This window comes from Mytilus galloprovincialis, chromosome 11 (genome assembly GCF_965363235.1).
Source record: "Mytilus galloprovincialis chromosome 11, xbMytGall1.hap1.1, whole genome shotgun sequence".
In the NCBI taxonomy this organism is placed as follows: domain Eukaryota; kingdom Metazoa; phylum Mollusca; class Bivalvia; order Mytilida; family Mytilidae; genus Mytilus; species Mytilus galloprovincialis.
In genome coordinates this window covers 47,706,081-47,836,741 of record NC_134848.1, presented here as the reverse complement: position 1 = coordinate 47,836,741, position 130,661 = coordinate 47,706,081, and the positions used below count along the sequence as shown (strand labels likewise).

At 31.1% G+C, this 130,661-nt stretch overlaps 4 protein-coding genes and 1 long non-coding RNA gene across 7 annotated transcripts in view; all 5 read left to right on the top strand.

The window, feature by feature from the left end:
* Window positions 1-5,533, top strand: part of LOC143052287 (neurotrypsin-like) — an 11,496-nt gene extending 5,963 nt beyond the window's left edge. For 2 of the 3 annotated variants that reach the window (XM_076225294.1, XM_076225293.1), the window contains exons 4-8: window positions 360-523; window positions 822-992; window positions 1,876-2,022; window positions 3,028-3,049; window positions 5,158-5,533. In XM_076225294.1, coding sequence (XP_076081409.1) covers window positions 360-523; window positions 822-992; window positions 1,876-2,022; window positions 3,028-3,049; window positions 5,158-5,371 — 718 coding nt within the window. In that variant the 3' untranslated portion in view covers window positions 5,372-5,533. Of the gene's footprint in view, window positions 1-359; window positions 524-821; window positions 993-1,875; window positions 2,023-3,027; window positions 3,050-3,191; window positions 4,083-5,157 lie in introns of those variants that run through there. The other variant, XM_076225295.1, reaches the window with a different exon arrangement.
* Window positions 5,534-13,804: 8,271 nt separating this feature from the next.
* LOC143052286 (coadhesin-like) lies at window positions 13,805-23,569 on the top strand. Its single transcript, XM_076225292.1, has 7 exons — window positions 13,805-13,907; window positions 15,601-15,771; window positions 16,852-17,022; window positions 17,661-17,831; window positions 18,921-19,067; window positions 22,768-22,789; window positions 23,398-23,569. The coding sequence occupies exons 1-7, from the start codon at window positions 13,805-13,807 to the stop codon at window positions 23,567-23,569; spliced, it is 957 nt and encodes a 318-aa protein (XP_076081407.1).
* Window positions 23,570-29,167: 5,598 nt separating this feature from the next.
* LOC143050779 (neurotrypsin-like) lies at window positions 29,168-60,635 on the top strand. The gene is made up of 13 exons (XM_076223896.1): window positions 29,168-29,272; window positions 32,784-32,889; window positions 33,479-33,617; window positions 34,118-34,296; window positions 34,727-34,859; window positions 49,356-49,540; window positions 50,362-50,500; window positions 50,995-51,176; window positions 52,154-52,324; window positions 53,535-53,705; window positions 54,305-54,475; window positions 58,734-58,755; window positions 60,461-60,635. The coding sequence occupies exons 2-13, from the start codon at window positions 32,787-32,789 to the stop codon at window positions 60,633-60,635; spliced, it is 1,770 nt and encodes a 589-aa protein (XP_076080011.1). The 5' UTR covers window positions 29,168-29,272; window positions 32,784-32,786.
* A 15,425-nt stretch (window positions 60,636-76,060) lies between these two features.
* LOC143052290 (uncharacterized) lies at window positions 76,061-79,638 on the top strand. Its single transcript, XR_012971065.1, has 3 exons — window positions 76,061-76,177; window positions 77,841-77,862; window positions 79,118-79,638. It is a non-coding gene; the product is annotated as an uncharacterized LOC143052290 (long non-coding RNA).
* Window positions 79,639-110,597: 30,959 nt separating this feature from the next.
* Window positions 110,598-130,661, top strand: part of LOC143050778 (scavenger receptor cysteine-rich type 1 protein M130-like) — a 34,473-nt gene continuing 14,409 nt past the window's right edge. Inside the window, exons 1-9 of the mRNA XM_076223895.1 lie at window positions 110,598-110,697; window positions 111,737-111,875; window positions 113,307-113,485; window positions 114,178-114,310; window positions 117,517-117,701; window positions 118,416-118,554; window positions 121,972-122,153; window positions 123,986-124,156; window positions 126,870-126,937. Coding sequence (XP_076080010.1) covers window positions 111,769-111,875; window positions 113,307-113,485; window positions 114,178-114,310; window positions 117,517-117,701; window positions 118,416-118,554; window positions 121,972-122,153; window positions 123,986-124,156; window positions 126,870-126,937 — 1,164 coding nt within the window. The 5' untranslated portion in view covers window positions 110,598-110,697; window positions 111,737-111,768. The remainder of the gene's footprint in view (window positions 110,698-111,736; window positions 111,876-113,306; window positions 113,486-114,177; window positions 114,311-117,516; window positions 117,702-118,415; window positions 118,555-121,971; window positions 122,154-123,985; window positions 124,157-126,869; window positions 126,938-130,661) is intronic.

Genomic DNA, 130,661 nt, shown 5'->3' with positions numbered 1-130,661 from the left:
TGCACTAACTACTACACCACGGCTTTCCCTCTGAACGAGGCGCATTAATTAATGACTTTACAAAAAATAGCTAAATATATATACTAGTATAGTGAAGTTTGTAAGGGTCTTGTTGTCAGTTTCTCTTTGACTCACCAATTATGTTGCAGTTGCTAGTATATTCCGCCTATCTTTTCCACAAATACCAGGGAAAATATATTCCTATTTCAATTTTCTCTCTTGTGTGTATTTTTACATTTCCTCTATGGAGATTTTTGTAATGCTTTGTCATGCCTTCAATAATAAGGTTTTGTTGTAATTTAGCACATATGCTCTATTTTCAAACGCATTTATTTATGCTTGCTACATGTGCTATGTAGGGCATCCCACATACGCTTTTACACGGCAGGAGGAGGCAGAAATCAAATATGGTTGGACGATTTGAAATGCAGTGGTTTAGAAAAAAGACTAGATGAATGTGATCATGGAGAATGGGGGAAAGATAATTGTGCCCATATTGAAGATATTGGAATAAACTGTACAGGTAATGTTGGTGATAAATATAACAATTGTTTAATGATATTGCTCATGAAAGCATTTCTGAATAATGAAAATATACATATAATGAACCAATGTTCGAACGTGAACCTACCAAAAATTTACGAACAAAAAATAATTAAAAATGCAAACATACAAAAAAGAAACTTATCGAAGATCCGAGACTTGTAATTTTATACACCAGGTTTTCCTCTGACTAATTAACAAATTCATTTCACAAAGCTACAATGTAAACCTCTGCCAAACACAAAATTGTGCTCTTCCTTATATTGTTTTGCTGATAGTTGACGGACACTGGAGTTCCTGGACACCCTGGACAATATGCAGTTTAAGTTGTGATTCAGGATATCAATCAAGACACCGTCACTGCAACAATCCACCACCATCGGTGAATAGATCATACTGTTCTGGGAAGCCTTTTGAAATACTTAACTGCAGCATTACAAAGTGTCCAGGTTGGTTTTATTAAAATTATTTCCAAAAAACGTTTTTGACGGATATTGAATATTAAGACATTAAGTATTTATCAAATAACATTAAAAAAATGTATAGTTTACTATACAAACGCATAGTTGGTAGATTTCGAAAAAGAGAAGACTAATGCCGCTATAAGGCAGCACTAGCACCAGCAAAGTGGAAAGGGATGAATATAAGTTGCAATCACTTGTTTCTCAATCCACTATAAATAAATATGTTTAAAACAAAACATATTTGGTGGATTTTTGTTGTTTTGGGGATTTTAAACACTGCTGACATACATATTTAATATGATGTTTTATCTAAGATAACTGTTGTCGAAAACAATTAATTTTATCGTTGAAAGTAGAGCGTAAGCATTGCTCATTTCCTAGTTTCTTCTTATATTTGTAGCAAAATAGATAATCACCAATTGTTTTGCTGGCATGTAAACAACAATCTGTGGAACGAAATAACTAGAATTGAGAGTACTATATAGCGGAACGTTTACATTCGGACAAATCAATATCGAAAATTTCAAAGTAGTTTTTGTTGATATGTAACGGCACGGTTGAATGACATGTGTTATCATTATCCCGGACCGCATGGTCACAGATTGTGAACACATGAACTCTAAACTCATTCTTATATGCGTATTGGAATGATTGATAGTAAAGGTTTCAATACTTCACAATTGTTAATGCATTTGCCAAATTCAAAATATTATCGTTTATATATAAATAGTTGATATATTATAGTCAGTCTCAGTGAGGATTAAGTTATTAATGTATATAAATCATGTATTATTAAATGTGATGATTAAAAAAAAACATATTTACTGTATCCAATGGCATTTCATTTATGCTACCACATGAATTTTAGGTAATGAAAGACAGAGAACGGAAGATTCATCCAAATCATTCTCCGTTGACGCACTCGTGGGGGTTGCTGTTGGCTGTATTTGTATAACTGCTGTTATTATTTTTATAACTCTCTTTGTTTTCCGTAGATTCATATCTGTACAACTAGGTAAGTTTATTTGAAATGAAATAAAGTTAACACAACTTGAACAGATTGATGAGAGCAAAATATGTTTATTTTAATGCTTTCAAGTTTTTCTCTGAAATGAGGAAAAAGGTGTCAGAGCCAAAAAGTATCTGTCTTTGTATAGTCGTAATCAATTAAGTACATCATGTATTATTAATATTTTCAAATCAAGCCTTGTATGTCGGTTACTATACGGATATTCTACTATGAATAATTTCAAAATATGTAACTTGGTTTTCTAAAGGTACTGTAGATGCATCAATATTGTATTGATGTTGAAAATTTAGTTATATATTTTAAAAGCTTTAAATAAAGGGAAAATATTACGAAATCCGGGGAGTCGACCGGGTTCAGGTAACTCTCTGTAAATTCACCATCTAACCGGAGAATTATAACTTGTTTAAGATATCAGAAATAAAACGAAAGGTCATGCAATTAATGTTACCATACTTTTATATTGTATTTCCATAATCGGAATATCTTAATAAAGTGCGAGGTTATGGCATGCAATAAAACCAGGTTCAACCCACCATTTTTTCCTTTAAAAATGCCCTGGACCAAGTCAGGCATATGGCCATTGTTATATTATAGTTCGTTTCTGTGTGTATTACATTATAACGTTGTGTCGTTTGTTTTCTTTTAATTTTGAGTGCAAATTCACATTGCGATAAGACGTGTCACGGTACTTGTCTATCCCAAATTCATGTATTTGGTTTTGATGTTATATATATATGTTATATTGGTTATTCTCGTGGGATTTTGTCTATGTGTGTTACATTTTAGTGTTATGTCGTTGTTCTCCTCTTATATTTAATGCGTTTCCCTCGGTTTTAGTTTGCTACCCCGATTTTGTTTTTTGTCCATTGATTTATGAGTTTTGAACAGCGGTATACTACTGTTGCCTTTATTTGTGTGAGTTATATCTACTCACATATATTTGAGTTTTTTTAAAGTGGTAATAACATAATTATGCATTTTTTTCGACAGAAAATAATCAGAAAATTTGCAGGTGAGTGTTTCCTTTTTGTTTCTGTTCATACAGATTTAATCTTGGTACAAACATTTCTTGCTACAAATTTTTCTATGTTTTATGCCTAATTCGTAAATTAAGTACCTGTATACAAAAAAAGAGACGTGATTTTATTCATTAGGAAACACCTATCCGTAAAGACCAATGGTAGATGAGTTGAACTTTTAAAGATTGGGATACGGTTTACAAATTAGCATTACGTTTGTGAAAGTCACAACAGACCCATCAACAATCTGTCAGAGTATTTGAAATTTGAAATGTGCAAGTGTTCTTATAATTAATAAATCGTAAATCTTAATTATCAGAATGTGTACCTCATTTTAATAATATGTTATACTATTTACATGACACAAACTAAAAAAGTAATTGTTGTGATCAGCCTAACAAAAGGTCATCAGTCGGTATAAGTCATGAGTTATTTCTTTACAATGAAAACTGATATTACAATTGTGTCCAACCTTTTCTGGGAATCTTTCAAGAGTTTTGAACATGTTAACAAAATCATTTATAGTTTACAAAATTTAAAATTTTTGAAAAACTAAGGCTTTTCTACTTCAGGCATAGATTACCTTAGCTGTATTTGGCATAACTTTTATGATTTTTGGTCTTTAATGCTCTTCAACTTCGTACTTTATTTGGCCTTTTTACCTTTTTTGGATTCGAGCGTCACTGATGAGTCTTTTGTAGACGAAACGCGCGTCTGGCGTATATACAAAATTTAGTCCTGGTATCTATGATGAGTTTAATTATACTGATATCATTATATACCTGGGAACTAGTTAGTAAACAAATATATTTCATATAAGTTCATTTATATATTTTGGAGTTTATTGTGACGTCCATTTTCGGTGAACTGGTACACATTTTTATTTAGGGGTCAGCTGAGGACCACCTGTAGGTGCGAGATTTTCTATCTGCTTTGAAGACTGGTGGCCTGCGGCATTTGTTTGCTCTTTGGTCGGGTTGTTGTCTCTTTGACATATTCCATATTTCCACTGTCAATTTTATTATTTGTACATATCTGGTATTTCATAAATGAGGTGTGGTTTGGGAAGTAAATATTTTTACAAATTCTAACCACTATGTCATTTATTCGTTTGTATTTTGGGACATTGATTTTGACATTTTATAAGAAACATTACCATTTGAATTTCGTTTAAGTTCGGTTTTTTTGTTTTTTATTCTTTTTATCTGTGTATAAGAGAAAAACTCAACCTTTTGTGTTTTGAAATAAGTGGAAGTTAGAACACCATGGTAAGTGATTTCATTTAGACAAATAGATTTTTTAACAGATTCATATCGAAATAATAATTATAAATGAAAAAAACACATCAAACGAATGGACAACAACTGACAACTGTCACATTCCTGACATGGTACAGGCATGTTCAAATGTAGAAAATGGTGAATGCATTAGCATTTTTTTTTTACCTGAATGACTGTTGTGAGTTTAAACTATTCTATATCAATAACTTGCAAACGAAAATCAGATGATAAGGCGAGTTATAGTTTATTTACAAGACAACGACCCTGCGTTTGCCGTTCATATGACCTGTTAAGTTGTCAATAGTTTTCATGATTGTAAGTTTGAAATTTCTGCTGGCGCTCTGAATAATCAAATGTAAGATCATGCAACTAAATGTATCTCCCGTATACAATCCGTAAGTTATGTGTACAAGAAATACTGAAATACAAACCGCCGTTTCTTGTAATAAATATTGACGTATTTATAACACTACTTTAAGATGCAGTCATTCCAAAAAATTAAACTGCCACTCAATTTAGAAGACATCATGTTAAAACAAATCAAAAGTTCAATCAACTAATAATATAATAATAAATAATATACAATCGCACAAAAAGCACTTGTTCAATAAAATAATACTTATTCAATAAACACAACGACGCAATTAGAAATACAATGCTTGGTTCCTACTGGAAGTGTTAGCTCTTTGAAAACTTTACTCTAATACATACACATCTTACAAATTCATTTTAGAATGTAGGATTTAAGGCATGCAAAACATTACAACAAAATCGCCCTTTATGAATTGCAAATGACTGATATCTTATCATTATTGTTCTAGTAACAGCCAGGATCCTGGAACATTGGGTGACACTATCCGACCATCCACTTATGAATGCATTGAAAAATCTAACGTCACATCGCCTGGTGCTTATGATACTTGTGATAACAAGGAAAGTGGCTATACTACAGTTCAAAGACAATATTCAGTCAATTTACCAAAATATGAGAATGAAAGTTGTGACATGTTTTTTATACTTTCGTTCTGCGCATGACAGTAATTAACTGTTTTGTTTATTTTTGTATCAGAAATATGGTTGCTTATCTCAAAGGATGAAGACAACACACATAGAAAACAATAATCAATGTTTACTAATACACCACGTAGTCCGTCACGCATATTATTGTCCACCATTAATAAAATATGAATTTCCAAATTTGATTCCGCCAGTTGTTTGTTTTAATCAGTATAATATCTTACATTTATATTACCTTCCACAAGAGTTGCAAGGATGAAAGACATAAAACAATGAAAAATAAGCGATCGTTTTTGTATACGATTTTATTTTAAAGATTCTTAATTTTTTTTTATAAATAATAAATTTCATTGAAATATTGGTCAGGATTATACAGTGTAAACACAATAAAAAGTGGGACAAAAGTGGATATTTGGACAGGATATTTCTTCCGCAAAATTAAAAATATCATCTCGAGTAAACGCGGCTGATATTTGAAAAAAAATTGACAAAAATCATGACGACGACTATAGAGGAAAAATTTTGACAAACATGATAATAACGTATATTTAAAACCATATCCTTCTGTCGAAGCAACCAGTTCCTTACCAAACCATGCATTCCGGCAATTAGTCTATAATATAACAATATTTATATCAACTGTTTTAACATTTCCATGCAACCGTAGCCAGTGTCATATTTGAAAGTCAATACTATAAAAAAAAGATTGATTGTTGGTTGATTAAGTTTTAGTGTAAAAGAATAGTAATGTTGAAAAGTTATTTGATAAAAAGGGACACAAAAAATGTGAAATCCATCTGATGTCAACTTGAGTAAAGTGATTACTGTTTATAATAGTTTATAGATACAAGACAATCATTGATTTTTCATTATTGACCTTCGTTTATAAGAAATGCGTATAGCCGAATGTTCGAAGCCAATGATGTCAAAGAATAAATATCGGTAGATGATCAAAAAGGTACAAAAAATTCATACAAAATCCATCTAACGTCAATTTTGCATAATGGAGTAAACAAAGGTTGTGACAACATGGAATGGCCAGTATTTACATTTGATTACAATTTAATTTTGGATGTAACGACGTGTCTTCTGATTGGCTGACGTCGTTCTGTGTATCATCTATAAGACATAATTTTGTCATGTGACCGTGACTTCATCAACGTTTTTTCATGATTTACCCGCGATTAAAATGGAATTAAGAATTAAATTATAAGAAATTACTGTAATATTTGTTCTGCCTATTCGCGTGTTATTCAGTGTGCACCACATTTTTAATGTTATTTCTTCATAGTCAGAAACAATATTACATTCACTTCTGAAAGATCTTAATGTGTGTGTCAAATCTGTACTTGAAATAAGTACACAGAAGAACTTAAGGTCGATAAAATAAATCTTAAAAATGGCAAAATGTATTAACTTTTAAAAAAATATGCTAGCAGATGTTATTCTATCTTTGTGATATTTTCAGGTGTGATTATCTTAATTTTTGGGGGTGTCACAAAAACAGATATAGCAGACATTGGGAAAAAGTAATGACATTACTGAATTCTGACAAACGGCAAAATATCAACCACATGTTGATATATACTATAAAAGAAATGTGTAAAAGATGTATCATCTGGTAAACAACTATTAAAAATTCTGTGTGTTTACAACGATATGTAAAATGACAATTGCGGTGCCAAAATAGTTTAACATACTGTAAACAAATACACAAAAAGGGGGGAATAAGAGTTGAAAGATATCAAAGGGACACTCAACCTCATGAGTTGGAAATAAACTGACGATGTAATAGTACAAAAGAAAATTACCAAAATGACAAGCAACAACATAAAAAAAAAATACAAAGAAAATTAAATACTGTAGAAAACAAACCTCAGCGAAACTGAGGAAATTTCAAAGGTGCTCTGGAAGTACAAGAAGATCTTGCTTTGGAAGTACAAGTGGATCTTGATCCGGAAGTACAAGAAATTCTTGCTCCGGAAGTACAAGAAGATCTTGCTCCGGCTGTACATTTATGTTAGAAAATAAATAGAGAGATATGTGTCACAAGAATGATTATCATATTATGTGATATCTTTTCATGATGGTGTTGTCTTTTATTAGAAGATGTATGAATGTATGAATGGCAAAAATATATGACGAGCCAGGACGTTTAATTTTTCTGTTAAAAAGCATTTTTACAGAAAGTCAGTTCATATTCGTATTGTATTTTTTTTTTCATTGATGATTGTATAAGATGAAATATTCAATCGGCCACTTTCGTTATTGTTAATTGTATTACATTTTACAAGATTCAACAACTTTATAGATAATGTATTTGATATAACCTTAAATCGGCCATTTGTTTTAGATAATTTTATTAGATGTTACCTTATATCTTTATTGATAATTATATCACACTATACAAGATTCAACCACTTTTTAAAGACAACTGTATAGGATGATTACATGTAATGAAAATGATATTTGTTTTTTCATTGAAAAGATAGTAGAAACATGTCTTTAACTATACTATATTACTAAAAATTTATGTTTTTAGTGAAAATACAATTATAAAAAAGTGGTCAATTTTACTGTAAAACGAGTAAATTTGTCAATAAAGCAGTGGCATGTTTGCTGTTACGTCTCATACAATTGTCTATGAAATATGTTCAATTAAATGTTACATTTCATACATGTATAAAACAGGGCCAAATTTACGGAACAAATTGTGCGAAATTTCCAATAAAGCTGCAGTTGGTTAAAAATTACATTGTCTACAACTATCTATAAAAGTTGGTGTAATTCATTGTAACATTTAGTAAAATAATAAATAGAAAAAGTTATGCAAACATAAACAATATTATTTGAGATGACTTTAACGTACATTCTTCAATTTTTCATTAAAAATTCGGTTGCACCACGGCATTTATGAAAAAAAAAGATTTTTTACAAATTACTGAAACATTTTGCGTATATTACGGCTATTCTACACGATATTAATTTCAAAATAAATATAGAATGTGATCTCCAACGCGTAAGCTGAGGATTAAGTACCGGTCTTTGTAAGAATCATGCAGGTTCCTGTTGATGGGCGATTCATGACCCCTCTTCAAATGTCTTTATATTTTGTTTATGAGGAGGCAATGGTATGAAAATAAGTTTCATGTATTAATTTTTTCTTTTGAACCTTGGTTGCCATGGAAACCATCCTTACAAAATTTTGCCTAAATACGTCCATAAGTAGCCTTTGAAAATTGAAATATAAGGGCTTTTAAAGAACCATAGAAATAAAGTTAATCAATACAAACAATAGATATATTTACAGTATTGACAAACAAAACCCCAAACTATATAAAAACGTTAAAATTTTGAATTTATTAAATAGTTTGTTTCCATAGCAACCATTTGAACATGTGTTAAAATTCGAAAGTGAAAAATTTCAAAAAACTCTTAAATTTTAAATCTGTTTATCTCCCAAGACCAACAATACCATGACATGTCATTGACAAATTTTGAAAGACCACATTTTATATATTAATAAAATACAAAGAAAGTCGTGTGGTTTTTTTTCTTTAAAAAATAAATTTTAGTAAAAAATTGTCAATTTTCACCAAAGTTTAGATTACATAACAGATGAGTACAGAAACATTTTGAACTCAAAAAGCTAAAACATTCCAATTATACGTGAATTTCTGACACACATTTGGTTATTATGAATGAGAATATATGATTGATAGAGATATTTTGGTAGAGAAGGATTTTCTCTCTGGGCATGGTGCCCCCTCCCCCCTTTTTTTTCAAAATTAAAAAAAAAATTTAAAATTTAAAAGATGGAATTCAATTGTGAACATTTTTGAGCATTAAAACATGAAATAACTTCAAAGGGAGAGAGCAATAATAGAACCCCCCCTACATCATTTTTGTCGAACCTTCGTCTTTAGTCGAAAAAGAGAGACTAAGCGATCCTACATTCCGTCGTCGGCGGCGTCAACAAATATTCACTCTGTGGTTAAAGTTTTTGAAATTTTAATAACTTTCTTAAACTATACGGGATTTCTACCAAACTTGGACAGAAGGTTGTTTATGATCATAAGACAGTATCAAGAAGAAAATTTTGTAAAAATAAATTTCCACTTTTCCGTATTTTACTTATAAATGGACTTAGTTTTTTTGCCAGAAACAAAACATTCACTCTGTGGTTTAAGTTTTTAAAATTTTTATAATGTTCTTAAACTATCCTGGATTTCTACCAAACTTGGACAAAAGCTTGTTTCTGATCATAAGATATTATTCAGAAGTAAATTTTGTAAACAAAATCCACTTTTTCCGTATTTTACTTATAAATGGACTTAAATTTTCTTCCAGTTAACAATACTTCATTGGCAGGTGTCCTTCTAGTGACGTCAATTTTCATTGCGTTAGGTCTTTGAACTCAGGTGATCCAGACTTGTGTGAAGAAGCCGGCGATTTTCGGAGTGAGACTTTTATCAATTCATTGTCCAACATAGGACCGATCCCAATACCTTGATTATGCTTCCTTTAGTTGATATTAACATAACGCTCTTCTGATTTTTTCGATGTTTTTTCTACCTTCATAGAAGCTACCATTCAATTCTATGTGGTGGCTAGGATGAATAATTTTGTCCTGCATTTGTTTTTTTATTTGTAATCTCTGTCCTGCCTTTTTATTTTTATCTATAACGTTCATAAGTATTAAAAGCGTATACTTGAGTATAAAAAAATTAGATAATTAATAATTTACTATATTATTTAATGGATTCTAATACTGAAAAAAAAATCCAATTTAAAAGGCTTTACAGCAATTATCTTTCAAACATGATAATATACATGTATCACAATATTCCTATTTGCACGGCAAACCTATAATTACAATTCAAATGACATTCCAGATTTGATTGGTGTGTCCTCGTTTCTGTATCTCAACGAGGAAGTTTACAATCAATTACACATGATTTTTATTTTTGGCGCTTTCAAAACGTAAGTTTATATATACTGTTGGTAACATATTAGTTTTAAAATTATGATCATTGTTATATGTTTAAAAACTTTTTATATCTATTTATATTTTATGTTTCATATTTCAACCCTATCAGCTACACGTAGTACATCGAATTCATATGATATATATAAAGATCATTAAATATTCAACGTTCATTTAAAGGTAACTAAAAAAGTCTTGGCTGATTCTAGATAATTCCGCAACAGAGTATAAATGCAAAGTGCTATGTCAAATATTGATTTATGCAGTTATTTACGTTTTTTTCTTAACAAAACAACTAAGGTTCACTCTTTCCTGCAGATACTATGTTTAGGATGTCGATCTAAACTCCTTATAAGTTGGCTTGCTAAATTATCGTTTATTGATTTGATTTTCCTCTGAGTTCAGTATTTTTGTGATTTTACTTTTTACGGAGTTTAGCGCATTGATGGTTTAGATATACATAATAAGCATTTATGTTAAAACTATTAAACAAGAACGTCTGTCATATTCATTTATATGTCGATGATAAGCCTTATAAGACATACTACATTTTTAAGCTTTCACTACAGTTAATTTTATACTTCATAATATGTCCTTGATATTGCATTGAGTACATGTATTTCCATCTGATTTCAATTAGGTTACTACTTATTGTATTTGTATGTAGTTTGAATACACTTTCATTCACCTTCAAAACACACCACAGTTGTTATCACTATGTATATATACATATGTATAGTGCAACAAGAAAATGAATCTTACACTATTGTTTGTTTTATAAAGACGTTCAAACAAGGTGTATATTTGATTCTTAACTTAATGTGAATGTATGACATTAATATTACATTTTTACATGAAAATATTTTTCTTTTAATTCTTTGGCAATTTCAAGAGCACTGTTTGTTTCTTTTTTCTGTCTGGCGACATAGTTGCTACGTTCTTTCAATGTCAATTGTAAATATTATTATATTGTCAGATGGTAATGTTTTATCTGTTCGCATTGGTAATTTGGCTTCTTGGACATGTATTTGAACGAGATATCGTAGCTTATGTCCTACTTATAAGCGACTGTTTAATTTGCTCTCCTCTTACTACTTTGTGTATTATGTTATAGGTTGTCGTTCATGCACGTTTTGTATCATATCTACGTACAATTAATTGCCAAATGATCTTTTGCCATCGCTTGGAGTCTGTCGTCGTCATATCTAGTTATATTTGAAAAATATCCTTCTCAGAAACTGGCAAATAGGGTCAAACTTGGTAGCAATTATAACAATAGTATATTTTTCGCACAAACAGATGTATAAACATAAAAATAACATCAAGTTTTCGGTTACTTACTGAAAATGATGACAAATACAGAAGGCAAGCAACCAGTAACCGTTAACATAAAACAAAATATAATGTAAGCTACTGTTCGCTTATTTACTTCTCTATTCTATGGTCAGTTTAAAATATATAAGCTTCCCATGTTATATAACAAATCATAATTTTGTGAGTTTTTCAAATTTGTGATTGATGATAAGGTTCGAAGAGATTACGCTAACAGTTGGTACCGATGGTCAAATCTCGTAAATTAATTTAGATAGAATCTAATATGGTTTCATTTATAGAACGAAACGAACCTTAATCGAAGCGATACCTGCAGAAACATCCTACAACTCAAACATTGCGGTCATGCAAATTCGAGTCAAAATAGCAGAATTGGAAATAGGAAACAATCGGATAAATAACTACACATGAGATGGTTGTTCTGGTATCTACCAATTTATGACAATAGAAACATTTTGCTTATTTGTGATAATTTTGTTATACTTATAATATGTCGTTTCTTTCGTTCAACTTCATAACTAAAGTGTACCAGGTATTCTGAAGGGAGCACACATTAATGAAGTTCGAACAGTATGGACAATCACGAGCGTAATGACTTGATAGAAAAGCATATTTAAATTATACGATGGGTGAGAGGGTATATTTATGCTGGTAATTCCAAAGTTTACAATTGAAATGTTGAAATCATCACACTTGGCATTGATTTTAGCTTGATGTCTTCCGTCTGTATAACAGGTATGGAGAGAGATTTGTGATGATTGCACATGAAACAACTATACATGCGACGTTTGATGAATTTGCTATATGTTACAGTACGGTCCTCAGCAAGGATGAAATCCATAGCGTAGAATCAGCCATAAAAAGGGGTGTACTATCAGAAACTATTGGAAAACCAACTGTTTGTTTAGTTTTTAACCCAACGGAGCAATGAGGAAGTTGTTTTTGTAAAATTCACTAGTATAATAAGACGTTTATATAGATTTTTAATTGGATCTGAGCGAATCATTCTATTACATGTTAGCATATAAAAACTAGAAGTGTTGATATCGACGCAGCATTTTAAAAATAGTGGTTGAAATGATTAATGCAGATCTTTAGAATTTTACGAATCCGCATTTGATTGCATCGCCGAAAGAAAATACCTTATCACAATATTTGGAAGGCCCCATATGTAGTGTACAAAATGTACACAGATTGTCGGTACAAACTTTAAACATAAAATGGTCGAACATCTTAATGACCCCGCTTTATATAGGTCTATATAAGGATTTTAGTAAAGGATTATATAGATACAAACGTTGAGCTTTCAATTATTTTACCTCAAAATCATTTTTGAGTTTTAAGTTCCTAATTTCACGAAATAATATTAATTATTGTTATGCCTATTAAAACACAGTTTCTTCCCTTGGATTTCAAGCGATAGAAACTTCTTTAATGATAAGGAACTCTGTTCATCTGTTAATCTTCAGAAATCTATGACATTGTGTTTTCAAAATATCGAAAGAAAATGAATGAACCATCCTTATCGAAAAAAACATAAGGATTTATTTACCTTGTGGGCATTCCTATTAGAGACAACTGTCTTCTTCTGATATTCGACATATCCATTTACTCAATCGACGTATAACTCATTCAGAGTTTTTTTTTGTTTAAAGAAAAAGGATATCCATTCAGGTTTCGCTGTACAGATAAAAAAAAGTCAAACATGTTTTAGAAAGTTAAATGTAGTTTTTTATACATTGAATTTGAGATCAGATATAGTTTAATTTGGCCAATTTCATGATTAACGTCTACAAATCGGTTGTAAACGACTCCACAAGAAAAACGATATCATTCTTTTTTTTCAAGTTATTGGTTTAAGGCTTCTCTCGATTTTTTTCTCGAATATTCTACAGACATTTTAACGATTTTAGGACCGTAGACACTCGATTATTATGTGAATTCTGAGATAATATCAAACTGTTTGATGCTAAAACAATACTTTTTATAAAATATATTGACATATAGATCATATCATGTTTTGTTGTCATTTTTCTATGTTTGTACGTCTATTTCTTTTAAGGTTGCCTTTATATTCGGAACTGCCATATGTTAACTTATATTGCTATTTTCTGTTTTTTTTTTATCAGGAAATGGCTATGGACCAAATTTTACATCTACATGTAGTCAAACGGATAAAGATAATATGTTTCCTTTCGTCTTTTCTAATTAGTTTTGACAGAACTTGTAGTGAAGGTTTGTCTTTTTATGTTTGAGTACTAATTATGCGATAATGTTTTACACAGAACTATTGTCATGTTTTGATACATCAACGGTATGTTATCATATACATGCTAGTGCTCTGCGTAATGTATCAAATTAACTCTTGTAATATTTGCAATGGTGATTCAATAACAAGTGTTATGCAATTCACATTGGAAGGGTTGAAAACCATTTGAATTTAAATACTTTATGTCATGTATAAATTAAAGGAGATACCATCTGTTAATGGAAAAATAAAGTCACAGAAAGACAGTATCATGTTCGTCAATATTACAAAAAACCGAACAACACAAATATCGCAACAATTCGATCTTGTTTCAATGTACATTTTTTAAGCCAATATTTGATTAGCCTACTCAAACAGAGATTCACATTAATTGACAAGTAAATACACTGTGATATTTTGGAATTGACGTCGCCATGTTATCGGAAATAAGAACTGATTGTATCTATCTTGCACATCAGTGGTCAATTAAACTAAAATAACAAAAAAAAAAAAGCAAACTCTATGGTAAATTCAAAGAGAAAATTCATAAAGAAACGGAAAAAAATCAAAAGCTCAACCATATTAAACGATAAAACAACTGTAATATTTCTGACTTGGTATATGCATTTACTTGAGTAGACAATTGGTGAGCATGCGCTAACTTTGCCTCTTAATTGAAAGTTGTTGCATACAATTCCAGTACATTAACAACAATCGATTGCATCGAGCTTGTCGAAGGTTTATCTAAACCTCAAATTGAGTTTAAAGACTTATGAATGAATATTATTATTTTATTTATCGATGATGGTTGAGAACAGACAGTAAGTGCATCAATATTGCCATAAGCATACAAATATAGATATGTGTTATGTCTGCCAATTTTTAAACTATTCCTCAAAGTTTGAAGGAAAGGAATGAAGGCAAATAATTCAACCTTACAGCCTTCAAAACTAAGAAAATAACGTTAACTCACCATAAAGAGGTAATTAAAGGCTCCGACATGGCAAATGTGAATAATCCAAAACGAGAAAAACAATCGGTTATCTTAAATAAAAAAACATAAACAAGGACAATTATGACAGATACGAACCAACAAAAACTGCAGATCCACAGGTACCTTCAAATATGGTGAGTTGAACATATTTGTGACCGCTTAACTCATTCCCTATTTCAAAAGATCCTCAACATAACTGTACGAGGAACAAAAGAAATACAGATTAAAAAAATCAATAGACACAAAGCACCGAAATGATAGCACTCGGAGTTAATGAAAAATAGTTAATCGCAAATCACAACTTAAAATAATCGTGTTATCCCAGACAAAACATGCTAAAATTTGATGTAGTACAAATCGAACAGATTCAATGTTAAAACGTCAGGAAAAGACCAATAAACACATCCCTTTTTTCATTTCAAAATTTAAGTTAATAGCATCGACAGGATGTCCGATCATAAGGTATTCAACTGAACATATAACACAAGATTTATCTATGTATAGTTATGTTTTAAGATTTAAAAAATAAAATTAATGTGAGTACCGATAAAAACAATATAGAAGAATTTACTACTTTGTTAAAACAAATGCAATAGGTTTTTGCAGTGGATCAATTATGTTACATAGATTATTTCTATCATGTCTAAACTTATCGTATTTTGTTTAACTTGAATTTACAATTTAAGTAAGTGGAAACTGGAGCGAGTGGTCCGTTTGGAGTAGTTGTAGTCTTTCCTGTGGCCTAGGACACATATCAAGGTGGCGAGAATGTAACAGTCCAATTCCTTCTGCAGGAGGCAAAGATTGTATTGGGCAAGATTATGGATGGCTATGGTGCAAGATAGCTGGATGTCCAGGTAGATATAATTTATCTAGATTCGTATGATATAAGTCGTTTTTTTTCTTATATTGTCCTTTGTCAGGTATTCCGAATACTCTTGTATTATCTTTTACACAATTTTTCCCGCTTACCCTTGTATTTTTCTCATAGATTTATAGTTCTATAGCAAATTGTTTTACAAGATATTTTTGAAAATCTTATTTCAAAAAATCATTTTTTTTTAAATAAATGAAAGAAAAACAATGACATTATTGAATTTACACACGAAAAAGCAAATTTTCATCTAACTTCTAAATTTGGTACCCACAAAGTTTTTAACATAAATGAATCTACACTATGTAAGACAGTATTGCGTATTATAAGTAATATTAGTTTTGACTTGCATTCAGTAACATCAGCATTATTCGATATGTTCTCATGTTTTGGCAAAACACTTGTTTATTTTAATGATTTGTTCAGATTTCTATAAGGAACTTCTTCAGAGTACAGACACATGAGTTTGAAGAACACTTTCTGAAACGTATATGCAAATTATAAACAACACGTTGCACTGGTAGTTATTATAAAGTCATAAACTGTGGGAGCCTATCTGTAACGCCCACGACGAAAGATACGTTAAGTGTTTAAACACCAGTAGACTTATAAACCCTGGATATTATCATGTATGATTTGTTAAACAAATACACCATAGCAACATAACTCTACAAAAAATCAGATACAAATGACTTGATAAAAAATAAGTATATTTCTTAAGAATTGTTTCATTACAGTTTTTTTCTTGGGTCGAAATGCAACTGCAAGATTAAGATGCACATCACTACATCTATATTATGAAACCCTATATATATAGCTATGACAGCAATACATAAGATAATACATAAGATTAGATAGAAAACATTGTATTGAGTTGATAGTTTAGGTTAATACAAAATATATTGATCGGATTTTAAAATTAAATTTGAACTAAAAAGAGATACAAGTGAACATTTTTAAAATCTTTGTCTATTAAGTAATATTTATTTTAGATTCCTCACAGGTATATCTTTTAAATTTATTATAACTGTATAAGAATATATCTTTTTCTTCTTTATTTAAGTCCATGGCAGCTGGGGAGAATGGTCTTCCTGGAATAGCTGTAATGCAACATTAAATTGTGAAATACAAGACAGGACTCGGACATGTGATAATCCTACACCATCCCATGGAGGACGTTATTGCCATGGAAGATTTAAAGAAAGTCGTCTTTGTAACAATATATATTGTGAAAGTAATTTTTCTTATTTATCTTTCTGTAGCTTATCATTCACATCTTAAATACTAATCCAATAATGTTCCCACGTATTCACTTACCCTTCCGGAGCACCTGAGATCACCCCTAGTTTTTTGGTCGGGTTCGTGTTGTTTATTCTTTAGTTTTCTATGTTGTGTCGTGTGTGCTGTTGTTTGTTTGTCTTTTTCATTTTTAGCCATGGCGTTGTCAGTTTGTTTTAGATTTATGAGTTTGACTGTCCCTTTGGTATCTTTCGTCCCTCTTTTATAACTGCAGGGAACGTGATTTTAGGTCATCAAAACTAACCCTATTTCATTCTTTTAAAATCAAATACAACAACTTAGTATACAATGTGTTTAAACGTAGCGAGATCTATATGACATAAACACATAATAATGCTATATCAGATATGACAATGTTATAAATTGAAGTTTTTTTTTATCATTTAATATCAATAGTTATTTGTATTAAACTTTGTTTATAATTTAATTCATATTATATAATCTTCTTAAATGAATGCAAAAAGATATGAATAAAGGCAACAGTAGTATACCGCTGTTCAAAAGTCATACATCGATTGAAAGAAAACAATCCGGATTACATAACCAATTTATTTACGCCTTATATCATTGCAGTTCATGGACAGTGGGGAAGTTGGCAGGAATGGGAGTCTTGCAATACAACTTACGGAAACGGATTCAAAAATCGATCACGTAACTGTGACAGCCCTTCTCCAATGTTTGGTGGATCTGATTGCATAGGACTTGATTTTCATATTCAAAATTGTAGCAAAGACAAAAACCAAGGTAACATCAAATAGTTTAACATAAAAAAGTCAGCTGCAAAAAGCTATTTTTTCTGTTAACATTTTTTAAGGTACTTCATCAATGAAGTTTTACAGTTAAAATGACAGTTACAGTGTGCAATTTACCTACCAGACTCGATAAACGCAATGATCTTTAGTTCTTTTAAAACCATGGTATATCATGAATCCGGTAAAATGCTTATAATGCCTAAATGTCGGGTAGCAATAATGGTGATTTGTCAATTTAGTTTTTTTTATAATTGGTCAACTTATAAATCAAATACAAAGATACATCAGACAACATGGACAATGCTTACGATTTTGTTACAATAACTTTTTGGTTTAGAGGATTCAAATACCAAAGCCTTTATTGAAAAATTATGATTTATATGGTCATTTGAAAAGCGAAATTCATCGTTAGAACGAGTTTTATTACATATATGAAAACATGTATGAGAGAAGGAAAACAGATATCAGAACCTTTGAATAATAATACTTATTTAAAGATATATTATTACCGCGGTATTATGTTATACATGACATAAGTTGGTAAAAGGTGTAACATTACTAATCGTAAAATAAAAAGTGTTTATAATAAAACAAACGCCTGTCCCAAGTCAGGAGCCTCTTGCCTTTGTTAATCTTGTATGTTTTTAATTTTAGTTTCTTGTGTACAATTTGGTGTTTAGTATGACGTTTATTTCCACTGAACAAGTATATATTTGTTTAGGGGCCAGCTGAAGGACGTCTTCGGGTGCAGGAATTTCTCGCGACATTGAAGACCTATTGGTGACCTTCTGCTGTTGTTTTTTCTATGGTCGGGTTGTTGTCTCTTTGATCCATTCCCCATTTCCATTTTCAATTTTAATTATGTTAGGTTTATCAATGAACGGTTTATACCAAAGAGTTAAGATGTAGAAAAAAAAAGAAATACCCTCGGCCTGTTGTTAATTTACACTATATATACTTAAACTATATATAAAAAGTAACATTTGTCAACGGTTTCGCTTTAAAGAACAACATACGTTATAGAATAATAAAATGTACTACCAAACTACATCATTCACAATTTACTTCGTTTTACTTTCAGACACCAATCAAGTGATTAAAGCTGAACCATCCAAACAGTTCTCCGCTGGTCTACTTGTAGCTATTGCAGTTGGCTGTTCTGTAGTTACAGCTGTCGTAATTATTTTTGGTCTTTTTGTTTTCCGTAGATTGAACCGTAATCAAAATGGTAGGTGTGATTTTTGTTTTATTTCGAAAAAAAAACCCATTTAACAACTTGATACCTTAAACTGAGTGATATACACATAATTTGAGATACGCTACTTTGTTATTACCGGTGACCTTAACATTGTTAATAACACTTCTCTACGAAATGTGTTATCGAAAGGTCCCAAATATCGTGAGCCTAAATCCATCAATTGGAAATACAACTTTAAAATTTTGATGGATTCAGTCGAGGATTATGCCAGGCAATGGGCGAAGCGCGAGAAGGAAGACGTAGACACTCTTTCCGAATGGATTAAGGCAGTGAGGTCGTTGATACAAATCAGAATTAAGAAACTGAATGGGTCCATCAATGCCCATGCTACGTCAATCTTTAAAAACCCAAATGTTGCAAAACACCTATCCGACCTCCATGACAAATATGTTGTTGTCCCCGCAGATAAAGCCCCAAATAACATCGTTTTTGTGTGTAATAGTCACTACATCAACTGCTTGATAAACGAATTAGGTATTGACAATTCACTTAGAAACTCAACATATACCCTCACAACACTTACCAAAGAGGAAATCCTGGATAATCATAGGTCTGTATTATGTTCCTTTGGAATTTCAACCAAAGATGAAGAACTGGATCTTCCATCACTGTATTGGATACCTAAACTACATAAGTGTTCTTACAAACAACGGTATATTGCTGGGTCTTCCAAGTGCTCCACGAAACCTCTTTCTAAATTATTAACATCGATTTTATCAGCAATCAAAGACGGGCTTCAAAGTTATTGTGTAACTGCCTATTCTAGAGGTGGCGTGAATCAGATGTGGTTACTTAAAAATTCTAAAGATCTTTTAAAGTACATACAATCTAACTCTCTTTCATCTTGTAACAGTATTAAAACATTTGACTTTCTACTCTGTACACTAGTATTCCACATTCCAAACTAAAAGACAAATAGAAAGAGTTGGTATTACTTTGCTTCATAAAAAAGAATGGCCAACGTAGATACAAGTATCTTGTCTTAGGGAGGGATAAATCCTACTTTGTAAAGAATCACTCTGATTCAAACAAAAAATTCTCTGAAACTGATATTATCAAGATGCTTGATTTCTTGATTGACAACACATTTGTTTCTTTATTATTATGAGGCTGACTTCATGCAGGAACTTCTTAGGAAGAGAGATAATAAGTTAGCAATATCCTTTAACTCTACTTTCCGCTATATGGATGATGTTCTTTCACTAAACAATTCAAAATTTGGTGACTATGTGGAACACATCTATCCAATCGAACTAGAGATAAAGGATACTACAGATACAGTTAAGTCGGCTTCATATCTTGACTTACATCTAGAAATTGACAATGAGGGTCGGTTGAAAACAAAACTTTACGACAAAAGAGATGATTTCAGCTTTCAAATTGTGAACTTTCCATTTCTAAGTAGCAACATTCCAGCAGCACCTGCATACGGGGTATATATCTCCCAATTGATACGATATTCCCGTGCTTGCATTTCCTATCATGATTTCTTGATAGAGGTTTGCTGCTCACAAGGAAGCTATTAAACCAAAAGTTCCAAATGGTGAAGTTGAAATCATCCCTTCGTAAATTTTACGGACGCCATCACGAGTTGGTTGACCGTTATGGAATAACCGTTTCACAAATGATATCGGATATGTTCCTTACGTCGTAAATACAATCCCCTTCCCTTTCATGAATATGACCTACCGAATTAGACTATTTACCGGATTTGCAATCACATAAGCAACACGACGGGTGCCACATGTGGAGCAGCATCTGCTTACCCTTCCGGAGCACCTGAGATCACCCCTAGTTTTTGGTGGGGTTCGTGTTGTTTATTCTTTAGTTTTCTATGTTGTGTCGTGTGTACTATTGTTTTTCTGTTTGTATTTTTTTAGCCATGGCGTTGTCAGTTTGTTTAGATTTATGAGTTTGACTGTCCCTTTGGTATCTTTCGTCCCTCTTTTGTAGATTGTAGACATAATCTGCAGGTTATGCCAAGGGGAAAACAATATTGTGTAGTAATATATTGCTATTTTCAGCTGTGTTATTTTATTTTTAACTTTTGGAATTGATGGTCCGCTATGCACCTCAACTGACAAACATTGGCTGTTAAAACACATTTTCATCTCTTATCAATCTTTTATGCACGAACCAGGTGTTCGTCGTTCACAACGTTAATGATTGTATATATTATGAGTTTATTTTCGATCTTTTATATCTGGGCGTTATGTATTCGGGTTTAGTTTTCTGTAATTAGTTAATACTTCAGTTTCATTATGTATATCTCTTTCATATTCATTTGTTAAAATTTACTGTTTGCAATAGCATGAATTGTTCGATATAATAAGAATGTTCTTATCCCGGGCATACAAACAATGCCGTATTTGGCAAAACCTTTTCAACTTTTGATCTTCAGTGCTGTACATCTTTGTACTTTTTTCACTTTCGATCTTTTATATCTGGGCGTCACTAGTGAGTCTTGTGTGGACAAGACGCGTTTTTGGCGTATTGAATTTTAAACCTGATGCTTTTTGTTATCTATTAATCATGCTTTTCTTTGTCTAATATGGTCTCCTTTTTATTTGTATTGTAGTCCTGTAATATTATGTTGTCATTTCAATGTTATATTTAACTTTGCCATTAAAGTGCGAGGTTTGGCATGCCATAAAACCAGGTTCAACCCACCACTTTTATTCCCCTTTAAAAGTGTCCTGTACCAAGTCAGGAAGATGGCCATTGTTATAATATTGTTCGTTTCTGTGTGTGTTGCATTTTAACGTTGAGTCGTTTGTGTTTTCTCTTATTTTTGAGATAAGACGTGGCACGGTACTTGTCTATCCCAAATTCATGTATTTGGTTTTGATGTTATATTTGTTATTCTCGTGGTGTTTTGTCTGTTGCTTGGTCCGTTTCTGTGTGTGTTGCGTTTCGGTGTTGTGTCGTTGTTCTCCTCTTATATTTAATGCGTTTCCCTCGGTTTTAGTTTGTTACCCCGATTTTGTTTTTTGTCCATGGATTTATGAGTTTTGAACAGCGGTATACTACTGTTGCCTTTATTTATTTGTAATGATCTTAACATGAATTTGGTAATAACATTTTTACATTGCATACCATGACTAATGAAAATATGGTAACATTATTAAAGAAATAGTGTAATATGTATGTTATGCGACAATCATACAAATGAAAGGTTTAGTACCGATTTTAATCCACATATTTCTATTTAAGAAGATACAGCGTCATATCTTTGCGCAATATGTTGTCTTCGGATAAGTGTTTTATTAATCCACGTATCAAAAAAATTGTGTCATTTTATGTTCCAAAATTTTGTAGCTAGACTTAACACACATTTCTTTAATCCAAAAGATATTTATATTATGTTTGCTACATTTAACTTTAATTGTTTTCTCTGCGGAACATGAAATTATTTGCAATTATATGTACCCTTAATAACACATACATATGTATGTTGGTATCGTGTTGTTTTATTTCACGAAGGATAAAAAATATCAAAAGCTCCTAAAAAACGAACAATGAATGAAATTTAAACAAGAACAATACAAAAAAGATCAAATACACACTGTTCATTTATCACTATTGTTTAAACAAGGGTTTCCGTCTGTAAATATTTTATTATGTTTTCTTACTCCTCCCACTCAAGTTGAAATGTTATATTCCTTTTTAGCAGAGCAAAACAAAATGGCAGGGTAAGTTTTCTATGTTTTATATTTAAAGACGTGATTAATTTAAACGTATTTCCTCAAATTTTAATCTCATAACCGATAATTTTAGACCCTTTTTAAGGATTTTTGCATGGGATCACATAGTTGTAGAAGTGGAAGTACAGGTAAGATAAAAAAAATCTTCTAAACCCTAAGGTGAATGTGACAATTGAAAGACTCCGTAAAATGAGACAGAGGAGGTGTGTTTGGTTTTTTTTATGATCTCTAATTTATCGGTATGATAGATTCAATGAGGAAAACATTTTTGTAAATGTTCCTAAATTGGAAATTAAGGGTCACGTGATAATGTTTTAAAAATAATTATTGTAAACAATGACATGTGGTATTGATATCAATATGAAACATAGAAATAACTGATTTCTTGGGAACATACAAATCATTTACATCTCTGGCTTTAAACTGCATGGGTTCAGCGTGTTTAATTGGGATGACTGTGATACATAAAAGTGCTTCGGACGTTTAAAACTAATTTAATGTTATTAATATATATCGATGTTCGATGTTTTTAAAGCGTCTTTAAGAATACCTTGATCAGTTTAACAATTGACTGCATATCATTGATCATGTTTCAGCAACAACCGACGTCTTGGTGAACTACCACTTCCCAGACAAATTAACGATTATGAACGAAGTCGACGTTCTAGTGATACGCAGAGTGGCGTTTATGACATTATTGAGATTAGTGGTCGTGCTAATACTCAGATGAATAGCAATAATGAGGAAGTATACGAGGATCTTAAATGATAACAAAATAAAAAAAAAACTTAAGATATTTTATGATTTTTTTCAACATGTTATTACATTCTAATTACACAGTTTATAATGCATGGCTTTCATATTAGTTATTATTGAATCTGAACTAGCTGTCAGTTTCTTTTGTGTATTTATACCCTGCAACGTCAGGTCTAGTTTTTATGTTTGCTATGAGTTTACTCTTTATCAATAATGAGCTTGCACCTTTTTAACTGATTTGTAGTGGTTTTGTTATGATGAATTGATACCTCAATGTCCCAGGTTAGGGGAGGCTAGACGCCAACGAACATGTTCAACCCCGCTAAATTATAATGTGCCTGTTAAGAAGCTTGCAGATCAGTGCTTGTTGGTGGTTTATGTTTGTCAAATTTGTTTTTCTTGAACCGTTTTATTGATAAATAAGACCGTAAGTTTACTCAATTATATTGTTTTATATTTTTAATTCCCAGGTCTTGTAAAACATATATCGGAATTAATGTTATCGTGTTTACTCATTGCTAAATGCCGCACGGATTGCCTTTTATTGCTTACATTCAATTCATTTAAACTTCGGTGGATTGATGTCTTATTGGTTAACAGACCTCATTATCTTATTCTTATTTTGTTTTTATATGAATAGATAGGAAGGCACACATTACTAGCGTGATTGAATATTTTTTCAAGACGACTAACGCATAGTACGTTTTCCAAACAAAAACGAAATCCTTGGTTAAAAAAATACATTCTAAATTGGAAGATACCAAAGTAATATTCAAACTAAGGGGTCAATTACAAACTAACTTAGCATCACACACCAGACCAAGCACAACATAAACAAGACTGATCAACTCGAACTTAGAAATAAGAAGATATGGTATGAGTGCAGATATGAACACACTGTATTCAAATCACAATGTGTAAAAGTAAACACTTATATGTCAAAGCACGATCTATAAACTGGAGCCTTGGTTTACAAAATACAGCGAGATAAAAAGGGCCCAAAACAATTCAAACAAGAAAATCAAAGGTCTAACCTATATAAAAACAATAACCACTACATACGTCAGATGCTTACAAATTCAATAGGTATAACTTTTCCAAAGGCACAATCATTTATCGGGACCTTAACGGACATATAACTTTACAACATAAACAGTTACACTCTAAAATATCGATTAAAACGAGAGACATATAGAGAAACAATAAATAAATATACTTCGAACGAATAAATGTGATTTATGTAGAATATGCATACAATATTAATAATTTAACAAAATAAAACGCTATCACATAGACAACTGTAACCTAGGACAACATGTCATTAAACTATATAACGTACACAGGTAAATTCTAATATGATAATTTTGTAAGGAGTACGAAAATATTTGTTAATAGAATGAATACATTACTTGTTCATAGTTCATAGTACGAGTAATGCTGAATCAACCATTCAATCTCCAGTGAGAGAACGGAATATCACTACAAATACTAGATTTAATCAATCTTGATTATTCCTATGATCAAAATTTGGAATTTGTATTAATAAAGGACCTGTTTCCAACTTAACTTTTTCGGTAGACATAAAAACATTCATAGGACTTTTGAAATCAAGTTCGTAGGAATTACGAAGTTTCATACTACAATAGTTTCACAACAGCAAAAATAATTAATAATATAGATGAACTTCAAAATGGAAATGTGGAATTTGTCACAGAGACAACAACCCGACCAAAGAGCAGACAACAGTCGAATGCCACCAATGGGTCAATAAAACAAAATCAGTTATGTTTCAATTTGTTGATGACAAAATCGTTATTTTTGATAAGATTAACTATATTCAAAGATCTAATTACAACATTGATAAGAAACCTTTACTTATAACTTTGTTTCAACGTTCGATCAGTTTACAACGATCACATAGTGATTTCCGCGCTTTAAGTACAATATGACCTTAAAATTTAAGATGTGAAATACAGATTTGAAAAATATGTATTTTTATCATATGTAATTTATTTATGACAGTGAATAATGAGCAAAGGTGGGTGTTTCATTTTGTTTCTGCCAGACTCATTTCATCTTGTTAAAAATATTTTTTAGAAGCTTTCTTTCATTTTTTTTAATAAAGAACTTTCACACACATATAGATAAATTGTGTTTTAGAAAATGAAAAAGTACTCGTAGTGATGAATTATGAAATATTTTCATACGGTATAGAATATTAGCAATACTTATGTGTACGTCACTACGAACCTATCGATAGATGACTTGAAATTTGAAATGTACAACTGTTCTAATAGTGGACAAAGCGCAAATACTGCTCAATTTACAGTATGCTTACCATATTCATAATATTAACATATGTATTAACACACGGTATACTTGCCAATGGAACAGACCAGGACTATAGACTTGGTAAAACCACAACAATAAGTTAGTAAAACACATATTTTCTTTACATGTATTACAATGTCGTACTAACCCTACTTTGCTATAAGTCTTTCATTTTACATGTTATTCCATTGTTTTATGATTCCATAAATTGGAACCAGCTAGTTTACAATAACTGTTATGGAACTAACGGTAACTTCAAAATTACTCACGAATAACAGCATGTACGGCTGAAAAACATTACAATGATCTTCCCTTGATGAACCATAAAATGACTGATATTTTCTTTATTATTATTGCAGTATCAATTAATGCCTTGATAAATGAGGGGACACTATTGGACCAAACACTTAGGAATGCATTGAAAGTTCTAATGACAGACCGACTTAAATCAATTAAAATGACTATGCTACAACCCAGTTTATGACATTATACAAGAATTTAAAAAAAAAATGAAATATGACATGTTGATAGCTGACTTCATTGTAATCATTGTTATTAGTTTTCTGTATATGGAAATACACTTCTGTATTTTAATAGACGAATTCAACACATACAAATGAACGAGAATGTCAAGTAACCAATGTCGTAAAAATATACTCATTTACGTTTATTTAGACATAACATTGTCTGTCACGCATATTACTGGTGAAATTATTAGAACTTGTATTTAATGCAAATCCGATAAGGTGTGTTGTTTTTGAAAATTTTATATTATTATCAAAGGGCAGAAGTAAATAGTTTGTCAATATTTTGTATGAAACTAAAATTGAGCAAGGGGTTTGGTTCTAACTTAACAATAACATATAACGTCATTGTCTAAAGAATATAACAAAACTGTATTTTGTTTATCCAAACATGCCGAAATAGTTAAAAAAAAAGTTCTGTCATTGGCGCAAAACAGATCTTAGAGTTAATGCTAAAACAACATTCCTGTTCAAATATTTAGCAGATTTATTGAAATATTGTTAACTGATTCACAACGAACAGCAATTCTACTACTTCAACATTGTATTCTAGTAATTGTGCTGTCTTTCCAATTATAATACAATACATAAAATATATCATTTTACAAATTTATCGTTAGAAATTTAAAACACAACTTGATACTTTCACTTCTTAAACACATGATTTAATTTGGTACTGAAATAAGGTCATATGGGATTTGTTTTGTTTACAATAGAACTATGGTAATGTTTGTTTCGTATGACTGCCCGAAATATAACAATGACCTTGGATAGAAATGTAACATCAGATCGCGTCCTTTTTGCACACTATTTACACCTTTAAGATCTCTCGGTAGACGTCTTCCACTATCCGTATAGTTGAATAACTATGTTATATTCTGATACGAATAAGCCTTGAAAGGGAAGGGCCGAATAAAAGAGATCATCATTTGGTTTCTGTGATATGTGAAAACAGACTTGAATACACATGGCCTGTCTATCTATGTTGTGACTAACAGTGAAAATTCTTGTAAAACAAAGCCTACAGCTATCAGAGGTACATTCAAACGCATATATCGAAAATAAACTGACAACAACAAGGATGTAAAAAAAAAAAATCACGAAAAACAACAGTACGCATAACACATCATAGAAAACCATAAACCTAGAATACTTCGATCCCGATTTGTAAATAAACAATAAACATTCCGTGAATGATGTTGAGAAGATTATTTTTTTCATTAATTCCAAACGTTAACACGCAACCAGTTATATATCTACTAATATACCTGTTACACATGCACTGTGCAAATATGCGTACACACGGAAATAATGCATGTGTATACATTTAAATGTACACTGAAACATCTACTGTAAACATTTTAGATAACGGAAATGTTAACAATTTTATTTTTGAATTCGATAAAAGTCGTCTGAAAATTTATTTATTGATTTCAAGAAACATAGTTTACCTATATTTGTTGCGAAAAAAAAAACAAAAAAAAAAAAACATCAGATCGTTGACCCCTATTTTATTTTGATTCGCCGACTGATCTAACAATTTATATATTAGTAATATAGAAATAGCGCGTACTTAGCCTTGTAGTGGCAAGAGAGTACTTCATAAAATATACCAGATTTTTATTTTTACTAAAACTTGACATATTTGATAGAACATTGATGCTATGAAATAGTGTCAAATTAGTTTTACAGGACAATTCTTCATGTCTAAATGGGACAGATGTATTCTACAATGTGCGTGTTACGTTATCCAACATCACTTCCTACCGCGAGTTTCAAAGGAATTTGGCTTTAAATTTACTTATTATCGATATTTGATATGAATACAAAATCATGTTAGTTGTAAATATAGTTATTTTGCTGGTATATAACTTGTTTATATACTTATTTTCACTACGTTTAAAAATATTAAAACTGTTTCGAATTTAGTTATAGTTCAAAAGTTCCATTATGGAAGAGTCTCAGCTGGGGCTACTATCATGTAATAGATGGACCACTCTGGAAGTTTAACTTTCATGACCTTGACGTCTCTTTTTGAAAAGATACATTCAATTATACTACAAACACAGAAGATTGTTTAAAGCTAGTGTGTTGACCTTTATACAGGTGTAGACCAAAGAAACCAGTTGTCCGTTGTTTTGATTTAATGCTTGTTCACTATTTGGACCTATGACAAATGCATATCACCATCACACTAGACTAATCGAAGACACAGAAACAGATATAGTATTGATAATTGTTTTATTAAAGCATACATTGCTGCGTGTTTTCTTAAATAATTATACGCCTATAATAATTCAAGTATTATTTTTCAGTTGAAAAGGGCTATGCATTTTCAATGACAGTTTAATACACATACATACACGTTACTTTTGAACATATATAGATTATATATGTTTAAGTATGAATATCAGTTTATACTGCTTAAACTGAAAAAGATTAGTTCATCCTTGCAAAAAGTAAAATCCCAAAAAATACTGAACTCCGAGGAAAATTCAAAACAGTCCCTAAAAAAATTCCCTAATCAAAATTTAAAAATCAAATGATAAAACACATCAACCTAGCTACATCACTGATTCACATTTTAAAATTTCGTTTATCAGTGCAACCTAATCCTTCAAATAAAAAAGAAAATTCATAAATATATTTGACTATGAAATATAGTATTACAGATGTCAATGTTAAAAGACACATATATATGTTGGACTTTGCAGCACTTCTCTACATATATTCAACACTCTTCATTTAACAGCCTATCTAGGTTTAAACTCTGATTGGTGTTTGTCTTCGTTTTTATATCTCAACAGGGAAGTTTATATACAGTTATAAATCATTTTGTATTCCGGATGCGTTTTAAAATGTAAGTTCATATAAATGTTTATAGATCAGATTGGTAATAGAATAAGTAACAGATTATGAGCATTGTAATTTAATTTTGACGCTTTGGTCAATTTGATGTTTTTACACTAGTACTTACATCTTGACTGACTAATTTATCCTGCAATGAGTATAATTTGACTGTTCTTCTGGCATCTTTCGCCCCTCTTTCGTTGTACTAATTATATTTGTTCTCTTCAACCAAATGATATTACTTTTAGTTTAAGCATGTAGTTCGTATAAGACAATGCCGATCGCAATTCATCAACATAGTTTAGACCAATACACATTAACGGAGCTAAATGTTATGGTGATTCAAATGTAAATAGTACATACATTGGTAATCATCTGTGTAATTAGAAAGTAGACCATATGTTTACTACCAATCATACATCATACATATACATACCGTCGTTAGAGTTAAAGTGTTAATTAATTTAAGACATAGTAATACCGCATAAAAATATAGAATTGCAAGTATATTTTATTGAAATTTTCATTTTTGTATGTACATCAAAATGCTATAGAAAGTAGTTCACACATATCTGATATATGGTTCGTCTAGATATGTTATTATGTATTGATTTAGATAAATGTCAAGGTGGTCAGGGACTAAACTTAACTGTTTTTCTCTAGGGGCCAGCTGGGCCCCTAAGATATTTTTTTCAGGGGCCCGCTTAAAATTTTAGGAGCCCACTAATCTTTATACTAAAATAAAACAAAACTGAAAATTACTTAGTATATACTTACTAACAGTGTTCCAGCTTAAATCTCAGGGCAGAAGGGTGCTAGTTTTCTGAAAGGGCACTTTAGCGTAATAACCGGGATTGTAAGGATACTTTGTATAAGTTACCTTGAATATTGCTAGCTATAGGCTCAGCTGGAGAACATTAGATGTATTTAAACCTTATTCAGAAATTAATATGTTCTTGATGTTGGTTCCAGTCAGATTTTTTTTTTATCAAATTATCATACCATGAAGCAAAGCAAATCATTTTGATGTTTATGTTAACAAACTTGTACATTTGTTAAGTGCTCCCACGTAAGGAGGATCATTCATACAAGAAGTAAAACAGGAAATAGTCTTCATATATGTTCAAATACAAACTTCTTTGATTCTTCTTTAAATGTTTGTTCATGGTATGAAACAAAACAGTTTTTCTAATGAAGCCTTATTGTGAAATCCTACTTGTAGTCTTGAAAATGTTTTCTATGGTAACCATTATAATATTTGAATTATTGCCACCAGAAATGCATCATAAGATTTGACAATATTTATTTTAGGTTGTTTCCTAACAAAATTATCTTCCTTCAAATTTTCAACTTCCTGTTGACCTTTAGACAATATGGCTTTTTCTTTGAACATTAAATATTATCTCAATCCAAGCCATCCTCTAATAGTGTTGATCAAAATATATTTTTCAATAAGTTTTTAATGAAGATTGGATATCAAACTAGATATTGGGATTTTTATTTACGAGATTTTAAATTTCGTTTTTTATTAAATATTTTTGTAAAAAGCGATTCAGGGACAAGTTACCGTCTAACACAGGCTTGTAATGAATCGCAGGACAATAAGAAAACATCCCTTTCACGATGCTTATTGAACAGTAAAATAGAAAACACTGTTCAATAATGAAATTATCGTAGAAAATTTAGCAGAACTAAGAAAACATGCGGAAAGAAGAAGGTATATATATGCAACATCGTGACTCCGGATTGAAAACATAGCTATTCGACTGGGTTCAGTTATTAGAAATAACCTACTGGTTTTCGGAAATACTCTATATTTCTATATCGCTTTGATAAGACAAACAGGTTTCCTTTTGGGAACAGTCTTTGTTAATATTTCGGGGGAAAGGGTACAAATGGGATTTACTTCATTTTTTTTACAGTCGCCAGCTGGGCGACCATGATGACTAAATATATTCGCCCAGCCGAAAATCTGGTCGCCTCGGGCGCCCGGGCGAGCGTTAAGTTTAGTCCCTGAGTGGTTGAAAAAAATGCATTTATAATTTATTAGGTTACAGTGGTATTTTTAGCCACTCAAAACACACTGAAGTCGTTATCAATATGTAAATATACACGTTTATATTGACAAAAAATCGATCAGACAATATAGATCTGGTCGTTTTAAGAAATGTTAGATTTGATACGTAAGTTTTATAAATGTAGGAAACATGTACGATATCTTTGCATTAAACGTTTAAACTGTGATCTGTTAAATAATCCTACATTTATTGATGTCTGACTAGATAAAGGTCTTACTTTTGTCAACTTATTTCAACACTATTTTTGTCCGGTCTTTAGTTTCCTTAAACATATATGGTTTGCAGCTATTGGAGATTAGTTGTCAGTTTTTTTAAAGGCAATGTGATTTTCTCCGTTGTATTTGTTTTGCAATCACTTGGAGCAAATCTTTTCAATCTATCCAATCGAACTAGAGATAAAAGATACAACAGATACAGTTAAGTCGGCCTCATTTCTTGACTAACATATAGAAGTTGACAATGAGAATCGGTTGAAAACAAAACTTTACACAAAAGAGATGATTTCAGCTTTCCAATTGTGAACCTTCCATTTCTCAGTTTCAACATTCCAGCAGCACCTGCATACGGGGTTTATATCTCCCAATTGATACGATATTCCCGTGCTTGTATTTCCTATCATGATTTTCTTGATAGAGGGTTGCTGCTCACAAGGAAGATCTTGGTTGAAATCATCCCTTCGTAAATTTTACGGACGCCATCACAGTTGGTTGACCGTTATGGAATAACCGTTTCACAGATGCTATCGGATATGCTCCTCACGTCGTAACTACAATACCCTTTCCCTTTCATGAATGTGACGTACCGAATTAGACTATTTACCTGATTTGTTATAATATGAGCAACTAGACGGGTGCCACGTGTGGAGCAGGATCTGCATACCCTTCCGGAACATCTAAGATAAACCCCAGTTTTTTGTGGGGTTCGTGTTGCTTATTCATTAGTTTTATATGTTTTGTCATGTGTACTCTTGTATGTCTGTTTGTCCTTTTCATTCTTAGCCATGGTGTTGTAAGTTTACTTTCGATTTATAACTTTGACTGTCCCTCTGGTATCTTTCGTCCCTCTTTTAAGACATGTAATTTTATAACACATTATTTTCCTCTGGAACAACATGGTGAATATGTTAATATAACAAGGATACCTCGTCCGTCAACATAAATCGATGACTACTGTGGTTAGCAATTTAATGTAATGATAACACATGGGAAAAGATAAAAGTCACAGAAAAAAGACAATCACTATCAACATATTTGCTAAACCAAAGGTAAAAAACGAATCCCATTAATAACCATGGGTTACCAAACGAGCTCCAGTATCTGTTGTGATGATACGGCATGTTGTATTTTCTAATATCTTAAGTGGTTTCTACTTTTCTAAAAAATGAAAAACAATCTGTTGAAATTATCATTTCAAGTAATATAATTTAAATACAATTTTCTGCAGGAAATGGATCTGTACAGAGTTTATAATTTGCCGATAGTCACACAGATACACATATGTTGTTTGTTTTCGTCTTTTCTGCTTAGTGATACCAGAACCTATGTTGAAGGTTTGTCTTTTACAAATGGTTAAAAATGCCTGGCTAGTATCAACGATTTAAAAAGAATAAAACTATATGACTTGTGTCTTTATCAGGATTGTAAGCTAAACAACGTGAAACATTTGATTGGTGTTTGTGGTACAAATTGTAACCAATTAACATGAATTAATTACGGTCGCAAACTTTCGCGTGAGAGTTTTAAGGAATGAGCAAAGGTTAAATATATACCACTTTGAAATATTGTTTTAGTTGAAGAAGTTATCATATAAAGATTTTAAAAAATACATCAAAGGAAGACAAGTATAATATCAGAGAATAATTTACATTTGGTGACTTCATATCAGAAAATACGACGCATTCTGACTATGACCGCAGAAGCATATATAGTATTGTCAGTACTGTCAAACCGTCTATGTCTATATTTTAGAAACATGAAATTATGTATTGAGATCAACACATTATATATATATTTACATACCGATAATTGTGTTTTGATTGACTAAGTTAAAAATACAAAACAAGTTTTAAGTACAAAATTGTAGTACTCGTGTATAATATGGGCATGCTTTAAGTGCGAATTGGTAATGTATATATGTAGGGGAAATACGTTTGGTTGGCGGTGCGTGTCAGCTTCAGGGAAGACTTGAAATATTTCACAATGGTATATGGGGAACCGTATGCGATGATGGATTTGGTTACAACGATGCAAGGGTTGTGTGCAGACAGCTAGGCTCAAGGTATTGTTATACTATTTTGTTGGAAATAATCGATTTAATGGAAGCAATTCATTAAGAAGCTGAGCCCCTTTATTATGTAGGTATCTTCAAATTTTATAACAGTATAATATGGAAACTGACATTTTGTGCTGTTCATTATAGTGCATAACCTTCCGAGTTCTGACTTCTTATGATGACACGCGTATTGCAGATTTCGGTCTTTTTGTAACGATTATTTAGAACCCGTTTCTCATTCATCGATTTACATAGTTTATTACTGCGTCATGTGGGGAATCTGTTTTCCAATATTTATGTAAAATTAACTTGAATTTGTCAATAATGATACAAAATCCAAACATATAACTCAGCAATGACCCTTTTTATGATATCATTAAAAGCAGCACGTTTCCAACAGAAGAACTGACAAAATTGTCTTTTTTAAATTAATATTCCATTCAACTTGCATCTCTCTGCATACAGTAAAAAACTATATGTGATTTACAATTGTATATTCTTTATAGTTCCTGGACAAATGTACAGTTCTATACATCTGGTGACGGGATGGGACAAATTTGGTTAGATGACTTAACATGCCAAGGAACTGAAACAGCAATTAGTAGTTGTGGTAATAAAGGTTGGGCTAAACACAACTGTGGTCATACTGAAGATGTAGGAGTGTGGTGTTTTGACGCATTTGAAGGTAAACATACCTAGCCGTTTATGCAGACCAACTTATACTGAATAGACGAAATTAATCGATTATGTGCTAAGGCTCTTATCAAATCTTAAAGCTCACACTCATATTTATTTTGCTATCTTATTCAGTTTATTTTAAACATATGCTCACGCACTGGTGGAGGTAGTTACTTATTATTTCAAGGAACCATTTGACTCACTAAACAATTAAGAAAGGATACCAACCAATGCCCATATTAGAATACCATTGTTAGCAACCAGATTTGTTATAGCAAGGATAGACAGACCTGAAATGCAAAGCTTGAAAAATGCAAAAATATTCAGAAACTTTGAACCTGATGAAGATAAAGACAACTTATAATAAAGGAGTTAAAATTCAAACCAGGAGTGGTGACACATGTTTCATAACAACTGGTTTATCATTTGATTTTCAGGTGATCTTAGACTAATTGGTGGAACAAATTATGGTAGATTGGAAATATACCACAGCAGTTCATGGGGATCAATTTGTGATGATGGCTTCACTAAGAACAACGCTATTGTGGCATGCAGGCAAATGAAACTGAGGTAAGTCGTATAATGCAAATGCATATATGTGTCTTTCTAATCCATGAATTAAAATGGACGTATTAATTGTTTTTTCGACATAACCTTGTTTACATCTTATTTGTTTGGTTTCTTGTATATAGATGATTGAATACCTTTTTTGAAACACATTTTGCGTTTTAAATGTATAAGTGATGTTTGATTGTTTCATTGTAAAGTAATGAATCTAATGTTTTATTTTTGTTGCAAAATCATCATACATATTGGATTCCTGACGCCTTCAAAGACATGCGTTTACATATGAACAATCGTTATATTTTTGTAGTGAAATTACCAGACACAAGTTGGTTCCTTTTTCCTTTTTCCTTTTTCGATATTCAAATTTTGAAAAATATTACAAGTCCAAACTGAATTTTTTTTTTCCTTCAAAATTTTGTTTCCTAAAAATTTTTTTTTCCTCAAAATTTTTTTTCCTCAAATTTTTTTTTCCTCAAAATTTTTTTTCCTCAATTTTTTTTTTCCTCACTTTTTTTTTCCTCAAAATTTTTTTTCCTCAAATTTTTTTTTTTCCTCAAAATATTTTTCCTCAAAAAGTTTTTCTTCAAATTTTTTTGTCATTTCCTTATTCGTTTTCTTTTTCCTTTTTCGATTATCATCCTTTTCCTTATTCGATTTTCATTTCCTTATTCGATTTTCTTTTCCTTATTCGGTTTCTTCTTCCTTTTTCAATATTCATTTCCTTTTTCGGTTTCTATTTCCTTATTCGGTTTCTATTTCCTTATTGGATTTTCATTTCCTTATTCGATTTCCATTTCCTTATTCAATTTTCATTTCCTTATTCGGTTTCTATTTCCTAATTGGATTTTCGTTTCCTTATTCGATTTTCATTTCCTAATTTCGGTTTCTTTTTCCTTTTTCAATATTCATATCCTTTTTCGGTTTCTAGTTCCTTATTCGGTTTCTATTTCCTTATTGGATTTTCATTTCCTTATTCAATTTCCATTTCCTTATTCGGTTTCTTTTTCCTTATTCGGTTTCTTTTTCCTTATTCGGTTTCTTTTTCCTTATTCGGTTTCTTTTTCCTTTTTCAATATTCATTTCCTTTTTAGGTTTCTATTTCCTTATTCGGTTTCTATATCCTTTTTCGATTTTCATTTCCTTATTCGGTTTCCATTTCCTTTTTCGGTACGTCCAAACTGAATTTTTTTTTCCTTCAAATTTTTTTTTACTCAAAATTTTTTTTCCTCAAAATTTTGTTTTCTCAAATTTTGTTTTTCCTCAAAAGTTTTTTTACCTCAAAATTTTTTTTCCTCAAATTTTTTTTTCCTCAATTTTTTTCCTCAAATTTTTTTTCCTCAAATTTTTTTTTTCCTCAAAATATTTTTCCTCAAAAAGTTTTTCTTCAAATTTTTTTTTCATTTCCTTATTCGTTTTCTTTTTCCTTTTTCGATTATCATCCTTATTCGATTTCCATTTCCTTATTCGATTACCATTTCCTTATTCGATTTTCATTTCCTTATTCGATTTTCTTTTCCTTATTCGGTTTCTTCTTCCTTTTTCAATATTCATTTCCTTTTTCGGTTTCTATTTCCTTATTCAGTTTCTATTTCCTTATTTGATTTTCATTTCCTTTTTCGATTTTCATTTCCTTATTCGATTTTCATTTCCTTATTCGGTATCTTTTTCCTTTTTCAATATTCATTTCCTTATTCGGTTTCTATTTCCTTATTCAGTTTCTATTTCCTTATTCGATTTTCATTTCCTTATTCGATTTCCATTTCCTTATTCGATTTTCATTTCCTTATTCGGTTTCTTTTTCCTTTTTCAATATTCATTTCCTTTTTCAATATTCATTTCCTTTTTCTGTTTCTATTTCCTTATTCGGTTTCTATTTCCTTATTTGATTTTCATTTCCTTATTCGATTTTCATTTCCTTATTCGGTATCTTTTTCCTTTTTCAATATTCATTTCCTTATTTGGTTTCTATTTTCTTATTCAGTTTCTATTTCCTTATTGGATTTTCATTTCCTTATTCGATTTCCATTTCCTTATTTGATTTTCATTTCCTTATTCGGTTTCTTTTTCCTTTTTCAATATTCATTTCCTTTTTCTTTTTCTATTTCCTTTTTCTGTTTCTATTTCCTTATTTGGTTTCTATTTTCTTATTCAGTTTCTATTTCCTTATTGGATTTTCATTTCCTTATTGGATATCCATTTCCTTATTTGATTTTCATTTCCTTATTCGGTTTCTTTTTCCTTTTTCAATATTCATTTCCTTTTTCGGTTTCTATTTCCTTATTCAGTTTCTATTTCCTAATTGGATTTTCGTTTCCTTATTCGATTTCCATTTCATTGATTTTTATTTCCTAATTTGGTTTCTTTTTCCTTTTTCAATATTCATTTCCTTTTCGGTTTCTAGTTCCTTATTCGGTTTCTATTTCCTTATTGGATTTTCATTTCCTTATTTGATTTTCATTTCCTTATTCAATTTTCATTTCCTTATTTGGTTTCTTTTTCCTTTTTCAATATTCATTTCCTTATTCGGTTTCTATTTCCTTATTCAGTTTCCATTTCCTTATTGGATTTTCATTTCCTTATTCGATTCCATTTCCTTTATTCGATTTTCATTTCCTTATTCGGTTTCTTTTTCCTTTTTCAATATTCATTTCCTTTTTCGGTTTTTTTTCCTTATTCAGCTTCTATTTCCTAATTGGATTTTCGTTTCCTTATTCGATCTCCATTTCCTTATTCGATTTTCATTTCCTAATTTGGTTTCTTTTTCCTTTTTCAATATTCATTTCCTTTTTCGGTTTCTAGTTCCTTATTCGGTTTCTATTTCCTTATTGGATTTTCATTTCCTTATTCAATTTCCATTTCCTTATTCGGTTTCTTTTTCCTTATTCGGTTCCTTTTTCCTTATTCAGTTTCTTTTTCCTTTTTCAATATTCATTTCCTTTTTCAGTTTCTATTTCCTTATTCCGTTTCCATTTCCTTTTTCGATTTTCATTTCCTTATGTTTCCATTTCCTTTTTCGATATTCAAATTTTGAAAAATATTACAAGTCCAAACTGAATTTTTTTTTCCTTCAAAATTTTTTTTCCTCAAATTTTTTTTTCCTCAAATTTTTTTTTCCTCAAAATTTTTTCCTCAAAATTTTTTTCCTCAAAATTTTTTTTCGTTTCCTTATTCGTTTTCTTTTTTAATTTTCGATTATCATTCCTTATTCGGTTTCTTTTTCAATTTTCGATTATCATTCCTTATTCGGTTTCTTTTTCCTTATTCGATTTTCATTTCCTTATTCGGTTTCTATTTTCTTATTCATTTTACTTTTCCTTTTTCGATATTCAAATTTAGAAAAATATTACAATTCCAAACTGAATATTTTTTTCTTTCAAAATTTTTTTTCCTCAAAATTTTTTTCACAAGACTTTTTTTCGTTTCCTTATTCGTTTTCTTTTTCCTTTTTCGATTTTCATTTCCTTATTCGGTTTCGATTTCGATTTTGAAGTGGCTGCTATTTTGATCGGCTGCTAATAGGCTTTAATTTGGTGTATAATATGAGCAGATGGGTTAAGGCAGTCCGTTCAATTATTCAAAATAAGCCATTTCTCAAAGTTCATGCGTATTTCGATATTTAAGTCCGTCGGTACTCTTCTACTAGAGGTTTCCCGATTTGCTACGTATCTGGTACGGTTGGTACGTAACTCAACGGTTAGTGCTGTTTTGGAGAAATCATTTAATGAATGAGGTCATTTCATTCATCATGATAACATCAAAAGAATTGAAATGCATATCAGCAAAAAAACTAGCTTCACGTTTTATTTGATAACGATTTCAACGTTTCTAGAACACTTTGTTTATGATTCCCTATGAAATTATTTAGTGGTACATAAGGGAATGAATCAAACAGACCTTAAACGAACTGAGTTGACATGACTTTGATATTCTAAATATAGATTTGCGTTTGTGATTGGTATTGGTATTATTCTTTTGTTTCTTATCTATATTCGTTAACGTGTCAAATTTGTGTTAATTTCATTGTATAATTATTTCTTGCATGATTTTGAAATTAGACATTAAATATTAAACAATAAATTTCAGTCGTTTCATCAAAAGGTTTTGTTTAGATGATTGGAAACCTGAGATTTTGCATTGACTCAGTGAGAAAACGACACTCTTCTCATGTTATTTTTTTATCAACAACTTGAGACTTTTTTCTTGAAATGCATTCCAAATAAAAGTAACTGACAATTTATTGATAAATAAGACATATTTGCCTATTCTATCGTCGATGAAAAACACCAATATAAAAAGGAAGATATGACATAATTGCCAATGAGACAACTCTCCACCACAGGCACTTGTCTGAGGCAAGTGCATGTGTTCTCCACATGAGACCAAATGACACAGAAATAAACAACTATAATAGATCACCGTACGGCCTTCAACATTGAACAAAGCCCATCCCGCATAGTCCGCTTTAAAAGTCTCCGAAATGTCAAGTGCTAACAAATTTCAAACAAGAAAACTGACGGCCTAATTTATGTACAAAATATGAACGAAAAACAAATATGTAACACAGCAACAAACGAGAACCACTGAATTAATTTACAGTTTCCTGACTTGGGATAGGCACATATACATACATAATGTGGCGGCGTTAAACATGTAACTTTGACAGTGGTGTAAAAGTACAACATAAGAGCGAACTATAAAAATCAGTTGAAAAAGACTTAAGCCTGACTTAACTCAGATCATGAGATACAAATAGAAATACACCTTGCTAAAACACAAAGTGTACGTGGCCTGGTATATATCTGAGAGTTTTTCCAGTTATTAACAGCTAGTTCAAAGCCAAAAACAAATAATAAACGAAATCATGCATCCTAGACTAAATAATTAATCATCATAGAATTAAAAAGACTAGAATAATTATTAATTAAATTGTACTGACATTGTATTCTTTAAATATCTTATAAACGATCTTTTAATTGAAACTTTCCTTCCACTTTTATTGGTAAAATATCGCATACGTGTGTATTACGATTTATTTTGAAAATGCTGAAAATATATTGATTGATTGATTGTTGGTTTCTCAACGTTCAGTGGCAAATATTTCATGAATATTCAGGACGAGAACAATTTAACAATAAATACAATAGGTAGGTCTCGTAATAATTGAGGCCATCCGGGATGATGATCAGGGAAATTTTGACTGCCACAGGAAGATGATGGTATATTGGATAGGGACATGAATTTTGCCTTGCATCAGGTAACCTACGAACCCCTCAAAGAGTTGTTGTAAGGGTTCTTAACGTACAAAGAGCATGCCTTTCTCTTAACACGAGGCATCGGACTTAATCTATCTTAAATATGTATTTGTTTCTAATAAAAGGCATAGTTTCAGCTTTCGCGTATGCAGTACGCATATGTTGTACTATGTTTAAGATGAAACTCACAATTGGTTAATTTAATAGACCTTCACAGTCCTTGTTTTACAGTTGTAATACAACAACTAGAAGTTTATAACGACTGGCTATTAAAACATCCAATTGTTGTATTAGAATTGTGAATTTAACAGACCTTCACAGTCCTTGTTACACATTTCTATTAAAAAAGGTTTAACATTGGTTAGAGGTATAGGGGGAGGGTTGAGATCTCACAAACATGTTTAACCCCGCCGCATTTTAGCGCCTGTCCCAAGTCAGGAGCCTCTGGCCTTTGTTAGTCTTGTATTATTTTAATTTTAGTTTCTTGTGTACAATTTGGAAATTAGTATGGCGTTCATTATCACTGCACTAGTATATATTTGTTTAGGGGCCAGCTGAAGGACGCCTCCGGGTGCGGGAATTTCTCGCTACATTGAAGACCTGTTGGTGACCCTCTGCTGTTGTTTTTTATTTGGTCGGGTTTTTTTTTTTTTTTCTTTATTCAATTCTTCAACATATATATACAACAGGTATATTACATATTACACAAAATTATCACAAAGCAATGTTTTAAGTATAATCACATATATATAATCAGCACAATAATTAGAAATTAAATGTTATGACACCTTCGGTTTCTTGTACCAGAATATTATTTTTTAAAAAGTGTTTCTCAAAAACATTTCTCATACATTTTGCATCACACAAATATTCATACAAGTAAGTTATATAATGTTTTACAGTGTATTTAAATAGTCTAATAAGATCAACATTACTGTTTAAATTTTTAAGTAAATTCCTTCTTCTGAAGATACAATATCTCGCTACAGATAACATGAAATTGACAAAACTTACATTTACGCCTTTGATAGATCCAAATAAACCAAACATAAATACCTCTTCATACACTAAATTATCAATTTTGTCAGAATCAACATTATCAAATAAAACTGACAACTTCTGTTGCATAAACAGATGAAATTCTACTAATTCAGAACATAATAGAAATAAATGAGTGATATTTTCTACCTCCTTTTCACATACATCACATACATTGTAATTTATAAGTTTCATAGTCATAAGTTTAGAATTTGTGAAAATACAATAATGTGCTATTTTGAAATCTAGATCCATTAAAATAGATGGTTTCCAATAGAAATTAACGTTTTTCCATACTTTACAAAGATCATTCTCTTCAATCTCAAAAACTTCTGTCCACTTTTTATAGCAAATAGGATGCTGACATAGTTTACTAGTAAGTAACAAATACAGTTCTTTTGTCGAACACATAGAAAACTCTGACAATTTATCTTTGAAAATGACATTAATATTAACAGAGCGAGAAACATTTCTCCTATGAATATTTTTATGAATAATTTCTGTCCATTCTTTAGGCAATACAACTTTTAAAGTATTATATCTTTTTACAATACTGTTAATATCACAATGATTAGTTACATTTTGTATCATCTCAACTATAGCCATTTCTGGTAAAAACCTCCCTATAACTTCATAACATATATCTTTTACTTGAACAATTCCAGCATTTATAAAATCATACCATATAACAGTTTTTCCATCGAACAACACATTTGGATTACAAAATAAGGGTTGATCATATACATTTTCAGTGCTAAGATCAAATTCAATATCATCTCTTAAGAGATCAAAACCTTTAAACATTTCTTTGTAAACATTAGGAATACACTTCAAGTTTTCTGGTAAAGAAATGAATAATATTTCTTCTGATAAGTTCATATTTAAAATTTTTGAAATAAAATATTTAAATGTAGACTTCCATAGCACTTTATAATTCTTGTCTAAAAACCTGGCTAAAAATTTTAATCTAAATGCATACATCTTTGATTCAATATCAGGTAACTGTAAACCTCCATTACACTTTTGATCAATGATGGTGTTATATTTTACTAAGTGTGCACCATTATTCCACACAAAACTAACACATGCAGTTTTAATATCTCGTAAAACTTGATCTGGCATCGATGTTACAAACAAAGAATACCATAATCTTGACATAAATAATGAGGAAATAACATTCACTCTACCCTGTATTGTCAATTGCCTCTGCATCCACATATTCAATAAGGACTTAATTTTACTAACTTTGCCACTCCAATTTAAATGATCACAAACAGTTTTGTCTTTGCCAACATACACTCCTAACAATAAAATATAGTTTTCGCAAACTTGTAAATTATATTTGTTTTTTTCATTATCAGCTATTCTACCTTTGCCAATTGACAATATCTCTGATTTTTGTCTATTTATTTTGGCGCCTGAACTGGCTTCATACATTTCAAAAACTTTAAAAATTTCATCAATAGAACTTTTGTCAGACACAGTTAAAGTAGTGTCGTCTGCGTGCTGAAAAATAAGAGCTTCATCAGTGGTATTTGGAATTTTAATACCAGATATATTCACATTGTTGTTGTCTGTTTGACACATTCCCCATTTCCATTCTCAATTTTATTTGTATTTATGTTTATCATAATATACATTTTCAATAAGGCCGATTTTATATGTTAAAATAGCTCTTATTCTATCATGGTTTTGAAAGCCTACCCCAAAAAATTGCCAACTTATTCAATTTAAACTGTTGTATCTGTATAACAGGCGATTATTTGAAAAAAAATATGAAAATATTTTATTTTTAGCTTGTTTATGGCTGTGCAATTTCAAGGGAAATAAATCTTAATCACAAACCGTTCGTTACAACGGTTACTACTTGCAACGGTTGTTTGAAAGCATAATCGAGTACACACAATGTCGTTTGTTATGAACGTTGCGAAATATATTGATTATATACCTTTTGTTCCTCTCTTAATACGCTTTCGAATGAGGTATAAAGTTTATCTGTAAATACGGGCTGAAGGGTCACAGTAGTCCATTCAATTATTCAAAATATCCATTTCATTATTCAAAATTGGCTATTTCCTAATTTTCACGCGTGTTTTGGCATTTAGGTCCTCCGTAACCCCTCTAATGGTCATTGCCGCACATATTGTTTATTATCAGTGTATTTCTCTATCAATAAGCTTTTTATTGGTGTATAATTTTTATCGTAATTAGGAGCTGACGGGTTGCAGCAGTCCGTTCCATTATACATTCAAAATATCCATTTCATTATTCAAAATTGGCTATTCCTTAATTTTCACGCGTGTTTTGTCATTTAGGTCCTCCGTGACCCCTCTAATGGTCATTGCTGCACAATCAACTTGTTATATCTTTAATCAGAGGATAAAGAATAGCAAAGGTCCAGAGAAAATAAAAAAAGACAACGTAGAGTATTTTAATTTTGATATATATATATATATGTTTTGGTATGCAGGTTGTCCATACATGGAATTTCTTATAAAAATAGTTAAGAAAAAGCCATAAGTTTATATCCTCCGAAACTAAATAAATAAATGAAATTAAAGATTTACAGAGTGGTTTTTTTTATAATAATTTGAATGATCGTTTGATAACACTAAAATGACGAATTTAAAAATACGGAATTTAGCTATTTTTATTTCACTATTCACCGCTCCAACTTGAATAATGAAACCTAAACTATTTCATCATTCATTACTTAACATTGAATAGTGAATAGTGAACTAGTTCATTATTCATTATTGAATTTTGAATTTTGAATAATGAATAATGGACGTACTTCAGCGCGGTAAAAATGACAAGTATGATGGATTTTTTTTCTGTGCCCGGTAAAAAGACCACCTACATAATGTAGTGTTCGAGTACTTCCCAGATCTATGGACAAACCGACAGGCAGGACGGAACACTCTTAGTTAATCATATATACATACCACCTAAAACTTCATTTTTGAGGGATTATATATATACATACAACCTCTAGTAACTTACCCTGTATTTCACTTTAAATGTGTCTCGTTTTATACTAATGTATAAGTGAAATATTCGGGCAATCCATGACAGATTTTGCCAAGTAGTTGTCAAGAGAACAGCAATAAAGACGCTGTTTCTTTACTGCAAATGTATTGTGTATATGTCTTGATTTTGATGTCGGGCAAACTTATGAAAGAAAACGGAAACACAAAAATCAGTATTTTTTTTTTAATTTGTTAAGGCGCATAACCCTAGAATGGTATAAATGACGCCACCAAAATTCTAATGTGATCTGTATTTTGTTGTAATACGGATTGTGTATAAGTGAGGGCCCTCATGGGGTTTTTGATTATGTGATTACTTGGCCGTTTTTTTAATGATTATTTGATTATTAAGCCAAGTATTTCATGATTATTTGATTACCTAGGACTGTATTTTTAGTTTATGATTATTTGATTACTAAAGATAAGCAAATATTTAATGATTATGTGATTATATTGGCAAAAAAATGGTGATTATGTGATTACTAGGACCCCCCCATGAGGGGCCTCATAAGTTTCTTAACATTTTGTTGAGGCAAACTCAAGATAAAAGAACAAAAACTAATTTCTTGACGTACGGACATACACACAGACAAAGCTGGAAAAACTTAATACCCCCTCCACTATAAGTCATATTTCATTGAATAACCCGATGTTTTCATCACTTAGTAACGATAATTGCTATCTATATCCTATTCTTTTTTATTTATATAAAGTTCCGGAAAAAATTTCCCTAACCGATATTAATCAGAGTCTTTTAAATAACTAGAAGGAATTCCGATCTATATATAGAAAATTATTGACCTGGCTACTGAGGTTGTCATTTGTCGCTTTTGTAAAAGGAGTGAAAAACGGGGCATGTAATATCAAAATCGGGAATACGCTGGCATTTCATAATCTATCATGTATTGTTACGTAGGGACATTTGTTCTTACGAAACAGCTTATAAATGCAAATCTTATACAGGGGCAGATCCAGCCATTTTAAAAAGGGAGCGGGTTCCAACTATATGTCCCTATTCAAATGCATTGATCGGCCGAAAAAGGGAGGTTTCAGCCCCCGGAACCCCCTTCTGGATCCGCCACTGTTACAACATTTTGATGTCTCATATAGACTTTCCAGTTCGTTTTTCATTGTATACTAGAAAGATCTCATTTTTGTCTGAATTGGTGAATCCTTTTTTAACGATAAAGAGTAATAAGGAAATGAAAATTGAATAAGGAAATAGAAACTGAATAAAGAAATAGAAACCCAATAAGGAAATGGAAATCTAATATTATAACAATGAAATAAAAACCCAATAAGGAAATAGAAACCGAACAAGGAATGAAAATCGAATAAGGAAAAAGTTACCGAATAAGGAAATGAAAATTGAATTAGGAAATAGAAACCGAATAAGGAAATGCAAATTGAATAAGGAAATAGACACCAAATAAGGAAATAGAAACCGAATAAGTAAAAAGTTACCGAATAAGGAAATGAAAATCGAATAAGAAAAAAGAAACCGAATAAGGAATGTTATTACATTGGTTGCAATGAATTACATTGATTTCCCAGTTAAATAAAAACCGATAATTTCACATGTGAAATAAACGTGGTTATTTCACTCTCTGACGTCATACAATAAGTACCGATTATCAGGTTATCAGCATGTTGATATCGTAAAATATCAGCTGCGAGACATAATATGAAGCTTTTTGTTGAGTGAGCGTAGCGAACGAGATCAACAAGCCTTCATATAATGTCAAGCAGCTGATATTTTACAATATCAATATGCAGATAATCTGATAATTGATTTATCGGGCTATATTTGCGTGTTTCGGAAGTGTTTTCTTTGTTTCACCCGCACACAAAAGATGACTTGATAAGTTCGGGTCAAAGTTATTAACGTCGGTTCAAACATTATGACGTCGCTGATATGTTAGGGTCAAAGTTATTAAGGCCGGGTCAACGTATTTGACGTCACAAAGACATGATACGGAATAATATTATTAATTTGTATATTTTAACAAATTTGATTCGTTTAGGGATAGTCACATGTTAAACTATATTTTCGAAGGTAGAGAGAAAACGGCGGATAGCAAAAAGCATATTGTACGGCAAAAAGCATATTGCACGGTTATTTTTAGAAAATATAAAAACCGATAAACTTTGTGACGTCATGTATTGAATTTCAGGATATTGTTAAACGATCTTAACGTTTTGAAACAGATGATATCTGTGATCGATTATTTGACGGAAAAAATCTTCAAATACTTAAGATGACAAACAAACAAAAAAAGCAATTGAAATAACAACTAATAGTTTGTATTGTTAAGGAGACAATATGATATCTATAAAATTCCAACAAAATCAAATGACGATTTTGATACAAATATGGTCGGAAATTAACAATATATCAAATATAGCCTTTGTATGAGGTCAATACAGGATATATCGACCCAAAGAAGTATATCGACATAAATAAGACAACTTGTGACCGAACGCCGCTATGGATTACACTCGTTTAATCCATGCATCGTTCGGTCACGCGTTGTCTTATTTTTGATATACAAATACGGCGATTAGTTATACTATAAATAATCGAAAAAGGAAAAAGAAAACAAATAAGGAAACGAAAAAGACTTTTTGAGGAAAAATATTTTGAGGAAAAAAAAATTTGAGGAAAAAAAATTTTGAGGAAAAAAAAATTTGAAGAAAAAAAAAATTTGAGGAAAAATTTTTTTGAGGAAAACAAATTTTGAAGGAGAAAAAAAAAATCAGTTTGGACTTGTAAAATTTTTCAAAATTTGAATATCGAAAAAGGAAATGGAAACTGAAAAAGGAAATGAAAATCGAAAAAGGAAATAGAAAGCGAAAAAGGAAATGAATATTGGAAAAGGAAAAAGAAACCGAATAAGGAAATGAAAATCGTATAAGGAAATGAAAATCGATTAAGGAAACGAAAATCCAATAATGAAATAGAAACCAAATAAGGAAATAGAAACCGAATAAGGAAATAGAAACCGAATAAGGAAACAGAAACCGAAAAAGGAAATGAATATTGAAAAAGGAAAAAGAAACCGAATAAGGAAAAAGAAACCAAATAAGGAAAAAGAAACCGAATAAGGAAAAAGAAACTGAATAAGGAAATGGAAATTGAATAAGGAAATGAAAATCAAATAAGGAAATAGAAACTGAATAAGGAACTAGAAACCGAAAAAGGAAATGAATAATGAAAAAGGAAAAAGAAACTGAATTAGGAAATGAAAATCGAATAAGGAAATGGAAATCGAATAAGGAAACGAAAATCCAATTAGGAAATAGAAACCGAATAAGGAAATAGAAACCGAAAAAGGAAATGAATATTGAAAAAGGGAAAAGAAACCGAATAAGGAATTGAAAATCGAATAAGGAAATGGAAATCGAATAAGGAAATGAAAATCCAATAAGGAAATAGAAACTGAATAAGGAAATAGAAACCGAATGAGGAAATGAATATTGAAAAAGGAAAAAGAAACCGAATAAGGAAATGAAAATTTAATAAGGAAATGGAAATCGAATAAGGAAATGAAAATCCAATAAGGAAATGGAAACCTAATAAGGAAATAGAAACCGAAAAAGGAAATGAATATTGAAAAAGGAAATGAATATTGAAAAAGGAAGAAGAAACCGAATAGGGAAAACAAATCGAATAAGGAAATGAAAATCGAATAAGGTGGAAATCGAATAAGGATGATAATCGAAAAAGGAAAAAGAAAACGAATAAGGAAATGAAAAAAAAAATTGAAGAAAAACTTTTTGAGGACAAATATTTTGAGGAAAAAAAAAATTTGAGGAAAAAAAATTTTGAGGAAAAAAAATTTTGAGGAAAAAAAAATTTTGAGGAAAAAAACAAATTTGAGGAAAAAATTTTGAGGAAAAAAACAAATTTGAGGAAAAAAATTTGAGGAAAAAAAAATTTAAAGGAAAAAAAAAATTCAGTGTGGACTTGTAATATTTTTTCAAAATTTGAATATCGAAAAAGGAAATGGAAACCTTATAAGGAAATGAAAATCGAAAAAGGAAATAAAAACCGAATAAGGAAATAGAAACCGAAAAAGGAATTGAATATTGAAAAAAGAAAAAGAAACTGAATAAGGAAAAAGAAACCGAATAAGGAAAAAGAAACCGAATAAGGAAAAAGAAACCAAATAAGGAAATGGAAATTGAATAAGGAAATGAAAATGAAAATCCAATAAGGAAATAGAAACCGAATAAGGAAATGATAATCGAATAAGGAAATGGAAATCAAATAAGGAAACGAAAATCCAATTAGGAAATAGAAACCGAATAAGGAAATAGAAACCGAAAAAGGAAATGAATATTGAAAAAGGAAAAAGAAACCGAATAAGGAAATGAAAATCGAATAAGGAAATGGAAATCGAATAAGGAAATGAAAATCCAATAAGGAAATAGAAACTGAATAAGGAAATAGAAACCAAATAAGGAAATTAATATTGAAAAAGGAAAAAGAAATCGAATAAGGAAATGAAAATTGAATAAGGAAATGAAAATCGAATAAGGAAATGGAAATCAAATAAGGATGATAATCGAAAAAGGAAAAAGAAAACGAATAAGGAAATGACAAAAAAATTTGAAGAAAAACTTTTTGAGGAAAAATATTTTGAGGAAAAAAATTTTGAGGAAAAAAAATTTTGATGAAAAAAAATTGAGGAAAAAAAATTGAGGAAAAATAAAATTTGAGGAAAAAAAATGAGGAAAAAAAATTTTGAGGAAAAAAAATTTGAGGAAAAAAAATTTTGAAGGAAAAAAAAATTCAGTTTGGACTTGTAATATTTTTCAAAATATGAATATCGAAAAAGGAAAAAGGAAAAAGGAACCAACTTGTGTCTGGTAGTGAAATTGAGTATGTCGTAGTTACTATCTTATCACTATTTGTTTGAACTTATATTTATCCGATCTTTAGATTTAAAATGGTGTAGATCCATGCACACAAATATTACACACATCGTTGCAATAAATTTTAATTCTTGAAGATGGACAATTTGGTAAGGTGACTTGAAAAAAATTGTTTGTTTGACACACAGTCGTCTAATTATACGTTTATTCCTTTCTAACAGACATTCTGTTATTACAAACATTAAGGTGTCGATACTCTTATGCAAATTGTTTTATTAAATTGCCATGTGTTCCAATATCAGAAGTACGCGTGCACAGTTTTATACTGCTGGTCATGGTACTGGAATGATCTGGTTAGATGACGTTAACTGCAGTAAAACAACATCTGGTATAGACATGTGTAGTTCTAGAGGATGGGGAATACATAATTGTGGCCATGGTGAAGATGTTGGTGTGAGATGCTATGGTAATCACGAATTCTTTCAAGGTACTTCGATGTATGTTCAAATATGAAAAACAGATATTTTTCTACTCGATGGGGTCAACAGTTTGTTTACCTAACTGATATATAATTTACCTTTCCTTAATGTAAGAAATGAAACATGTGATATCGCCTCCGCTAATGTCATTATTTGTGTTGATCTTAGTGGAACGTGTATGAAAATTGGCGTGAATGTAGCATTATGTTATTCTAGAAATGCAAAAAAAAAGCTTATACGTAATATCGTCATTTTGAAACAATTTTTTTTTTTTTATATAGAATACGTTTATGCGCCTGGACATAGAAACATTTTATCAAAAATGAACATTTCTCAACAACAAACAAACAAAAATACTATATAAACAACAGTTTATGCGAACAATGTTTTGTGAAGTTATGTTTTAAGTTTGACCTGAAAGACTTAAACTTACTTATAGCTTGCTTCCAATACGGTTAAGTTTTTGGAAATGAATAATCATTTCAATTAATTCAACGAAAACATAACTGACCGTTTTAGGCATAGTTCAAATAACCATTTTCATCGTTCATTTTCAGAATAATGATAGAAAAATCCACAAACAAGAAAAATCATCAATCAATAACTTATAAGAGAATAATAAAATCATTAATCATTCTTTAGTTTTCCAGTTTGTGTCATGTGTACTATTGTTTGTCTGTTTGTCTTTTTCATTTTAAGCCATGGCGTTGTCAGTTTTTTTTCAATTTATGATTTTGACTGTCCCTCAGGCATCTTTCGTCTCTCTTCTTTTACATTGGTTATAAGAGGTATAAAAACAAAGGTAAACACGCTTTCATTGACTTTACAGGTGATCTGCGCCTTGTTGGAGGAAATAGTCCAAGAGATGGCCGCTTGGAGGTGTATTACAATTACCAATGGGGAACTGTATGTAATGACCGATTCGATTCTGTTGACGGACGAGTGGCATGTAGACAGCTTAGGTATAGGTATGTTTTTGGTAATCACTTATTATTGAATGTCAGAATGTTTTATTAAAGTAACGTACACTGTTTTTTAGTTGTATGATATGCATGTTTAAAAAAATTGCCGTGTCTTAATTTCGTTTTTAGAAATGGAATATTCAGAGCGAACATTCTTTTAATACGTTGAAGATCTAATATTTTGATGTAGTATTTATCATAATTCATTTCAAGAGCTGCTGTGTATTAAAACAATAATGCAGAAAACCACTTACTATTATGTCTTTTTGTTTTAATGTAAATCCAATTCGAAAGCATGATCTGTAGAATTTTGATAATTGTCCATCATTTTTCCATAATAGTTCACTATCATTGCAATTAACTAGAGTTATACTCCAGAGCATTCCACAACATTTCTACATCGCAATGTTCTTGTTTGAGTTCTTTGATCAGTTACTCGACGAAAGCCATTTAAACTGTTATAAAATATAAACCAGTACTTCAGTACTTTCAAATTGTAGTACGGATGCTGTAGAGATATATACAGCTAGAGGTGCTTCATCAAATGCTAAAATATGGATGGATGACGTCAGCTGCTCTGCTGGTAATATACGATTGGACGGCTGCGGGCGAAGAGCTTGGGGCAGTAATGACTGTAGTCACTCTCAAGATGTTGGTATAAAGTGTTTTGGGAAATATGTAGGTAAATAGTATGTGTCATCTAGTTGTATATTATCGGATAGACAAAATAAAACTGATTAAATGTGTTTGCATGCTTAATGATGTCATACTATTTCAATATTTTATACAACTTGTCTTCGATTGTATATGTAGACACATTTGCAAATCTGTTGCTTTTAACATACTGACAAAGGGAAAAAAATAGATTGATGAGCATATGTACATGTATTCGAATAGTATTGATATTTGCACACCAATAAAATAACGCTCCACACATTTTATATTGATAAAGTGCAATGCTTTGTAAAAAATAATTTTTCTTGCTGCAACACAAATAATATTTTTGAAAACAAATGCGACTATTGAATGTCGAAACATTGTGTCTACGGTTGATTTCTAAGTCATACACATACACCTTGGGTGATTCAAAATGCCGTTTGTTTGATTCGGTGAATCTATGAAATAATCTGAGCTGATATTGGAACTTAGGCTTTTAATCAAAGTGTACAGTAAACAGTAAAATAACAAAACAAAATAACATCCTTAATCAAAATGCAAAACCAAAAGCTACAACACATGAAACGAATGGATACCAACTGTCATATGTCTTGGTACAGGCATTTCCGTATGTAGAACGTAATGAATAGAACCATGTTTGATAGATGGCTAAATATCTCACGTGTATGACAGTTGCATACAATTCCAAGCATAAATAAGAAAATAAAGTCTCAGCTTTTGAAAATATTCAACTGAACAACAGACAATATCTGTATATTGATTCAACAGGATTTTTTTTAAAGAAGACTTAGCAAAGTATGTTGTACTCATCTTTAATAAGGTTGGTGTCTGAAATTTATTCGCGCTAAGACAGTCAGTATTTACAATCATAGAAATTATAATTAATATGGGAACAGTTCAAAGAGATAAAACCCCGACAAACGAGTAAACCAACAGTCCTAGGCTATTTCTTTAAAGTGGAGTTTGAATTTATTGTTTAAGTAAGTGGAAACTGGGGTGAATGGTCTGTTTGGAATATGTGTACTACATCATGTGGTAAGGGATATCAACAAAGGAGGCGACGATGTAACAGTCCAATTCCTTCTGCAGGAGGTAGTGATTGCAATGGAACAAATGTTCAAAGACAAAAGTGCAATGTAGTAGGTTGTCCAGGTAGATATTATTTAGTTAGTTACAATCTATTAAGTATGTTTGCTTATCTTGGTTTTAAATTGATATCAATTATACCAAATCATTTGGTTTCTCCATGTAGTTCCTTGACACATTTGCCAAGTGACACCTACCTTTTTTTTAATTACTTTATTTATTGTTTAAACAATTCAAATTTAAAAATCTAAAAGAATCCTTGTTATTTTGCCTAGTATAAGACAGAAAACATAAAGGATCAAATTTCAAATACATGAAATATCTTGAAAAGCATTTCCCTTAGTGATGTGTATCTAAAACTCACTGAGTTAATATAAATAATTGGAGCGTTTCCGTTGCATATTATGTTCATGGAGAGATATGTTTACTTGTAATGCAAGTATATAAAAATAATATGAAGAAATTATCCCGAACATGCTAAAATTTGATTTTATTCTTGCATGAATCGTTCACCAAATTTGAACCATCACAAATATATGTCTTCAGAAATTCAGGTGGAAATGACCTGATTACAAAAATATATGTTATACAATTTGCAAGTGTACATTATGCATGTATAATAGAAAAATACACTTAAAAAAAAATGAAATGATATAAAAAAAATCTGATGTAATGTATCTCGCATATTTTATATTAATACATTGTGATAAATGAAACGTACGTTATACATCTCTATGTGACTTGAATAACTCGTTTTTACGTAATTCGTTATCTTGTGGGGTTGTTCAAATTTTGTTAAATGTAAATATAAGTTACCAAAAAGTGTTAACCCCAATGTCAGCAAACAACACTTTCTTAATTGAAAACTTCAATGAAATAAAGGACAGTTTTGAGCTGGTGTCATTGGTTTGTTTAACTCTTGTTTTGTGTTTTTGTTTATACTTAGATCGAAACACATTGAAAGGAGCTGTACATGGTTACTAGTGAATAAATAACTTGTTGTCTTATTAACAATTGTATTTCAAATTTGTATTTGATAGAGATTGGAGTATATGGTCAACATCTATCTACCTTGATCAAAATATCTGGCTTGATACTATCTTTCACAAGACGTTTACCAAACACTCATTGGTTAAACTCGAACAAGACATTTAAAAAGGCCAAATCAAGTACGAAGTAGTATGCGTTTCCGATTCTCCACAACTTATCTTTAAAATTCAAGATTATTGTATCGCTATCGTAAGATACTGAACTATTTCAATATACTTTATTTTAGTCGATGGTGACTGGGGTGGATGGTCTTCATGGAATACATGTAGTGCAACATGTAATGGTGGAATTCAATATAGAACACGGTTATGTAATGCACCTCAACCTTCCAATCGAGGACTTTCCTGCAATGGAATAAATGCAGACAGCCGTCCTTGTAACAATGTTAATTGTGAAGGTAATTTTGTATACATACTTTGCTTTAGCACATTATTGACCTCTGAAATCATATTTCCGATAAATCATGTAAATCTCTATTTTACGAATTTTTCCTTTTATCTTACTGACTGATACTTTTCTCTCTCAGCACAATAGAGTGATATGAAAAATTACCACTAGAACGTAAGGCGAACGTGCCGGTCGTAAATGGATTAATAACGTTGTCATAGGTAAAAAAAAAACGATGAACAGATTATCATTGATCATCTCAACTCGATTGCTTTTCTTACTTCTCCCTTACCGGCTCAAGCGAAAAAATCAATCTCGTTGAGATGACCAACGATAATCTATAATTCTTTCTTTATCATATTATAACTATAGGAAAACATCCTTTGGCATATTAACTACCCAATTTATTTCATTTAAAATCAAACAAAAACATAAAATATATAGAATGTGATCTTACAAAGAGACACATATGCTACCTGGACACATATGAAATATATTAATGTTACAAAACGGCTAGAAATGATAGATTTGTAGCGTCCATTGCGACATGATCTTCTGAATAGTGTGCTTTATGATGTAACATTGATCACTTGCTTGTTATAATAACAGTTCATGGACATTGGGGACATTGGCAGGGATCGGAGTCTTGTAATACAACTTGTGGAAACGGAATCATAAACCGATCACGAAATTGTGACAGCCCTTCTCCAATGTTTGGTGGATCTGATTGTATTGGACCTGATTTTTATATTCAAATTTGCAATCAAAGCATTTGCCCAGGTAATGTCAAATTTTGTTATTTAAGTTTAATTTACATTTTTTTTATCTGTTAGCATAGTGTTGCAAATATATTTTATTACGTGAGAGTACGGAAATTGCATCTAATTTGAAAGTTTTATCACATTTAGTTATTCATGATCCAGATACAAGTTGTCATTCTAAATCTTTATTGTCGAAGTATAGTTATGTACGAAAAAGTTCCGTCAATTTAATTTTGAATCCATATTGAATTCTAGAAAAATGGGTTTGAACTTACCTCCAAACGATCCATGATTCTGTAATGATGAGTTCCCAAATTACATCTATGCTTAAACTCACATAATTAATTATCATGTAACACATGTGTGTTTCATATAATTAGAAAACATTGACAAAAGTCCATGCTTACTGATCATTTATTTAAGAAGTAGATGTTTGTAAAATATTGTATTTGCTAAAATTCAAATGATGATTTTTGGAGAACGTGGCGTGGCGACGTGTTCCATATATTTTACTTTTATTCAGTGAAAACCTCATCTGTTGATATATACTATGTAGCGTTTTGCATATCTACATATAATAAGCAATGTTGGAATACGTCCATACTTTCTAATCAAAAATATACAAATTGCTCAGTCTTTAAAAAAAAATGTGTAAAGTGTCCGTTGCTTTTTGCTAAATAGGTTAAGTTTGGATACTGGGTTCAATATGGATACTGTGACGTAAACCTCATAAGTAATCATCGAAAGCATATTTGAATTACTTAATGTGAATAAAGGCAATAGAAGAACAAATGTATACCACCGTTCAAAAATCATGGATCGATTTAGAGAAAAAAAAATCTGGGTTACAAACTAAAACCGAAGGAAACGCATCAACTTTGAAAGGAAAACAACGAAACAACAGAAACCCTGACGTGCAACAACAAAAAAGAAAAAACAAAAACAAACGACAATACAACACATACAGAATCAAACTATAAGATAACAACTGTCATTTTCCTGACTTAGTACAGGGCATTGGTGGAAACAATTGTGGTTTGTACCTGATTTGTTGCTAGCTAAACCTCATGCGGTAATGGCTATATTAAATATACCACTTTATGACAACATTACAAATAAATGCAAGACCTTCCAGAACAGAGAAATCTACAAATAAACAATCCACTAGCACATTTCAACATGCTTACCCAATAATAACAACGAACACGAACACCATAACAGAACCACGAACTATCCGTCTTACGACTGAATCAATACTAAATAAATGACTTAAAATGTTTTGATAAGAAAATGGTATAAATCAAGATAAGGTTTGCAATTATGTTATTTGATGTATTTTATTACTAATATATTATTGTGTCATTAAACAGATAATTAATTATATATACAACTAGCTTTGTCAGTATTTCTTCTAAATCAAACTGTAAAACAAATATATTGTATACATATGGTTGCTTTAAACTAAAATCATATAACTGAACTAGGTGATTAGTTTAAAACCATGGTATATCATGAGCTCGGTATAAATCATTTAGTGAAGTTACTTTGGGTGAATCAAACTTTACTTATACTATAAAAATCGCGCTTTAAGAGAAAACAATGGTCTAGCGTTTCAATGAGCTTAATATTCATCACAGTTCAGATATAAAAAAACAGAATATTTATATTTTGTAGGTTTGCACATCTTTTATATTATATATCCACTAGAAAACACCGCGGGCGTTGAAAGTTTGTTTAATGTAGTAGAATGAATTTTTGATAATGACTAGAGCATTTTAGAAAGGATATTAAAAGTCATAGATACTTTGGGGCAGGACAATTAGTTTTCAGCCCTCCCCCTTTTTTTTCCTGTTACTTGCAATTCTTCTGTAATCTATGAACATTCATATACTATAAATAAAATATGTTTGCTATTAACTGTTTAGCAATATTTTCCAAGTTTGTGCCGTGAATAGTAAACTTGGTATTGGTAGTTATTAGCAAATACACTTTATTTATAGTATATGCATATTCATAGTATACAGAAAACACGAAAATAAATGTCCCTTCCTCAAATACCTATGAAAATTGTGTGTAATTTTAAATAGTACTCAACGGAAGTCTTGTCTATGATTTGAAAGTCCGTCCGATGTCGAAAACAATATCCGAACACTTTATTTTCTCCCAAAAATACCCAAACAGAATAATCATAAGTAAGGATGACAAAAGGGGACTATTCATAGGTCACAGAGGCATGATGACTTATTCATTGGAAAGGAATAGAAGCGACTCACAAAATGAGGTCTTCTCAATTCATAGAATATATACTTTTACTTTACATGAACGGCAAACTCTGGATTAGTTAAGTACATGATAGTTTTAAGATAAATTTAAAATTTTCATTACATTCATATATTACAATTTTATGATTGTCAGGTGCAGAACGAGTGATTTACGGAGAACCACCCAAACAGTTCTCCGCAGGACTTCTTGGAGGTGTTGCAGTTGGCAGTATTGGTGTTACCGCTGTCATTATTTTTTCTGGGTCTTTTTGTGGTCCGTAGATTGAACCCTAATTTAATTGGTAGGTTTGTGTTTGTTTTCTTTTTTTGAATTAATGCGTTTAGCTTGATAAGTGATCCAGGGTGATATCAACATTATGGCAACGGCAAAGTGTGTTTCTTTGTTGAAATACGTACAGTGGAAACCATTGAAAAATCAGAGATATTGAAAAATATTCTGATGATCAGCAATAAATTACCTTACATGGGTGTGGCGTAACCTTTAAGAATGTTTGGTCTTCAATGCTCTTTAACTTCATTAGTTTTTGGCGAATCTGGCGTAGATGGAATACGCATCACTATTTAAAACTTGGTATGTACGATAAGTTAAGTATGACTTCTAATTAAGTTAAAATAGTATATTATATTATTGTTTAGGAGTCAGCTAGAGCTAGCCTGGTGCTGGATTTGCCAGCTTTGTAAAAGACTCGTGTTCTGGTATTGTTGTTGTCTCCTTGACACATAATTTGTTACCATTCTCAATTATATGAGCCAAACAGATTTACAGAGTGAAGCATCACTTGATTTATCGTTACCGAAATATTTTCTAACTAGATGACTATGTAAAATAAGTAAAATAGAAAATGTACTAATTTGCAAGGAAAATTCAAAACGTAATGTTCTCTATCAAATGAAAAATTAAAAGATCTAACACTGAATTGGTGCAGGCCTTTTCTTTAACAAGACATTGTGCGATAAATCTGGCTTTATAGCTAACATAAACTGTAACGTGTATGATAGTCGCATATAAATATTTTATACTGACAACAATATATGGGCAAAAAAAAACCGAACAGAAATATAAGCAAAACTGTCATAATTGAGGTAAAGCAGTGTCAACATTGTATAATTATCTAAATCACTAAGAATACATAAGTATTCAACAAAATAAAACAGATGGATGTCATGTAGACACTCTGATGGTTAGGAACATAGGCAAACAGGAAATACAGGAATACAAAAACAAAACACATTACAAAATTCAAAAAAGTGATCTTTTCGATATGTTTAGGGGATGTCGACATAGCATATACAAAGCACTGTTCCTACTGTTAAATGTTTTATTAATCCACCTAACGAAAGGGATTGTTTAGATATATAACATGTATAACCGATAGTTTAAACCGTCAAGTTATGTATGGGCCTTCTGAAAGTCATGGATCTTGTCACTTTGGTCGTTCTCCTCTTTTCAATATCTTTTGCAAAGGTATTGCACACAGAGTGACAATATGTGCATTATCTTATAGCAAGGGCTTGATTGATTCTCTCACAATAAAGAGGTTTTCTTTTAATTTTCGCAAATTTGGTAGTACGTTTACTATGTGGTAGTCTTAATTTCTTTGAATGCAATGGAGGTTACATAATTTATGCCATGTGTAACTTTAAAGGTATCCTCTGATTAAAATATAAAATATATCAAATTGTATCTACCCTCGAACAAAGGGAAATTAATTTTAGGAACTGACGATTTCGTGCATTCTTTGGAAAAATTGTTTAAAAATTGTACAAAACGCTGTTCTTCCTTCAACGAAGGTACTGACAAGCAACGTGTTCTACAAGAGTTTTATTCCTACCTTGGGATTGTCTTTCTATATTGTTATGTATTTTTCTAGGTTAACATGTAATTGTAAAAGGAAACATTATTCGAATGAAATATAGGTGGTACGTTGGTATAGATTTAAATAAAGTTGTATCAATTTGTTTCTAATCAACTGAATTTGTTATTAATTTTTTTAGCCAGGACAAATGAAAACGCAGGGTATGTATCAACTTTATAAAAAACATATTTCACTTAATATATATGTCTACTGAATTAACATTCTTTAAAAACTTGTTCAGACCCCATTGCAATTTGTAATAGACACACATTTTTGTGGAAAGGAACCCCTGATTAGATATATATCAGTGACTTTTCCAAAATTATTTAAATTGTTTTCATTATTAGGAACTCGGAGAGTTGCAAGTTATTGCATAGTTGTATACTCTGGTTAAAATTTTAATGAACATACATACATTTTTTTATTAAGTTGGGTAAATTCAACATGCCATTCTAATCAAAGATATCTAAACAATTTCAACAATTGCGACATTGTGATCAACTTTGACAAAAGGTGGTGGGATGTACATGTAAGTTCCATCAGACGTTGTATAGTATTTTCGAGTCATTGCATTGGTAAATGAATCCAATATTGTTCTTTAACAACATAATTTTCGTTTGTTTTGTGTCTTGCTAAAAAAAACGAAATAGAAAATTAGACAGAATGAAATGGACTGATTTATGGAATAGGTACAGCGCCTACCCATCACTTGGTGTAACAATTAAGTTGATTTGGAACCAATAAGACACACCCAACTATACTGTGTTCAACGATAAAATGTTTTCTTTGATTTAATCAATTGCATTATAAAACCTGAAAGTTAATACGTATGTAAAACTGCAATGAACATGGAGGGTCACGTGTTATAGCATCTATGATTTCATGATTATTGTAAACGATGTAAAACGATATTATACACATAACAAAATAACAAAGTAAATAATAACTCAATAAATCCAGGAACACGCTCCGGACGCATAAAATCAAAATAATGTTATTTTCGATGAGTCGTTTGTAGACGAAACACACGTCTGGCGTATATACAAAATGTAGTCCTGATATCTAGGGTAGTCAACACTTCGGTGTTGTCATGAATATCAATAATGTGGTCATTTTTATAAATTTCCTGTTTACAAAACTTTGAATTTTTAGAAAAACTATGGATTTTCTTATTCCAGGCATAAATTACCTTAGCCGTATTTGGCACAACTTTTTGGAATTTTGGATCCTCAATGCTCTTCAACTTTGTATTTGTTTGGCTTTATACAAATTTTGATATGAGCGTCACTGATGAGTCTTTATGTAGACGAAACGCGCGTCTGGCGTACTAAATTATAATCCTGGCTCCTTTGATAACTATTTACACCACGGGGTCGATGCCACTGCTGGTGGACGTTTCGTCCCCGAGGGTATCACCAACCCAGTAGTCCACTTCGGTGTTGGCATGAATATCAATAATGTGGTCATTTTTATAAATTTCCTGCTTACAAAACTTTGAATTTTTCGAAAAACTAAGGATTTTCTTATTCCAGGCATAGATTACCTTAGCCGTATTTGGCACAACTTTTTGGAATTTTAGATCCTCAATGCTCTTCAACTTAATACTTGTTTGGCTTTATAAAAATTTTGATATGAGCGTTACTGATGAGTCTTTATGTAGACGAGACTAAACGCGCGTCTGGCGTACTAAATTATAATCCTGGTACCTTTGATAAATAATTATTCATTTAATATCACAAAGCTATATTCTCAAAGCATATGGGGTGTTAAATTAATCAACGTTTTTGATGTGGTCTGAATCATGAAAAAGGATCCCTTGTAAAGGAAAGTAAAACAGTTGAATGAATATAATTGATCATGTTTCAGCAACAACCAACGCCTTGGTGAATTACGCGCAACCAGCCAACCAAACGAGTATGGACGCAGTCAACGTTCTAATGGTACACACAGTGCTGTGTATGACAATATTGAGATTGGTGGTCATACAAATACTCAGATGAATTGCAATAACGAGGAATTATACGAGAATTTGAAATTATAACGAAATAATAAAAGTTGTATGTTTTTTTTTCATTTATATCAATATTAAACTTTAGTTCTACTTTGTTTATATATAACGCATCTGTTTTACGTGATTTTTTTTATAAATAAAACCGTAAGTTTCTCAATCGTATTGTTTTATACTTTTATTTCATATAGCCGGCTTTACGGTGTCAGGTTATCTCATTGTAAAATGCCATGAGTATAATTGCTTTCATCTATTTCATCTAAAATATGGTGCATTAGTGTTTTATGAGAAATTAAACCACATTCTCTTATGTTTTATTTTTTTTTTATATTTGCAATGAATTGAAAGAAGGGCAAACATTAATGTCGTGATTGAATATTCCTATCACGACGACTAAAACCCAAAAAGTACTTATATAATAACGTAATATTAGAATAAGTACAAACTGTTTAATCTTTTGTAATTATTTTGCATTAGACCGGCAATAGCGTGGATACCATATCAATAAGTTTGATCAGGAAGTTTAATATTTGTGACCAATTTAAAAGGATAAATATAACTATAGGTTTAGAAAGAAAAAAAGTATTTTTATCAGTTAATTAGGCTCCTCTCCTTGACATGATTGTATATGCACGTTGGATCATTATCAATATATACAAATGGAAAAAAGTAATGCAACACCTTGATTTTTTAAAACTTGAAAAACCAGCCTCTTATTTTGGATAAAATATGTTAAAATATTTGTAAAATAATATTGAAACGTAGTTATTGATAACATTGGCATTAAAACGAACAAAAAATGTATAAATAAAATGTTTTATCTAACCAAAATTTTTATAACAAAATGAAGTGTTTTTTTTTGTACGAAAACAAGGCTTTTTACAACTTTACTGTAGTCGAACTTTACAATGTCAGACGTTTCACAATTAATCTATAGATGATTGTTCATATCATGGTTGATCGTTATACGCTAAAGAATTAGTACTTTGTGCGCAGCCTTCATTCAATCGGATAACCGCATCTTCTGATTCCTGCCATAAGTCGACTAATTTGTTACTAAGGTAGCAGCAACCATTCCTGACGGAGGGTATTGTTTATTTCATGAAATGTTTGAACTGGGGTGTCCTTTCGTGCACTTTACGCCCAATAGTGTCCCATATATGCTCGATATGCTTTAAATGCGGGCTACGATCGGGCCAAGGAAGATAAACCGAATTCCATTGAAACAATGGATCTTCCTCAACGATTCTAATTTCCAACTTTTGCGAGCTCAGTACTTTATTGGATACGGGCAACTGTGTGTCTGTTCGTAGGCAATGGTCCCCGAAATGGTCTTATCGCACGATATTCAGTAGCGATGAGCCGATCTCGAACGGTTCTTGTTTAAAGTCTCCTGAATGGTCATCATTCTCTTTTTAGGATTGTATTGTTTGCAATGGGTTTCCTTCTGACAAACCTTCATTTTGCTTGATTTTCCCTAGCAGATGTTATAGGGGGTCTTTAACATCGTTTGTTGCCTGATTTGTATTCTCATTTTTATAGTGGAATGGTGATGACCAACAATACGTGCAATTGTCACAGCGACATACCTGCTTCTCTCATGCTGATTATCTGCCATCTTGCTGCAGTTTTGAGTTGTAGATGACCAATGACAAGGTGTCAATCACATAACTTTATAACTTTGGTTATTTAAAGTGTTATATACAATGAATACCATGAGGATAAAAACATCAGTTTTATTGTTTACGAGTACAGTATCTGCATGTGCAGATAAGAACATATCGAGTCGATGTTTAATGATTTAACTCAGGTGATATTTAAATAATGTTTAACTAGTTCTATTTCAACAAATTATATAAAAAAAAAAAAAAAGTGGTTTTTTTAATTTGAATTTGAATTTGGTGTTGCAATACTTTTTTCCATGTGTATAGGTCACAGTACGTGATTACATAGAAATCCTTGATTCGACAAAATGATTTTGTTTACGACTCGGACTATACGAAATGTGATCAAAAACTTGTATCAACGCAAACCGTATGTAATCAATATTGTAAATGTTTCGTGTTTATCCGTCTGTATATATAAGACATTTTCAATACTTGTTTAGTCGACTAAGATGATTCAGTGATGGCAGTGATCATTAGATTTGTTTTCTTCACACTTTTTTTCTGCATGCATGAAGGTATTATTGATTTGATATGTGGTATACCATTTTTATCATGACAAAGTCATGCGGATAAAGTTTGAATTTTTTATTCAAGAGCTATGGTCTTAGGACTAATTACCGCAAGTAATCTGTTTTTCCACATGTTGTAAAACGATTTTATGCTGTAAAGGATTATCAGTTGCATGAAAATGTAATATATTTCAGTCGACATTCATAAGCCGTATTGAGAATATTTATCTTAATATTAGTAAAAATAGTTAATTGTTGTTTGCTTTCCAATAATCCAAAAATACATGAATACGTAAAGTACACCAAGTGTATATGAATAACAAGTCTGTATTTATATGCCGGTACAGTTGACAACCACTTAATAATATATAAAATTGGCAACATGATTTACATTTTTTTCAAGCAATTTTAGGTTTGAATGAACAGTAGTTGTTTCTAATTAGCATTCACGGTTTTGTAAAAACAGTACCCAATTAACTTCCGATGGTTCAGTACAAAGTACATGATAAAAGTTGCAGTGACATAAATAATTGTTTATATAGCTTAAAACAAAAAATCATGTTATGGATTACAATTACAGGAATATAAAATAAGTATGGATGCTTCAATGTATTTGACAATTTTTAAAATTGTATGATAAATATCAATTGCAAACAGTAAGTCAATTAAACGTCAAAGACAACAAAAAAGTTCAAACAATCCAAAATAGAGAAAATATAACGTGTAAGGTGTTTTTTTTTCAATCGACTGATTAAGTTTAATTTCAAATGTAGGATTCTTCAAGTCAAGCCTAAAGTATAAACTTGTTTTTCAAAACTTTTGTTTAAATTGGTTTTAAAAATGTTGTCAAATTTAAGCTTTATAATAACGCTCGTCATTTTGTTGTTTAAGGAATGACTGTAATATGTTTCTGTCTATGAAGAAATAACATCACAAATGTGGTGTACACTAAATAACACGCGTAGCGGCTTATTTTAAAGTGTGCACCGCATTTTGTATTGTATTCAGTAAAGGCAGAATATAACAGTCATTTCTTATAATTTTATTCTAAATTCCCTTTTAAACTGGAGTAAATCATAAAACAAAGTTGACGACGTTACGGTCACATGACAAATTATGTCTTCAAGCTGATAAACAAAACAACCGCAGCCAATCAGAAACGCGTGACATTCAACATTAAATTATAAACGAATAAAAAAAACACCAAAGGATTAATATTCGAATAGAATCGTTGCGGATAAACAAGATTAATGTTTTTGCTACTGATAAGCTGGTTGAAAATACAAAGAAACAGAACATCAATTTGATGCGACCTTGTAGTAAAAAGTAAAATCACAAAAATACTGAATTTTCAGTAAAATCAATTCGGAAAGTCCATAATCACTTGCGTATACAAAATTAAACAGACGACAATAATATTGAAAAAAAATCAATAACCGTGGATCCCCCCCCCCCTGTTTTTAAATAGATAAGAAGGAAGTGATACTTGACATGATGATTTATCACGCACAGAAATATATAAATCATGCAGCACGTTTGACTAAACGGCGGCAACATTTTGTTATTTCATTGTCTGCAACAGATGACAGATCAACTATACGTAATATAGAATATACATATGAACGAGAATATCTTAAGAAAAAGTTTAAACATATGGAGATGACATGTATCTCAATATATAATCGAATTAAACTTTTGAAAGAAATCTGAATGCCTATTTTGAATCAAATGTCTGTAATCACAATCACTTTCAATATTGCAAACATACAACAAAAACAGACTTCACCACGCTTTGTGATGCATTTGTGTTTTGATTATTTATTGTTTGCAGTACATGTGTTTATCAACAGTGTGATGTGTATATCCATTTTCAGCACGTCATATTAAATGCATGTAAGCTTTAATAGAAAGGAGACTAAAAGAACAGTTTTCATTACTTGTAAGTTATTCTTTTATTATTTCATGTTCTGCCTTATCTTCGTTAAAATTATACAGTAGACGTACAAGAAAAAAATAACACTAAACCAGAGCATATAAAAACATTGAAACACAATCGTTATAATGAAAAATAAAACGCTGTCAAACAGATTATGTAATTGGCGGGATTAAGTTTTCCAGGTCAGATTTATTCACAGTTTTGTTCAAAGCCAAAAGCAATTTTGGGCTTATTTTTTTTTATTTATTTTTTCAAAAAAACCTTTAACAGTTGTGTTCTAAAATCAAAATGTTTCAATAAATAAAAACTCTTTCTTTTGTATATGACATTAAACCCGTCAAAAATAGTGTTAAGATACAATTTGGAAATACGTGTAATCTTATATTCACTGACCATTTTGTAATTCATAAGCCGATACAAAATATAGATAAAGCAAGTGTTAGTCGGTTGACACTTAACAAAAGACACTTAGCAAATACTACAAAACTTCTTCTTTTTTTATGTTCATCTATAACATTAACAAATCACGTTCCACATTTGATCTTTGTCGTTTCCTGTCTTCTTATAATTTAACTAGGAAGTTTTCTTTAAGTATAATACTTATATAACATTTAAGGTCGATGGCGCTTTTTACACGTAAGTACATTTTATACAGTGTTGTATATGTAACTTTAGACAAAATCTTCTCTTATACACTTTTTAATAATATTATTAATAAATCAATATGATTTATTATTTACAATATCATTTTATTTGTTTGAGTTATACAGAGTTACCTATCAATGTTTTAAATGCGATATCAATTAAATAAAAACATTTAGTTATTGGAAATTTACCTATGACTAATCAGATTCAAACCAATTAAATTCTTATTATAAATTTTTGTCTTTGTGCAAAGAAAAAAAAAACAGCATACCATCACCATACTTCGGTATTTTTACTGAATTGAACAGAATGCAATGATATTAAAAAAATCAATAACAGGGGATTTTTTTCCTGTCTTTAAATAGAAAAGAAGGAAGTGATACTTGACATGATGATAATTCATCACCAAAATTACATACAGCATGCTTGACTGAACAATGGCATCATTCTATGATTTCCTATATCAGATGACAAATCAACTATGCGGTATATTGAATAGCCATTAGAACAGGAGTGTATTTAACCAAAAGTTTAAAAATATGTAGATAGACATAACCCATGTCTTAATATATAATCGATTTAAACTTTTTGGAAGAAATCTGAATTTCATACTTGAAATAAATGTGTATGATCACAAATATTTTAAATATTGCAAACAAACAGAAAATATAGACTACTCCTTGCTTTTTAATGCGTCTGCCCCTTTTTATACTAAAATATTATATTATAGTACAGGTGTTTATGCACAATGTGATATTTACATCCCTTTCAGCACGCGCAATACAAGTTATGTTACCTTTAACAGGGACAATACGTTATCAACAAAACTGTTCAAATTATTCGTGAATTCTTTTTTATCATTTTATGTTGTGTCTAATGTCTAACTATTGAACATACACTGGACGTACAAAATAAATTAAACTAACAGCAAAAACTTTATAAGATTAATAATTTATATCAGCATTTTACTATAATATTACATGTATATATTATTGATGATTAGTGGGGCGCTTGGCATTAACGATAAACATTTCATTATTTTCAGCATGGAACATTACTTCTGATTTAGACTAATTACTTATACTGGGATATTGAAACTGATATGTTGATTTCCCCCCATATATCTACAACGTTTTTTATATGTTTCCTTGTCGTTGAAGGACAGGATGATGGTAAGTCACTATTTTTGAAAGTTCTTTGTTCGTATGTTTTACTTCTATAATTATTCATATATAAATAATGGGTTACGTAATTATATCAATACTTGATACTATTTTGTGTACCATTATTTGTCTGTTTGTCCACATTTTTATTAAACATTTATTTTTTTGACAACATAGTCTTAGTCAAACAGAATAGTATGGCCCTTATTGCCTTTGCATTGTGGCCATAAGTCTTTAATAACTGCTGTTGAAATTAACAAATAGTAATACGGTTTGTGTGGTTATCTAGTCATAAATAATCTAGTAAGAATACTTCATTCTTATGATGTCAAAATTAACATTTAACACAGACTTGTAACGCGTTACACAAGACTTTTACAAGAAATCTATTTCTATTTTTAGTCTTTTACTTTTAATATCGGAATTGAATTCGATCATCGCCTGGTCTTCAGTTAAATAACTTGAATGTAATTATAAATGATAAAATTGTTAATAGGAAAAATGGGTCAATTTTATGACTAAACGTAATATAAATGAAGTAGCGTACTTGTACTGTTTGAACATTTGGTATGTGCTTATAATTCTTATTTGATTTGCATATCAGGAAATACGTTAATATGATTGGTCGAGAGGACTTCCGGTAGCTATTCATGACGGTTTTTTTTTCGACGGACGACGTTGACCGAATTTCTTTTCGTTACAATATAAACAAGATGGTGGGGATAATAAAACACTACAAATCGACGTTATTTTCACGTCGCGTTAATCGTTAATTAAATAACAAACATAAAACATTTGTTTGAATGATTATAACAGTTTTTGTAGTTTATATTTTATCAGAAAGCATATTTCATGGAATACATATTTTTGCGTTAACCAACAAATATATGCATGCGCCAGGTTTATACATTGACCCTCATATACATTTATGTGTGGTAGGGATTATGAGTGTGGAAAAATAAATTTGTTCGATTTTAAAGAATTATAAGGATTAAACGCCTTTTTACAGGACTTAATTGGTGTATAAACTGGACTAAGTCACCCAAAACAATTTATTTGTTTGTGAGTGAATTGGTCGAGTTTATACACCAATAAATTCATTTAAAAAGGCGTTAAATCCTATAATTTAAACTCGTTCATTCTAATTATATGGTGTGTGAAATTAACAAAGGTATTAAAAATTACAAATTTATACAACAAATATACCAGACTATAATACAGAATACGTAAATCTTGCGTTTTTTTTACAGGGGATCTACGATTAGTTGGAGGAAATTATCCCTCAAAAGGACGCCTTGAGATCTATCATAACTCTACATGGGGAACAATATGTGATGATGGTTTCACAACTCCAGATGCAAATGTGGCTTGTCGACAACTTGGTTACAGGTATACGAAAACAAGCAATACATAACCCGTTCTGATGGAATGATCTGTAGCGGATATCAGGTTGTCTACTCTTAGACGGAAGGATATCAACCGTTTATCATAATGTTTACATATTTTAAATTGCTTTTATTAGCCGCTAGTCACAATATAAGGCTTTTTGTCCAATGAGCGTAGTGAACATGCTAAAAAAGGCTTCATATTGTGTCGCAGAGCTGATGAAATACGTAAATATGCAAATAACCAGATAACCGATTTATATGTTTGTATCTGTGTATTTTGCAATAGTTACATCACTTGCTTAATTTATATAACATCTCAAGAAAGCAATGTATCTCATGCTATTAATATATCACTTATCAAACATCTGTTTTAGAGGTGAAGAATTCAACATTTTAAAAATTAACTTTTTATATTTCACTTTTCATATACCTTCTGCCCTATCATATATTGCGTTTAACTATATCAGGTAAAACGTTACTCATGTGTGTGGTTATTCTACATGGTTCATGAAAATCTAAGTGTTCAAGACACACAAAACAAACTGCTTATTAATGGATTTAGCTTGCACTTCATTTTCTTTTACTAATATATTAATTATTTTTTTTCCCAAAAGGACATCCTCTTCAACATCTTACATGGCAGGTGGTGGAACAGGCCCGATATGGTTAGACGATATGAGTTGCGATGGTACAGAAAGGAGAATCGATAAGTGTAGTCATCGCGGATGGAATACACATGATTGTGGCCATGGTGAAGATGTTGGCGTAAGATGTACAGGAGAATATGATGGTAAAAAAAATAGAAATATGATTTGTTTTAGTTTTAACAACTTCTAAAAATATTTGAGAATCGTTACATATGTTAGGAAATGTGTTCCAGAACAGTTTCTATACCAATTTTATATACGCCTGCAGACAAGATTTTGAATGAAGCTGTTCCATACTAGATAGGTTTTGCACAGCTATATCATAAAACAGACTTTTTTAGTATTTTCAGAGGATTTGGTTTTTGAAAATGCTAACCTAGCATTGATTCTTATAAATCTACCGTAGAGTAAATTTTGAAAGGACGTTCCAGCATTTTGTTAGTTCTAGCTCTAGAACAATTTTGGGACGCATTTTATCAATAATTTTGTTTGTTGAGATGAATCGTTTTTCCCCTTCTTTTTAATTGATATATGTATTTTTAAATTGTCATATTATTGTATAAAAATATGTTTTTTTCTAGTTTTACGGTATGTGATGATTAAGTATTGGTCTGTTTTTATATTGTCAGTAATATTTTAATTTGTCAAGGCTTACATGTATGACAGTATTTACCAAAATTATCTTTACATATATAATCACATCAGGTTATATACTGGCTTGGTATTCAATCAGTTATACTTGGGTATAAAACCCATGACACAAGTCTAAAGTCACTTTGTAATCCAAGTGGTTTGCTATAAATACACATGAAGACAACAAAGAAGCTTCTCTGATGTTTATACACAAAACGCCGCCTCTATGATAATCAAGTTTCATCTTTAAAAGGCGCGCATTGAAATACAAAGTCCTTTAGAGTAGACGAATGCAGCACTTCAAGGTGTTCATAGCAATAATTCATTCCCAAAATTAGTTGTCAAGATTTTGAAAGTACTTCGGAAATCTTAATAAATTCGTGTAAATGATGGAACAGTCCTTGCAGTTGTTTGTTGTTTTTATTTTACATGTATAAACTTATCATGGAACCAAAAAAAATACATTAGACAATCATAAGTAATAAATCTTTCAAACGACTAGTACATTAAAATTTATATCAAGTTGTTTGTATGTAGATTAGACCGTTGGTTTTCCCGTTTAACACTAGTAATTTTGGGGCCCTTTATAGCTTGTTGTTCGGTGTGAGTCAAGGCTCCGTTTTGAAGGCCGTACATTGACCTATAATGGTTTATTTTTATAAATTGTTATTGGGATGGAGACTTGTCTCATTGGCACTCACACCACATCTTCCTATATCTATGTAAGTATTTTACATATTTTACATTGGTAAATTGTTTTTCCCAGCGAGTATATTCTTATTCCTTTTTATCTATCTTTTGTAACTAGAAAACAATGCATAAAAACTCCAAATTAAAGCCTCTTCTACCCCGTAGAGAACCAAGACACAGAGAAATGTTTGAATTGAATATCTTTCGTTAATATTATAAATTTAAAGGACATTTGGAATAAAGTAGCTCGGGTGTCTTCTTTTTTCTTGTTTATTGAAGTAGCAGATACCGTTGGTCTAGATCTTTGATAAATGAGCAAGTTTTGAGAGAAGTATGTAATTTATGTGTTATATTTTTGATGTAAATATAGAAAAGTGCAGGTTTTATCATAATTATGGCTGTAATTTAAAAATTAAAAAAAATCTCAATTGTGTTTGATCGGTTTTTTTCCAACTTTGCAAAATGAAGTGAGATAACTCAGAAAAAATAGTTTCATGATGGAAAGTGTTATAAATTTACCTATTTTAATCTGTAGCAAGTTGGATGACCATTTTTTTTCTTTTTTTTTTTTATCTGAAAGCATGTTTAACACTGCCATTAACCAAGGGAGGTTTAGCATGCCACAAAACCAGGTTCAACCCACCATTTTTTCATAAAATGCCCTGTACCAAGTCAGGAAAATGGCATTGTTTTTTGTGTTTGCTTTGTTTCGTTGTTGTTTCGTAGTTGTCATATATTTGATAAGTTTCCCTCAGTTTTAATTTGTAATCCGTATTTGTTTTTTCTCTATCGATTTAGAAATTTTGAACAGTGGTATACTACTGTTGCTTTTATTTATAAGAGCTGTCTTTTCGTTTAATATCTTAAAATTATATCAGACTGTTTTCTTGTTACCCCACACAATTTGATTTTCAATCGATTATCTATACACAATCAAACAATATTGTACAAATTGTTGAATAAAAGTCCGGTGACCTATACATTTTTGTTTATTTGATTAAAACTTCATTTTAATAAATTATTAAAAAACGTCTATCAATTTGAATTAAGACGCCCCCCCCCCATCCACCTTTATACCAATTTTTGTCAGTATAATAACATGCTACCGGTATTAAACGGTCAATTTCATGTTTATTTCAATATTATTCGTTAATTTCAGCTTTCTTAACCAGTTTCATTTGTCATATTCTCGAAATTATATACTCATATTGCAGTTTATAATATCACATTATTTTGCCTTCAGGAAATGGAGACTGGGGTTCATGGTCAATCTGGACAAGGTGTAGTTCTAGTTATGAATCTTGTTTTCAAACGAGAAACCGCCTATGTAATAATCCAGTATAATTGTCAAATCGTTTATATTGTAATGGGAAGTCCTTTGAAGTACTCAAATGCAGTACTGCAAGGTGTAGAGGTATGGTTGTCTTCTATTTTATCGTAATTTCTTGAAAGCAGTTGTAATCTATCTTTTAGATGCTACTGAAAATATATCCAAGGTACAACTAAAATCTTAATAAATTAATATGAAAAAAAAAAGATAAGATGCTAGCTGTTATTCGTTGTTTTTGATTTACTAGTGTTGAACTTATTATGACAACAGTACATTTCTGTCACACAATTATGGGTGTTTAACCTTTGAAACAACGAGTGTGTAACATTTTATGATAAGTAGTTAAACAAATATTACAATGTTTTATGTAACAATTTTTAATTACGCCAGTATACTACTATTGCCTTTATTTGACACATATTCTTTCCTGGTATACTGTTTTTTTGTCTTCACAAAGTATGTTTTTATTCTTTTTAATCCATGTTGTGTTACTAGAAACACATATAACATTGAAGTGAAGACATCCACGCTCCATGAAAATCAATATACAGCTAAGGGTTTGAATATTTTTAGTTGCTATGACAAAATTATAGAAAAAATGGATTTAAACACATTAATGTCAGAATAGTAGAATGTTTTAACTTCTGTCAATGTTATGGTTATCTAAATATAATTCGTTTTATTTCAACTTTACTGATAGTGTTACTGTCTTTTTCTCGAAATCATTTTCATATTGCAGCCTTCGATTTTTAATTATATTTCTGATAGTAAATGGAAACTGGGGATCATGGTCAAGCTGGACAACGTGTAGTGCTAGTTGTGATTCTGGCTTTAAAACAAGAGACAGAGTCTGTAACAATCCGGTGCCATCAATTAATGGTTCATACTGTAATGGGAAGTCCTTTGAAGTACTTAAATGCAATACTGCGAGATGTCGAGGTATGCTTGTATTTATGCTTGTGTTATAAAGAGGACTTATTTCACACTGATAAATGTACATAGAAGAAATAACGATGTTGGCTGATTAAGTATGCTTTCGTTCGAGCAGCTATTAATTAGTGTAATGTCCAGTGGAATGCATAAACGTTAAACCTACGCCTTAAAAGAATAACACAAACAAAAATAAATCAATAATGCAATGTAGTTCAAACAAGAATGAGAGGAAATAATGTATTACATAATAAGATAGTACGGTCACTACGTACAGAATCGCTTTGCTGCAAAGTGTTCTTACACAAATATTGAAGTTCTGTTAGAATTCTTTTTCCATCCAATCAGCACATTTATTTCATAACAGTTTATATATAAAAAAAGAAGATGTGGTATGATTGCCAATCTGACAACTCAACAAGAGACCTAAATGACAGAAATTAACATCTATAGGACATCGTACGACCTTCAACAATGAGCAAAGCCCACACCACAAAGTCAGTTATAAAAAGCCCCGAAATAAAAATGAAAAACAATTAAAACGAGAACACTAACGGCGTTATTTATGTACAAAAATGAAAGAAAAACAAAATTTTACACATAAATTAACGACAACCACGTGCACTGAATTACAGGCTCCTGTCTTGGGACAGGCACATACAAACATATGATGTGGCGGGGTTAAAAATGTTAGCGGGATCCCAACCCTCCCCCTAACCGGATTGCTAGTTCAAAACCACTAACAACTACTAAAAAACAACATGCATCTAAGATTAAATTATATATCTGTACACATCCAAAGTTCAATGGATTTAATATAAAGACGTCATAACATCAGAGAAAAACTTAACCATAGACTATTATAATACAAACAAAAATGACAGCATTGTTTTTTCATCGTTTCAGTTGATGGGAGTTTGGGAAGCTGGAGTATATGGTCAGTTTGCAATGCAACTCGTGGTGGTTGCGTAAAGAAACGTAAACGTAATTGCAACTATCCATGTCCATCCGCCGGGGTATCGACATGTTCAGGGATTGGTGAAGAAACACTACTTTGTGCCACAAGTAAATGTCCAGGTGAGTATTTGTTTCTCAAAACTGTATTTTTCAAGTTTCTATGTTATGCTTTTCGAATCGATTACCATTGTAAATCAATAGGTCAGTTAAATATGTTTTCCAAAAGACGCCTGTTATATGAATGCACCTCCTTTTGTCATAACTAAGTTGTTTTCTTTTTATCAAGTTAGTTATTTCTAAAACACACAACAAAGATGACGTTTAGTTTATATGTCACTCATTTGAATGACTTTTTACAGCACACTTGCGACTTTCACGAATTTCAAAAATAAAATCACTTTTACTGGTGAGTATCTAATAAGTTGCAACTGTCCGCATCAGGAACATATACATATTAGAAACTGTTTTTATCAATCTATGTTTTAGTCAATGGAGACTGGACAGATTGGCAAGTATGGAGCGTATGTTCGTCCTCGTGTGGTTCAGGAATTAGGAAAAGGACTAGACTTTGTGATAATCCGCCGCCATCCTATGGCGGTAGGTTATGTAATAGAAATACTTTAACTTGGGTTCTTGCAATACACATGAATGTCCTGGTATGTATATTGAATGATTTTTTGGTAGATTGGCTATTTTTTTAGCAATAAATAAAAGGTTAATCAAAACTAAAATTGCTATCACTGAGTCCGATATGATTAAAAATTCATTTTAAATATTACGCCAGTAATTAAATAAGAATACGATGTCATACTAAGTAACACCGTTTCATGTATGATAATAACAAGCCTAGAAGGTGCATAATATTATGCATATGGCAACTTTATATTTACGCGAATCTTTTATCAAGGAACTACATACAAATCATCTTTGTAGATATGCAGAAATATTCTAGTACAAGTATATGAAATATAACTATTTTCCAAAGGAAAAGTCAAACTCATAAGTCATAATTTTATGACAAATCAAAACGAAAACACAAAAACAGCAAATAGACAAACAACAGTATGCAAAACACATAATAGAAAACTGAAGACTGGACAAAAAACCTATCATCATATGCCAACCGGTGATAATTATAACTTTTATCATCACATTCGAGAAAAAAAGATAGGATTTTTGTAACGAATATTTGAATATATTCGTCACCATGTGTGCAACGAATCTTCCATAACAGTCAAACAACTTGTGATGGCTGCTTTCTTTCACTTCAATAATATATAATACAAAACAAGTTATGTCAATCTCATTTAAATGCCTGATTGGTCTTTACTGTAAGAAATATACAATGATCTTGTTGTTTGTTATTCAAGTCGATGGTGAGTGGAGTGGATGGTCTTCCTGGAATATCTGCAGTGCAACATGTAATGGTGGAATTCAGGATAGAAATCGGAAATGTGAATTTCCTGCAAACGAACACCCATAGAAAGTCGTCCTTGTCACATCCTCGATTGTGAAAGTAATTTGATGTTTCATTTTAGAAATATGTTATTTGAGTCTAATTCAGGTTACGTGCCGACTCCGGTCTATTTATGATTATATCTTTTTTTCTGCGTCTGATTTCAAAAGTGCGGATAGAGCCTGCATCTTATTTGTGACTTGAGATGCTTTCGCTGATGTCAAACCCGGTCTCGCTCCTTTTTAGTACAGAACATGAGATTCAATTTCGTTTGTTACATTGATTTATATCTTACAAATTATTTTTTTGAGTTGACAACATCGGTAAACAACAGTTACTGTCGGGCAAATATACTCATATTTATCATGTATTTGTGTATAGAAAAATGTTAAAAGCCATGCCTGGAAACATTTCATTATTGGCGGCAATATTAACTAGGTATCATTGACTCATAATTACAAAAGGTATTACAAAACTAGTGCATAGCACTGGTCCCCAATAATGTTTTGAACTGGACAACACAACACAAGTAGCAGTGTCAATATTAAGAACGCATATAACAAAACTGTCTGTGACTCGTTATCGTTCATATTAATTTATTATTTCGATCATATCATATGCTTTTCTACAAAACAATTATAACTTTGTAGTTGATGGGCAGTGGGGGACATGGCAAGAATGGGAAGTTTGCAATACTACCTGTGGAAACGGAACTCAACAAAGATTACGAAAATGTGACAATCCTTCGCCGTATTTTAATGGATCTGAATGTATAGGACTTGATATTGACATCCAACCTTGCCATCAAGGGATATGTTCAGGTAAAATCAATTGGTGATCTTGTATCCTATTCGTGGTTTATATACACTTGTTCTAGTGTACTCATACAATAGATTCATATATATCAGATCCTGTCTTTGTTCGATACGCAGGCTGAAATATCTTAGAAGTGAACAGTAGATTTTATAAAATATTCTTCTTTCACATATCTTTAATGTGGTGAATATTTTTTAAAGCGTTATGAACAGATTTAAGTTACTTAATTCATCGCACAGATCAAAAGTGTTCCACCTCTGAAGTTTTGAGGTAGAACCCTTTAGTGTAGTGTTTTTACTGACTCTTTATCTTTTTGACTTTTTTTTAGTCATTTTATAGAAAATATGTGGTTTTCCCCAGACATCGTTCACTGCTGTGACACTGCGAAGTACCGACATATAAACAACACAATCAGACGTTCCGTATAATAGCAAATTTATGATTAGTATTTTTCATAAATGTACATATTATGATCTACAAATCTTTATCTTTCAATGCTATTACATATTGTAAAGTGTGCATACACATTGTGTGATCTCAAATCTGCAATGCTGTTTCTCACAAACTCTGATTTTATTCATTTGCGAAATATGCACCTATTTGATAAAAAAATTATTCAGAATCTATATCAATGCAATAAAATACTTTCGAATTTCATTTGATTTACAGATATCTAAATACAGCCAAAAAAAGGATATACCAAACTTGGTCTCAACTGTAATTCTTGGAATTGTTGCCGCTCTTTGCATTGTCGTTACAACTGTCATAACGTGTATAGCTTTATTTGTATTTCGCAGATTCAGACCAGGTAAAATTGATAATATAAAAAAGAAGATGTGGTATGATTGCCAATGAGACAACTATCCACAAAAGACCAAAATGACACAGACATTAACAACTATAGGTCACCGTACGGCCTTCAACAATGAGCAAAGCCCATACCGCATAGTCAGCTATAAAAGGCCCCGATAAGACAATGTAAAACAATTCAAACGAGAAAACTAACGGCCTTATTTATGTAAAAAAAATGAACGAAAAACAAATATGTATAAGTTTATTTCAGTTATAAAAGTTAAAGAAATTAGTATCCTACATCGAATATTTCAATTATAACTTAAACCATGAAACACTCAATTTTCTAACGTGACTTTTAAAAAATCCGGTTCTATATTCATATAGGCATATATGTATCGAGTACTTCGAATACTTGTTGCAAAATTTATACTTTAAACACATAATGGAAAAAGCAAAGTTATAGTTATTATAAGCACAGAATGGAAAATTGTACCAATGTTCAAATTTTGAATGATAGCCAAAGGTAATGTCTGTTTAAAGTTTACAGTAATTTTCAACCTGCTCAAAATTGTATATGCCATCAAGAAATGATATATTTCCGTGTCTTCTAAAAGCGAAATATGAATAGTCAAAAGTGTAATAAAGCGTAGTCGAAGGTGTAATGAAACAAAGTCAAAAGTGTCATTATCCATAGCCAAAAGTATTATAAAACATCATTACATTGGTTGCAATTTATTACATTAAATTCCCAGTAAAATAAATATCGAAAATTTGACATGTGAAATAAACGTAGTTATTTCACTCCTCTGGATTCATACACCAATAGTTGTTGGCTAGACGTCGATTACGTCGGATCAAAACAAATTGTGAATGCGTAGAAAAAGATATAGTTCCTTACATTTTCTTCTTTAATTTCATAAAAAAATAAGCCATTTGCCAAATTAATAAAATGTATAATTAATCAAAAATTTCGAATATCGAAAAATATTGAACTCGTGACCGAAAAACACTGATAATTACCTTGTGCGCTACACGCATTTGTTAATTAATGTATTGTTCGTTCACTCGATGAATATTTTCTTCATTTGGATTCTTCCATTAGTAATTCTTTAATAAAAGAGAAATTCAAGAAATTAATTTGAATGTCCAGTTGTCAGTGGTCGCCCTATGTCCCCCATGGGACGAAGTGGATTAAGTCAAGTCCAGTTGCCTTTGATATGTCATCTTATCATAATTTAATGTTGGTTGTAACGCGTCATTTTAATGGCTGACTGTGTTTCGTTTATCAGCTCATAAACATAATTTTGTCATTTGACATTGACGTCATTACCGTTTGTTTGTGTCTTACTCCGGCATGTATTGAATTTGAAATTAGATTATAAAGAATTACTGTCTATTCGAAATAACATTAAAAACAATTGTGGTGCTCATTTTAAAATAATCCGTGGATTTGTCAGTATGCAAAACATATTTGATGTTAATTCGTCATAAACAGAAACAAATTTACACAGTCATTCCTAAAAATTCCTAACAGTTACCCAAATGATATTGAGTTGAGGTGATACTAAGTATTTTCACTGAAATGTCGTATTTACAGAAATTGTGTATATGTTAAATATATATGTCCGCATGATAACTTTGGTTATTATATTAAAGTCTGTAATTTTATTTTTTAGAGGAAAGAATGATAAATGGAAGGTAAGTTCTAATTTCAATCAATAATCATATTTGTTGTATCTGCAAAAATATGTTGATACAGAATATTTATTCAATTTCCAGTGTGTTGGTGACCAACATTAAAGGCTCTATTGAGATTTTGAACTTAATACAACATATATTGTTTGGGTTTTTTTTATGGCCCCGCAACGAAGTTGTCAGTGCCATATAGTTTTACCCTTGTCCGGCATTCCTAAATTCCGTAATTCTGTCATTCCGTAATTCCGCAACAAATCATTATACAGACTTTTTTCCAAATGCCTTCAGATATTGGGCTAATTTTTGTATTTGAGTTAAAAATGATGAGATACAGATCAAGTTGAAGTTCTGTTCTGCTACACTATATTATGCCGAAATTACGGGCTTTGGACTTTGAGAATTTGTTGAAAATCACAGTTATACGGTCACTTTTTCTAAACGCCTTCAGATATTAGGCTGATTTTTGGTATGTAAGTTAACCATGATGAGTTACAGGTCAAGTTTAAGCTAAGTTCTGCTTTGCTAATTTTTGCAGAAATTACGGGCTTTGGACTTTGATAAATTATTGAAAATCACAGTTGTATAGTTTTTTTTCTTTACGGCTCCAGATTTTGAGCTGATGTTTGATATATGAGACTACCAACATGTTTGTGTCCACATGTGTTTATTTTGAAATTGCAGATTTTTCAACTTTTTGGGACGGGGCCATTCGTGTCGCTTTGACACATCTAGTTAAGAAATAAATGCTTCATTTTGGAAATTCATTTGAGTGTAAAAGCGTTGTCTGAAATACATTTTGAATGAAGCACGGAAGTGCTTTATTTGATAAATGTGCGCACGGTCAACGCTTTAACAACCATATGAAATAACTTAACGAAGGATTCACAACTTATAAATACATATTTTCGTTATGATCATGAAAACACGATTACTATCAAGTTTTTTCTTTTATCTACATGTGTACTTTATTGTGGAAACGTGTGTCATCATGCATTTTACAACTTATGCAATTCATTATGTAATGAAGAATGACTCGAGGTTTCTGTTAGAAAATCAAAATAACGTATTAAAATAAAATATACATACAATGTAAAAATTGATTATTGTTCTTTAAAGTTTGCAAAATCTATATGCATGTTAATATCAGATACACTTATTTCAAAGAAATAAAAACAAATTTGCATACGTATTGTTTTTTTACATAAACGTAGCAATACATTTTTTGTAGTTGACCACAAATCATTTATTCATATTTCAGCAACACTGAAAATCTTCTTGAATTAAGAGTAACAAGCCAACAAAATGATTATGATTGCGACGAACCGAATGACCTGTATGACACCTGCAATGATGAAAGTATTGTTTCTGTCAATACTCAGATCGCTGCAGATAATATCGAAACCGGTGCTAATGCTAAAATTCCATGCAATGATGACAGTGGTGACGAAGTATACGAGAATCTAAAAATAGCTTGAAGCTATGTTTTTCCACGTACTCATTTTAAACTTGAATTGTAGTTGTCTGCATTTTTTTCTAAGATAGTTTAACTATAACATTAAAAAACTGACATTGGTATGCAGTTCCATAATAAAAAAAAGCTATGTACAGTGTTCAAATCGGGGCATTTAACAACTTACTTTCCGGTAAGTGTTTTGCTCATATTTTTTTCAATTTGGTCACCAGTGGATAGTTATTTCATTTGCAAACAGATCTCAATTAGTTATTTCGATAAAAATTTAACACAATATCTCTCATATATCATTTTCTAAACACACATATATATATTATATATATATATATATTTGATAAGGATGTTCATAGCATGACCACTATTATGGTTGGAACTTTGTTATGCCTCCGTCCGAAATGCAGATACGTGAAGTACCTGAGGATGGTAATTAAATTTTAGTGAAAGGTTTATACCTTTTTAGGTTTTATTTTTCTGAATAGCAGTCAGATAAGCAGTAGTGATTACGTTGATTAATCTGATAACATATTTTACATTAGGGACAAAAGAGATAAATGATAATGATTCAAACCACTTCTTAACCCTAAATTCTTAAAAAAAATATTCAATTCTTGAAAAGTTTCTATTTCTTGAAATTGAGTTTTCTGTGTGATGATTTGTTAAATATCATGTATTTGTACGTCTTTTTTCTTGTCAACTTTTTTGCATGTTTTTCTTCGACTTTTATAAAATTGTATTGTCTTACTGTTATCGTTGGTAAATTGTGTACAATAAATTTGATTAGAAACGCATGATATTTTAGTATATATCACTTTCATAATAATTGTTTTTGATCTGCCGTCAGTTTCATTCTATGTTAGTTGCATTTGTATGTTATTTGTTTGTTGATGTAATTTAACTTTTTTAAAACACATTTAAGCATTTGATATGTGGTATACATGACAAAGTCAAATTTTAACTTTAAAGGAAAGATGTACGTCACAATACATTGTTTTGCATTATATGCATGTATTAGTGTCAATCAAAGTTTCCATATACATTCGTGCATTCAATATTTAATATGATTTGACTGTTTATCAATATTAACTTAAGTTCTGGAAAGTTTGTTTTAGACATTTGTTTTCAGCAAATATTATTTGTGTTATTTTCTATTTTTCCTATGTATATTGAAAGTTATTGTAGAATTATGAAAGACTGGTTTTAAATATTAGGTAAAGACAATATTATATTAAAAACTTGTTATGGTACAATGTTAAAATCTATTTGCAAAATTAGACTGAATTTTGTTTGCAAAGTCCGAGATATAAAAGTACACATACTTGTAAATATATTTTGGTCAATCAAGGCTATATAGATAATTCTAACATGACGTCCTGCACACGCTTTGAATACACACCCGTGGTAAACTATAAATATATTGTTTGGGCTGTTCCGATCGTACTCCCACGTTATATGCTTTTTTATGAATGAGCTATTCGACGTCATAAATCTTTCACGTTAGAATATGAGCATTTTTCGGGAAAATACACGATTGTGAAACCGAAAATCATCACAAACAAGGAAACGTAAACAAAGGATGATAAAATGTGTTATATAAGCCATTTTTTGTATACTTATAAGACATATAAGTACAATTGTCATTTAGATTCATCCAAACCTATCTAAATAATTATTGTAAATAGTTAAAGCATGTCACTTATTCAGTTTGTTCCGTTCTTTTACGTCAAAATTGATAGTGCGTTTATTTATGGGAACAGCAAATAATGCCTTAACCTAGAGCTCTTCGATCCAAAATTATTGCCGTATTTGTCCTATTAGAATCGAAATAATTCATGGGGGCTTGAATATATCGTGACTTAACTACGGGTTGTCCCTTTATGCAGATATTTTACCACTCGCTATCGCTCAGAGTCAAAAATACGTCATAAAGGGCGAACCCGTGGTAAAATTACGATATATTCAAGCCCCCATGAATTATTTCTTAAGTTTCTTATTGAGTTTGAACAACGTCTGACTAATCGCTTTATAAATAAATGATATTTTTTTGTGAGAATCATAAAAATGTGTGTATTTGTACACATAGTTTTCGGCTTTATATAAAAAGAACCGTCAATTAAATATTTGAACCATTAATTTGTATATATCTAGAATACACGCACATTGTTAATAGATTGTAACAGGTCGCTTTTTTAATGTGCACATAAATGAGAGATAGTGTACAATGTGTACTGATAAATTTGTTGAAGATACGAGTCATTTTATTTCGATATGTAAAAAAACATGACAATATCAGTAGAATATATATAAAACAATTCTTTTAAAGAAACATTCACATTAAAATCTCATGCAGTTATTATTAGTACAAAATGTAGAAGAACTGAATAATTTAGGAACATATATTAGTTTGCTTTTGTTTGCTGTCATAAGAATTCATTATTCATCAATTTGTCATGCTTCGCTATTGTTTTCGACAATTGCATATCAAATTTTATTTCCTGTCTTTTACTGTTTATATATGAAAGTATGATTTGAATTTTTTGGCAATTTAACTATATATACCGAACGCCATAATAAAATAATAAAAAAAATTACTAAGAAATTGTTGTGTCCGTTGTTTTAGAATGGTTGGCATCCGTATAATGTAATTTGCACACAATGTATAACTAATTTTACCGCATTTGGAGTAATCCAGTGGCATTGTGATTGGTTTAACGTCGCCAAGTTGTGACATCCCATATTGATTTATGGGTCAGTAAATGTCATTATATAGCATTAATTACGGATGCAATTTGGACTCAGCGCTAATCTTTCTAATTACAGGAATTCAATATTATAGAGTTAATGCCCATGATTGAAGTCCCTATTTTAAAGACAGTTCAGCTCGGTCAGTTCTTAACAAAGTATGGAGGGTCATATGGGTCATTGCAGAATGGTTGTTGCTATCAAGACTGCATTCGGGATTTGAAATCACATTTTGGGACACATTTTTCGACGTAAATTTAATTTCACTTGCATATATATCATGAAATACACGGATGTCAGCGTACCGGATCTAGATTTTATCAGGTTTTTTTAATGAACCTATTTAATTTTTTTGATATTATCCGTTATAGATATTATAATTCCGTCACAGTGCCATCAATATAATCAAATATTCATTGTTGATTAGAATAACATAACAATGATAGAAACATATCTTGATAAATTCCAACATAAAAATATGACAATGCGGTTATTATTAACGACCATTCACAAATTATCAAAACGATTATACATTTTGTATCTAAAAACAACACGATGCAATTTATTAAATTGATTATTTTTTAGATATGTTTTTTTCAGCCTCTAAATTCGTTGTATTACATAGTTTATCAATGTTGCGATTTAAGTTTATTCGACCTTACTTTGCATGACAGTTTATTGATCAAATATATACCCTTAATATAATATACCTGTGCAAGTATGATTATAAGTGCTGTGGTAAAAGTATAACAATATTTCTTGTTTGGCAATTCTAAAATACCATCTAATTTTTGATACCAAAATTAATCAAATATTTTGATAATTGACAAAGTTGCAGATATGCGTAAGATCTATTGTGTTTAGAAGATGTACTACTTTATTGTCCGTTCTTTCTGGCTGGGTCAGAACTAGTGGTTCTATACTAGTATGACGTGGTACTTGGGCGCAGCCATGTTTGATCTATCTCAATATACATATGCTGTGCTCATGTTAATTATAAGATGAAAGCTATCATGTTTCTGCATTGTTATATACAATGTATGACTAAAATCTACAAAGACCCATCGAAACAACATATACACTTTAAGATATTTAGATGATATATTGGCTCTCAATAATGACGACTTATTTATGTACACTAAAGAGATTTATCAGGTCGAACTAACTTTCAATAAAACTTGTGCTAACAATGAACACTTCCGTTTACTGGATCTTGATATCTATATCGTAAATGGAATGCTTTATACCAAAATATTTGATACAATAGATGATTTTTCATTTCCTATTGTTAATAATCCGTTTTTAGATTCTCACCTTCCCTTGTCACGATCTTATGATGTTTATATATATCAACTTGCTCGTTCCCTGTTGTTTGTAACAACCTATCTGACTTCAACGAAAGAAACCTGTATAATAATGATAAAAAATATTACAATATGATTTTCGATATTACAAACTCGTCAAAACTTTATACTAAATTTTATCATTGGTACTAGGACATCATTCGTAAATATAAATCAGTATGCAGACATCTGGTACGTCCAGGTATTTCATATACAATTTTTTATGGTAATATTCTTTACAATGCACAAAAATGTCAGTATTCACCCCAAAAGCTAACCAAATCTTTAAACAGACTTTAAACGGAACCGGATCATACCAATTAGTAGCACCCAAGATTAGAGAGATAGCACTAAGCCTTTGTAAGAAAATGTCAATGCCGCCGAAAGTTATTGCGCCATCAGATGTGGCAATGATTTTCGTCCTGACGAAATTAAACGTGAAACTTATCAGAGAAGAAGGGACGACAACAATCAGCTAGGCAGAGATGAATGGATGCAGTACATGTAACGCGTATTACCTGTTACAATTTCCTTTATACATTTGAGACTTTGCTCGCCAGAATGATTTCTAAACTAAACGGTTTTTTACTTTACTGTGTGTACTATGATTGGGAAAATTGGTCCTCTATGAAATAAATATATAATTTATAAAAGAGATTTCTTTTCTTCAAACATGTCAATTTTTCATGTTTTACATGCATAGTTTAAGTTTAACATCAACTAAACAAGTAATCTACATCCTAATCTTTCCCCAAAAAACAAATAACAATAAGTCAATTAGTTAGTAAACAAAACATTCTTCAAATTGTACAATTGATCTAGGAGCCTTATTTCTAGATAAGATAAATCATGGAAAAATCAGCTTTCAGTGACCAAGTGTTTTCTCGTCAATTGAATCCAGAGTTGTAACACAGTACATAATATATTAGAGAAAAGACCTCAGAGCAGGGGTGTTGTCTCGATTTCCCCAAAACATAAGGTCGAATTCCGGAGACGGAAGAACAAAAGTTTGCTTTTGCAAATAAGCAGATTTAACATTGCTTATCTGATATCTCGAGTTATTATGGAAATAATATGTGTTTTCAGCCGTCTATCGAAGAGCTGTCACTTATCTTACGATCCTTTACGATAGGTATTTTTCTAACGTAAATTCAATTACATTTTTATACCAAATATATCATATACTGTGTTACAACTTTAGATTCTACTGACGAGGAAAGGTAACACTAGGCTACCGAAAGCTGAATGATTTAGTTCAGTGTAGGTGGCCGAGTTGTCTAGATAGTTCGAATCCCGGCGAAGAACGAACAAAAGATGGTTCCGCAAATTTGCAGAGTTAACGTTCTGTGCTGATATTTAGAAAAGTTATGAATATATATATATGTATATATACAGATTACTATTAAATCCAACATTTCTGGTATGAATAGTTTTATTTCACTAGTACTTTCATAGTTTACATTACAATCTTTAGGAAAAACTATACATGATGAGTATCATTACTATGTAACGGTAGGTATGTAACGTCATAGTTGTCGTTGAGTACATTAAGGGAGATAAATCGTGTTAGACTTAGTCTATATAGAAGTACGGAACGTCATGATCACACAATATAAAATGCATACTTTGCATTCAGTCGTGATTTAAATTTTGAAATAAAATAGTTCTCCTTTACTCCCGTGTTATGTCACAGTCCATATTCGTTTTATATTTTTTGCATTCCCCTATCAATAATTAGACTTGACATTCCAAACGTCAACTTTCTATGGCAGCTTTGAAAGGATATCCTTACCCTTCCGGGCCACCTGATATCAACCTCAGTTTTTTGGGGGGTTCGTGTTGCTTAGTGTATTGTTTTCTATGTTATATTTTGTGTACTATTATTTGTGTGCCGGAGTAATAAAACTCTTTTCATTAAATTTAATCATCTAACGAAAATGTACTAATATTAGATGATAATGATAGTTTACAGATATTGATACTGAATCCATCAAAAGAGAATCGTCAGATAATTGAAAATAAGCTAAAATGAGATTAAAAAACCACATAGACATAACAAAGAATAGGATACGATTTACGACTAGGATGGAGAAAAAAGTCAAGGACTTTCCCCTTAAAAAAATGCTATGAATCATGAAGACAAAATATTATACCACACTAATCTGACAAAATACCGGCTAATCTAAAAGAAACGAAAGATACCAAAGGGACAGTCACAGTCATAAATCGAAAATTGACAACGCCATAGATGAAAATGAAAAACACAAACAGACAAACAATAGTATACAAGAAACAACATATAAAACGACAGTATTTATATACGACAGTGTTGTAGCTGTTCAAAATCTACAATTCAACTTCATTTCTAGGTAGCAAAATGACAACAGCGCCTGCATACTGAGTATATATCTCCCAATTGATACAATATTCCGGGGCTTGTAATTCCTTTCATATATATTATATTCCTATATAGCCATGATAGTAGGTAAAGCTAAACTTTTTCATCAGTTTATTATATTACAGTACGGGGTTGTTGTCAAGAAACGGAACGTAGATTATTGACTTCTTAACGTCTTGGAAATAGATAAATATACCAGAAAGTGTACATTTTAGGAGGTGATGAAATGTAAAAGTCGAAAATACTGCAGCTCCACCTTTTGTTGCCAGCTTTTTGAAGAAGAAGAAAAAAAATATACAAAATATCAATTACACTTTTGCATTAAATTTAATACTAGTCATTTGACAATACACATTATAATTTTAAAGAGATTATAGAGTTACTGAAGTGAATTTATTGTCAAATATCTTATTTCATCTTGTTTCCTCGTAAGATTTAATGCAATCAAGATATGTAAAAGGCAAACAAGGGGAATTGAATTTAAAAGTTTGTAAGTTGCTAGGATTCATGTTAGTAGAAAAAGTAAAATCACAAAAATACGGAACTCAGAGGAAAATCTAATCGGAAAGTCCATAATCACATGGCAAAATCAAATGACAAAACACATAAAAAACGAATGGACAAGAACTGTCATATTCCTGACTTGGTACTGGCATTTTCAAATGTAGAACATGGTGAATTAAACCTGGTTTTAAAGCGCTAAACCTCTCACTTTGATGACAGTCTCATCAAATTCCGTTACATTTACAATGATGTGTGAACTAAACAGACATAATAAATAAAATAGTCAAAATATGGGAAAGCAATGTTCATTTTGGTGTAGGAAAAGATAATCCGTAAAAAAAAAGATTGATCAGTTTTGTTGAAATTCGAAAAAAATGTTCGGTCAGTTCAACTAATTTTTGAATACAAAAACACATGTATTGATCAAACTTTGATCAAATGCAGGATGACACTGTATAATCTTCGTATGAATCTTCTGTTTTGCGACATATACTTCAAAGATTTAAACTAAAAAGTTATAGATTTGTTTTCCCTCATTATCAATATAACTTTAACTTCATAAAATATAGTCACGAAAACGTAAACATATAGATTAAAGCTGAAATGTTTTATTTGAAAATTATCATTTTGCTGTGAAATCTGAAAATTTTAGGATATATCTTTTTAGAGAGCTTACTAACAAGAAATTCATATCTTCTCGTTTAAACATATCATAATATTCAGTTTTTGTAAAATAATGCAGCACATACACACCAGAACTTGAATCTCTTGATCCAATCCCAATAACATTGTTATAAAACGTTTATCTTTTCAAGATCCTTGCAATTAAGCATCACATTTCAAAATGTTCGTCATCCAATTTCATAAGTATAAGCAATATTTCCAATTGTGTTTGGTAAGGCATTTACGGTTGTTTTTCTAGGCTGTCTCACATCAATGCTTTTACGTTACATTCTGAATAGCTACAATGATTTGTTTAGAGTCAACATGATTGTAATGTCAAACAGATACTTGTAGAATCATCATATCTTGTTGACGGCTTTTCTGTCAACATATCAGATTGATCATTTTGGACGTGTTTTCCTCAGATATTCGTTTTATTCTAAATAATATCTTCTAATGGGTTAAAAATATTTTAACCTTGGTAAACTACTGTCAGCTCTTATTTAAAACAGTTCGTGTTGATTTATTTTAAAAAGTGTAAATGTTTTTGTGGTGCACTGCTAAATGATTAAGCGTGATTTGACTTATCTATTTTCTTTTACTTATTTATATGGTTTTTGAATCTTCTCCTGAACATGTTGATACATGTATCTTCTATGTCTGACATCACTGATAGGAAAGTACAGTCAATCAATATGTACTGTTTATCCTTAAATATGTATCTTTTATTTTCAATACTTTTAACTTGTTTTTATTCGAGCGTCACTGATGAGTTTTTTTGTATACGAAACGTGCGTCTGGTGCAAATATAAAATTTAAGTCCTGGTTTATATGATTTATTAAATAGTGTAAGGAAAGTTCTCAACAAAAGCTGAAGTAAATCAAATATAACATTTTGTCCTGCTTTTGATTTAAAAACCCTTTGACAGGCTGTTTTTTTAAATTAAATTATTTCAATTTTAAAGCACCTTCGTTAATTATTCAATATTTCATGAGAATATAAATCAAAAAGCTATAAAAAATAAAGGTTTTATTTTGTAATCTGTTATTTTCGTATCAAATTATGTTTGTCGATCCGAACATGAAGTCACATTAAGATATTAACAAGGAACAGATTGTAAAATTGTACACATCAAATTTGAATTATGGAAACGTTATCATGATTCACATATCCGATAGGACAATGCAAAGGTAAAAAAAAAGACACCGAAAGTGCGCAGTATGGTTTTATAATTGTTTTTGGATTTTTAATGAAGATTATTTTCATAACTTATAGACGTATGCTTTTGTAGATGCTGACATGTACAATTCAGTCAAAACTATGGTAGTAATGTGCTGTTTTAGCTACCTAAAGTGTGGAGGTAGTATTATAATAATCAACAACATCTCTTTAAATTACCAGTTTGTTAGTTATATCTAATTTTTGAATAGTGAATTTGGACACTTTAAAGGTTTTTTAATTTACTGATTTCAAAACTTCCGAATGGTAGGGATTTATGTAATTGGAATTATTAAGATATTTCTGCTTTTCACTGAAGTAAATTGCATTCAAGAAAAGCCGTCGAAAAATCAATCATAATACCTAACTATTTATAGAAGAAGGAATTCTTCAAAACATTTTATGATTATATTTAAACAGTTCTTTGTAAATTGGATAATACGATAGAGATAATGACAAAAACATATATATGTTTTCTGATTCAATTAATGTAATTCGTTGCGAAAAATTTGAAAACATTCTCTCTTATATGGTTATTCTCTCATATGTGTATCTTCATTAATAATGTCGTGTATTGTTGTGTGAAATATGTCACTGTTGTTTTATTTTTGATTGTTGTTTGTTTTGTTTTTGTTTTTTTTGGGGGGTATCGTTTTTTTCTCTAAACCTTATTGTTCCTGTGAACGCAATGAATCGCCAAGGTATATAATGCAACTGCTCGAAATCAACAACCTAATTCCTGATCATTGGTATACTATATTGAGGCAATCTAATAAAATACATTATTCATATTCATAGTAAAAATGGCGATCTCCAACAATTTTACGTTTCATGGGGCACGGATAGGGCAGTAATTTAACCCCATTTTTAAAGCCTTAATTTCAAGGATGATAGTCGCTATCACAAAAGGTTGTTATTTATACAATGACAAGCTTGTCAAAACTAGTTTTAACAATATATATCGGCATCTGACTATAGAACATACAACATATCAATGTCAATAGGGTTTCCGGGACCTGAACTATTAAGCGCCTGCGTCGTAAACCGATTTTTAAACATTTAATTTGCTATAACAGCTGAGCATATCGTACCAAACACCACCACCAGGCATCATACGCCGTATATAACAAAACTTGCGTCATTCAATACATTATCAAATTCTTCCTAAACCCTTTTCATTTGAATCATACATGATTTGCACCATTGAAAAGGTCTTCTAAATTTGTATTATGGTTTCAAGGAAAATTGAGGTTTCGGGTTCAAGTAAAAGAGTTGAGTTAACTCAAAATAAACAAAGTTTAAGATAATACCACGTCATGGTATGAACAATGGGCTTCATAGAATATACCACACTTATGTTTTGTTAGATAAGTTAGAGAAATAATTATTGTCGATGAAGAATATTCCCATACATGTATCCAATGTAAAAGGTTAATATCTAAATAAAATAACACAGAAACTAAATTAGTTAGTGCCATATCTTAAATGTCTTATGTTTTTAGATTGCATAGTGGTGTATCAATGCTACAGATTATATCAACCAGTTTGGCATTTACTAAACGAGGATAATGCCGTAACTAACATTTGGTGTGAACATATGTGTTATGCTGCTGATGCACGATATCAATATTCTGGAACAATTGTAAGTTTTTTGTTATGCTAAAATTAGTATATTTAAGGTAAATGTTCATGTACACGACAGATGTTCACTTGATCCTGTATGATCGACACTAACATCAGATATGCTAAAATAATAATATATTTTTTTATAGCATAATAACAAAAAATTGCACTTTGCAAATACAGATGTTTCTCAGACCACGCCTCTTTTGGGGAGAAATAGAATATTCATAGATAATTAATTTTGTTAACATTCTGGTTCCTAGTTCATATCTGTAGATTGCATCCCATAGAGACATATCTTGAGAATGCTACCGGTAAATATACATTTGAATATTATTTATATTGAAATGTGTGGTAACCCTACAGTCGAGGTAGGGGTAGTGAGAAACTTAGCGTAAGTTAAAACTCTTAGAAGTTCCGGGCATATAAACGTTGAAAATATGCTGCACAGCCTTATATTTTGACCTCTTTAATTTCTTTTAGATTAATATGATTATCTTCTTTTCAGTCAAACAAATGCTATTGTCGAAAAAAACAACCGACTTGGATAAATGACAAATCAAAATATGCATGTACAGACCATTTCCAATGTCCTGGTGACACCTCGACATTTTGTGGAGGTTCATACGAGTCTATTCGGCGGCTTACAGTTTCGAAAATAGGTAACTATACCGCATAACGTAAATTGAAATAAATTAAAATTTAAATGGTAAAAAATCATCATTCCTACTCTTTATTGAACTAAGGTAGTGATATAATCGAATATAGAGCGAAGACTAGCAATATTGCAAAAAAAAAGAGCATCTGATAGCAACACCGGTTTTTTGTTAGATTCGTGTTGTTCGTTCCTTAGTTTTCGTTATTTTAGAAAAAAAACTTTTCTTTTAAAATTTGATTTCGACTTAAAAGAGTTGACCGAACCACATATCCCCGCTTCATATTAAAATTCTGCCCACGATCAACGCTTTATAGGTTTATGACTTTCGAACAACGGTATACTACTGCTACCTTTATTTACAACTCTTTTAAGCTATCAAAAGAAACAGTTAATGATAATGATTACATGTTCATGCCTCAATCGTAAAATAGGAGTAAGAATCAGTGTTTCGTTTGTTTTTCATTGTTTTATTTTAACACTGTCACAATAACAATCATGGCTGATGTATTTAATACGGTAATGTATATTGAGTAAACCATATCGGATAAGATGAAAAAAGGGGGACATATGGTTTTGGTGTTCATGGCGAATGTTATCAGCCAATAAAAGCAATGGACTCTGCAGAAAAACACATGTAATGTAATTATTGTAAGTTTTATATCATATTTTTTTATTTTTCTGTCATTATTTGTAAATAAATCAGGCTGTTGGTTACCTCGTTTGAATAGTTTTACATTTCCGGCCTTTAATAAAAGCTGAAAGTTGTCTCATTGGCTTTCATACCACATCTTAATTATATATAATATAATATTGGTTGCGTTTTCATTTTTTTTTTATTTCTGACATGGTACTTACGTATTTCGTATGACTCATCATTGTCCCTTCAGTATATTCAGCCTCTCCTTTAAACATCAATAACTTCAATATTTACAGAATTATCAACTGAAACTGAGAAAACTACCCAAGCGAGTAGTGCAATGTCAGTATCTAGAAGAGAATCGACGATGGCAGATTTCATGACCATCATAACTAGCGACACATCTCCAGCAATAGTTTCAAAGAATACGCTTAACACTATGCAGAAATTGTCAAGAACCACGTCTGTTAATTCAAATACTGCCATTTCAACTGTTATGACTGACAATTCAAAACAAGCAACAACAGGTATTAGACATGTTGAAAATTAATTATCCGTTTCGTAAAGATATATATGGTCAATGAAATTAAATAATACGGAGGAAAAATGTATAACTTGATCAATGTTTAAATTTAGAAAACGGATTACAAAATTTAAACTAAGTAACATCATTTTGTTAATCAAAATTTGAAGATATCTTCAAATGCAAAGAGAAGAAATATTATATAAAAACTGTGAACAAATTGAAAATGAAATTCATTTCTTTTTTATATATTGATATTGACAGTTATTATAATAGAAAAGTTATTATGTAATTTTTTTTTAGAAATTGGACATCAAACTTGATTGAAATGATATAGAAAAAGTAACATATATATGCTCAAACAAAAATCACATATTCAGATAAATAACCTCGTATCATTTTTAAACCGTCTAGGGAACGGAGGTCAGCGGGCTCTTGACAAATTAACTTTCTTTGTGTATAAACATGATCTTGTTGATATTGTTCGTTTGTTGTGTCACAAGCTATACATGTATAGTGTAACGTAAAATACAGATTTGAAATCGAATATAAATTTGTTAACGCTTATGGAACCATGACCGGAATCGATATATGCAATCAAGTCATAATTAACACCTACAGAATACATGTGTTAAGTATAAACACAAATACCCTTTTAAAGTAAATATCCATAATGATTGAAATTTACATCATGTGAGAAAAATCTTTAATATAAATATATCTTTTGAAAAACCAAAGTTCATCCTGCAGCAGTTTCTATTTCGCTCAATTCTTATATATTTGTCTTATTTGTTTAAATGATTGCATTAATTGCTTTCTCTCACTACAAGTACTGATTTCTATTGATGTCTTTAGCTAGATAGCTAGAATAATTTTTTTTATTGTATATACCAAGTGATTCACGGACAAAACCTAAAACTCAAAGACAAAGATGCATTATATATATATAATTTCAGGTAAAAGACCAAAGAAACTGTTGTGTAGATGTCCAAATACATTTTGTAATACTAAATGGCACTTTCTTGACGGGTTGGATATAACAAATTCCGAAAAAATGAAAATAATTCTTGCAGATTTTTACCAGAATATTCTTTCGAAAATCACTATCGACAAAAAGTCTGTAACGAAAGAAGTACGTAAGAGGAACTCAGCTATTAACAAAACAAATTCTGCAAAATTTATTGGAACGGGGTGCATTGTTTTTCTCATTCTACCAATTGTAATCATCATTGCAATAGACTTACTGAACGGCTGTTTCCACTTCGGGAAGCGATCTCGTCGCAGGAAACATGTTAAACGTAATCGAATTAATGTCAATTCCGGAGATAGAGATATTCCTCTGCAAGAAAATGTCCTTTCAACAGAGGACTATTACGCAAGTACATCCGGCAATAATTTCCATCCAGACGAAACGAAATGTGAAAACGTAAAAATTATCACAGAAGACGGGAAGATTCCTGTTAGGAAAAACAGAATGAAACGCTAGAAGCATACTTTACTTGGTATAACTTGTTATCAATGAATATCATATTTTAATCACAATTAATGCAAAGTCATTATTTTATGACCTGAATAAGAATTATAGAAACATATACTGTGTTGTAGAACCCTGTACTTGCTAATAATATATCTACACAATGTGTTTTGCAATTATTATATATCTCTATGATGTGTTGATGCACAGTCTATTGCCATTTTCATATCTCTGAACAATGTGTGTTTGAACCCTGTGTTTTATTCATTATCGTATCTCTTCATAATGTGTTGTTGAACCCTGTCTTTGCATTATTTATATACTCTTTATAAAGCCGTGTTAAACTTTTTGTCACCCTCTAGTTTTGTTGAAGGACCATGTGATTTATAACTTTCATAACTGATACACAAACTAGAAATATACGAATGAGTGCACCATCAATATTATGAGGGAAGACTGCTTGCTCTGAAAAGCGATAAAATTAACAGTGAATATTTACCAAAAAAAACCCTTAAAAACAACATGATGATTATAAGTGTGTTGTAATATCTCTTTTGCGCACTAACAACGGACTCCTGCAACCCATTAAATAATGTGTTTTGCTTATAATATATAATATGTTCTTGTCTTGCATTTAAATTGAAACAATAAAAACAAAAAAGAAATTGTAAAAGAGGGATATGAAATAATATATCAGTATCAATTATCACTAACGCTGAAATTAATTTCTCTATATGTCTCTGTAGATAGTAGTCATATCTAACTATTGTCAATAAGGAAATGTTTGGGTCAAAAATACACTATCGGATAAGAAACTAATAGAAACATGGTAGAGGACACCAAAGTGATTATAAAACTGATAAGTGAAAAACAAAGTGACAATACCATTGCCAAACAACAATACAAAGACGAAAAGACAAAATAAAGGGTCAAAAACACAACAAAAATATTCATCAAAAACCGAATTACAAAAAGTTTCCTTCGGTCTGTTTTACATGTATGGTTCAACATGTTAATTTGTTGGTCGGTTTTTGGTCATACAGCTCTTCAACTATTCCAGTTTTTATACATTATTGGCTTTCAAAAATTCGGCTTAGACAATCAAAATGAAGGAACATGTACAAAAGCGCTTCGGCCGTATGGAATTTGTAATATGTTATTTTGTTGTGTCAATAGTAAGTCGTTTGTGATGTATTTAAACCTCCATTAAGAAATTTGTTTTGCATGCACACGTAAAAAAATGCGGTTTTTATCCAACGCAATCATAGGTTTAAACGTTGTATTCAATTTACACTTGATTATATCAAGAAGTATACATGCTTTTTTATATAGATACTAGCACTTAGGTACATTAGTATAGATATGTATATACCTGAACGTATAACTATTAAACTAAAACGTCTGTCGGTCGGCATAGATGAGCAATACCGCGAAGGATAGTTAATTTACAATATTGATGATTTACCACCATTTCGTGAAATCAAGAATACGATAATCCACATTATGTCATTCTCGAGCTATCATTATTTGTTGTGTTTACTTTTCATGATTTCACATATAAGCTCAACGGATACTTGACACGAGCACAAGATTACAGTAGTGCGAGCGTCGAAATTTGTTTGTTATATGCCAAAGTAAACCACACCAGGGAAACAAAGAGAATACCTTGTAGTGAAAGGATATTGATGTCGTAGGAATGGAAAATAGATATATTTCAACCAGGCATTTTAACTTAGAGCGTAAGGCTTCCACTTTGTTGACACACACATGAAATTAAACAAAGTTACTGAAGTGAGGTGTAAAATCATTAACACACATCATTGAGAGGTTTAAGCAAGACAACAACAATGAACATGATGTCAATGTCAAATATAAATGTATGACATGAACATATTTCAATATAAGTAGCATTTTACTTTGTTCTTTTTCGAATCAAGGATCCATCTGCCTACCCCAAGGATCCCTACTTCTGGTTGGTTTCGTGTTATAAGTGTGCTTTGTATGCTGTTGTGTGTCTTTTTTGATTTTGTGTCTCTATTTGTCATACTGACAGTTTATATTTAAACGTTTGATTTTTAATGCTGCTTTTGTATATTTCCCCTCATCTTTTTTTTGGAGATATATTTTCATCTTGGGTTTTTCTTCTGATATTATTGATGCTGCTATTGTATATGAATGTTTTTTTAGTTTTAAATGTATTATGGTACAGTCTTTTACTTTACAATTTAAGTAGGCCTTACCAATTTCAAAAAGATAATACGTCATCGTTGAACAGATATATGGCATGCTAGTTTAAACATATTATAAATAATAATAATAATAAGTCGACATTATTATAATTGTTATAAATTTGTAATTGAACCTATTGAATTTATCGTTGTAAAGTTGTAATTGTGATATTAAAAGCATTGCTTTTTGACATTTTTCACATTATCTCCAGTAACTCGAATCGTAAATAAATATCAAAAGAACCAAAGAGACCTTATTCCATTTACTTTTGAAATAAAGCATATTGCTGACGTCACATTGTACTTTCATGACACGAAAGTTAATACTGTTTATTAAAGTTTATAAATAGTAGGCGCTCATTCATAAGGGATGCTGAAATCCAAATAGTTGAAAGGAAAATGTTATATATCGGTATATGATCAAAAAGGAAAACAAATAGAAGCCAAATCCTTAAAGGTCAATTTTGTCATTTTTGACTAAGGAAGTAAGTAAAGTTGTGACATGATCATGATCATAGAAAGGTGAATATTCACATTTGATTAGATCTTTTCATGTGAAATCTGCACTCAGTCTAAAACTGAAAATTAGTACACAGAAAAACTTAACATGCTTAAGGCCAACGAAAAATTAACCAAAACCCTGACAAAATGTATCACACTTTTTCAAAAATCTGTTTTCCTAATTTGTGACCGTTTTTGAGTTGTGAGTATCTTAGAAAAACTGACAAATGTAAGACATTAATTATTTATGACAAACAGAGAATACGAAGCACAGATTGATATATAGTTTAAAGAGAAAACGTGTAATAGATGTATACTCTGGTTAACAATTATTGACAGATGTTGCGTTTTCACATCGATATGTAGAATGACATGTACTGTGCCAAGATAGCTAAACATGGTGTAAACAAATGCAAATGCGAAAAAAAAGGTTCAGGAAAAGAAGAGTTGAAAGATGTCAAAGGTACACTCAATCTCATGAGTCGAAAAGAAACTGACGATGTAGTAGTGCAAAAGAAAATTACCAAAATGACAAACAACGACATATACAAAAATACAAAGAAAACTAAATACTGTAGAAAACGAACCTCAGCAAAACTAAGGAAATATCACAGGTGCTCTGAAAGTACAAGAAGATCTTGCTCCGGCTGCACATTTTTGTTATTAAATAAATAGTGAGATATGTGTCACATGAATGGTTATGGTATCATGTGACATCTTTGCATGATGGTGTTGTCCTGTGTTATAAGATGTATAAGTGTATGAATGACAAATAAATATGACGAGTCAGGAAGTTTAACTTAACTTTCTGTGAAAAAGCATTTTCAAAGCAAGTCAATACATCTTCGTATATATTTTTTTTTCATTTGAAATGGTTATGAAGATTCAATGACATTTCTTTGACACAAACAAAACAATTCATTTTATTGGTAGAGCAATGTCATTTTGTAGCTAGTATATTTTGAATCTCTATAATAAAACAAGATGTTTGTGATGATAGGTATTGCTGCACATGCATCTACGTCACTGATAAGCTTACAACTATTACGTTCTTGAAGTATTAAACGCGCATACTTTACTATAAAATGTAATGGATACTAATATTGAAAAAAATCCCCTTTGTGAGGCTTTGCAGCAATTATCTTTCAAACATGATAATTTACACGTATCACAATATTCCTATTTGCATGGCAAACATATGATAACAATTAAATAACATTCCAGATTTGATAGGCGTGTCTTTGTTCCTGTATCTCAATAAGGAAGTTTATGTTCAATTACACATGATTGTTTTTGGCGCTTTTAAAACGTAAGTTAATACATAATGTTGGTAATATTTTAGTTTTAGAATAATGATCATTGTTATATGTTCAAAAACTTTTTATATCTATTGATACTTTATGTTTCATATTTCAACTCTATCAGCTACATGTACATGTATTACACCGGATTCATATATTTATATATTTAGATCATCAAGTATACAAAATGGATTTAAGGGTAACTAAGTTTTGCGTTTAATTTTTTTTTGTTAAAAAACTTGGATGATTTTCCAAAATTCAGCAACTGAGTATAATTGCAAAGGTTAAGTCAAATATTTACTTCAAGTTGTGCAGAAATTTACCCTGTTTCTTTTAAAATTAATTATTACTTTTTCAGCAGATATTATGTTTAGGATGCAGATCTAAATTCCTTATACGTTGGCCTGCTTAGTTAACACTTACGGAGTTAAGTGCATTGTATGCTTATGACATTTTGGTTAAAACTATGAAACAAGAAAGTTTATCATATTCATTTTTTGTCAGTGATAAGCCTTATTAGACCTACTACATTTTTAAGCCTTCATTACAGTTAATTCTATACTTCATAATACTGTCTTGAAATTGCATGTAATTGAATATAATTTCAATTAGGTTATTATTTATTGTTTTTGTATTTAGTTTGAATACACTTTCATTCACCTTCAAAACACACTAAAGTTGTTATCACTATGTACATATACATGTTAAGAGTAACACGAAAATGTATCTTACACTATTGTTGGTTTATAAAGTCGTTCAAACACAGTGTATATTTGATACTTAAATTAATCTGTTAATGTTAATGTAGGACATTTGTATTATATTTTTGCAGGAACATTTCGGTTGTTTTGATTATTTCGATATTTCAAGAGATTTCTGTTTTTACTCTTCTATGTCTTGTCTGGCGACATAAGTGCTACATTCTGTGTTCAACTAGACATTCTGTGTTACTGTCAGAAATCATATTTAAATTGTAGCCAACAAAATATACAAATCGATAATAAAATTTGACAAGATTTATTATACAAAAGTTTACAAGAAGTATTACACAAATATTACTGTTTAATAACTTAACTCAAACTATGAGTCCAATCGTTTATCTTTGACTGTATCCGGAAATCTTCTCGGAATCGAATCTGAATATTACGTTCATTTCTAAGGTCACAAATAAACTCATCATAGATACCAGGACTACATTTTGTATATACGCCAGACGCGCGTTTCGTCTACAAAAGACTAATCAGGATGGGTAGTAAGGTCGTCATATCGAGGAGCGTTTAGTACAGTGATTTTGTCATAGTTTGGATAAGTTTGATATGACGGTGTTAAGTGTTTTTGATGACAATCAATGCAAAAATGTAAACATTCGGATATTTTGTGAAAGAAACTTCTTATCAATAATTCAAGCTTGTAAGTACCTTTGTATAAAGTAAATATGTTAGTACATCACAAGTTGTATCATATAGTTAATGATTTAACACAGAACAAAGCTTGCGTATGTCAAAATTTAAAAGTTGCTAATTGGTTTAACGTGCATAACAAAAAGTTATTATCTGTCTGTCTGTTATATCACATATTTCTTCGTGATAAAATACTGCCGTCAATTATTCTGAAAAATACCTTCTTTTGCACTCAATTCAAAATTACTGAAATATCTGTGTCATGGTTTGGTTTATTCGTGTCATAGTTTAGTTCATGTTCTACATGGTTCAGTTATGTAATTATTGTCGTGTATAATGAAGAGTTACTATAAAAATTAACAACAATTGTTTCATTTGAAACACAAAAGGGCATTAGAACGCACATACAATGTAGTAATATGTTATAAGTAGATGCAATATGATTGCCAACGAGACAACTATCTACCTTAGATCAAAAGACGTAGATGTTAGCAACTATATGTCATCAAGAGGCCTTTAAAATTCAACAATGAGCAAAACCATGTTTCTTAGCAAGTTATAAAAGGCGGCGAAAAAATTCAATGTATAGGAATTCCGATAAAAAAAACACCAGCCTACTTTCTGTTCAAAATAAATAGCAAAATATGATATACAGTTACAAACGATACTCACAGCATTACAAACACTTAACTTGAGACAGTATATACAAAATATTGCGGAGCTAAACATGTTTGTGGGCTCCCCAAACATGTATTCGCCTTAACCATGGCAGACATGTAAGATTTACCAGATCGGTTTTAAACAATAAAATCAAGTTGTTTTAGTGGGACCTAGTTTCAAACCAATAACAAATTATAAAAAAAATCATGATTCCAAGATAGCTTACTTTTAAATTTCAGGATGGAATTCTGCTGCCAATATTGTGAGCTGTACAATGTAGGCATATTTTCAATTGTTGGACACACCATACTAAATCGTTACATCAAAAGCGAAATATTTGAAAGAATTGAGTAATACTTATACAATACTACTGCCTTTGTATATAAAGTACGAATCCGGTGTGTTAATTTCCACTGTTATATGCGAGTATGTCTATTGTAGAATAAAGAATGACGGTGAAAAATTGCGTTTGTTTACTTTATGAAAGTACGAAATAATTGATTTAACTGTATGTTTTAACACAATTGAATAAGAGTCTAACTTTCTAATGTATAATCACAAGATTAAAGTACAAAGAGGTGTAATTAACGCAGCTGAATCTATAATATCATTGACTGGATGCTATTCATTTTAACTATATAGTATAGTCAAATTTTCAAAATTTCCTAGGGGCGCGGTGAGGACCCAAACCCTCCTAGTTAGTATTACAAGGAAAACATGAAGGGATTTCCTTAGTGCTAAAACTATTCAGAAAACGTAAACGAGAAAGTATTACCTGTGTGACATTATGTCAGAGTTGACACTTTTTGTTGATAACTCTGACATATAATACATGGGCAACAAACGGATGCGAAACAGGCATATCAGATATACACATTTGTTTGTCCACTAATTATTTAAATCTAATAAAAATGTTTAATCCCTTTTATATATGTTTCATTTTTTTGTTCTTTCCAGTGACCCTGAGATTAGTAGTGTTTCATTAAATATTTGGGTAAAGAATAATCTTAGCTAGAATAACTGATTTTAGTATGTGTTGTAATATTGTATTTTTTCAATAATTTCCAATATACATTCACGTTTCGCTATTCAGACTAACAATTCAGACACATTTTACCAGGTCAAATATTTTCTGTCAATGGCACCTGAAAAAACTATCCTATACAAATTATACATGTTATACTGTTGAGTGTGCTTCATTGCATAATTAATGTAAAGACATCAAAGGTTATTGGTGGTTGATTACTCTACAGTACAAACAAAATGTTTTTTAATTTTTAAATTTTTATTTTGTACTACTAAGCAATTAAAGTATATTGTCACCATATGTTCTTCCCGAAAGTTCTACTGACGGTATTATTCCTTTGGGACAGTTAATACTATTCATCCAAAATAGGATTTACAAATGATATGTTAATCTATGCCGTATAATCTGACATACTATCAGAATATACTTTAATGTAAAAAGATAATAATATTTTTTTTTAATTAATTGTAGAATATGCAAACATACTATTAACACCACTTCAATTAGCTATTTGGACCATGCTGTGTTTGTTGTTATTGTTCTATCTTTGTTCACCCGCTTTTTTTGTAGGTGATATCTTTGCGGAAGAAAACAGGTATTAAAGTAACCTTATAGTTGTACCTCCTTTTTTCACTTGGAAATGGATAGGAACCAAATTGGCCATCTACATGTAGTATATGGATACAGTTTCAATTCGTCCTTTCTGATAATTTTTGCCAAAGTCACTAGTGCAGGTTTGTCTCCTTAAATTGGATTAAAATGTGATCGACTATTTTATAAAGAGATTGAGTGTAATTATCGATTAACCAACGCTAGATAGTAATACATCAGTAAAAAGTAAAAATCACAAAAATACTGATCTCATAGGAAACTCAAATCGGAAAGTCTGTTATCACATGGTAAAAATCAAATGACAAAACACATAAAAAACGAATGGACAGCAACTGTCATATTCCTGACTTGGTACAGGCATTTCCAAATGTAGAAAATGGTGGATTAAACCTGGTTTTATAGCGCTAAACCTCTCATTTTGTATGACAGTTTCATCAAATTCCGTTATATTTACAATGATGCGTGAACTAAATAATCTGTGTAAAATATATCAAATGAAATAACGCTTACATGCGTTCGTAAGCGAATAACAAGTTTTATTTGATTTCAGTTGGACGGGATACAAATAAACTGTTATACTTTAAACCTAAAACAAATTGAAAAATACATGCCACTGCCAAAGAAATACAGCGAATACCATGTAATCTACAACAGATAGTGACCGAGTGACACGAACACTTCAATCTTTCTCTGGTGAAACAATGTACATGTACCACACCAAGATTTGACGTTCGTATTTATAAAAAGTAGGACAAGTCGATTGAAAGGTAAATATCATGCGATCGATGATGTCATTTTGGCAAAACTAAGGACTAACTGTGAACATTTCTTTAACAGAGTGCCAAATAAAAATAAAAAAAAAATATTGAACTCCAAGCAAAATTCAAAATTAAAATTAAACATGTATCTGGATTGTGTATAACAGTCTAACACAATTGCATTATATTGACAACAATCAGACTGCATGTAAAGTGTATTTATACATCAAATCGCGTATGGCTAAACACAATATTGTACTAATAGCTGTTTTTTTTTTGTGCCAAGTATGGTTGATTATAAAAACATGAGGGGAAAACATAGTAAAACCATGTGAAATTGCAATGTGTCAAATTAATAAGGTAATGTATATTTGCAGGAGATATATGATTGGTTGGAGCTTCAAGTCGGTTTCAGGGAAGACTTGAACTATTTCACAGAACCGTTTGCAATGGTGGATTTGGTTACAACAATGCAAGTGTCGTGTGCAGACAGATTGGTTCAAGGTAATGGTTTGAATATTTTGCAGTACATTATTGCCGTCTTGAATACTATTCAAGAAGGGTATGAAACGATTAAAGACACAGGTAGATAGTTGATTATAATGCGGGGTTCACACATTGCGATTATTCCAGATAATTGAGGATCTAATCCGACTTTTTCACTTTTCGACACGAAAAGTGAAAAAGTCGGATTAGTACCCTCAATTATCTGGAATGTCCTATTATTGTCTGAACGCAGTCGTTTTAGTTCGCAACAGATTCCTACTGGTCGGGAAGGGTCCGAATAGTTCGACAAAGCACCCCGACAATAAGATGCGTCCCGTAACATTCGGGGAAACTCCGCCGATTTTGTCTAGTCGGATTACAATCGTGTCTATGTCGTGACAGATTCTGCTGTATCGGACCGAATTCCTAACAATGTTCTGTGTATTCTGAACGGTGTCCTGTGGACGGGAATGATCTGGAGAAATTTTTCATTGCTTTTTTTCTGCCGATTGAGTCCAGATTGCATCCAGATTTTGTCGATTGCGAACCGTTTTTGCCGAAACCGTCCCGAAGCAGTCCCGTTATTAATTTTAAATTCGTCAATGATACCCACGTCAGAGTCCCGACAATTACAGAATACAATACGACTGAGACCAGACAAAGCCGTTTGCAATGCAATAGAGGGGACCGTGATAGGATTACGTTCCGACAGTACCTGATCATCCCGAGTGTGCCGACAGTTTTCGAACGGATTACATCCGTCAGCGTCGGTTCACTCTCTTGTCACTATCGGATCTCTGTCAGATTACATTCGGTAAAATCGGGACGCAGTCGTGACAGACTCGGTCGAATTTTACCTGGCGAAAGATACAAATCGGATTAGAAGCGGATTTAGAACGGAATTATTGGGATAAACTCGCTTTGAAACGTTTGAATATCGACGCTACCTGAACAATATCTGATTGTTGTCGTGATTAAATTTTTTATCACAAATTAAAGTTTGAATTTCCATCCACGATTCATAGGATCTTGATCAGACTTTTAATAAATTTTAATCGGTAATGTTCCTGTCAAGGACGGCAGTAAAAATCGTGAATGTTTGACCCCAGCTTAAGACAAAAATTAATATGTTAGGTCGTATTTACATTACTTACATAATGCTTATTGCAAATTGCAGACCTTTTATGCCCTACCAAAAATAGTAGAGGGGTATTATGTTTCTGGGGTCTGTGCCTCTGTCTGTTCGTCCGTGCGTCCATCCATCCGTGTGTCTATCTGTCTGTGCGTCCATCGTTCGTGCGTCTATGCGTCTGTACCGCTTCAGGTTAAAGTGTTTGGTCAACTTGAAACTTAGTATACATGTTGCTTATGATATGATCTTTCTAATTTAAAAGCCAAATTTGACTTCTGATCTGAATTCACGGTCCACATAAAAAATGAAAGTGCGGGTTTCAGGTTAAAATTTTCGGTCAAGGTAGTTTTGATGAAGTTGAAGTCCCATCAACTTGAAACTTTGTACACATGTTCCCTATTGAAGAATCAATTGGGTTACATGGCTTGTATTTAGCATTTCTAAACTTTACCGTCTTTTGATTAACTTGATTTGTGAAAGAAAGTGGACACTGGGGCGAGTGGTCCGTTTGGGATAGTTGTAGGCCTTCCTGTGGTTTAAGCCACAAAGAAAGGAGTCGACGATGCAACAGTCTGATGCCTTCTGCAGGAGGCCGAGATTGTATTGGACAAAATAGTCAATGGCAAAGGTGCAAGTTAGCTGTATGTCCAGGTAGCTATGGTTTATCCAGATTCGTATCATATAATTCTTTGTTTTCTTATATTGTCTTTATTCGTAATTCATAAGACTCTTGTATTACTCTATTACACAAATTGTGTCCGCTTACCTCTATATTCTTCCATTCATCTCATTGTTTTAGAAGACATTTTTGAAAATCTCATTCAAGTCATTGTTAGTTTAAGTATAACTGAGCTGCGTCAAATAACAATTGGTCTTATGCAAAGAATATCATAACATATGTTAAACTATTGAGGGTTAAAAAAAAATCCCTCCGAAAAGTCTTACAGTTTAAGAATTGAATTGGATCAATATAAGACACTAGAGAGCAGAACCAACTCTCTTTCACAATTGATTGTTCCAAAATCAATCCGACAAACTCCTATACATGTACATGTATACGTGCACTTTTTTTAATGTCGATTTCTATCCGACGCAGCTCAAATGAAAGAAAACGTTGGAAATCTAGAGAGAAAATAATTTCCAGTCGTATTTTGAATCGCTAAATCACAAAAATCAATGACCTTGTATTTTGTCGTTTTGGTGTTAGTTTCCGTTGCTTATATGGTATCAATTTTACAGTCTTTTGATATAGTATATTGTTTTGAAACATAACATCATTGATACTGTTATGTTCGATGAGATAACATGTTAGACAATTATATAAAACAGTATTGTGTATTAATAGCAGTATTAGTCTTGATCCTGCATTCATCAATTACATGTATAAGCATTAATTGATATGATCTTATGTTTTGGTAAAGCACCGCTTGGTTTTAATGAATTTATTATATTTATATAAGGGACTACTTAACAAGTTTAATGGACTTCAACTTCATCAAAACACTATCTCGACCAAAAACTTTAACCTGAAGCGCGACATACGGACGGACGGACAAACAGACGAACGAAAGAACAGACGGACGTACAGACCAAAAAACATAATGCCCATAAAAGGGGCATAAAAATAAGTATTTACGAACCTAAATTGCTTTATGCTTTATCAGATATGGTAACCTACAAAGGCATTCAGATATCGTTATTAAAGTAACGAAATGTTCTCATTTTTAGATTGATGGAATGAGATAGTAAAAACAAATGCAGCTTAATAGAATGCTAATTTGTTTTTAATGATTTCTGCATATCACGTCAGGCATTCGGGTGAAAGTTGAAAATAAATAGATAAAACCAATATTTGAAAAACTCATTAAGACATTTGTTTAGTTAATGTTGCCAGTTTGCTGCATCATTTACATATAAGTTATGTTACCTCATATAACTTATGTTCCTTCGATGGTTTTTTTTTATAACAGTGTTTTATTTGAGTCTAAAATGAAATTGCAAGAGTTAGATACACATCATTATACCTGTAATATTAAAAAAACTATGAAAGCAATAAATGAGATAAAATAGAACATATTATATGAAATTGATTAGTTTCATTGGTTAATTTGAAATAATTCGGAGATGCAAGTGAACATTTTAAATATATAAAAACAATTGTTTATTGATTTTTAAAATTTTTAGTCGATGGATGTTGGGGTAAATGTTCATTATGTAATGTTTGTTTGAGATTCTTTACAAATATATCCTTTAAATCTATCATAAGATTATCTATCTTTTTCTTAATTAAGTCGATGGTGACTGGAGTGGATGGTCTTCCTGGAATACCTGCAGTGCAACTTGTAATGGGACAAGACAGAACTCGGACATGTAATAATTCCACACAATCTGATGGAGGACGTTATTACTATGAAAGATCGATAGAAAGTCGTCTTTGTAACACAATTGGTTGTGAAAGTAATTTCTTAAATATAATCTTGCTTTAGCTTATGATTCACATCTTAAATACTAATTCAGTGATATTCACGCATATGTTATAATTGAATTGGCATGACCTGACTTCCTGAAGTTATCGCAAAATGGTGCAATATCAATTATACAGGATAGAAGGAAAATTAAAAAATCTTTAATTTGAAATAAAGATTGATAAAAGTTTCATAAAAAATGTGGAGCGAAAGTTTTTATTTAGGTTTAAACATGTAAAAAAGTGGAGTAAAAATTTCGAATGCACATATATATATTATAAAATGGGTCAAAGTTTCGATAGAGCGTTTCCACGGTTTCGCAAGTTCCCAAAACATTAAGTAATAAACATCAAATTCTCTTAGAAACATATGTTGAATACAAAATAGTGTTGCCATATTTTTAAAAGTCCTGTGCATTTTTATTTTGTAAACATAAAAAATGAAGTTAGTTGTTTTTTTCTTAATATAACCCTTGGCTAATGATAAATTTGAATTTGAGTTGTCGCATACATTTTGTAGTTGACTTTAATAAGATGAAAAATGTTTTAAGTTGATTTTAAGACATATGAAAAAGTTAAATAGAACTATTTATGTCAAAGTTTTATTCGAAAGCGTTGAAATTTAAGCTAAAAAGGGGACCATTTTCGGACCTCATCGAACCTACTCCTTTCACTATAACATTATAAAAACTGCATTTAGCTGCGTCGATACTTACCAATAAACTAGATTTTTAGAAGAATGAAACAAAAGTGAAACTAATCATGCGTCATTTGTGTTGTTAAGTATATTACAAAAAGAATATAAAAGGTGTTTAGAATATGTCGACCTATATGCCCTTTTCGACTACTAAGTATTTTAAACGTGTCTTTCCATTGTGAAATTCTATATGATTACCATAAGAGATAACCCAAAGCACGCAAGACCTGTTTATTGCTTTATGTTCGACTCTGTAGAAGTAATATTAACTTCCCCTTTGAAATATATAAGTGGTAAAACCTGTATAGATCTATTACAGACAAATGCATTGAGCTAACACGGAAGATTTTTTCTATGTCATAGATGAATAATAACTAGTTTAGTATTCTTTTGGTTTTGCATAGATACAAATTACATTAAATGTCACAATAGTAGTTTACTCCATGTGTTGTAACACGAAAGGTAGATCGTTAAAATATTAAAATTAACTGTTTTTGAATTGTGATTTATTTGTGTTATCTTCTAAAATATTTGGTTTTCAATATTTCTAAATTGATATCTGTATGGATGAGACAACATATAGATAAGTGTATATTGAAACTTTGCGACCAAACCAGACGCATTTTCAATTTAAACCAATTAACTATTTTATGGTTTGTTGTAAAGGATTCTGCATTATTTTAAAAATACATATTTATTCATTTGTATCAAAAGTTCAGCTAACGTACAGAAACATTGCATCTCTCGAGTGGAGCAAGATAATATTCCGACTGTCTTTATTGAAATCGTTGATTTTGATTAACCTACCGACGGGACTACAATTGTGCAAAAAAAAAAAACAGACTTAGTTCTTTTATAGATTATTTGTTTTATTAACGTCAGCCGACCGTTTCGTCTACGTTCGAATCAAACAATGTTAAAAAACCAAATACAGTACAAAGTTGAAGAGTTACGAGGACCACACATTCCTTTAAGTTTTACCAAATACAGCTAAGGTATATTCTTGAAGTAGAAAAGCCTTATTATTTCAAAAATTCAAAGTTTTGTTAACAGTCAACTTTGATGTAGGAGTCGGTAATTGAGTGTCTTATTAATTTATTGCATTTATCGTTGAAATTAAGGTTATATTTTGTTGATGTTTTCACTTGACTCAGCTCTAATCGGGATTCATATTACTGAAAATATACATAACATTTTTTTTATTTTGAGAATATCCTTTCTTTACCCCCGTTTATTGTTGGTACTTGTTGCTTGGGCTATACTATAGCTATATTGTGTTTGGAAACATTGTTTCACCTTTTATGGTATCATTGTCAGATTATCTTCGTTCCGTGAGTATGTATATATATATATATATATATATTCGGTCATAGCGTTTTCGTTTTGTGTCATTTATTGTGCAGCCACATCTAAACTAGCTTTCAATTGCCTTTTCACCGTATAGGTGCATTTATTTTTCTTTCAAAATCAAAATCTAACAAGGAAGTTCAAGCTTTGTGAAAGTAAAGTATCGATAGGTTTAGAAAGAGATTTGAAACATAAACGTATAGACATATTGTGTTCATGAATGAAGAGGCTAAGTAAGTGTTTGGTTTATTTTATATCATTATGTAAAAAAAAATAACTATATGTAACTCATATTAATTCATGAACGAATAGACTAAGATAATAATTCTTGAATGAAGATTGCTACATGTAAGGCGTATTTTAAGATGATTTAATTATTTCATTCAGTTTCTTTTTTATGCTCGTCTAACCGTGTATATTTGTCGTTTATTTACTCATATTGCCGAATATAGGCGTAAAACCTTCAAATTTGAAGGGTTTAATATAGCAGAAAAAAATAGCATTTGAATAATTTCAAATTTCATTTTTGTTCATTACGTCATCGTTTACATTACACCTTTTAACGCATGACTTGGTAAAAATAGTGTTTCATGGTTTGTATTAGTGACTAAAATTAAAAAATAAATTGCATTTATTGTCGAATCAATTGGCGCAGATTTCGAAAAAGCATGATACATATCACTCGATATGTCTTTCGTCTCAATTGCGTTAGGATCATATACTATTTGGTATTTGAAATTAGAAACAAAGTGTTTTTGGTGATGTAATTCAAATCTAATTTTTCTATAAGATGGAGGTAATTAGTAACATGGTGATTCCTTAAGGACAAAACGATATTGTAATTCATCAAATACACATAAATAAATCAGTAGTGACCAAGGACAAGGTGAGGTGTACAGAAGAAAATGTTGTTTTATGTTAGAAATATTTTGAGATCAATATTACAATAAGCGCGTACATGTACATGATGAATATTCTCTCTCGAGGAACATTTGTTATGTTTAAATATGTACACACAATAACATCATCTTGTCACATTAGAATGAATAAAACTAAATTTAACAGGAAATATGATATGCATATTCTGTAGTACGGGATTTTAAATATCGTTTTAATGCTACTTAAGAGTTAGTTTCAATGTTTGACCAAGTGTTTATATGATCCCCAACACCATACTAGCAAGGTCACTGCACAGATAATGTGACTCTATTCGTTTTTTTCTGAATTGATGTTTAGTAATTAAAACTGTAAGCATACATTAGAAAACATCAATACAATTTAACAAAGAAGATGTGGTATGATTACCAGTGAGACAACTCTCCACACAACACCAAACATGACACAGAAATTAAACCAGTTTACACATGTTATACATTTATGAATAAAATCTATTTAAAGCATTTAAATGCATTTCGAAGTCTAAATATATCCCCAACGACATACACCGTGTACACTTTGGTATTGTTTTGTTTGAATTTTTCAACACACATTTACATAAAAATCATATCAGTGTCATCCGTGTGATTGCGTAAATAAACTTTTCAAATTAAGCACACTCCTACTTAAATATAAACAATAATTGATATTTTTCTATTCAGTATTTGATATAAGCTTTGCTACTCAATTCACCTGGATCATCAGTAAAGTCTAATTTTTCCATAGGACCTAGAATAATTATGCCGCTGTCACAATTTGTAACAGTGATGAACATATATTCTATATTTTATCCGTTACTAAATCGATCTATATACAGATTCTGGAATGTATCATGGAAATATTTTATTTGAATAACCTTCTTACGTTAATATTTTTTTTTTATTTGAAAAAAGATTAAACACCACTTAGCTTATAAATCATAAAACATTGAGACTAAAATGTGTTTGTTAGATGTCTTTATTGTAATCATTATCAGAGAACATGTGTACATAAGGGTATCGTACTGTACTGTTTTTTTTCAGCTTTTTAAAAATTGAAAATCTCAGTGAAACACTCAGCAGCAGACATAGTAAAACTCAAATTAAGTAAAGTTTCCGAAAAGGAAAACATTTACAAGTATAAAGTTATGATTTCACAGATTTCATTCAATCAAAGTAATAAGCAGAACCACTTTTGTTATGTGTTGTTCTAACCAATAGCTGATATATATTTTTGAACCATAAAATTAGCAAACCATTTGACAAACTAATAAATAAATAAGCGATTATAGATTTGCGATAAATTATAAACCTGAAATGAATGTACACTCCTTAATATCAACTTAGAAATACATGTGTTTATGTGGTTCAGGTAGAGAGATAAATAAGATGTAGCAAACAAGACAGCCAGCAGCCGTCCTACTAACAAAATAATTAATCTAGAGGCTTATGTCCTTATAGACCTGATAGACAGATGCCCATTCATGGTCAAGGTAAACATAATTTGAACACTGGCCAACCACTTGCTCCTTTCTTAATCAACGTAATAACAGCAGATGCAAAGAATGAGTCTTACAAAAAACAGACGATAACAATGAAATTAACTGCGCAGTATTGATCGATAATACATACAAAAACACAAAACTAGAACAAGCGTTACACTGAAAAAGTAATCAAATACTAGATGCAACATTGGTTTTGATCATGATGAAGATAAATATTATGTTTTCAATCAACATAAATTCTCCCGTGGTACATCAACAGCCTTTGTAAAAGAACCGTCATTAACAATGCAAAAGCCAATGGCAGTGGGAAAAAATAAACTGTCAAAATTTCTTAATTGAAAAAACTCAATCATTTCAATAATGTAGTATAAGTTGCAAAACACTGTCATAAATCAATGATTTAGGGATAGCATGGAAGAATTATAACATTTTTTTTACTCATATTCAGAAAATGGATCTAGACAGAGTGTTTCATCAGCATGCAGTCACATGGATAAAGAGTATTAACGTGGTTTTATACTTTATTTTTAAATTTGTAGTTTCCCAGAAGGAAGGTTTGTTCAGTTTAAGTTTATGAAAACTAAAGTTTGAATACTAATGTAACGCTAAATCGAATCACAATTTTATGTCATGTTTTGAAGAAAAATTATACAGACGTATGATAGAACAGGAAAATACCACTGTAAAATTTATTCTCATAAAAATGGAAGACTCACTAATAAAATTATGGTGAAACTGGAAACGTAAAAAAAAATAGACAACAGTCTATTGAACTAAACGTAGACAACTAAAGACTGGCCATCTCGAACCCAATCAAACACCGGAGTGAACTCAAGCATTCTGGTTGCATTTTATTAACAGATTGTACACCCTATTCGGAAGTAATCACACCACTCATGAAAGTTTTATTGACGTGTATGTTGGAATTTCGATTTCAATAATCAGTGTATTCAAAGGGCATGGCAACTGCCATACAAATATACTTGAAAACAAGACAGGAATATGATTACCAATGACAAAATAGCACATCGCTGATTTTACGATGACCAAATATAAGTTACCGTCAACCATTAGCAATTATTAGACGTTATAATCAGCAATAAAAGGATTGGTTTGACAAAATGACATAATAAAACAACGATACGAAAAATAAAATGTAATGTCTTCAAAGAATGAAGAAAAGCACCGGTATACTATTCAAAATGTCAGATTCAAAACATGTTACTCACTTACTTCACTTCCCTTATCTAAATCATTCGTTGATCAATCTAGATATTCTGAGACAGCTTGATTGTCGGCTGTCTAACGTGTAGTGGCTAATGTTTCAAGCATGTTGATATTGACCCAAAATGTTAAAAAAAAGGTTTGAGCTCCCAAAGGCAACATTTAGTCATTAAAAAAAAATTGCTATCATTGTTGTATACCATTTGGTCACATAGATCTTTACAGGGTTTAGTATTCATACATTCCTCGATGTCACATTTTTTGTGCTTTGAAAATCCTGAATGAGGATAAATCCAGAAAAAAACGCTTTAGTCTGGTGAAATTTCAAAAAGGTATTTTAATTATAAACTAAATCATTTTTCTATGCAGGAGAACTACGTCTTGTTGGAGGTGCATGTCAGATGCAGGGACGAATTGAAATTTTTCATTCTGGAATATGGGGAACTGTTTGTGATAACGGGTTTGGTTATAGCGATGCTGTTGTTGTATGCAGACAGTTAGGGTCAAGGTATAAGCTTAGTTTTGACTATTTTCATACATCGACAGTATATGTCCACAATTATCCTGTGCCCTGGATCACAGCGGTATTTTAAATTTCAGAGGACCACCCCATGTAGTTTGTTTTCTTCTTTAGAACAATGTTTATTAAAAACGCTTAACTAAGACTATGGGTGATGAAATAGCGATATATTAAACGACATCGAACTTGTCTGACACGAATCATAGTTATACATAAACCTAAACAAAAATGCATCAAATGTAACTAACATATACGCCATGATTCCCTGGTTACAAGCAAAATATGTTTAAAAGAAGTTTAGGTGTAAATCCATCAGAGTAAAACAAAAACCATATTCGAATATTATCAACCAAGGATTCTAGTAAAGAGGAACAAAACAACCGAAATATAAAAAACACAGATAATAATCTCAAAATGTTCATTCAGAGGCTATAAAATATCAAGAAAACAAAAAATAAATAACCAGCTATACCAATTCGGAAGGACATTAAAACAGGAGTCAACAAAAGTTAAAATAGAAACTAATCACATTATACATACTAATGGAAAATAGTTGTTATCTAAGTACCCTAAAACACATCAAGTATCGAATGTGTCTGTATTATTACACTCTAACGATCGTCAATGCAATACAACATGAGTACAACGATCAACCCTATGCAGCTGAATAAACATATTGTCTAAAAATTAGACGAATGATATCAAAGGGACATTTAAACATTAAAGTCGAAAATTACACAACACGTATTGCACTAAACATAATGTATAGCTACAGACAAACAGTCAAACAACAGTCTACAAAAAAAGTAAATCGAAGATTAAGTAGCTAAAACAACTAAAAACATAGTAATTTGGATAAATATGTTTAATTGTTATAAATCAAATATAAGAATTAAAGTCAAATCGGTAAACATGAAATTGACAGCTAGTGTACCTTTAAGAGAACTTGAACAAAATATACTTGTATGTACTATATGCTTTATAAATTAAATAAACGGCATAAAACGATGTCACTTTTGTGACACACAATATTTACTTCGTTTGTGGCTTCCTCTTAGCTGTCGTAAATTCATTGGAGGTTGGTGTTATTCTGAGGTTAAAATGTTTAATGCACTTACTATATTTACTATTTATATATCTGAGCTGAGAGTTCTTGCGTTTGTTTGTATTGTATATTATGTGAAGTAGTATTGCTTTTTTAGCGATATTTTGAATATTGCCATAAAAGTCAGATATTTTGATATCGATAATTAAAAACTGTACCAAGTCAGGAATATTGCAGTATCGTTGCTATCAAAATAGTTCGCTTCTATATATTATGTCGTTTGTGTTTGTTGCAGTTCCCATATTTTTTCTGGCTAAATCTATTTATGACTAATACATGTAGTAAACAGCGGTAGCGTTTGCCTTTATTTATAGTTCCTGGACAAATGTTCAGTTTTATACATCTGCTGACGGGATAGGACAAATTTGGCTTGATGGATTAGCCTGCAGTGGAACTGAAACAGAATTAAGTAGATGTGGACATTCCGGTTGGGATAACCATAATTGTAATCACAATGCCGATGTTGGAGTCTGGTGTTTCGACGCATCTGATGGTAATCATGCATTTATTATCTTTTTAAACCTTGCATATTTTACACAAATATAATAATACTTCTAATTTATTGTTTCCATGTTTCTTTTGTAACTGATGTAATACAAACTCATTACAATGCAATCTCATTGTTTTCAAATTAAACTACTTATTAAGTTAAACCAGGTGCAGGCAACAACTTTCTTCTATGTCCTAAGGAAAAAAAAAACATTATTTAACATCGTTTCGTTAGTTTGATGTTGTCAGTTGTATTGAGTACCCGTGTTGACCTTACTTTGAAGTTCGATGTTATCATTTATTTTGTTTTTAAAAAAATAGTATGAACTTAGTGAAAATATTTTTAAATATAAAATTGAGAATTGAAATGGGGAATGTGTCAAAGAGACACCAACCCGACCATAGAACAGACAGCAGCAGAGGGTCACTAACAGTGATACTGTTTTGAAAAATCGACAAAATCAGTAAACATGGTAAATTCTCAACGGAAATTTGATTTAAAAGACTTTACTACATTATGGCATTATTATATAATTCTTAACGAAAAAAAAAAAAAAAACAATTGCAACAAGACAGGCAATTTAAGAATAAAAAGTCCATGAAGAGTAAGACAAATCACCCATCACAGAACTAAAATGCAAAAAATAGTTTCTTGCCCTAATTAATCATTATGTTTGTGTATGTTTCATATAAAAGGTGATCTCCGAATAATTGGTGGAGCTGACAGTGGTAGATTGGAAATATACCACATAAATTCCTGGGGAACCATTTGCGATGACCATTTTACTATATACAATGCAGTAGTTGCATGCAGGCAATTAGGGTTAAGGTAACGTGTTTATAAAACAGGAAAATATAATAATTTCTGCTTGAATAAGTCATTTTCATGGAGTAAGGAGGTATGTGAAAATCACTCGCTCATATTTGCCTTTTGTTGAACTTTTAAGATGCCTAATAATTATATCATAATATAACATGACTCATTTATGACATACATATACAAGCGTTTACCTAATTAACTCATTGTAAAAGATAGAATAACCCAGCAAATATAGTTCAAACATGCAGTTGAACAAAGTTTTATAAATAAATGGTCGAATATTCCTTTGCATCATGCATGTCCTTCTTGCATTTGATTTTCCACAGTTCAAGCTTGTAAGCGTAGCGATGTTGTAGAACCGTCGACAAGAGAGAAATCGGACTATCAGAATATCAAAAAAGTATGAGAGGTCCCCGTAAACAATAAACCTGTCTTTATACAATAAACTATTGTCTTAGTCTAATCTAAAAGTAGTAAACTGATGTTTGAATTGCATCAGCATTGAATTTAAAAACGAATATAGGAGACAATCAAACTTCGTATAAATCTTAAGGCGTATTATACAGGAGAGAAGTATTAGTGATATTTTCTGATAGTTTTGTCTAACTTTCGTATGCACTATCCCAATAGGAAAAATATAACTACATGATTATTTTTTAAGATTTTATGGACCACATGAGCTAAAATTATATCTTGATTATCTCAAGATTTCGTCCAATAAAATAGTTCAATTTTCTAACAAAAATAATTATTTTTCTTCTTTTTAACTCACCTGGCACAAAGGGCCAAGCGAGCTTTTCTCATCACTTGGCGTCCGTCGTCGTCAGTCGTCCGTCGTCGTCTTGCGTCAGCGTCCGTCGTCGTTAACTTTTACAAAAATAAATCTTCTCCTCTGAAACTACTGGGCCAAATTTAACCAAACTTGGCCACAATAATCATTTGAGTATTTAGTTTTAATAATGTGTCTGGTGATTCAGTCAACCAAACCAAGATGGCCGCCATAGCTAAAAATAGAACATTGGGGTAAAAGGTAGATTTTGGCTTATAACTCTGAAACCAAAGCATTTAGAGCAAATCTGACCAAGGGTTAATTATTCATCAGGTCAAAATTTATCTGCCTTGAAATTTTCAGATGAATCGCACAACCCGTTGTTGGGTTGCTGTACATGAAGTGGTAATTTTAACCAAAATGATCAGTTGACCCCTTAAGGAGTTATTGCCCTTTATAATCATTCTTTACCAATTTTTCGTAAATTTTTTAATCTTATACAAAAATCTTCTCCTCTGACAAAACTGGGCCAAATTTAACCAAACTTGGCCACAATCATTATTGAAGTATCTTGCTTAAAATATGTGTCCGGTGACCCGGCTAACCAACCAAGATAGCCGCCATGGCTAAAAATAGAACATATGGGTAAAATGTATATTTTGGCTAACAACTAACAACTCTGTAACCAAAGCATTTAGAGCAAATCTGAAAGGGGTTAAATTGTTTATCTAGTCAATATTTATCTGCTCTGAAATTTTCAGATGACTTGGACAATGGGTTGTTGGGTTGCTGCCCCACAATTGTTTTTTTTAAAGAAATGTTGCTGTTTTTGGTTATTATCTTGAATATTACACAGTTACTTTTGCACAGGTACTATTTTTGTACTTAAAGTCTGTAGTACTTGAAATTTACTTGTAATATTTAGTAATATTCCTTTACTATAAAATTATTGTAATATTTAGGTACTTGTATTTTCCAGTACTTGATTTGTACTTAAAATATTAGTACAAAAATGATACCAACAATGATCAGTATTCCATGTTTGAACATCATAACGTCATGAGATTTGAAAAAGACAAACGTTCAAAATTCTGAAAATGTAACCGTGCTACCAAAAATCTGTAGTACTTAAGCTTCAAGTACAAATCAAGTACTTTAAAATGTAGGTACTTAAATATTACAGTAATTCGTAAGTAACACATTAATACTGAATAGTAAAAGTAAATTTCCAGTACTACAGATTTGTTGTACATAAATAGTCACTATGCAAAAGCAGCTGTGTAGTATAGATAGAGATAAACTGTAAACAGCAATAATGTTTAGCAAAGTAAGATCTACAAATAAGTTAACATGGCCAAAATGGTCAGTTGACCCCTCAAGGGATTATTGCCATTTATAGTCAATTTTTAACAATTTTCATTAATTTGGAAACGGGCCAAGTTTATTATAGATAGAGAAATTTGTAAGTGGCAAGAATGTTCAGTAAAGTAAGATCTACAAATACATCACCATCACCAAAACACAGTTTTGTCATAAATTCATCTGTGTCCTTTGTTTGTAAAATACATGTATGCACATAGACCAAGGTGAGCGACACAGGCTCTTAAGAGCCTCTAGTTTATAAGGTGTTTCTATGTTTACAAGCTTTAACTACCACTTCCCTTTTCTCTGGTAGAAAGATGTCTGAATGCGATAATACCATGTCTCTTCTACTTTTCTACTTCCGATATAATATGAGATAATAGCTGAGATAAGTTGTAAGGCAAGAGGGGAGGGAGCTAAAGACTTTATTCTTAAAAAATGAATCGTCGAGTTTTCTTGTTATGATAACAATACTGCTTTATTAATCATCTTTATTGTGCAAGAACAACGCATTCCACATATGTGTGTTATTACATAACCCTGGTGCTGTAGTGTATGCCCTCAATATACTACACATAGGCAGTACAATTGTTTATCGAATGATCGTATTACGTTGCTACTTATCTATACATCCCTCGATTTCAAATGTTTTGTTCTTACCGCTCATGTTAAGAGTATTCAAAATTTTTCATCGGACGTAAAAAATGTAAATAATGTTCATTCACTGTTTATCATGCTCCATAAAAATTGACCATGGCACTCTCTGATACTACATGTCAAATTTGAATGCCGCTATTGTATTTTTGTGGTATGCATATATGATAAACCTGCAATAACCACAGATATTCATTGATAATGAGTATGCATTTAATGGTTAAACACGTTTTCCATCTATGTTCTACTGCTTTTTTGTAACTTCTTATCTTTGGTATTGTCGATTGAAATTTCAAACATTTAGTTATTATTATTTCGAAGTAGACGACCATGTATCTGTAAAAAGTGATTAGTTTTCTTGTAATACATTTTAATTGAACATTGTTGTTGAAAGACCTTAAAAGTATAAATGCGTTTTTTAAAACATTAGAAGTACGAATGCTGCGTTTTATACAGCCGGTAATGGTAAAGGAATGATATGGTTGGATGAAGTTAACTGCACAAAAACAGCAGCTGGTCTAGACATGTGTAGGCATTTAGGTTGGGGGATTCATAACTGTGGACACAGCGAAGATGTTGGTGTCAGATGTTATGGTGGCTATGAAACATTTACAGGTATTGTAACCGATTTCTAAAAGCGATCAGACACAAACACGTCTACAAAGTCAATTTTTCTCGTATAATGTAATAATGGTATATAAAAAAATAAAATGCAGTATGATTTTGAATGACAACTCTCCATCAAAGACCAAACGACGCAACAATATGTCACTGTCTAGCCTATAATATTGAGTAAGATCCATACCGTATAGCAATCTATAAAATACTCGGAATTGAAAAACAAATCAAACGAGAAAACTAAAAGCCAGATGTATGTACTAAACTCTATGGGTTGACGCTTCGCGAGAGACCATATTATACCTGTCAATTATTTGTGTTTTTCTTCAAATTAAGTTAAGAGGGGACTGATTATCATTGATATAAATATGTCAGGTAAGTTTTTATAACACATTTCAATTACAACTTAATGTAATTTCAAACTGGGAACCAATAAAGTTTGTAAAATTATATAAAAAGTCCTGAAATAAAATAAAACTCAAGTTTAAAGCAAAATTACTAAATTACAATTTTAATACAACGCTAATAGATTGAAGGCCAATCAATAAACCAAAGACAAACATGGGAAGAGATAAAACACACAACAACAAACAATACACAAATAATACTGAAAACTACAAAATAAATGAGAAACATGGATCTCGAAAAACGAGGTCTACGTCAGAGGGTTAACGAATTCGGTAGTCATTTTCAATTTTGCATTGATCGTAGGTGATCTACGTCTTGTTGAAGGAGACATACCTCGAGATGGACGTCTAGAAGTGTATTATAATGCTCAATGGGGAACTGTATGCGATGACAATTTTGATATTGTGGACGCACGAGTTGCATGTAGACAGCTGAGATATAGGTACATTCTTTTACAAAAAAACCCAAAAAATCAGTATATATTTTTTACGCTAAAGTTGATGATATATTATACGCATTTTCCTAAATTTAGGCAGATTAAGCAAATATTTCTTGCATATTAAAGACTAGAGAATATTGATGAAAACGGTAAACTATTCCCCTAATTGTCCTGAATAAGGAACACAAATCATAGCTTGGTTTTGAAATGAAAGCTTGTTGGATATTCACAGACATGTTGCTTTCCAACAGGCCACAGACAAAACGATCATGGATTTCTTCTTGTGCAGAGTGCATTGTACAACGTGCGGCATTATAGTTATCTGATGTCTCCGTTAAACCAGAATGTAAATATACACACCAGGCACATCAGAAAGGACCCTCTATATATCATGAGTTACCAAAGACAAAGCTGTGACGCGAAGATATTAGTCTTTTCCTATTTCTTGTCGCCAGGGAATTCTTGCGTCTTTACATTTTCATGAATTCATACAATTATCGTTTAAATCTCATAAAACGTAAAATCACAAAAATACTGAACTTAGAGGAAAATCAATTTGGAAAGTCCATAATCACATGGCAATTTCAAATAACAAAACGCATCAAAAACAAATGGACAAGAACTGTCATATTCCTGACTTGGTACAGTATGTACAGGCATTTTCAAATGTAGAAAATGGTGGATAAAACCTGGTTTTATAGCGCTAACCCTCTCACTTTGATGACAGTCTCATCAAATTCCGTTATATTTACATTGATGCGTTAACAAAACAGACGCAATAAATAAATAGTCAAAATATGGGTACATCAGTCATCATCGTATTACAATTTTAAAAGGGACAATGTAACAGAACACAAAAAAACATCTATCTACAAACACATTCATTGATTTGTGTGTCTGACGTCAGAAAATTTTATACGTCACATAAATTTGGCGTTCAATGTGCATGCAAACAATTTTAAAATTTACAAAGGCAATGTTAGCATATAGGGTTAAAAAATCAAAAGTATGTAAGAATAAATATCAGAAATAAACCGAGATTGAAAATAGTCCAAAAGTTATATATAGAATTTATAAAAATCCACAAATAGTTAATTCCACTTTCAGTCATCATCGTATAACAATTTTAAAAGGAACAATTTAACAGAAAACAAAATCATCTATCTACAAACACATTCATTGATTTGAGTGTCTGACGTCAGAAAATTTTATACGTCACATAAATTTGTCTTTCGATGTGCATACAAACAATTTTAAAATTTACATAGGCAATGTTAGCATACAGGGTCAAAAAATCAAAAGTATGTAAGAATAAATTTCAGAAACATGAGAAACAGACCGAGATTGAAAATAGTCTAAAAGTTATATATAGAATTTATCTAAATCCACAAATAGTAAATTCTACTACGCGATTGAAACATACATTTCGAAGAAAATCGTCATTTATTGTACGTATATCTGCTGCATCTTGTTGAATATTCATAAAAACTAAAAAAAAATGTTGGGCAACCAAATGATGTAATGTTACGTTGAATATTTTAGGAACAATTGATGATACTCGTGTGTATGCTTTTTTTGAAAACCAATGATGGTCAAGCGTTAAGTGCTTTATCAGAAACAAGTCTTGATGACACTGAATATGCGATGGTCTAGGTCAATTCAAATGTGCTTTTAGTGCTAATACGAAATATTGCGTCAAACAATGTATTTACAAAATCAATCGGAGACAATGCGTATAAAAAATTGCATTGAAATATGTCGGGTGGGTTTTTGAAATAGTTCAAATATGCAAGTTTAGCTTTCTGTTATAATCATAGATAAAACTTCAATGATGTATAATACGTTCAAATGCTGAAATTTCGTAAGTGTTTAGGGAGATAACTCTTATAATAAAAAGTATTCTACTAAACAGGGTCAGTCTTAATAGCGCAATAACTATTCGATAGCATATGCAAAATATCTAAGCGACATCTTGCAAAACCACATAACAAGTTTCTTCGTTTTGGCGGAAGAAGACAATAAATCTGAAAAATACAAGGTCTTTCCACAAAAAAAAGAAAAGACCTAATAAAGTCTGCATAAAACTTAAATCGTTTTACACATTTCTCTGTTATCTGCCTTTTAACTAATCGCAAACGATATTGGTAACATCTCTAACGTACATTGTTTATTTCAATAAATATAAAATTCTTCAAGTCGTTTATGTTGTTTTTTTAATTTAAAAAAAACCTCTTATCTGTTTTAAAAAGTTTCAGCAAGTGTACATTTAAAAAATAAAATTGTTGGTTATCAGATATTATCGATCACCAATGGCAATAACACAGATTATATCAAATAATCATGATAAAAAAAAAACATTGGTTTACAGTTATTAACATTCAACACAAATTTGACCTAACGAATTAGACTTGTCATTAAGTGTATAAGTACATGAGCAACACAACATGTGTACTAGTCGAAACATGGTTTGCATGTCCTTCAAAGTACATGAAATCATAACTTTTTTTTGTTTGGGTTCTTGCAGCTTCGTCTGTAGTTTTTATGTTATGCTTTGTGTACTGTAGTTTTTTTTTCTTTTTTTATGGCGTTGTCAGTTTATTATCCACTTATGAGTGAATGTTCCTTTTGTATTTTTTTGTATCTTCGACTCCCTGTTATGGTCGTCTTAAAAACAGATTGTCCACATTTGTATTGTTTCTTTTTATGCATCAATTTAGAGTGCAACAGTATGTACTTCCTTTTGTTCAAATATGGAATCGTCATCAAAATATAAGATTTCATATATCAGACTGGTAGGAACAACAAAACTGACAATGTGTTCACTAATGTGTCTTTTGTAGACGAAAAACTCATTCTTGCGCAGGTACAAAATGTCAATCCTGGTATCTCTAATAAGTTATTTCTAATTAAAAAGATAGCATAACAAGTATCATAAAAAAGGGGCGAAAGATAGCAGAGAGACAGTCAAACTTCCGGAGCACCTGATTTCACTCCCGGTTTTTAGTGGGTTCTTGTTGTTTCTTATTTATTATCTATAACAGTTGATGTAAATGTCGTTTCTTTGTTTACTCCTTGGTTTTGATTGTTATTGTTATTTATCGAAAATAAACTGACATCGTTATGGCTAAACAAGAAAAAAGAGTAACAGACAAAAATAGAACACAATGCACAACAAAGAAAACTAAAGACTAAGCAACACGAAACCCATCAAAAACTAGTGGTGAGCTCAAGTGCTCTGGAAGGGTGAGTAGATCCTGCTTCACATGTGCCATCCTTCGTGTTGTCATCCATTTGATCAATATATTAAATCGTCGCCGCAATTCAGTAATAGAAGTTTTCATATTTCATGATGGTTTCGTTAACAACCAAAATAAACATGCACACTAACTATGTTACCTTTTTGGTGATGAAAATGTATAGCACAGATACCGCAGAGATATATAAACACGGTGGGGCCTCATCAAATACTAAAATCTGGATGGATCAGGTAAATTGCGCTGCAAGTCATACACGATTGGAAAACTGTGGAAGATCTAGTTGGGGAGTTAATGACTGTAATCATAATGAGGATATTGGTATTAGATGTTTCGGAAAGTATATCGGTGAGTATAGTACTTATTTTAGTTTTTTTGTTTTGAATTATTTTTACAGGATGGTATTACCCCTCTCTTCACTAAGGGGCTTCCGCATAATTCAAAATCACTGCTTTCTATGTGCAAACAGCTGGATTTATCAATTGCAACCTATACTCAGATGTGTTTTACGGATTCATTTTTTGGTCTAGCCTTTAAATGTTTTATACCAATTACACCAAATACATTTATGACATTTTATTTTATTTTCTAATTTACAATTGAAAATTGAATTTTTAGGATGTTTTTGTAACATTCGTTAATCAATGTTTCCTGACTGTTTATATTATTTATTTCGACATTGTATCCACAAAAGTATCCTTGATGGCGACTATACAACTTTCTTTTTAGCACGTATAAACAGTTTTGCGTAATGAAATCATATGCCACCAACAAAAAAAAAAAACAAAAAAAAAAAAAAAAAAAAACATAATAAAAGGTTGTGTTTCATTGTCCATTTACCTTCTCAGATCAGTATGACAATTAACTTCAACAACGAAATTAAAGATGATAGTTTTGACAGAGGGTATATTATAACCACTACTAAGAAATTTCCATCCTATGAATGAATATCTTATCTGTGTTTGAAAACATAATGTTTCGTCCTCCATGCTATTCAACATCGTACTTGATTTGACCTATAAACGTTTTTGAATCGAGCGTTACTACTGACACTTTTGTAAACGAAACGCGTATCGGGCGTACATATTTTTTAGTCTGATATCTATGATGAGTTTTTCTATTATCTTTGTCAATACAGAAGAGCCGACTACCTGGCTAATGTTTACATACTACTGCCCATGACAAGAAACCATAGACAAACAATGAGAGAGGACACCCTTGACATGTTCTTACAGATTCTTCATCAAACTGATTTTAAATTGAAAGTTTTTGTAAGAGGCAAATAATGTTTTGAAACTGTAAATATGTTGAATTAGTTCATTTTTTTTATCATATAAGCCATGCAACTCTTGCTGTTGAAAGATGATGTCATGGTAATGTCTGATTGATGGTTGTCGTGTTGGTATTTTTGTGTTCCAATAAATATCATTAATATGGCATTTTTAGTAAATTGACTGTTAATAATTGTTGAAATTTTCCAAACACCGGGTTTTTCTACTCAATATATATATCATTTTGGTCATATTTTGCAAACCTTATAAAATTTCCCGGTTATAAATGCTTTTCAAATTTTTATTATTTGATTTAACATTGGTACTGTTTTGTTTCAAATATCACTGATGAGCCATAGGTTAACAAAACACGCGTTTGGTGAACCATATCACATGATTTGATGTACCATATCACATGGTTTTGATGTTATATTTGTTATTCTCATAGGATTTTGTCTAATGCTTAGTCCGTTTCTGTGTGTGTTACATTTTAAATGTTGTTCTCGTCCTGTATTTAATGCGTTTCCCTCAGTTTTAGTTTGTTACTTCGATTTTGTTTTTTGTCCATGGATTTATGAGTTTTGAACAGCGGTATACTACTGTTGCCTTTACATGTCTGGTTTTTAGTTCTATAAAAAAAAATTACAACTGAAGGTTAGTTTAAATGAATCTTCTGACAAGAACGAGAACTAACTTATTTAAGTTAAACAAATTGAATACCACAAATTAATTTAAGTAGGGCTTATGGAACCTGTAATCCTGTTTAGAATATGAAAATGATTTTATTGGTTAACAGTTGTATTTCATTTTATTATGTTCAGGTGAAATAGCGACGCCATAGAATACAATAAATAAATCATACATTATCTAAAGTTTGATTATTGTAAACAATTAATTCAACTCTTTTAGTAAATGGAAACTGGGGCGAGTGGTCTGTTTGGAGTGTGTGCAGCGCTTCATGTGGACATGCAACTCAACATAGACAGCGATTGTGCAATAGTCCAATTCCGTCTACAGGAGGCAGTGATTGTAATGGCATAGCTAATCAAGCAAAGAATTGCAGTATTTTGAAATGTCCAGGTAGCTATTCTTAAGTCTTATTCAATTACGTATCGTTTTTGAAATTATTAAGGAGAAATGAAAATGCGTTTAATGAAGAAGAAATATACTTAGGATATCTAAAATTGACAGGCATCATCAAAATCGTCGTAACAAAGCTTTAAATTACTATACAGTATAAAATTGAGAATGGAAATGGGGAATGTGCCAAAGAGACAACAACCCGACCATAGAAAAAAAACAACAGCAGAAGGTCACCAACAGGTCTTCAATGTAGCGAGAAATTCCCGCACCCGGAGGCGTCCTTCAGCTGGCCCCTAAACAAATATATACTTGTGCAGTGATAATGAACGCCATACTAATTTCCAAATTGTACACAAGAAACTAAAATTAAGATAATACAAGACTAACAAAGGCCAGAGGCTCCTGACTTGGGACAGGCGCAAAAATGTGGCGGGGTTAAACATGTTTGTGGGATCTCAACCCTCCCCCTATACCTCTAGCCAATGTATATCAGGTGGTTTCCCATATCTTGGATTTCAAAATCTGAATGTATTATCATTGCCAAATCTGACAATTTTGCATACTATGTAACATAAGGAAATCTTTGTGGTATTTGCCTTCTACTTTAATCTCCAAATATGTTGAAATTAACTGCATTTTGTCAGAGTCTTTTAATATCTTATCGATTTAGATTTAGACCGTTAATCTATCTTAAATTTAGAGGTGACAGTGAGACATTAAAAAAAGTATCTAACTGCAAGTATAGGAATTTTCCTTGCACGGGTTTTATAAAAGCGTATTTAAGCTATCGATGTGGCTTCGTCACTTGCTGAATGACAATACTCATATGTATTGTTTGATTAAACATATGTATATTTCATTATACTCCCCCCTCACATGCCTTATGTGGCTTTTTAACTTTTTTTTATTTTGACATCACAGACAAGTGTTCTGAATACAAAACACGATTCTGGTGTACAACAGCCTGGTTTATTTTTTGCATTTAAAAAAGAACCAAATTGAAGCGGCCAAAATTGTTGGAGTAGTTGAAAAGATTTCGCTTAAAACGTATGTCATTCAATTACTATTTGAAGTTCTTTCATTAAATTAAAGTTGACATGTATCTTATGCTTTGTAATTCAAGTCGATGGTGACTGGAGTGAATGGTCTTCCTGGAGTTCATGCAGTGCAACTTGTAACGGTGGTATTCAAGATAGAACTCGGCAATGCAATGCACCTCAACCATCCAATAAAGGACTTAACTGTAATGGAACAACGATAATTAGTCGTCCTTGTAACAACATTTTCTGTGAAAGTAAATTTGTTGCATCCACAGTACTTAATCATGTACCATATCGTTGACTATGAAATTCATTCATTTTTATCAAAATCCTGCTTATAAGAAATTCCACATGGCTTAGCTACATTAATTTCTTTATTTAAAAAGTAACACTTAGTATATTATCTGATAAACTAACTATATAGAAATGAAATACCATAAATAATAATTAAACATAAATATCAGGATAATAACAGCTTGTGAAGAAAATGTATCATTGGAATTTGTATGATTCAATGCTGGAAATGAAATGAAAGGTTGATTATGAAATTGATAGTTGTGTAAGATTTGAGCGAGGGTAAATGGTTAAATGGGAATTGGCGTATGTTGTAATATAACCAGAGTGTAATTTAGTTAGGGTGGTGGTCGATGGACGATCGCAATTTTCATATAATGCATGTAGATATATGGTGATACTCACACTTCTTTCAGTTCATGGACAATGGGGACAATGGCAAGAGTGGGCTTTTTGCAATACAACTTGTGGGAACGGATTCCAAAATCGATCTCGGGAATGTGACAGACCTTATCCAATGTTTGGTGGATCTGAATGCATCGGACTTAATTTCGATATTCAAGTTTGCTCTCAAGACACATGTCCAGGTAAAGTTCAAATATAGATGATGAAAGCCATTATGGGCATCGGTACGGCCGATAACTATTAGAAAAACCCTAACAGTTTGTCAGCTATACAAGGCCCCCATCATGAAATATATAAGACAATTCAATTGAGATTACTAATAGCGTAATTTAAAAAAAAACAAATCGTTTTACATGTACTTAAATTAATTTGTGATATTTTTGATAATATGATCATAAATATATGACATTTCAAACAAATTCTTTACATTAAAACAGTAATACGATGCATATTCATGTCATTTGATATGTTTTCCTTATTTAACGTTACCTTTAATAAACTGCCCTTTCCATACTACAATTGTTTTATGTACTATGTAAATAAACTCATCATAGAAACCAGAGTTGACATTTTATATTTGAGCCCGACACGCGTTTCGTCTACAAAAGGCTCATCCGTGGCGCTCGAAACGATGAAGAGTCCAAATGAAGTGCAAAGTCGAAGAGCATTAAGGACCAATAAAGAAAAACTAAAAGGAAGCATGAAGTTCTTTTATAAAAATTGGATTTAAGATTGTGTTTCCCAAAAAGGATTTGTATTTCAAATATATGGTGAGTAAATATTTGCTTACCTGTTGATACTAAATGTCTGAATAAATGTCCTTGTTACAAGTATTTAAATATACAAAATGTACATACACAATAGAAAAAAAACATAATACATAATTCATAAAGGGGAGATGACAGCAATGTATAAGGAAGTTTATTTAGTATTAAAGTGGTCATTAGTAAGTGTGACTTAATTATTTGCAGGTGCTCAACAACAAATAATAGACAAATCATCCAATTCGTTTTCTGCTGGTTTTGTTGGAGGTGTTGCGGTTGGTTGTATTGTTATCACTGCAGTCATCATTTTCATAGCACTGCTTATATTACGCAGATTTAATCCTGAGAAAGTTTGTGAGTTTATTTGAAGCATTATTTTTGGATGTAAAAATTGTTACATCAAATAAAATGCCTAAACTAAGATTTAAGAGTTGACTACCTAAAGATCACTTTTACAGGCTAAAATCGAATACAGTTTACCCTTACATTATACAATCTAAAATGACGAAATCACAATGACAAATGCAGGCAAAAATATCTGATTTCAGAGGAAGGAGTTCCTTAATTTCACTTGGAGTGTTGTTTTATTGGTAGTAATATTCTGTTTACAGTTATGATTTTTCTACTCTGTACACTACACTTCCATACAATCTTATAAAGAAAAAGTTTTTGTATTTGATAAAATGGTCTTTCGAAAAATCTCATTGTAATTTTATTTGCTGTAACTCGTTTAAAGCATTTTCTGTAACGAAAAAGGAAAGTATGCTAGATACACTTACTGGAAATGTGAGGATATGATTGAAGCTTTAGATTTTCTGCTAGATAACATTTTTTGTACGTTTCGGCGATAAAGTGTATCGTCAGGTAGTAGGTATTCCTATGGGCACCAATTGTGCCCCTTTAATAGCAGATTTATTTCTATATTGCTATGAATCTCAGTGTATGACCAAACTCAGTAAAGACCCATCATTGTTATATTTGGTTGATACATTCAAAAATACCTACCGTTATATGGATGATATTTTTTCGTTGAATAATCCAGAGTTCTCTAAATATACTTCAGAAATTTACCCAAAAGAACTTACTTTAACTAAATCTAACATAAACAGCAGCATTTGTCCTTTTCTAGATTTAGACATTTCAATTTCAAACGGGAAACTTCATACTACAATTTACGACAAAAGAGACGATTTTTCATTTTCTATTGTTAATTTTCCTTTTTTAGACGGCGATGTGCCTTTGGCTCCATCATACGGTGTTTATATATCCCAACTCGTTCGGTTTGCCCGTGTGTGTTCTGATGTCATAGATTTTAACAAACGTAATCAATGGATCACTGGGAAATTGTTGTGTCAGGGATTTCGATACCATAAATTACGTAAAACTTTTACTAAATTCTTTCATAGATACAAAGATTTTATTAGTAAATTTGGCTATACCTGTAGAAATCTTATTAAAAATGGTATTTCACATCCTAAATTTTATGGTAATATTGTACTTAAAGCGGGGAAATCACTGTGTGATCCGTGTAAACTCATCGAACCTTTAAACTAACTTATAAGTAAGGGTTATCGTACCAACATTGTAATTAGATCTCTGAATATAGTTTACATTGGCACTAATATCGATTTTGTCATTAGCAAATTAAAACATAACTAAATTGTATCTTCTTTTGAGGCGAGATGTATAGAGACACAGACACGTTAATTTTTATCTCTATAGAAGTCGCTCCTCACTATCCTACTACCTGTCGATACATTTATATTTGGCATTGCACAAGTCATGTCTTCTCTGACTGTTAATGACGTTAAAATACTAAATCCCTTGGATGTGTTTTAGTTGATTTTAGTCTCTGATGCATGATTTTTTATTATTAATTGGTTATGGCTTTTAACTAGCTGTCAGTAACTGCGAGTACTCTCAAATCGTATTTTCTTGTTAATTCGACCTGTTGATACTGTTTATAATGTTTTTTTGTTATTTTATATTTATATGGATCTTGTCTATACACCAGCTTTGATTATTTGGAATATCTTCAAATTTTCACTTATTCTTACTACATTTGTATAAACTTCAAGATTTACCTGTATTTTTTAAATTTTTTTTAACCGGTTTTTTTCTAAAGTGAATATTGATCAATATTTTCGAAGGGTTAAATATTTCATAGTGGTGTCTTACCATGGTTTTGTTTGGACTTGTTTGTTTGCTTTTTGTCCAATTGATATTTTATCGTGTGTTTTTCTATGTTGTGATGTTATGCTATTGTTTCAGAAAAAGGGAGAAGGTTTGGATCCATTAAAACGTTTAATCCCGCTGCAAATGTTTGCACCTGTCCTAAGTCAGGAATCTGATGTACAGTAGTTGTCGTTTGTTTATGTAATTTATACGTGTTTCTCGTTTCTCGTTTTTTTTTAATATAGATTAGACCATTGGTTTATAAGCAAATAAAAAGAGACACATATTTTGCATAGTTAATCAGTTTGTTTGGTTATTTAAAATAAATTTGTTGAAGATGAATATTACGCTTTTACTGTTTAATGTTCCTTTTTCAGTAAAAAGAAAAAGAAATGAATGGTAAGCCTTGTATATTAATAAGATATAAAACTAAACATTTGTGAAGTTTTGTTGATATGTTTCCTCATTTTCTGTCAACCTTAAAATTTTGTATAAAGTAAGTGTGAAGGTAAGTTCAATATCAAAGAAATATGTTGTGTACTATTATTTTCAAAATATTAAATAAGTGTTAACTTTTTTTAATTAAAACAATTTCGAGGCGACATATGTAATATAGTTAACCAGACTTTTCGGTTAATACACTCGGGACAAAGTGGATAGCTGGGGGATGAAGTCCGTTTATGTAACATGCATATGTGTAAATTACGTTTCCATTCATTTGACATATCAACAATCAGAGGGGAGGAGAAGGATACAACAGATACAGTTAAGTCGGCCTCATATTTAGAAATTGATAATGAGGGTCGATTGAAAACAAAACTTAACTACAAAAGAGATGATTTCAGCTTTCCAATTGTGAACTTTCCATATCTAAGTAGCAACAGTCCAGCAGCACCTGCATACGGTGTATATATCTCCCAACTGATACGATGTTGCCGTGCTTGCATTTCCTATCATGATTTTCTTGATAGAAGGTTGTTGCTCACAAGGAAGCTATTAAATCAAGAGACAAGAGTTCCAAATGGTGAAGTTGAAATAATCTCTTCGTAAATTTTACGGCCGCCATGACGAGTTGGTTGACCGTTATGGCATAACCGTTTCCCAAATGATATCGGATATGTTCCTTACGTCGTAACTACAATCCCCTTTCCTTTCATGAATGTGACCTACCGAATTAGACTATTTACCGGATTTGTCATCTCATAAACAACACGACGGGTGCCACATGTGGAGCAGGATCTGCTTACCTTTCCGGAGCACCTTAGATCACCCCTAGTTTTGGTGGGGTTCGTGTTGTTTATTCTTTAGTTTTCTATGTTGTGTCATATGTACTATTGTTTGTCTGTTTGTCCTTTTCATTTTTAGCTATGGCGTTGTCAGTTTATTTTCGATTTATGAGTTTGACTGTCCCTCTGGTATCTTTCGTCCCTCTTTTGTATGTCTCATGTTTTCACTTTTATCATTTCACTTGGACGATATATGTATTATTATTAAACTCCTATTTAGCCAAATAGTATGAATAAGAGAATGATATTTTTTATATTAACTTTGAATAAATATTAGTCTGATTTATGTCCAAACAAAATATGTTTGTAGTATATTTGTTAATGTTTAATATTTCCCAGTCAATGTTTTATTGTTTTTGCAGTCCTGTTATAATTTGGGAAATGTGAAAATCTTAAAGAAAAAAATCAAGTGTTGAAATCTGATCCTTTCTTGAATCTCAAACGCTTGAGACTGAGCATTCGTGATGTAGTTAATTAAACAAAAGCACATCTCACGCCAAACAATATTAGTCCTATTTGCATTCATTCGACAGCTATT

Excerpts from the sequence above, each read along its gene's own strand:
- LOC143052286 (XM_076225292.1), top strand. The coding sequence starts at position 13,805 with ATGGCTATGGACCAAATTTTACATCTACATGTAGTCAAACGGATAAAG. Across the intron at positions 17,023-17,660 it reads TAACAATATATATTGTGAAA|TTCATGGACAGTGGGGAAGT; the intron begins GTAATTTTTCTT and ends ATATCATTGCAG. Across the intron at positions 19,068-22,767 it reads ATTGAACCGTAATCAAAATG|CAGAGCAAAACAAAATGGCA; the intron begins GTAGGTGTGATT and ends ATTCCTTTTTAG.
- LOC143050779 (XM_076223896.1), top strand. The coding sequence starts at position 32,787 with ATGGATCTGTACAGAGTTTATAATTTGCCGATAGTCACACAGATACAC. Across the intron at positions 34,297-34,726 it reads GTGTTTTGACGCATTTGAAG|GTGATCTTAGACTAATTGGT; the intron begins GTAAACATACCT and ends TTTGATTTTCAG. Across the intron at positions 54,476-58,733 it reads CAATCAAAGCATTTGCCCAG|CCAGGACAAATGAAAACGCA; the intron begins GTAATGTCAAAT and ends TAATTTTTTTAG.